The sequence below is a fragment of the Caloenas nicobarica genome, chromosome 34 (assembly GCF_036013445.1).
Source record: "Caloenas nicobarica isolate bCalNic1 chromosome 34, bCalNic1.hap1, whole genome shotgun sequence".
In the NCBI taxonomy this organism is placed as follows: domain Eukaryota; kingdom Metazoa; phylum Chordata; class Aves; order Columbiformes; family Columbidae; genus Caloenas; species Caloenas nicobarica.
The window spans coordinates 569795-688187 of NC_088278.1; the positions used below are offsets into that span (position 1 = coordinate 569795).

The window sequence follows — 118393 nt, forward strand, 5'->3', positions numbered from 1 at the left end:
CCCCCCTCCTCCCCTCTCCACCTATTTAATGCCTTCCCGCTCTCCCACGACCCTTCCGGGGAGGGTCTTTCGCCACCCCCACCCCCCCCCGAGATTTTTTGGGGGTTCGCTGTTATGAGAAGGTTTTTTTGTGTGTGTGTGTGTCCCCCCGCAGGACATGGTCCCGCCCGGATGCCGGCGCTGCCCCCTGCCGGCCGCGCTGCGCCGGCCGCGCACCGGCGAGCGGCTGTGCCGCGGCTGCTTCGTGCGCGCCTTCCGCGCCGAGGTGCTGCGGGCCCTGGGGGGCACGGACCCCCCCGAAATCACACCCCCGGACACCCCCGGACTCTCCCGGACGGGAATCACCCGGTGCCGAGTTCAAGGGAGGGATGGGGGGGGAAAGGGAGGGCGAGGAATGCGGGCCCCCCCCCCACCACCACCACCCACAGCCATACAGGCCGCAGAGGGGGGGGGGGGGCGGCAAAATGAGGGCGCCCCAAAAATTGGGGGGGGGGGTGAGGGGTCCCCCCCGAAATCCAGAACGGGGATGGGTTTGGGGAGCCCCACCCCAAAGGAGACCCCCCCAAAAGTCACTATGGGGTCAGGAGAGCCCCCCAAAACCAGCCCCCCTTTCATTAGTAGTACTGAGAATCTAATGGGGGGAGCACAAAAGGAGCCCCCCAAAACAATTGGGGTGGGGGGTTCGGGGTCCCCCCCAAAATCCAGAATGGGGGGGGGTTCAGGGAGCCCCCCCCCAAAGGAGACCCCCCCAAAAGTCACTATGGGGTCAGGAGAGCCCCCCAAATGCATTCCCCCCTTCATTAGTAGTATTGGGAACCCAATGGGGAGGGGGCAAAATGAGGGCACCCCAAAAATTGGGGGGGGAGATGAGGGGTCCCCCCCAAAATCCAGAATGGGGATGGGTTTGGGGAGCCCCCCCCCAAAGGAGACCCCCCCAAAAGTCACTATGGGATCAGGAGAGCCCCCCGAAACCAGCCCCTCTTTCATTAGTAGTACTGAGAACCTAATGGGGGGGCCACAAAAGGAGCCCCCCAAAACAATTGGGGTGGGGGGTTCGGGGTCCCCCCCAAAATCCAGAATGGGGGGGGGTTTGGGGAGCCCCACCCCAAAGGAGACCCCCCCAAAAGTCACTATGGGGTCAGGAGAGCCCCCTAAATCCATTCCCCCCTTCATTAGTAGTATTGGGAACCCAGTGGGGAGGGGGCAAAATGAGGGCCCCCCAAAAATTGGGGTGGGAGATGAGGGGTTCCCCCCGAAATCCAGAATGGGGGGGGGTTTGGGGAGCCCCCCCTCAAAGGAGACCCCCCCAAAAGTCACTATGGGGTCAGGAGAGCCCCCCGAAAATATCCCCCCTTTCATTAGTAGTGTTGGGAACCCAATGGGGGGGGGCCCACAAAAGGAGCCCCCCAAAACAAATGGGGTAGAGGAGGAGGGGTCCCCCCCAAAATCCAGAATGGGGGGGGGTTTGGGGAGCCCCACCCCAAAGGAGACCCCCCCAAATTTCACTATGGGGTCAGGAGAGCCCCCCAAATGCATTCCCCCCTTCATTAGTAGTATTGGGAACCCAGTGGGGAGGGGGCAAAATGAGGGCCCCCCAAAAATTGGGGTGGGAGATGAGGGGTCCCCCCCAAAATCCAGAACGGGGATGGGTTTGGGGAGCCCCCCCCCAAAGGAGACCCCCCCAAAATTCACTATGGGGTCAGGAGAGCCCCCCAAAACCAGCCCCCCTTTCATTAGTAGTACTGAGAACCTAATGAGGGGGCCACAAAAGGAGCCCCCCAAAACAATTGGGGTGGGGGGTTTGGGGTCCCCCCTAAAATCCAGAATGGGGGGGGGTTCGGGGAGCCCCCCCTCAAAGGAGACCCCCCCAAAATTCACTATGGGGTCAGGGGAGCCCCCCGAAAACATCCCCTGTTTAATTAATAGTGCTGGGAACCCAATGGGGGGGGCACAAAACGAGGGCCTCCCAAAAATTGGGGGGGGAGATGAGGGGTCCCCCCCAAAATCCAGAACGGGGATGGGTTTGGGGAGCCCCCCCTCAAAGGAGACCCCCCCAAAATTCACCACGAGCTCAGGACCCCCCCCCAAACCCATCCCCCTCTCCCCACATCCCAATGACACCCAGCCTGGGGTCCCCCCCCCAACCCCTCCCCCCCAACCCCCCAATTCGGGGGTGACCCCCCCGCCCCCCCTCAGCGGAGCGGGGGGCCCCCCCGGCACCCCGCTTCCGCCCCCGCCGCGCCGCCCCAAACCCGGCGACGTCGTGGCCATCGCGGCGTCGGGCGGCAAGGACTCGGCCGTGCTGGCGCGGCTCCTCTCCCAGTTAAACCAGTACAACCAGTACCGCCTGGTGCTGCTCTCGGTGGACGAGGGCATCGCCGGCTACCGCGAGCAGGCGCTGGGCGCCGTGCGCCGCGCCAGGGGCCCTGTCCCGCTGCTGGTGCTGTCCCACCGCGAGCTGTTCGGCTGGAGCGTGGACGAACTGGGAGAACTGGGAGAACTGGGAGCGCCGGGAGCGCCGCGCCGGGGCGGCAGCCGCTGCACGTTCTGCGGGGTCTGGAGGCGGCAGGCGCTGGAGAGGGGGGCGCGGCTGCTGGGGGCCGACTGGATCGCTACTGGTGAGAACTGGGAGGGAATGGGGGGCGCTGGGAGGGAATGGGGGGCGCTGGGAGGGAATGGGGGGCACTGGGAGGGAATGGGGGGCACTGGGAGGGATTGGGGGGCGCTGGGAGGGAATGGGGGGCACTGGGAGGAACTGGGGGGCGCTGGGAGGGACTGGGGGGCGCTGGGAGGGACTGGGAGGGAATGGGGGGCGCTGGGAGGGACTGGGAGGGACTGGGGGGCACTGGGAGGTGATGGGGGGCACTGGGAGGGAATGGGGGCACTGGGAGGGAATGGGGGGCACTGGGAGGAACTGGGGGGCACTGGGAGGGACTGGGAGGGAATGGGGGGCGCTGGGAGGGACTGGGAGGGAATGGGGGGCGCTGGGAGGAACTGGGGGGCACTGGGAGGGACTGGGAGGGAATGGGGGGCACTGGGAGGAACTGGGGGGCACTGGGAGGGACTGGGAGGGAATGGGGGGCGCTGGGAGGGACTGGGAGGGAATGGGGGGCACTGGGAGGGACTGGGGGCACTGGGGGGCACTGGGAGGGAATGGGGGGCGCTGGGAGGGACTGGGGGCACTGGGGGGCACTGGGAGGTGATGGAGGCACTGGGAAGGACTGGGAGAGAATGGGGGGCACTGGGAGGGACTGGGGGGGACTGGGAGGGACTGGGGGGCACTGGGAGGGACTGGGAGGGAATGGGGGGCACTGGGAGGAACTGGGGGGCACTGGGAGGGACTGGGAGGGAATGGGGGGCGCTGGGAGGGACTGGGAGGGAATGGGGGGCACTGGGAGGGACTGGGGGCACTGGGGGGCACTGGGAGGGAATGGGGGGCGCTGGGAGGGACTGGGGGGCACTGGGAGGGACTGGGGGGCACGGGGAGGGACTGGGAGGGAATGGGGGGCGCTGGGAGGTGATGGGGGCACTGGGAGGTGATGGGGGGCACTGGGAGGGACTGGGGGGCACTGGGAGGAACTGGGGGGCACTGGGAGGGACTGGGAGGGAATGGGGGGCGCTGGGAGGTGATGGGGGCGCTGGGAGGCACTGGGAGAGACTGGGAGGCACTGGGAGCCCCCGTTTTGTCCGCAGGTCACAACGCCGACGACATCGCCGAGACCGTGCTCATGAACTTCCTGCGCGGGGACGTGGCGCGGCTGCGGCGCGCGGCCGCCGAGGCCACCGAGGCCACCAACGTGGCCACCGAGGCCACCACGGCCACCGAGGCCAACGACACAGACATCGCGGCCACCAACGAGGTCACCGAGGCCAACGTGGCCACCAGTGCAACCACCGAGGCCACCGGGGCCACCAAGAACCATCCGGAGGCCACCAAGAGCTGCCTGGAGGCCACCACGAGCTCCGCTGAGGCCACCGTGAGGTCCATGGGGACCACCAGGAGCTCCACCAAGGTCACTTTGGACACTGGGACCAGCAGAAACTCCACGGGGACCACCAGGAAGGCCATGGAGACCCCAACAAACCCCATGGAGACCCCAACAAACTCCATGTTGACCAACATCAGCTCCATGGAGACGCCCACAAACTCCACGTTGACCAACATCAAGTGCATGGAGCCCAGCAGGAAGTCTATGGAGGCCACCACGGACCCCGTGGAGACCCCCACAAACCCCATGGAGACCTCAACAAACTCCACGTTGAGCAACGTCAACTCAATAAAGAGCACCAGGAAGTCCATGGAGACAACCACGAGCTCCACGTTGACCCACATCAGCTCCACGGAGACCCCAACAGACTCCATGGAGACCCCAACAAAGTCCACGTTGACCAACGTCAACTCCATGGAGACCCGAACAAACTCCACGTTGACCGACATCAAGTCCATGGAGACCCCAACAAACTCCACATTGACCAACATCAAGTCCATGGAGACCCCAACAAACTCCACATTGATTAACATCAAGTCCATGGAGACCCCAACAAAGTCTACGTTGAGCAACATCGACTCCATGGGGACGCCAACAAAGTCCATGTTGACCAACATCAACTCCACGGAGACCCCACCAGACTCCATGGAGACCCCAACAAAGTCCACGTTGACCAACAGCAACTCCATGGAGACCCCAACAAACTCCACGTTGACCAACATCAACTCCATGGAGACCCCAACAAAGTCCACGTTGACCAACAGCAACTCCATGGAGACCCCAACAAAGTCCATGTTGACCAACGTCAATTCCATGGAGCCCACCAGGAAGCCCATGGAGACCCCCACAAGCTCCATAGAGCCCACCAGGAACTCCATGGAGACCCCCACAAGCTCCATAGAGCCCACCAGGAAGGCCACGGAGACCCCAACAAAGTCCACGTTGAGCAACGTCAACTCCGTAAAGACCCCCAGGAAGCCCACGGAGCCCACCAGGAGCTCCATGAAGACCCCCAAGAAGCCCACGGCGCCCACCAGGAGCTCCGTGAAGACCTCCAAGAAGCCCACGGCGCCCACCAGGAGCTCCGTGAACCCCCCCGTGCCGCCCTGGCCGCCGGTGCGGCGCCTGAAGCCGCTGCGGCACGCCTACGAGAAGGAGATCGTGCTGTACGCCCACTTCTGCGGGCTGCGCTACTTCAGCACCGAGTGCGTCTACGCCCCCCACGCCTACCGGGGCCACCCCCGCGCCCTCCTCAAGGACCTGGAGGCCACCCGGCCCGCCGCGGTGGCCGCCCTGGGCCACTCGGGCCGCCGGTTGGCGGTGGGGGCGGCGGCGGCGGCGGCGGCGCTGGGGGCGTGCGCGCGGTGCGGCTTCGCCAGCAGCCAGGGGCTGTGCAAGGCTTGCGTGCTGGTGGCCGCGCTGGAGAAGGGGCGGCCGCGCCTGGGGCTGGGCAAGCGGGCCCTGGAGGTGGCTACCGGGGAGTGGGGGCGCGGGGAGGGGAGATGGGGTGGGGGGCGTGGGGATGGTGGCCATGGGGATGGTGGCCATGGGTTTGGTGGCCACCAGGATGATGGACATGGGGTCGGTGGCGACTGGGATGACGGTCATGGGTTTGGTGGCCATGGGTTTGGTGGCCATGGGGATGGTGGCCGTGGGGTTGGTGGCCATGGGGTTGGTGGCCACCAGGATGATCGACATGGGGTCGGTGGCCACTGGGATGACGGTCATGGGTTCGGTGGCCATGGGGATGGTGGCCATGGGATTGGTGACCACCAGGATGATGGACATGGGGTCGGTGGCCACTGGGATGACGGTCATGGGGTTGGTGGCCACTGGGATGATGGCCATGGGGTTGGTGGCCATGGGGATGGTGGCCGTGGGGATGGTGGCCATGGGGTTGGTGGCCATGGGTTTGGTGGCCATGGGGATGGTGGCTGTGGGGATGGTGGCCGTGGGGTTGGTGGCCATGGGGATGGTGGCCGTGGGGTTGGTGGCCATGGGGTTGGTGGTCAAAGGTCTGGTGGCCACTGGGATGGTGGCCATGGGGTTGGTGGCCATGGGGTTGGTGGCCACCAGGATGATGGACATGGGGTTGGTGGCCACTTGGATGACGGTCATGGGTTTGGTGGCCATGGGGTTGGTGGTCAAAGGTCTGGTGGCCACTGGGATGGTGGCCATGGGGTTGGTGGCCATGGGGTTGACCAACATGAACTCCATGGAGATGGGGATGGTGGCCATGGGGATAGTGGCCACCAGGATGGTGGACATGGGGTCGGTGGCCACTGGGATGACGGTCATGGGGTTGGTGGCCATGGGGTTGGTGGCCAAGGGTCTGGTGGCCACTGGGATGACTGTCATGGGGTTGGTGGCCACAGGGATGATGGTTATGGAGTTGGTGGCCATGGGGATGATGGTCAAGGAGTTGGTGGCCGTGGGGCTTGTTGTTGTGGAGCTGGTCGCTGTGGGGTTGGTGGCCAAGGGTCTGGTGGCCACTGGGATGACAGTCATGGGGTCGGTGGCCAAGAGTCCGGTGGCCACTGGGATGGTGGTCAAGGACTTGGTGGCCACCGGGCTTGTTGCGAGTCTGGTGGCCACGGGGTTGGTGGCCACGGGTCTGGTGGCCACTGGGATGACTGTCATGGAGTTGGTGGCCATGGGGATGATGGTCAAGGAGTTGGTGGTCATGGGGAAGGTGGTCAAGGACTTGGTGGCCACAGGGCTTGTCGTGACTCTGGTGGCCACGGGGTTGGTGGCCAAGGAGTTGCTGGCCACTGGGATGACAGTGATGGGGTTGGTGGCCACGGGGATGATGGTCAAGGAGTTGGTGGCCATGGGGATGATGGTCATGGAGGTGGCGGCCATGGGGATGGTGGTCAAGGACTTGGTGGCCACCGGGCTTGTTGTGAGTCTGGTGGCCATGGGGTTGGTGGCCACGGGTCTGGTGGCCACTGGGATGACAGTGATGGGGTTGGTGGCCACGGGGATGATGGTCAAGGAGTTGGTGGCCATGGGGATGATGGTCATGGAGGTGGCGGCCATGGGGATGGTGGTCAAGGACTTGGTGGCCACCGGGCTTGTTGTGAGTCTGGTGGCCATGGGGTTGGTGGCCACGGGTCTGGTGGCCACTGGGATGACAGGGATGGGGTTGGTGGCCACGGGGATGATGGTCATGGAGTTGGTGGCCATGGGGATGATGGTCATGGAGTTGGTGGCCACGGGGATGATGGTCATGGAGTTGGTGGCCATGGGGATGATGGTCATGGAGTTGGTGGTCATGGGGAAGGTGGTCACGGACTTGGTGGCCACGGGGTTGGTGGCCGCGGGTCTGGTGGCCACGGGACTCGTTGTCCAAGGGGGCGGGGGGTGGAGGTGGAGCTGGTGGTGGGCGCGGGGCGCACGGTGCGGCGGCGCCTCCTGGGGGTGGGGCAGGTGCGGGGGGCGCTCAACGTCTGGGACTTCTAGGGGGGGGCGACTGGGGGGGTCCTGGGGGAATTGGGGGGTCCCTGGGGCAATTGGGGGCCCCTGGGGTAATTGGGGGGTCCCTGAGATAGTTGGGGGGTCCCTGGAGCAATTGGGGGGGTCCCTGGGGGAATTGGGGGTCGCTGGAGCAATTGGGGGGTCCCTGGGGGAATTGGGGGGCCCTGGGGCAATTGGGGGGCCCTGGGGTAATTGGGGGTCCCTGAGGTAGTTGGGGGGTCCCTGGAGCAATTGGGGGTCCCTGGGGGAATTGGGGGGTCCCTGAGGTAGTTGGGGGGTCCCTGGGGGAATTGGGGGGGTCCCTGGGGCAACTGGGGGTCCTGGGGCAATTGGGGGGGTCCCTGGGGCAATTAGGGGGCCCTGGGGTAATTGGGGGGTCCCTGAGATAGTTGGGGGGCCCCTGGAGCAATTGGGGGTCCCTGGGGTAATTGGGGGGTCCCTGAGATAGTTGGGGGGTCCCTGGAGCAATTGGGGGGTCCCTGGGAGAATTGGGGGATCCCTGTGGCAACTGGGGGTCCTGGAGCAATTGGGGGGTCCCTGGGGGAATTGGGGGGCCCTGGGGTAATTGGGGGGTCCCTGAGATAGTTGGGGGGCCCCTGGAGCAATTGGGGGTCCCTGGGGCAATTGGGGGGCCCTGGGGTAATTGGGGGGTCCCTGAGGTAGTTGGGGGGTCCCTGGGGGAATTGGGGGGTCCCTGGGGTAGTTGGGGGGTCCCTGGAGCAATTGGGGGTCCCTGGGGGAATTTGGGGGTCCTTGGGGTAGTTGGGGGGTCCCTGGGGGAATTGGGGGGTCCCTGGGGCAACTGGGTGTCCTGGGGATATTGGGGGGCCCTGGGGGAATTGGGGGGCCCTGGGGGAATTGGGGGGTCCCTGAGGTAGTTGGGGGGTCCCTGGAGCAATTGGGGGGTCCCTGGAGGAATTAGGGGTCCTTGGGGTAATTGGGGGGTCCCTGAAATAGTTGGGGGGGTCCCTGGAGCAATTGGGGGTCCTGGGGCAATTAAGAGGCCCTGGGGTAATTGGGGGGTCTCTGGGGTAATTGGGGGGGTCTCTGGGGCAACTAGGGGGGTCCTGGGGCAACTGGGGGTCCCTGGCTAATTGGGGGTCCCTGGGTAATTGGGGGTCCCTGGGTAATTGGGGTCCCCGGGGCAGTCGGGGGTCCCTGGCTAATTGGGGTCCCTGGCGCTGGTTGGCGGGCAGGGGGGCATTAGACCCTGGGCAGCCATGGGCGGGGCTTTGGCGTTGGGGGCGTGGCCAGCGTGTGGCCCCGCCCCCCCTGGCGGGGAGTCGTGGGCGGGGCTGCAGCCTGTGACGTCACTGGGGGCGCCCCAGTCGCCGCCGATTATGCAAATGAAGGGGCGGGATCATGCAAATGAGCGTCCGCGGGAATAAACGTGTGCGGCATCTTTATGCAAATGAGAGCTTAATTAAAACCTCGTGCAACTGGGAGGGACTGGGAGTGACTGGGGGAACTGGGAGGGACTGGGAGGAGATGGGAGCAACTGGGAGCAACTGGGACGGGACTGGGGGCACTGGGACAGGACTGGGAGCAACTGGGAGGGACTGGGAGCACTGGGACGGGACTGGGAGCAACTGGGAGCAACTGGGACGGGACTGGGGGCACTGGGAGCAACTGGGAGAGACTGGGAGGGACTGGGAGCACTGGGACGGGACTGGGAGCAACTGGGAGCACTGGGAGCAACTGGGAGCACTGGGACGGGGCTGGGGGCACTGGGAGCGACTGGGAGGGACTGGGAGGGACTGGGAGGGACTGGGAGCACTGGGACGGGACTGGGAGCAACTGGGAGGGACTGGGAGCGACTGGGAGCAATGGGAGCAACTGGGAGCACTGGGATGGGACTGGGGGCACTGGGAGCGACTGGGAGGGACTGGGGGCACTGGGAGCACTGGGACGGGACTGGACTGGGAGCAACTGGGAGCAACTGGGAGCAACTGGGAGAGACTGGGAGCACTGGGACAGGACTGGGAGCAACTGGGAGGGACTGGGGGCACTGGGACAGGACTGGGGGGACTGGGAGCAACTGGGAGGGACTGGGAGCAACTGGGAGAGACTGGGAGCACTGGGAGCAACTGGGAGCACTGGGAGCAACTGGGAGCACTGGGACGGGACTGGGGGCACTGGGAGGGACTGGGAGGGACTGGGAGGGACTGGGGGCACTGGGACAGGACTGGGGGGACTGGGGGCACTGGGAGCAACTGGGAGCAACTGGGAGAGACTGGGAGCACTGGGAGCAACTGGGAGCACTGGGATGGGACTGGGGGCACTGGGAGGGACTGGGAGCACTGGGAGCGACTGGGAGGGACTGGGAGCAACTGGGAGCAAGTGGGAGGGACTGGGAGGGACTGGGAGGGAGTGGGAGCAGCGGGAGCAACTGGGAGCACTGGGAGCAACTGGGAGCAACTGGGAGCACTGGGAGGGACTGGGGGCACTGGGAGCACTGGGACGGGACTGGGAGCAACTGGGAGTAACTGGGAGGGACTGGGAGCAACTGGGAGCACTGGGATGGGACTGGGGGCACTGGGAGCAACTGGGAGGGACTGGGAGGGACTGGGAGCAACTGGGAGCAACTGGGAGGGACTGGGAGCACTGGGAGCACTGGGAGGGACTGGGAGCAACTGGGAGCAACTGGGAGCAACTGGGAGCACTGGGACGGGGCTGGGGGCACTGGGAGCGACTGGGAGGGACTGGGAGGGACTGGGAGGGACTGGGAGCAATGGGAGCAACTGGGAGCACTGGGATGGGACTGGGAGGGACTGGGAGCAGCTGGGAGCACTGGGACCAACTGGGAGGGACTGGGAGGGACTGGGGGCACTGGGAGCAACTGGGAGGGACTGGGAGGGACTGGGAGGGACTGGGAGCACTGGGAGCAACTGGGAGGGACTGGGAGGGACTGGGAGCACTGGGAGCAACTGGGAGGGACTGGGAGGGACTGGGAGGGACTGGGAGCACTGGGAGGGACTGGGAGGGACTGGGAGGGACTGGGAGCACTGGGAGCAACTGGGAGAGACTGGGAGCACTGGGATGGGACTGGGAGGGACTGGGAGCAACTGGGAGCAACTGGGAGGGACTGGGAGGGACTGGGAGGGAATGGGGGGCGCTGGGAGAGGCTGGGGGGCACTGGGAGGTGATGGGGGGCACTGGGAGGGACTGGGGAGCACTGGGAGGTGATGGGGGGCACTGGGAGGGCCTGGGAGGGAATGGGGGGCACTGGGAGGGACTGGGAGCACTGGGAGGGACTGGGAGGGACTGGGAGGGACTGGGAGCACTGGGAGCAACTGGGAGAGACTGGGAGCACTGGGATGGGACTGGGAGGGACTGGGAGCAACTGGGAGCAACTGGGAGGGACTGGGAGGGACTGGGGGCACTGGGAGGGACTGGGAGCAACTGGGAGAGACTGGGAGCACTGGGATGGGACTGGGGGCACTGGGAGCGACTGGGAGCAACTGGGAGGGACTGGGAGCACTGGAACAGGGCTGGGGGGACTGGGGGAACTGGGAGGGACTGGGAGCAACTGGGAGCACTGGGAGCAACTGGGAGCACTGGGAGGGACTGGGGGCACTGGGAGGGACTGGGAGCAACTGGGAGCAACTGGGAGCACTGGGACGGGGCTGGGGGCACTGGGAGCGACTGGGAGGGACTGGGAGGGACTGGGAGGGACTGGGAGCAATGGGAGCAACTGGGAGCACTGGGATGGGACTGGGAGGGACTGGGAGCAGCTGGGAGCACTGGGACCAACTGGGAGGGACTGGGAGGGACTGGGGGCACTGGGAGCAACTGGGAGGGACTGGGAGGGACTGGGAGGGACTGGGAGCACTGGGAGCAACTGGGAGGGACTGGGAGGGACTGGGAGCACTGGGAGCAACTGGGAGGGACTGGGAGGGACTGGGAGGGACTGGGAGCACTGGGAGGGACTGGGAGGGACTGGGAGGGACTGGGAGCACTGGGAGCAACTGGGAGAGACTGGGAGCACTGGGATGGGACTGGGAGGGACTGGGAGCAACTGGGAGCAACTGGGAGGGACTGGGAGGGACTGGGAGGGAATGGGGGGCGCTGGGAGAGGCTGGGGGGCACTGGGAGGTGATGGGGGGCACTGGGAGGGCCTGGGAGGGAATGGGGGGCACTGGGAGGGACTGGGAGCACTGGGAGGGACTGGGAGGGACTGGGAGGGACTGGGAGCACTGGGAGCAACTGGGAGAGACTGGGAGCACTGGGATGGGACTGGGAGGGACTGGGAGCAACTGGGAGCAACTGGGAGGGACTGGGAGGGACTGGGGGCACTGGGAGGGACTGGGAGCAACTGGGAGAGACTGGGAGCACTGGGATGGGACTGGGGGCACTGGGAGCGACTGGGAGCAACTGGGAGGGACTGGGAGCACTGGAACAGGGCTGGGGGGACTGGGGGAACTGGGAGGGACTGGGAGCAACTGGGAGCACTGGGAGCAACTGGGAGCACTGGGAGGGACTGGGGGCACTGGGAGGGACTGGGAGCAACTGGGAGCAACTGGGAGCACTGGGAGGGACTGGGGGCACTGGGAGCAACTGGGAGGGACTGGGAGCAACTGGGAGCACTGGGATGGGACTGAGGGCACTGGGAGCAACTGGGAGGGACTGGGAGGGACTGGGAGCAACGGGAGCAACTGGGAGCACTGGGAGGGACTGGGAGCGACTGGGAGCACTGGGAGGGACTGGGAGCAACTGGGAGCAACTGGGAGCAACTGGGAGCAACTGGGACGGGACTGGGAGCAACTGGGAGCACTGGGACGGGACTGGGAGGGACTGGGAGCACTGGGAGCAATGGGAGGGACTGGGAGCAACTGGGAGCACTGGGACGGGACTGGGAGCAACTGGGAGCAACTGGGAGGGACTGGGAGCAACTGGGAGGGACTGGGAGCACTGGGATGGGACTGGGAGCAACTGGGAGGGACTGGGAGCAACTGGGAGCAACTGGGAGGGACTGGGGGCACTGGGAGCAACTGGGAGCAACTGGGAGCACTGGGAGGGACTGGGAGCAATGGGAGCAACTGGGAGCACTGGGATGGGACTGGGAGCACTGGGAGCAACTGGGAGGGACTGGGGGCACTGGGACAGGGCTGGGGGGACTGGGGGCACTGGGAGCAACTGGGAGCAACTGGGAGGGACTGGGAGCAACTGGGGGCACTGGGAGGGACTGGGAGGGACTGGGGGCACTGGGAGCAACTGGGAGGGACTGGGAGCGACTGGGAGCGACTGGGGGTCACGGGGGTCCCGGGGTCACTGGGGGTCCCGGGGGTCACCGGGGTCACGGGGGTCCCGGGGTCCCCGGTCCGGGGTCACCCGGGGTCACGGGCGCCGCCGTTTCCCGCCGGGAGCCGCGCGGTGGGCGGGGCCGCCTATGCTAACGAGGCGCTGGCTCCGCCTCCGGCGCGCTGACGCCACTTCCGGCGCGGCGGGAAAAGATGTCGGGGCCGCGGCTGCGGCTGCTGCGGGAGCCGCTGGGGCTGGTGCGCGGCCTGCAGGCGGTGAGGGCGGCCGGGGGCCGGGGGGGACTGGGAGGGGACTGGGGGGGAGTGGGGGAGAGTGGGGGGGAGTGGGGGGGCTGGGAGCGCTTGAGGCCTTGAGTGGGTGAGTCCAACTGGGAAACTGGGAGGGACTGGGAAGGACTGGGAGGGAATGGGGTTACTGGGAGGGACTGGGAAGGGACTGGGTGGGACTGGGAAGGGACTGGGAGGGAATGGGGTTACTGGGAGGGACTGGGAAGGGACTGGGAGGGAATGGGAGGGGACTGGGAGGGAATGGGGTTACTGGGAGGGACTGAGAGAGAAATGGAGGAGAACTGGGGTTACTGGGAGGGACTGGGAAGGGGCTGGGAGGGACTGGGGGGGACTGGGAGCGCTTGAGGCCTGGAGTGGGTGAGTCCAACTGGGAAACTGGGAGGGACTGGGGTTACTGGGAGGGACTGGGAAAGAAATGGGGGGGGAACTGGGGTGACTGGGGGGGACTGGGAGGGGAATGGGGGGGAGTGGGGGGGACTGGGAGCACTTGAGGCCTTGAGTGGGTGAGTCCAAGTGGGAAACTGGGGGGGACTGGGAGGGACTGGGAGGGACTGGGGTGACTGGGAAGGGACTGGGTGGGACTGGGAGGGGACTGGGAAGGAATGGGGTTACTGGGAGGGACTGGGAAGGGACTGGGGGGGACTGGGAGGGACTGGGAAGGGACTGGGTGGGACTGGGAGGGGACTGGGAGGGAACTGGGGTTACTGGGGGGGACTGGGAGGGGAGTGGGGGGGCTGCTAGCGCTTGAGGCCTTGAGTGGCTGAGTCCAACTGGGAAACTGGGAAGGGACTGGGAGGGACTGGGAAGGGGCTGGGAGGGACTGGGAAGGGACTGGGAAGGGACTGGGGGGGACTGGGAGCGCTTGAGGCCTGGAGTGGGTGAGTCCAACTGGGAAACTGGGAGGGACTGGGGTTACTGGGAGGGACTGGGAAAGAAATGGGGGGGGAACTGGGGTGACTGGGGGGGACTGGGAGGGGAATGGGGGGGAGTGGGGGGACTGGGAGCACTTGAGGCCTTGAGTGGGTGAGTCCAAGTGGGAAACTGGGGGGGACTGGGAGGGACTGGGAAGGGACTGGGAGGGAATGGGGTTACTGGGAGGGATTGGGAAGAGACTGGGAAGGGACTGGGGTTACTGGGAGGGACTGGGAGGGGACTGGGAGGGAATGGGGTTACTGGAAGGGACTGGGAGGGGACTGGGGGGGAGTGGGGGGGCTGGGAGCGCTTGAGGCCTTGAGTGGGTGAGTCCAACTGGGAGAGACTGGGAGGGACTGGGAGGGACTGGGAGGGAACTGGGAGGGAACTGGGGTTACTGGGAGGGACTGGGAAGGGACTGGGAGGGGAATGGGGGGGCTGGGAGCGCTTGAGGCCTTGAGTGGGTGAGTCCAACTGGAAAACTGGGAAGGGACTGGGAGGGAACTGGGGTTACTGGGAGGGACTGGGAGAGAAATGGAGGGGAACTGGGGTTACTGGGAAGGGACTGGGAAGGGAATGGGAGGGAACTGGGAGGGACCGGGGGGACACTGGGACAGAACTGGGAGGGACTGGGGGGAACTGGGACAGAACTGGGAAGCACTGGGGAGAACTGGGACAGAACTGGGAGGCACTGGGGGGAACTGGGACAGAACTGGGAAGGGCTGGGGGGAACTGGGACAGAACTGGGAGGGACTGGGACAGAACTGGGAAGGGCTGGGGGGAACTGGGACAGAACTGGGAGGGACTGGGGGGAACTGGGACAGAACTGGGAGGGACTGGGGGGAACTGGGACAGAACTGGGAGGGACTGGGGGGAACTGGGACAGAACTGGGAGGGACTGGGGGGAACTGGGACAGAACTGGGAGGGACTGGGGGGAACTGGGACAGAACTGGGAGGGACCGGGGGGAATTGGGACAGAACTGGGAGGCACTGGGGGGAACTGGGACAGAACTGGGAGGCACTGGGGGGAACTGGGACAGAACTGGGAAGGACTGGGGGGAACTGGGACAGAACTGGGGGGAACTGGGACAGAACTGGGAGGCACTGGGGGGAACTGGGACAGAACTGGGAAGGACTGGGGGGAACTGGGACAGAACTGGGGGGAACTGGGACAGAACTGGGAGGCACTGGGGGGAACTGGGACAGAACTGGGAAGGACTGGGGGGAACTGGGAGGGACTGGGGGGAACTGGGACAGAACTGGGAGGCACTGGGGGCACACGGGGCCTCCAGCGGGGGGCACTGGGAGCACTGGGGGGAACTGGGAGCTTTTCTTCCCCCGTTTTCCTTTGCAGCTTCGGTTGAAAATTTCGATTTAAAATTTCAATTTAACATCCGAATTGGAAAACCAACCTTTGAAAATAGGATTTGCGCTTTTTTTTTTTTTCCGGACCCTCCGACAACTGAAACTTTTCTCGTTAAGTTATCTCGTTAATCGCCCCCCAGGGGGACACTTTTTGGGGGTGAAAATGCCTTTTTTTGCCCCTTTTTCCACCAGTTTTTCTCCATTTTCGCCTTCGCCACCGTCGGGGGTTACGGCGGCGCCGTCTCCTTCCGGATCAGCTGCTTCGGCCAATCAAACGTCACCGTCACCGCCCCCTTCGCTTATCCCTTCCGGTGAGGCCCCTGATTGGTCGGCGAGAGGTTGGGGGGGGGGGGGGCGGGTGATTGACACCCGGGGGTGGGTGGGAGGAGCCGTTTGATTGGCCGATCGGCTCCTCTGGGTTGGGAGGTGGAGGAAAGTTCAAGGAGGTTCTAGAAGGTTCTAGATGGTCCAACCAGCTCCTGGAGACATTGGGAGATGGACGAGGGGGGTGTGGGAAGGGTTGGGAGATGGTGGAAGGTTCTAGAAGGTTCTAGAAGGTCCAACCGGTTCCTGTAGGACATTGGGAGATGGACAAGGGGGGTCTAGGAAGGGTTGGGAGATGGGGGAACGTTCTAGAAGGCTCTAGATGGTCCAACCAGGTTCTGGAGAACATGAGAGATGGACAAGGAAGATTTGGGAAGGGTTGGGAGATGGTGGAAGGTTCTAGAAGATTCTAGATGGTGCAACCGGCTCCTGGAGACATTGGGAGATGGACAAGGGGGGTCTGGGAAGGGTTGGGAGATGGTGGAAGGTCCAAGAAGGTTCTAGATGGTCCAGAAAGGTTTAAGAAGGTTCTAGATGGTCCAACCAGCTTCTGGAGACATTGGGAGATGGACAAGGGAGATCTGGGGAGGGTTGGGAGATGGTGGAAGGTTCAAGACGGTTCTAGAAGGTCCTGGAGACATTGGGAGATGGACAAGGGGGGTGTGGGAAGGATTGGGAGATGGTGGAAGGTTCTAGAAGGTCCAACCGGTTCCTGTAGGACATTGGGAGATGGACAAGGGGGGTCTAGGAAGGGTTGGGAGATGGTGGAAGATCCAAGAAGGTCCAACCAGCTCCTGGAGAACATGAGAGATGGACAAGGGAGATCTGGGGAGGGTTGGGAGATGGTGGAAGGTCCAAGAAGGTTCTAGATGGTCCAAGAAGGTCCAACCAGCTCCTGGAGACATTGGGAGATGGACAAGGGGGTTCTGGGGAGAGTTGGGAGATGATAGGAGGTTCTAGATGGTCCAGAAAGGTTTAAGAAGGTTCTGGAAGGTCCAACCAGCTCCTGTAGGACATGGGAGATGGACAAGGCGGGTCTGGGAAGGCTTGGGAGATGGTGGAAGGTTTTAGAAGGTTCTAGAAGGTCCAACCAGCTCCTGGAGAACATGAGAGATGGACAAGGGAGATCTGGGAAGGGTTGGGAGATGGTGGAAGGTCCAAGACGGTTCTAGAAGGTCCTGGAGACATTGGGAGATGGACAAGGGGGGTCTGGGAAGGGTTGGGAGATGGTGGAAGGTTCTAGAAGGTTCTAGATGGTGCAACCGGCTCCTGGAGACATTGGGAGATGGACAAGGGGGGTCTGGGAAGGGTTGGGAGATGGTGGAAGGTCCAAGAAGGTTCTAGATGGTCCAGAAAGGTTTAAGAAGGTTCTAGATGGTCCAACCAGCTTCTGGAGACATTGGGAGATGGACGAGGGAGATCTGGGGAGGGTTGGGAGATGGTGGAAGGTTCTAGAAGGTCCAACCAGCTCCTGGAGACATTGGGAGATGGACAAGGGGGGTCTGGGGAGGGTTGGGAGATGGTAGGAGGTTCTAGATGGTCCAGAAAGGTTTAAGAAGGTTCTGGAAGGTCCAACCAGCTTCTGTAGGACATGAGAGATGGACAAGGGGGGTCTGGGAAGGGTTGGGAGATGGGGGAAGGTTCTAGAAGGTCCAACCAGGTCCTAGAGAACATGAAACATGGACAAGGGAGATCTGGGAAGGGTTGGGAGATGGTGGAAGGTTCTAGAAGGTTCTAGATGGTCCAACCAGCTCCTGGAGACATTGGGAGATGGACGAGGGGGGTCTGGGAAGGGTTGGGAGATGGTGGAAGGTCCAAGAAGGTTCTAGAAGGTCCGAGAAGGTCCAACCAGCTCCTGGAGACGTTGGGAGATGGACAAGGCGGATCTGGGAAGGGTTGGGAGATGGTGGAAGGTCCAAGAAGGTTCTAGAAGGTCCAACCAGCTCCTGGAGACATTGGGAGATGGACAAGGCGGGTCCAGGAAGGGTTGGGAGATGGTGGAAGGTTCTAGAAGGTCCAACCAGCTCCTGGAGAACATGAGAGATAGACAAGGGAGATCTGGGGAGGGTTGGGAGATGGTGGAAGGTCCAAGAAGGTTCTAGATGGTCCAGAAAGGTTTAAGAAGGTTCTAGATGGTCCAACTAGCTCCTGTAGGACATGGGAGATGGACAAGAGGTGTCTGGAAAGGGTTGGGAGGTGGTGGAAGGTCCAAGAAGGTTCTAGGTGGTCCAAGAAGGTCCAACCAGGTCCTGGAGACGTTGGGAGATGGACAAGGGGGGTCTGGGAAGGGTTGGGAGATGGTAGAAGGTTCTAGATGGTCCAACCAGCTCTTGTAGGACATGGGAGATGGACAAGGGAGATCTGGGAAGGGTTGGGAGGTTGTTGAAGGTTCTAGAAGATCCTTCGAACACGGATGGCGAGGAGAAAAATGTAGTAGTTGAATTTGAGAGCTGGATGGAGACCAACCAGCTCCCGGAGAGCACGGTGGGTGGACCGCGAGGTGCTGGACCCCTCCAAGCCACGAATCAGCCGCAGGGTCCGAGAGTCGCCCAGTTGACCGAGCAGCACCCGTAGAACATCACCCAGAGCCGGAAAGACCTCGCGAAGGTTTTGGGGCGCGGGCGGGCGAGGCCAACGGTCCCCCCCCAAACCGCCACCCGGGTCTTCTCCAGGTTGAACGAGGCCACGTTCTCGCCCTCGCTGACCGGGTTGTGCAACGGGACGTGGCCCCGGGACCTGCACCTGGTGGGCGACTTCTCGTCCTCGGCGCGGTTCTTCGTGGCCGTGGCCGTCCTGGCCTTCTTGGCCAGCATGGCCGCCCTGGGGCTCTACCTGGGCTACCTGCACCTGTACCGCGGCGCCGGCGGGCGCCTGCCCCTGCTGGTGAGTGCTGGCGTTGGCCGTCCTGCTCCGTCCGTCCGTCCTGGGCTTCTCCATCCGTCCGTCCTGGGCTTCTCTATCCCGATCTTCTCCATCCATCCATCGTGGTCTTCTCCATCGTGGTCTTCTCCATCGTGGTCTTCTCCATCGTGGTCTTCTCCATCGTGATGTTCTTCATCCATCAGTCCCAGTGTTCTCTATCCCAGTGTTCTCTATCCCAGTGTTCTCTATCCCAGTGTTCTCTATCCCAATCTTGTCCATCCATCCATCGTGATCTTGTCCATCCATCCATCCTGGGCTTCTCTATCCCCATCTTCTCCATCCATCCATCGTGATCTCCTCCATCCGTCCGTCCTGATCTCCTCCATCGTGATCTCCTCCATCCGTCCGTCCTGATCTCCTCCATCGTGATCTCCTCCATCCATCCGTCCTGATCTCCTCCATCGTGATCTCCTCCATCGTGATCTCCTCCATCCGTCCGTCCCGATCTTCTCTATCCCAATCTTCTCCATCCGTCCATCGTGATCTTGTCCATCCGTCCATCCTGGGCTTCTCTATCCCCATCTTCTCCATCCGTCCGTCCTGATCTCCTCCATCGTGATCTCCTCCATCCCTCAGTCCTGATCTTCTCCATCGTGATGTTCTCCATCCGTCCGTCCCGATCTTCTCTATCCCAATCTCTTCCATCCGTCCATCGTGATCTCTTCCATCCGTCCGTCCTGATCTCCTCCATCATGATCTCCTCCATCCCTCCGTCCTGATCTTCTCCATCGTGATCTTCTCCATCCCATCCATCCGTCCCGATTTTCTCTATCCCAATCTTCTCCATCCGTCCATCGTGATCTTGTCCATCATGATCTCCTCCATCCATTCGTCTTGATCTTCTCCATCCGTCCATCGTGGGCTTCTCTATCCCGATCTCCTCCATCCGTCCATCGTGATCTCCTCCATCCATCCGTCCTGATCTCCTCCATCGTGATCTTCTCCATCCGTCCGTCGTGATCTTCTCTATCCCGATCATCTCCATCTGTCCATCGTGATCTTCTCCATCTGTCCATCCTGGGCTTCTCCTGTATCCCGATCTTCTCCATCCGTCCATCGTGATCTTCTCCATCCGTCCGTCCTGATCTTCTCCATCCGTCCGTCCTGATCTTCTCTATCCCGATCTTCTCCATCCGTCCGTCCTGATCTCCTCCACCGTGATCTCCTCCATTCCTCCGTCCCGATCTTCTCCGTCCCGATCTTCTCCGTCCGTCCCGATCTTCTCCATCCATCCGTTGTGATCTGCTCCATCCAGCCATCCTGGGCTGCTCCGTCCGTCCATCGTGATCTTCTCCGTCCGTCCGTCCTGATCTTCTCCGTCCTGATCTCCTCCATCCGTCCGTCGTGATCTTCTCTATCCTGATCATCTCCATCTGTCCATCCTGATCTTCTCCATCCATCCATCATGATCTCCATCTGTCCGTCCTGATCTCCTCCATCTATCCATCGTGATCTTCTCCATCCGGCCGTCCTGGGCTGCTCCATCTGTCCATCGTGATCTTGTCCATCTGTCTGTCCTGGACTTCTTTGTCCCGATCTTCTTCATCCATCCATCGTGATCTTCTCCATCCGTCTGTCCTGATCTTCTCCATCCTGGGCTTCTCCATCTGTCCATCCTGATCTCTGTCCATCCGTCCTGGGCTTCTCCATCCATCCATCATGATCTTCTCCATCCGTCCGTCCTGATCTTCTCCGTCCTGATCTTCTCCATCTGTCCGTCCTGATCTTCTCCATCGTGATCTCCTCCATCCCTCCGTCCCGATCTTCTCCATCCGTCCGTCGTGATCTGCTCCATCTGTCCATCTTGGTCTTCTCCATCCATTCATCTTGGTTTTGTGTGTCCATCCATCCTCGTCTTCTCCATCGTGATCTTCTTCCATCTGTTCATTGTGGTCTTCTCTGGATGGGTCTTCTCCATCCATCCATCCTGGTGTTGTCCATCCTGATCTTCTTCCATCTGTACATCGTGGACTTCTCTGTCCTGGTCTTCTCCATCCATCCATCTTGGTCTTCTCAACCATGTTGGATGGATGTTCATCATTTTGGTCTTCTCCATCCATCCAACATGGTTTTCTTCATCCTGGTCTTGTCCATCCGTCCATCGTGGTCTTGTCCATCCTGATCTTCTTCCATCTCTACGTCGTGGACTTCTCTGTCGTGGTCTTCTCCATCCATCCATCTTGGTCTTCTCCATCCATCCAACATGGTTTTCTTCATCCTGGTCTTGTCCATCCTGATCTTCTTCCATCTCTACATCGTGGTCTTCTCTGTCTAGGTCTTCTCCATCCATCCATCCATCTTGGTCTTCTCAACCATGTTGGATGGATGTTCATCATTTTGGTCTTCTCCATCCATCCAACATGGTTTTCTTCATCCTGGTCTTGTCCATCCTGATCTTCTTCCATCTCTACATTGTGGACTTCTCTGTCCTGGTCTTCTCCATCCATCCATCTTGGTCTTCTCCATCCATCCAACATGGTTTTCTTCATCCATCCAACATGGTTTTCTTCATCCTGGTTTTCTCCATCCGTCCATCGTGGTCTTGTCCATCCTGATCTTCTTCCATCTCTACATCGTGGACTTCTCTGTCGTGGTCTTCTCCATCCATCCATCTTGGTCTTCTCCATCCGTCCAACATGGTTTTCTTCATCCTGGTCTTCTCCATCTGTCCATCCTGGTCTTGTCCGTCCTGATCTTCTTCCATCTGTTCATTGTGGTCTTCTCTGTCTGGGTCTTCTCCATCCATCCATCTTGGTCTTCTCAACCATGTTGGATGGATGTTCATCATTTTGGTCTTCTCCATCCATCCAACATGGTTTTCTTCATCCTGGTCTTGTCCATCCTGATCTTCTTCCATCTCTTCATCGTGGTCTTCTCTGTCCTTTTCTTCTTCATCCATCCATCTTGGTCTTCTCCGTCCGTCCAACATGGTTTTCTTCATCCTGGTCTTCTCCATCTGTCCATCCTGGTCTTGTCCGTCCTGATCTTCTTCCATCTCTTCATCGTGGTCTTCTCTGTCCTGGTCTTCTTCATCCATCCATCCATCTTGGTCTTCTCAACCATGTTGGATGGATGTTCATCATTTTGGTCTTCTCCATCCATCCAACATGGTTTTCTTCATCCTGGTCTTGTCCATCTTGATCTTCTTCCATCTCTTCATCGTGGACTTCTCTGTCCTGGTCTTCTCCATCCGTCCATCTTGGTCTTCTCCATCCATCCAACATGGTTTTCTTCATCCTGGTCTTCTCCATCCGTCCATCCTGGTTTTGTCCATCCTGATCTTCTTCCATCTGTTCATTGTGATCTTCTCCATCTTCATCTTGTCCGTCCGTCCATCCCGCTCTTCTCCGTCCGTCCGTCTCCCGCCCCCCGTTTGGCCGCGGGGAGTTGGGGTCTCGTTCCTTCCCCCCATCTGGTGGCTGGGGGCACATTTGGGGGGCCGGGGGGACATTTTGGGGGGTCAATAACCCTCTGACGTTCTCTCCTCTTGCTGCCGTGGACAGGACACGGGGTAAGTGCCCCGACCCCTTTTTTTTTTTGGGGGGGGGGGTCTCCCTACCCCAGCCCCCCCAGTTTTGGGGTCCCCCTCAGGCCCTTGGGATTGGGGTCCCCCACAATTGTTCTCTTCACCCCCCCATGTTTTGGGGTCCCCCCCATGTTTTGGGGTCCCCCAGATCTCTGGGACTTGGGGTCCCCCAACTTCTGGGTTCCCCTCCAAACCTATAGGACTTGGGGTCCCCCACGATTGTCCCCTCAACCCTCAGGTTTTGGGGTCCCCCTCATGTTTTGGGGTCCCCCAGATAATTAGTACTTGGGGTCCACCACAACTGTCCTCTCCAGCCCCCAAATTTTGGGGTCCCCCCAGTTCTATGAAACTTGGGGTCCCCCAACTTTTGGGTCCCCCCCCAAACCTGTAGGACTTGGGGTCCCCACAATTGTCCTCCCCACCCCCAGGCTTTGGGGTCCCCCCAAATTTTGGGGTCCCCCGAGTTTTATGAAACTTGGGGTCCCCCAACTTTTGGGTTCTCCCCCTAAACATGTAGGACTTGGGGGTCCCCCACAATTGTCCTCCCCACCCCCAGGTTTTGGGGTCCCCCCAAATTTTGGGGTCATCCTCAGATCTCTTGGACTTGGGGTCCCCCACAATTGTCCCCTAACCCCCAAATTTTGGGGTCCCCCCAACTTTTGGGTTCCCCCCCCAAACCTGTAGGACTTGGGGGTCCCCACAATTGTCCTCCCCAACCCCAGGTTTTGGGGTCCCCCCAAATTTTGGGGTCCCCTGAGTTCTATGAAACTTGGGGTCCCCCAACTTTTGGGTTCCCCCCCAAACCTGTAGGACTTGGGGGTCCTCCACAATTGTCCTCCCCACCCCCAGGCTTTGGCGTCCCCCCAAATTTTGGGGTCCCCCCAGTTCTATGAGACTTGGGGTCCCCCAACTTTTGGGTTCCCCCCCAAACCTGTAGGACTTGGGGGTCCCCACAATTGTCCTCCCCACCCCCAGGCTTTGGGGTCCCCCCAAATTTTGGGGTCCCCCCAGTTCTATGAGACTCGCGGTCCCCCAACTTTTGGGTTCCCCCCCAAACCTGTAGGACTTGGGGGTCCCCACAATTGTCCTCCCCACCCCCAGGCTTTAGGGTCTCCCCAAATTTTGGGGTCCCCCCAGTTTTATGAGACTTGGGGTCCCCCAACTTTTGGGTTCCCCCCCCAAACCTGTAGGACTTGGGGGTCCCCACAATTGTCCTCCCCACCCCCAGGTTTTGGGGTCCCCCCACGTTTTGGGTCATCCTCAGATCTCTTGGACTTGGGGTCCCCCACAATTGTCCCCTAACCCCCAAATTTTGGGGTCCCCCAACTTTTGGGTTCCCCCCCAAAACATGTAGGACTTGGGGGTCCCCCACAATTGTCCTCCCCACCCCCAGGTTTTGGGGTCCCCCCACATTTTGGGTCATCCTCAGATCTCTTGGACTTGGGGTCCCCCACAATTGTCCCCTAACCCCCAAATTTTGGGGTCCCCCCAACTTTTGGGTTCCCCCCCCAAACCTGTAGGACTTGGGGTCCCCCACAATTGTCCTCCCCACCCCCAGGTTTTGGGGTCCCCCCACATTTTGGGTCATCCTCAGATCTCTTGGACTTGGGGTCCCCCACAATTGTCCCCTAACCCCCAAATTTTGGGGTCCCCCCAACTTTTGGGTTCCCCCCCCAAACCTGTAGGACTTGGGGGTCCCCACAGTTGTCCTCCCCACCCCCAGGTTTTGGGGTCCCCCCACATTTTGGGGTCATCCTCAGATCTCTTGGACTTGGGGTCCCCCACAATTGTCCCCTAACCCCCAAATTTTGGGGTCCCCCCAACTTTTGGGTTCCCCCCCCAAACCTGTAGGACTTGGGGGTCCCCACAATTGTCCTCCCCACCCCCAGGTTTTGGGGTCCCCCCAAATTTTGGGGTCCCCCGAGTTCTATGAAACTTGGGGTCCCCCAACTTTTGGGTTCCCCCCAAACCTGTAGGACTTGGGGGTCCCCCACAATTGTCCTCCCCACCCCCAGGCTTTAGGGTCCCCCCAAATTTTGGGGTCCCCCCACTTTTATGAGACTCGCGGTCCCCCAACTTTTGGGTTCCCCCCCAAACCTGTAGGACTTGGGGGTCCCCCACAATTGTCCTCCCCACCCCCAGGTTTTGGGGTCCCCCAGCTCTTGCCCTCCGGCTCCACCCCCCAGATTTTTCGGGTGTCCCCCCTAACCCCGCCCTGACTTTTGGGGTCCCCCCAGGACTTGGTGGCCACCGTGGCGCTGTCGTTCCTGTGGCTGGTGAGCTCCTCAGCCTGGGCCAAGGCTCTGGGGGACGTCAAGACCTCGACGGCCGCGTCCCTGCCCGGGTGTCCCCAGCTCAACGTCACCTGCTCCCCGGCCGGGGTCACCCCCATGGGGTCCCTCAACGTGTCCGTGGTGGGTGCTGGGGGGGGGGGGACATTGGGGACACTGAGGCAGGGTGGGGGGGTCGGTGACATTGGGGGAAACTGAGGCAGGTTTGGGTTGGATGGGGAAACTGAGGCAGGGTGGGGGGGTCGGTGACATTGGGGACACTGAGGCAGGTTTGGGGGGGTTGGTGATATTTGGAGGGTTGGTGACATTGGGGACACTGAGGCAGGTTTGGGTTGGATGGGGAAACTGAGGCAGGGTGGGGGTGTTGGTGACATTGGGGACACTGAGGCAGGTTTGGGGGGGTCGGTGACATTGGGGACACTGAGGCAGGTTTGGGGGGGTTGGTGACATTGGGGAAACTGAGGCAGGGTGGGGGGGTCGGTGACATTGGGGACACTGAGGCAGGTTTGGGGGGGTCGGTGACATTGGGGGACACTGAGGCAGGGTGGGGGGGGTCGGTGACATTTGGAGGGTTGGTGACATTGGGGGAAACTGAGGCAGGGTGGGGGTGTCGGTGACATTGGGGACACTGAGGCAGGGTGGGGGTGTCGGTGACATTGGGGACACTGAGGCAGGTTTGGGTTGGATGGGGAAACTGAGGCAGGGTGGGGGGGTCGGTGACATTGGGGACACTGAGGCAGGTTTGGGTTGGATGGGGAAACTGAGGCAGGGTGGGGGTGTTGGTGACATTGGGGACACTGAGGCAGGTTTGGGTTGGATGGGGAAACTGAGGCAGGGTTGGGGGGTTGGTGACATTGGGGACACTGAGGCAGGTTGGGGGGGGTCGGTGACATTTGGAGGGTTGGTGACATTGGGGGACACTGAGGCAGGGTGGGGGGGTCGGTGACGTTGGGGACACTGAGGCAGGTTTGGGGGTGACGTTGGGGACACTGAGGCAGGGTGGGGGGGGTCGGTGACATTTGGAGGGTTGGTGACATTGGGGACACTGAGGCAGGTTTGGGTTGGATGGGGAAACTGAGGCAGGGTGGGGGGGTCGGTGACATTGGGGACACTGAGGCAGGTTTGGGGGGGTTGGTGACATTTGGAGGGTTGGTGACATTGGGGACACTGAGGCAGGGTGGGGGGGTCGGTGACATTTGGAGGGTTGGTGACATTGGGGGAAACTGAGGCAGGGTTGGGGTGTTGGTGACATTGGGGACACTGAGGCAGGTTTGGGTTGGATAGGGAAACTGAGGCAGGGTGGGGGTGTCGGTGATGTTGGGGACACTGAGGCAGGTTGGGGGTGTTGGTGACATTGGGGACACTGAGGCAGGTTGGGGGTGTCGGTGGCATTGGGGACACTGAGGCAGGTTTGGGGGGGGTCGGTGACATTTGGAGGGTTGGTGACATTGGGGGAAACTGAGGCAGGTTTGGGGGTGTCGGTGACATTGGGGACACTGAGGCAGGGTGGGGGTGTCGGTGATGTTGGGGACACTGAGGCAGGGTTGGGGGGGTCGGTGACATTGGGGACACTGAGGCAGGTTTGGGGGGGTCGGTGACATTTGGAGGATTGGTGGCATTGGGGGAAACTGAGGCAGGTTTGGGGGTGTCGGTGACATTGGGGACACTGAGGCAGGTTGGGGGGGGTCGGTGACATTGGGGACACTGAGGCAGGGTTGGGGGGGTTGGTGACATTTGGAGGATTGGTGGCATTGGGGGAAACTGAGGCAGGTTTGGGGGTGTCGGTGACATTGGGGACACTGAGGCAGGGTGGGGGTGTCGGTGATGTTGGGGACACTGAGGCAGGGTTGGGGTGTTGGTGACGTTGGGGACACTGAGGCAGGTTTGGGGGTGTTGGTGACATTGGGGACACTGAGGCAGGTTTGGGTTGGATAGGGAAACTGAGGCAGGGTTGGGGGGGTTGGTGACATTGGGGACACTGAGGCAGGGTGGGGGGAGTTGGGGACATTTGGAGGGTCGGTGACATTGGGGACACTGAGGCAGGTTTGGGGGGGTCGGTGACATTTGGAGGGTTGGTGACATTGGGGGAAACTGAGGCAGGTTTGGGTTGGATGGGGAAACTGAGGCAGGGTGGGGGTGTTGGTGACATTAGGGACACTGAGGAAGGGTGGGGGGGTCGGTGACATTGGGGGACACTGAGGCAGGTTTGGGGGGGTCGGTGACATTTGGAGGGTTGGTGACATTGGGGACACTGAGGCAGGTTTGGGTTGGATGGGGACACTGAGGCAGGGTGGGGTGTTGGTGACATTGGGGACACTGAGGCAGGTTTGGGGGGGGTCGGTGACATTTGGGGGGTTGGTGACATTGGGGGAAACTGAGGCAGGTTTGGGTTGGATGGGGAAACTGAGGCAGGGTTGGGGGGGTTGGTGATATTTGGAGGGTTGGTGACATTGGGGACACTGAGGCAGGTTTAGGAGGGGTCGGTGACATTTGGAGGGTTGGTGACATTGGGGGAAACTCAGGCAGGTTTGGGTTGGATGGGGAAACTGAGGCAGGCTTGGGTGTTGGTGACATTGGGGGACACTGAGGCAGGGTGGGGTGTTGGTGACATTGGGGACACTGAGGCAGGTTTGGGTTGGATGGGGAAACTGAGGCAGGCTTCGGTGTTGGTGACATTGGGGGACACCGAGGCAGAGCTGGGGTGTTGGTGACATTGGGGACGTCTTGAGGAACCCAAAGGTTGAGTGGGACGGGTCAATAAGGACCGTGGGGTGGGACATGGGTTGGCGAGGGATGGGTGGGGAAACTGAGGCACGAAGCGGGGTGGGATTTTTGGGGCCGCTTTCACGGTTTTTCGGTCCCGTCTCCCAGATCTTCGGCTTCCTCAACCTGCTGCTCTGGGTCGGCAGCTCTTGGTTCGTCTACAAAGAGACCGAGTTCCACCGCCCGGCCCCGCCCGCCGCCACGCCCACCGCCTGACCCCGCCCACCCGCCACGCCCACCGTCACATGACACCCCCCCCCGCCCCTTCCCCACCTCCCTGTCCCCCCCCCCGTCTCGAGTCCTTCCCCCGGGAGATGCCACCAAACCTTTGATTGTTTGGGGCTATTTTGGGGTGGTTTTTTGGGTGTGGTCTCTTCTGATTGGCTGCTGGGCCAGGGGTCAGCCGTGATTGGAGCAGGGGGAGGTGGGGACGTGGGACACGAGCTCAAACTGGGCTGGACTGGGCTCAACTGGGGCCTTCTCCGGCTTGAGCTGCGCAGGGATTGGTCAAGTTGACCTTGGTTGGCCATTGGTTGGTCAAGTCGATCTCGGTTGACCGTTGGTTGGTCAAGTTGACCTTGATTGGCTGTTGGTTGGTCAAGTCGACCTTGATTGGCTGTTGGTTGGTCAAGTCGACCTTGGTTGGTCGTTGGTTGGTCAAGTCGACCTTGGTTGGTCATTGGTTGGTCAAGTCGACCTCGGTTGGTCATTGGTTGGTCAAGTCGACCTCAGTTGAGCGTTGGTTGGTCAAGTCGACCTCGGTTGACCGTTGGTTGGTCAAGTCGACCTCGGTTGACCGTTGGTTGGTCAAGTTGACCTTGATTGGCCGTTGGTTGGTCAAGTCGACCTCGGTTGACCGTTGGTTGCTCAAGTCGACCTCGGTTGGCCGTTGGTTGCTCAAGTCGACCTCGGTTGGCCATTGGTTGGTTGCTCAAGTCGACCTCGGTTGGCCGTTGGTTGGTGAAGTCGACCTTGGTTGGCCGTTGGTTGCTCAAGTCAACCTTAGTTGGCTGTTGTTTGGTGAAGTCGACCTTGGTTGGGTCATTTTTGTGCCACCGTCTTCTTGTGGCGACCGTTAGTGGTTGGTTGGTGGCCCAGCCGTGAGATTGGTCACCAGGGAGGGGGTTGGACTTGACCTGGATGGACCTGTCCGAGGATTGGTCAAGACCGGGCTTGGCCATTGGTGGTTGGGTTTGGAGCAGATCTGGATTGGCCTCTTCTGATTGGCCTGGTCTGAAGCCCAGTTGGCCACTCTTGGTTGCTCAGGTCAAGCCCGTGATTGGTTGGTGGTGGTTGAGTTGGTTTTGGGTTCTTCTAGGCCTGTGTTGGTCCAGTTGTTGAGTAGATCAAGACCTGCTGGCTGGTTGGTCCGATCATTGAGTAGATCAAGATCTGGTGGCTGGTTGGTCCGATCATTGAGTAGATCAAGACCTGGTGGCTGGTTGGTCCGATCATTGAGTAGATCAAGACCTGGTGGCTGGTTGGTCCGATCATTGAGTAGATCAAGACCTGGTGGCTGGTTGGTCCGATCGTTGAGTAGATCAAGACCTCCTGGCTGGTTGGTCCGATCATTGAGTAGATCAAGACCTGCTGGCTGGTTGGTCCAATCGTTGAGTAGATCAAGACCTTTTGATGCCTGGTTGGTCTGATCATTGAGTAGATCAAGACCTGGTGGGCGATTGATCCAGTCATTGAGTAGACCAAGTCCTGTGACTGGTTGGTCCAGTTGTTGAGTAGATAGAGACCTTCTAGGCCTGTGTGTTGGTGCAATTGTCGAGTCGATCAAGACCTTCTGGTGGCCGATTGGTGCAGTTGTTGAGTAGATCAAGACCTGGTGGCCGGTTGATCCAATCATTGAGTAGACCAAGACCCAGTGGCTGGTTGGTCCAGTTGTTGAGTAGATCAAGAGCTTTTGATGCCTGGTTGATCCAGTTGTTGAGTAGATCAAGACCTGCTGGCTGGTTGGTCCGATCATGGAGTCGATTAAGACCTTCTGGTGGCCGATTGGCCCAATCATGGAGTCAATTAAGACCTTCTGGTGGCTGATTGGCCCAATCATGGAGTCAATTAAGACCTTCTGGTGGCCGATTGGCCCAATCATGGAGTCAATTAAGACCTTCTGGTGGCCAATTGGCCCAATCATGGAGTCAGTTAAGACCTTCTGGTGGCCGATTGGCCCAATCATGGAGTCGATTAAGACCTTCTGGTGGCCGATTGGCCCAATCATGGAGTCAGTTAAGACCTTCTGGTGGCCGATTGGCCCAATCATGGAGTCGATCAAGACCCGGTGACCGATTGGCCCAATCATGGAGTCAATTAAGACCCGGTGACCGATTGGCCCAATCATGGAGTCAATTAAGACCCGGTGACCGATTGGCCCAATCATGGAGTCAATTAAGACCCGGTGACCGATTGGCCCAATCATGGAGTCAATTAAGACCCGGTGACCGATTGGCCCAATCATGGAGTCAATTAAGACCTTCTGGTGGCCGATTGGCCCAATCATGGAGTCCATCAGGACCTCCCAGTTGCGTTGGCCAACCGTTGGCTTGGCCTCTTCCAGTTGACTCCCCAGCGCACGTTGGCCACCGACGGCCACCTTGCCCCACCCCCGAGTTGTCCCCTCCCGTTCCATCCTCTCAGGGCTCCACCCATGGGTGTCGGTCACCCCGTGTCCCGCCCCCCCAGGCCCCACCCACCCTCAGGTCCCCACCGTCACACTCCCATTGGTGGCCGGAGTCTGTGGCACCCACGGGTGGCTCAACGTTCAGGTCGCCCCCACCGGCACGTCCCCCACCCCTCGTGTCCCCCCGATGTCACCTCCTCTCCATCGGGGGGGTCCCCGTTTCCCCCTTTTCTGCAGCTCAATAAAGACATGGTTGGTAGAACCTCCTGCCCTATCTGGGGGGGCTTCGGCCACCACGAGGTGGGGACAAAGGGTGGGATGGACGGACGGACGGACCCGAGGTTGTTTTTGCTGCTGCTTTATTGTCCCCGCCCCCCAAAGCCACATCCCCCCCCGTGACGTCACGTCCGTGTCGGTGTCACCGTGTCCTCCAGTCATAGTCCATGGTGGCCCAGATCTTTCTGTCCCTACTCGTAGTCCACGGTGGCCAAGATCTTTCTGTCCATAGTCGTAGACTTTGGTGGCCCAGATCCGTGGTCTATGGTGGCCCAGATCTTTGTCCCTGTGTCCATAGTCCGTGGTGGCCCAGATCCATGGTCCATGGTGGCCCAGATCTTTGTCTTCATGTCCTCGCTGTGGTCCGTGGTGGCCCAGACCCATGTCCCTGTGCCCATAGTCACAGTCCATGGTGGCCCAGATCTTTCTGTCCCTACTCCTAGTCCATGGTGGCCAAGATCTTTCTGCCCATAGTCGTAGACCACAGATCTGGGCCACCAAAGTCTATGGTGGCCCAGATCTTTGTCCTTGTGTCCATAGTCACAGTCCATGGTGGCCCAGATCTTTCTGTCCGTGGTGGCCAAGATCTTTCTGTCCATAGTCGTAGACTTTGGTGGCCCAGATCTGTGGTCTGTGGTGGCCCAGATCTTTGTCCCTGTGTCCATAGTCATAGTCCATGGTGGCCCAGATCTTTCTGTCCATGGTGGCCAAGATCTTTCTGTCCATAGTCGTAGACTTTGGTGGCCCAGATCTGTGGTCTGTGGTGGCCCAGATCTTTGTTCCTGTGTCCATAGTCATAGTCCATGGTGGCCCAGATCTTTCTGTCCGTGGTGGCCAAGATATTTCTGTCCATAGTCGTAGACTTTGGTGGCCCAGATCTGTGGTCTGTGGTGGCCCAGATCTTTGTCCCTGTGTCCATAGTCACAGTCCATGGTGGCCCAGATCTTTCTGTCCATGGTGGCCAAGATCTTTCTGTCCATAGTCGTAGACTTTGGTGGCCCAGATCTGTGGTCTGTGGTGGCCCAGATCTTTGTCCCTGTGTCCATAGTCCGTGGTGGCCCAGATCAGTGGTCCGTGGTGGCCCAGACCCGTGTCCTTGTGTCCGTGGTCATAGTCCATGGTGGCCCAGATCCGTGTCCCTATGTCTGTAATCACCCAACTCTTTGTCCTCATGTCCTGTCCGTGGCCCATGGTGGCCCAGATCCATGTCCCTGTGTCCATAATGACCCAACTCTTTGCCCTCATGTCCCGTCCGTGGTCTGTGGTGGCCCAGATCCCCATCCCCGTTGCCCGTTGGTGGCCCCGCGGGGTTGTCCCCCCTTAGTTGGCGCCCATGGTCCTCTCGATCCAGCCCACGTAGTCGCAGACGCGGGTGTAGACGCCGGGGTGGCCGGGGAGGGCGCAGGTCTGCAGCCCCCACGACACGATGCCCTGGAGGGTCCCGTTGCACGACAGGGGCCCCCCCGAGTCACCCTGTGGGGAGGGGACAACGTTGGGGACACCCCAAGGTGGGGCCAGGGCCGGGGGGACACGTGGAGGTGACGTTGAGCCATTGGGGGAGAAGGTTCTTGGGCTGGAGGACACGTGGGGTTGGGGGGGACACCAAGAGACCTTGAGTTTGGGGGGGACACGAGTTGGGGGGACACGTAGATTTGGGGGGGACAACTCTGGGGGTGGGGGGGGGTCCTTGGGGTGGGGGGGTTTGGGGATGGGAATGGAGGGGACACGACTTTGGGGGGGGGGTCTCAAGAACTTGAGGTTCTTCTTGGGCCAACTCTGGAGGCTCCTTGTTCATGGGGGGGACGGGCTGACTTGGGGAGGGGGGGTCCCTTTTCTCAGAGTGGGTTTGGGGGTGCAGGAGGTGGATTTTGGGGTCCCCCCCCAGGTTACCTGGCAGGCGTCGGTGCGCTTGTTGCCCACCCCGGCGCAGAGCATCTGGGGGGTGACGCGCTGGGGATACGCGCGGCGACATTCGGCCTCCGAGACCACGGTGACGTAGGCGCAGATCAGGTGGCGGGGGAGGGTCACTGGGGGGGCGGGGAAGGCACGGGAGGGGTCGGGGGGCGGCCGGGACACCCCCGGGGGGCTGCCGGGATCGTCCTGGCCTTACTCATAGGTTACTCATAGGTTACTCATAGCTTACTCACGGGTTACTCACAGCTTATGCATCAATTATTTGTAGGTTACTTACAGATCATCCGTCAGTTACTTGTGAGTTGATCTCAGGCACTACAGGTTGGTTTACTATTAGTATGGACTTACTATGACTCTACTATGGGTTTCACTACAGATTGGCGTACTATTATTTTACTATGGTTCATTACGGGTTTACTACAAGGTTCACTACAGATTGGCTTAGTAGTAATTTACTATGGGCCTACTATAGACTTGCTATGACTTCACCATGGGTTTCCTAAGCTGTTACTATGGGTTTACTACAACTTTACTACAAGGTTCACTACAGATTGGCTTAGTAGTAGTTTACTACAGACTTTCTAGGACTTTACTGTGGGTTTACTAGGATGTTACTATGGGTTAACTACAACTTTACTATGTGTTTAACCCCGGTCAGCATTTACCTTGAGGGGTGGTGATGGTTCCCCAGCTTGACTTTACTGTGGGTTTACTAGGATGTTACTACGAGTTTACTACGTGCTTAACTGCTCACCTTGGGAGGTGGTGACGGTTCCCCAGCCTGAGTTTACTATGATGTTACTACGGGTTTCCTAAAACTTTACTATGTGTTTAACCGCTCAGCTTGTGGAGTGGTGACGGTTCCCCAGCCCAACTTTGCTGTGGCTTTACTAGGATGTTACTATGGGTTTGCTACAACTTTACTACGTGCTTAACTGCTCACCTTGGGGGTGGTGACAGTTTCCCAGCCTGAGTTCACTGTGGGTTTACTAGGATGTTACTATGGGTTTACTAGGATGTTACTATGGGTTTACTACAACTTTACTCCATTTTTAAGCGCTCACCTTGGCAGGTGGTGACAGTTCCCCAGCCTGAGTTCACTGTGGGTTTACTAGGATGTTACTATGGCTTTACTAGGATGTTACTATGGCTTTACTACAACTTTACTCCGCGTTCCAGCGCTCACCTTGCGGGGTGGTGACGGTCCCCCAGCCTCGGTTCACTGTGGGTTTACTAGGATGTTACTATGGGTTTACTACGACGTTACTACGGCTTTACTACAACTTTACTCCGCGTTCCAGCGCTCACCTTGCGGGGTGGTGACGGTCCCCCAGCCTCAGTTCACTGTGGGTTTACTAGGATGTTACTACGGGTTTACTACGACGTTACTACGGGTTTACTACGACATTACTACGGGTTTACTACGACGTTACTACGGCTTTACTACAACTTTACTCGGCGTTCCAGCGCTCACCTTGCGGGGTGGTGACGGTTCCCCAGCCCGACACGAGGCAGGTGGCGCCGGCGGGGGCGCAGGCGCCGGGGAGGGCCAGGGGCCGCACGGCCCGGCCCAGTTTGGCCGGCCGGTCCAGCTTGAGCAGCAGCAGGTCGTTCCGCAGCGTGGACGGGTCGTAGGCCGGGTGGGGGATGGCCGCCACCCCCCGGCGCTCCTGCTCCGTCCCCTCCCGCCGCTGCAGGTCGTTCTCCCCCAGGCGCAGGCGCAGGTGTCTGGGGGGGGACAGTGGGGGGGATGTGGGGACAGTGGGGGGACATGGGGACATTGCGGGGGACGTGGGGATGGGGAGAGGGTTGGGGACGTGGGGACAGTGCGGGGGACGTGGGGATAGTTGGGGGGACATGGGGACATGGGGGGACGTGGGGATGGGGAGAGGGTTGGGGACGTGGGGACAGTGGGGGGACATGGGGACAGTTGGGGGGGACATGGGGACGTGGGGATGGGGAGAGGGTTGGGGACATGGGGACAGTGCGGGGGACGTGGGGACATGGGGGGATGTGGGGACATTGGGGACGTGGGGACATGGGGGGATGTGGGGACAGTGGCGGGGACGTGGTTATGGGGAGAGGATTGGGGACATGGGGACAGTGGGGGGGACGTGGGGACAGTGGGGGGGACGTGGGGACATTGGGGGGACATGGGGATGGGGAGAGAGTTGGGGACATGGGGACAGTGCGGGGGACGTGGGAGTGGGAAGGGGTTTGGGGACATGGGGACTTTGGGGGGGACGTGAGGGTGGGGTGTCCCCCCTCGGGTGTCCCCATCCCCACACGGTGTCCCCCCCAGTGTCCCCCCCAGTGTCCCCATCCGCACACGATGTCCCCATGGAGTGTCCCTTCAGTGTCCCCATCCCCACACTGTGTCCCCACCAGTGTCCCCATCCCTGTGCAGTGTCCCCAGGGGTGTCCCCCCCAGTGTCCCCATCCTCACACTGTGTCCCCACCAGTGTCCCCATCCCTGTGCAGTGTCCCGGGGGTGTCCCCCCCAGTGTCCCCATCCCTGTGCAGTGTTCCCGCGGTGTCCCCCCCGGTGTCCCCAGCCCTGGGCCGTGTCCCCGCCGTGTCCCCACCTGCGGTTGCAGTGTGCGGCCGACAGCACCCACATGTCGCTGAGCAGGACCCCCCCGCAGCGCACGGGCGCGTAGATGTAAACCTGCCAGGGCTGGGAGCGGGGGACGCACGGGTACCCCCCGATGATCCGGTCGTCGTCCCTCGTCACCCCCCGGGACGCGGGGACGCAGCCGGTTCCGTCCCCACCGGCCGGACAGGGGACACCGGGGGGGTCGTGTCCCCAGGCGCCTCCTGCCAGGGGGGGGACACGGGGCGGAAGATGCGTCACCGTGGGGACAAGGGGGACATGGGGATATGGGGACAGGGGGATGTGGGGACAGGGGGACGTGGGGACATGGGGATATGGGGACAAGGGGGACATGGGGGGGGCGTGGGGAGGACAGGGGGATGTGGGGACAGGGGGATGTGGGGATGTGGGGACAGGGGGACATGGGGACAGGGGGACATGGGGACAAGGGGACAGGGGGACATGGGGACAAGGGGACAGGGGGACAGAGGGACATGGGAGATGTGGAGACATAGGGGATGTGGCGATGTGGGGATGGGGGGGACATGGGGATATGGGGACAGGGGGACAGAGGGACAGGGGGACAGGGGGGCATGGGGACAGGGGGACATGGGGACAAGGGGACAGGGGGACATGGGGACAGGGGGACAGAGGGACAGGGGGACATGGGGACAGGGGGGCATGGGGACAGGGGGACATGGGGACAAGGGGACAGGGGGACAGAGGGACATGGGGGATGTGGAGACATAGGGGATGTGGCGATGTGGGGATGGGGGGGGACATGGGGACATGGGGACAGGGGGACAGGGGGACAGGGGGACAGAGGGACATGGGGACAGGGGGACATGGGGACATGGGGACATGGGGACAGGGGGACATGGGGACAGGGGGACAGAGGGACATGGGGACAGGGGGATATGGGGACATGGGGACAGGGGGACATGGGGACACGTGGGGGACATGAGGGGACACGCGGGTCCCCACGTACCCGCCAGCAGCAGCAGCAGCAGCACGTGGGGCAGCAGCTCCATGGCCTGGGGGGGACACGAGGGGTGTCCTGGTGTCCCCGCCACCTGGTGTCCCCCCAGTGTGTCCCAGTTTCCTTCCTTCTCTCCTTCCTTCCATTCTCCTTCCCTCCTTCCCTCCTTCCTTCCATTCTCCTTCCTTCCCTCCTTCCTTCCTTCCATTCTCCTTCCCTCCTTCTTTCCTTTCTCCTTCCTTCTTTCCTTCCCTCCTTCCCTCCTTCCTTCCCTCTTCCTTTCCATTCTCCTCCCTTCCTTCCATCCTTCCTTCCATCTTTCCATCCTTCTATCCTTCCCTCCTTCCTTCCATCCTTCCATCCTTCCTTCCTTCCATTCTTCCATCCTTCTATCCTTCCATCCTTCCTTCCTTTCTCCTTCCTTCCTCCCTTCTTTCCATCCTTCCATCCTTCCTTCCATCCTTCCATCCTTCCTTCCTTCCTTCCTTCCATCCTTCCATCCTTCCTTCCATCCTTCCTTCCATCCTTCCTTCCTTCCATCCTTCCATCCTTCCTTCCATCCTTCCTTCCATTCTACTTCCTTCCTTCCTTCCATCCTTCCATCCTTCCTTCCTTCCTTCCTTCCACCCTTCCATCCTTCCATCCTTCCTTCCATCCTTCCTTCCATCCTTCCATCCTTCCTTCCCTCCTTCCTTCCACCCTTCCATCCTTCCATCCTTCCTTCCATCCTTCCTTCCTTCCTTCCATCCTTCCTTCCATCCTTCCATCCTTCCTTCCTTCCACCCTTCCATCCTTCCATCCTTCCTTCCATCCTTCCTTCCTTCCATCCTTCCTTCCTTCCATCCTTCCTTCCATCCTTCCTTCCATCCTTCCTTCCATCCTTCCTTCCATTCTACTTCCTTCCTTCCTTCCATCCTTCCATCCTTCCTTCCTTCCTTCCTTCCATCCTTCCATCCTTCCATCCTTCCTTCCTTCCACCCTTCCATCCTTCCATCCTTCCTTCCATCCTTCCTTCCTTCCATCCTTCCTTCCTTCCATCCTTCCTTCCATCCTTCCACCATCCTTCCATCCTTCCTTCCATCCTTCCATCCTTCCTTCCTTCCTTCCATCCTTCCATCCTTCCATCCTTCCATCCTTCCACCCTTCCATCCTTCCATCCTTCCTTCCATCCTTCCTTCCATCCTTCCTTCCATCCTTCCTTCCTTCCTTCCTTCCTTCTTCCTTCCTTCCTTCCTTCCTTCCTTCCATCCTTCCATCCTTCCTTCCTTCCTTCCTTCCTTCCTTCCTTCCTTCCTTCCATCCTTCTCCATCCTTCCTTCCATCCTTCCTTCCTTCCTTCCTTCCTTCCTTCCTTCCATCCTTCCTTCCATCCTTCCTTCCATTCCTCCTTCCTCCATTCCTTCCATCCTTCCTTCCTTCCTTCCTTCCTTCCTTCCTTCCTTCCTTCCTTCCTTCCATCCTTCCTTCCTTCCATCCTTCCTTCCTTCCATCCTTCCTTCCTTCTTTCCCTCCATCCTTCCTTCCATCCTCCCTTCCTTCCATCCTTCCATCCATCCTTCCATCCTTCCTCCCTCCCTCCCTCCCTCCCCTCCCACCTTTCTTCCTCCTTCCATCCTCCTGCTTCCCTCCTTCCATCCCCATTCCCTTCCTCCTTCTTTCCCCCTTCCTTCTCCTTTCCTTCCTCCTTCTCTCCCCTTTCTACCACTTCTCCACCCTCCTTCCTTCCTCCTTCCACCCTCCTTCCTTCCTCCTCTCCCACGTCCACCCTCGCTACTTCCCATTCCACCCCCCGTCCTTTCTCCTCATCCCTCTTTCCGTCCCTCTTTCTTTCCGCCTTCCTCCTCTCCCACTTCCCTTCCCTTCCCTTCCCATTCCTCCTTCCTTCCTTCCGTCTTCCCTTCCTCCCTCTCTCCTATTTCCACCCCCTTCCTTCCCCCTTCCTTCCCTATTTCCACCCCCTTCCTTCCCTATTTCCTTCCCCCTTCTCCCCCTGTTTCCACCCCCTTCCTTCCCCCTCCTCCCCCTATTTCCACTCCCTTCCTTCCCCTTCTCCCCCTATTTCCACCCCCTTCCTTCCCCCTTCTCCCCTGTTTCCACCCCTTCCTTCCCCCTTCTCCCCCTGTTTCCACCCCCTTCCTTCCCCTTCTCTCCCTATTTCCACCCCCTTCCTTCCCCCTTCCTTCCCTATTTCCACCCCCTTCTCCCCCTATTTCCACCCCCTTCTCCCCCTATTTCCACCCCCTTCCTTCCCCTTCCTTCCCTATTTCCACCCCCTTCCTTCCCCCTTCTCCCCCTGTTTCCACCCCCTTCCTTCCCCCTCCTCCCCCTATTTCCACTCCCTTCCTTCCCCTTCTCCCCCTATTTCCACCCCCTTCCTTCCCCCTTCCTTCCCTATTTCCACCCCCTTCCTTCCCCCTTCTCCCCCTGTTTCCACCCCCTTCCTTCCCCTTCTCTCCCTATTTCCACCCCCTTCCTTCCCCTTCTCTCCCTATTTCCACCCCCTTCCTTCCCCCTTCCTTCCCTATTTCCACCCCCTTCCTTCCCTATTTCCTTCCTCCTTCTCCCCCTATTTCCTTCCCCCTTCCTTCCCCATTTCCATCCCCTTCCTTCCCCCTTCTCTCCCTATTTCCACCCCCTTCCTTCCCCCTTCTCTCCCTATTTCCTTCCCCCTTCTTTCCCTATTTCCTTCCCCCTTCTCTCCCTATTTCCACCCCCTTCCTTCCCCCTTCTCCCCCTATTCCCACCCCCTTCCTTCCTCCCTCTCTCCCCGTCCATCCTCCTCCTCCCGCCCCGCTGTCCCCTGTGTCACCCCCCGTGTCACCCCCCGTGTCACCCCCCGTGTCACCCCCCGTGTCACCTCTCGTGTCCCCGCGTCGGGTCCCGCGTTGGGCGCCCGTCGCCGCCTCCGGGTGCCCATGGGTGGGGCTGGGGGGGGAGGGGGTTTGTCCCCGAGTGGGAGGGGCCGGGTCACGTGGGCCCGCCCCTGGGATGGGGGAGGGGCCAGGGGTGGGGGAGGGGGAGTCCCAGGGGACCCAGGCGTCCGGGCCACCCCCATGTCCCCCCAACAATCGCAGGGGACCCAGGCGTCCGGGTGCCCATTATGTCCCCCCAACAATCCCAGGGGACCCAGGCGTCCGGGTGCCCCCTATGTCCCCCCCAATAATCCCAGGGGACCCAGGCATCCGGGTGCACCCCGTGTCCCCCGCAATAATCCCAGGGGACCCAGGCGTCCGGGACCTGCACCCCCCATGTCACCCCTGATGCTCCCAGGGGACCCAGGCGTCCGGGTACCCCCCATGTCCCCCCCAGTAATCCCAGGGGACCCAGGCGTCCGGGTCACCCCCATGTCCCCCCCAATAATCCCAGGGGACCCAGGCATCCGGGTCCCCCAGTTGCTCCCAGTTCTCCCCACAACGGGACTCAAGATCTTCTCCCAGTTCAGCTGGGCCGGGATGGGGGAGGAGGCGATTCCCGGACGCCTGGGTTCCCTGCCAGCACCCCAGGGCGGATCGGAGCATTTGTGGGTGCCAGGACGCCTGGGTCCCCTCCCGACGCGGCTTTACCGAAGCTCCCGCCCGGCGCCATCGCGGCCACCCTGGCCCCCGGCCTCAGTTTCCCTCTGGCCTCGTTATCTGCCCTAATTACCCCCTAACGAAGCCGGGGCGGGGCCACGATTCGCCCCGTTGACTCAACGCCTCCCCCCATCTGCTGACTCAGCGAATCTCCCCGCCGCATTTTTGGGGTGACTTCGCAAGGATTGAGGTTTCCCCCCCTCCCCGCCCTTCCAAAACTGGCCTTGTTTTTTGCCCAGTTCTTCTTCTTTTCCCTGATTTCCCCCACTTTTCCCTCATTTTCCCCAGTTCTGCTCCGTTTCACCCATTCCTGCCCAGTTTGGTTCGATTCCGCCCAATTTTACCCACGTTCACCCAATTCTGCTCCATTTCGCCCACTCTTGCCCAGTTCAGCCCATTCTGAACCGTTTCGTTTCGACCTGATTTTGCCCCCTTTTCCCCCCTTTTCCCCATTTTTTTTCCTCTGATTTTGCTCATTTTTGCCCAATTTGGCTCATTTTTTGCCCGATTTTGCTCGTTCTTGCCCCATTTTGCCCTGTTTTCCTCCCGGTTGCCCCCACAAGGTTCTGGAGATTCCAGGGGGTTTATTGGGGTGGGACGTGGGTCTGGGGGGGTTGGAGGTCGGAGGTGGGGACAGGACACCCATGGTGGCATCTACAGTGGGGTCAACCCAACGATGGTGGCATCTCTAGTTGGGTTGGTCCATCACGGTGGGGTCAATTCAACCATGATGGGATCGGTCTTGTCAATGGTGGGGTTGGTTCATCCATGGTGGCATCTCTGGTGGGGTCTGTCCATCCATGGTGGGGTCAATCCAACGATGATGGGATCGGTCTTGTCAATGGTGGGGTTGGTCCATCCATGGTGGCATCTCTGGTGGGGTCTGTCCATCCGTGGTGGGGTCAATGCAAGGATGATGGGATCGGTCTTGTCAATGGTGGGGTTGGTCCATCCATGGTGGCATCTCTGGTGAGGTCTGTCCATCCATGGTGGGGTCAATGCAAGGATGATGGGATCAGTCTGGTCCATGGTGGGGTTGGTCCATCCATGGTGGCATCTCTGGTGGGGTCTGTCCATCCATGGTGGGGTCAATCCAACGATGATGGGATCAGTCTGGTCCATGGTGAGGTCTGTGGTTGGGTTGGTCCATCTCTGGTGGGCTTGGTCTATCCATGGTGGGGTCTATGCTGGGGACAGTCCAGTCATGGTGGGCTTGGTCTATCCATGGTAGGGTCGATCCACCCATGGTGGGGCCAGTCCAGTCACGGGGACATTGGTGGTAGGTTCAATCCGTTTCTGGTGGCATCGGCGTGTCCATGGTGGGGTCCACGGTGGGTCGGAGTGGCCGTGGTGGGGGTCAACCCAGTCATGGTGGGTCTGCGGTGGGGTTGATGGGTCCGTAGTTGGGTTGGTGGGTCCATGACGGGGTTGATGGGTCCGTGGTTGGGTTGGTGGGTCCGTGGTTGGGTTGGTGGGTTCATGGTGGGGTTGGTGCATCCATGGTTGGGTTGGGGGATCCATGGTGGGGTTGGTGGGTCCGTGGTGGGGTTGGTGGGTCCGTGGGTGGGTGGGTGGGTCCATGGTTGGCTGAGGAGCTCTCAGGTGTCCCCAATGGTCTCCAGGATCCAGGGCAGGTAGCTGTAGACCTGGCTGTAGACCCCCGGCCTCCCCGCCTGCCCGCAGGGGTAGTCACCCCAGGACACGATGCCCTGCAGGACCCCGTCGCAGACCAGAGGTCCCCCCGAGTCACCCTGGGGACAAAAGGGACCGTGACAGGACCTCGGTCACAGACCCCAGCCAGGGAGGGGACACCAGGGAGGGGACACGTGGCCACCGGTGGGGACGGCTGCTCTTGGGACCCAGGGACAGTGAGGTGAGCAGGGAAGGGTGGGGTGGCAGGGGCTGAAGAGAGGTGACCATGGGACATGGGGACATGGGACACGGTCGTGTCCTGAAGCCCAGGGGACCAAAGGGACGTGGTTCTGGGTGGTGGCAGTGGGACATCTCAAGGCCAAGGGGACGAGGTGACCATGGGAGGTGGGTACGTAGGGGTGGGACATGTGGCCACACGTCACAGCCCAAGGGGCAAGAGGGACCAGAAAGGGGTGGACATGGGATATGGGGACAAGGCGATGGGACATGGGGACACAGCTACATCTCAAAGCCCAGGGGACAAGGGGGGACCAGAGGGACGTGGCTGTGGGACATGGGGACAAGGTGATGGGACATGCAGATGTGGCCACATATCAAAGCCCAAGGGACAAGGGGGATCAGAAGGAGGTGGACGTGGGACATGGGGACAAGTTGATGGGCCATGAAGTTATGACCACGGTTCAAAGCCCAGGGGATGACGGGGACGGAAAAGGACCACGGGACATGGGGATGAGGCCGTAGGACATGAGGAGATGACCAAGGGACACATGGAGGTGGCCATGGGGACACGGTGGTGGGACAGGGGGACACAGGTACATCTCGAAGCCAAAGGGACAAGGGTGACCAAAGAGATGTGGCTGTGGGACATGATGAGGGGACATGGGGACGTGAGGATGGGACATGGAGATGTGGAGATGGGACACGGAGATGTGGAAAGGGGACATGGGCATGTGGCTGTAGGACATGGGGTTGTGGCTGTAGGACATGGGGACACAGTGACGGGACATGGAGATGTGGTGAAGGGACATGTGGACATGGTGATGGGACATGGAGATGTGGCTGTCGGACATGGGGACCTGGTGAGGGGACATGGGGATGTGGAGATAGGACATGGGGACATGATGATGGGACATGGGGACGTGGTGATGGGACACGGGGATGTAGTTGTAGGACATGGGGACACAGCGAGGGTACATGGGGACGTGCCTGTAGGACACGGTGACATGATGAGGGGACAAAGAGATGTGGTGATGGGACACGGGGACCTGGTGAGGGGACGTGGGGACGTGGTTGTAGGACATGGGGACATGGTGATGGGACATGGAGTTGTGAAGATGGGACATTGAGATGTGGCATGGGGATGTGGCGAGGGGACATGGGGACGTGGCGAGGGGACATGGGGATGTGGAGATGAGACATGGAGATGTGGTGATGGGACATGATGATGTGGTGATGGAACATGATGTGGTGATGGGACATGATGATGTGGTGATGGGACATGATGTGGTGATGGGACATGGGAACATGGTGATGGGACATGATGATGTGGTGATGGGACATGATGTGGTGATGGGACATGATGATGTGGTGATGGGACATGATGTGGTGATGGGACATGATGATGTGGTGATGGGACATGATGTGGTGATGGGACATGATGTGGTGATGGGACATGATGTGGTGATGGGACATGATGATGTGGTGATGGGACATGATGATGTGGTGATGGGACATGGGAACATGGTGATGGGACATGGGGATGTGGCTGTAGAACATAGTGAGGGGCCATGGGGACACGGGGACGTGGCGGTACCTGGCAGGAGTCCTTGCCACCCTCATCCACGCCGGCGCACAGCATGTCCTCAATGACCTTGGTGCCATAGACCGTCTGGCAGGCGGTGTCACTCACCACAGTGACGTTCAAGCACTGGGGGGTGTCGGGGTAGGACTCTGGGGACACACGTGGCCAACCAGGGTCAGGGCTCTGAGCCCCGGGTGCTAGGTCTCCTCTGGGTGGGGTTGATGCCACCCACCCCAAGGCAAGTTGAGGTGACCATCCCTTGGACATGCGTGTCCCTTGACCATGGAGATGTCACCACCCAACCCAAGGCAAGTTGAGGTGACCATCCCTTGGACACACGTGTCCCTTGACCATGGAGATGCCACCACCCAACCCAAGGCAAGTTGAGGTGACCATCCCTTGGACACACGTGTCCCTTGACCATGGAGATGCCACCACCCAACCCAAGGCAGGCTGAGGTGACCATCCCTTGGACATGCGTGTCCCTTGACCATGGAGATGTCACCACCCAACCCAAGGCAGGTTGAGGTGACCATCCCTTGGACATGCGTGTCCCTTGATCATGGAGATGCCACCACCCAACCCAAGGCAGGTTGAGGTGACCATCCCCTTGTCACCTGCACCCATTGATCATGGAGATGCCACCACTCAACCCAAGGCAGGTTGAGGTGACCATCCCTTGGACACACGTGTCCCTTGACCATGGAGATGCCACCACTCAACCCAAGGCAGGTTGAGGTGACCATCCCTTGGACACACGTGTCCCTTGACCATGGAGATGCCACCACTCAACCCAAGGCAGGTTGAGGTGACCATCCCTTGGACACACATGTCCCTTGACCATGGAGATGCCACCACCCAACCCAAGGCAGGCTGAGGTGACCATCCCTTGGACATGCGTGTCCCTTGACCATGGAGATGCCACCACCCAACCCAAGGCAGGTTGAGGTGACCATCCCTTGGACACACGTGTCCCTTGACCATGGAGATGCCACCACCCAACCCAAGGCAGGTTGAGGTGACCATCCCTTGGACACACGTGTCTCTTGACCATGGAGATGTCACCACCCAACCGAAGGCAGGTTGAGGTGACCATCACTTGGACATGCGTGTCCCTTGACCATGGAGATGCCACCACCCAACCCAAGGCAGGTTGAGGTGACCATCACTTGGACATGCGTGTCCCTTGAGCATGGAGATGTCACCACCCAACCCAAGGCAGGTTGAGGTGACCATCCCCTTGTCACCTGCACCCATTGACCATGGAGATGCCACCACCCACCCCAAGGCAGGTTGAGGTGACCATCCCTTGGACACACATGTCCCTTGACCATGGAAATGCCACCACCCACCCCAAGGCAGGTTGAGGTGACCATCCCCTGGACACACGTGTCCCTTGACCATGGAGATGTCACCATCCAACCCAAGGCAGGTTGAGGTGACCATCCCTTGGACACACGTGTCCCTTGACCATGGGGATGCCACCACCCAACCCAAGGCAGGTTGAGGTGACCATCCCTTGGACATGCGTGTCCCTTAACCATGGAGATGCCACCACCCAACCCAAGGCAGGTTGAGGTGACCATCCCCTTGTCACCTGCACCCATTGACCATGGAGATGCCACCACCCACCCCAAGACAGGTTGAGGTGACCATCCCTTGGACACACATGTCCCCTGACCATGGAGATGCCACCACCCACCCCAAGGCAGGTTGAGGTGACCATCCCCTGGACACACGTGTCCCTTGACCATGGAGATGTCACCATCCAACCCAAGGCAGGTTGAGGTGACCACCCCTTGGACATGCGTGTCCCTTGACCATGGAGATGCCACCACCCAACCCAATGTACGTCAAGGTATCCATCCCTTGGACACCTGTGTGTCACCTGCAGAGATGCCACCACCCACCCCGAACGCCTGGGTCCCCCGTACCCTCGGGACTTGTGGTTGTCCCCCACCCCATGACGATGCAGTTGGTGCCGGTGGCCGGGGGTGCCCCGGGGAGCTCCAGGGGTTGGACGTAGGCGGTGACTTCGAACGGCGGCTCCACCCGCAGCAGCATCAGGTCGTGGGCGTAGGAGTTGTCGTCGTCCAGCGTGTTGTATCCGGGATGGACCACGATTTCCACGGCCGTGGCAAACTGCTCCCACCCCGTGTACGTGGCCAGGCTGTGCTCCCCGGCACGCACCTGGATGTTGCTGAGGGACAGGGGGACACGGGTGGGACGGGGGACATGGGAGGGGGGTGGCAGACAGGGCTTGGGACACGGAGGACGTGGCCGTGGAGGGGATGTGGCCATGAGGGACGTGGCCATGAAAGTGTGGGGACATCAAGAACATGGCCATGGTGGGATTGGGACACGAGGGGCATGGTGGTGGAGAGATGGGGACAAGAAGGACATGGTCATGAAGGGATGGGGACAAGAAGGACATGGTCATGAAGGGATGGGGACAAGAGGTATGGGGACAAGAGAGAGATGGGGACACGAGGGATGGGGACACGAGGAACACGACCATGCAGAGATGGGGACAAGAGGGACATGGCCATGGAGAGATGGGGACACGAGGGATGGGGACATGGAGAGATGGGGTCAAGAGGGATGGGGACAAGAGGGACATGGCCATGGAGGAATGGGGACAAGAGGGACATGGTCATGGAGAGATGGGGACACGAGGGACACAGTCATGAAGAGATGGGACAAGAGGGATGGGGACAAGAGAGATGGGGACAAGAGGGATGGGGACATGAGGAACACGACCATGCAGAGATGGGGACAAGAGGGACATGGCCATGGAGGGATGGGGACACGAGGGATGGGGACAAGAGGGACATAGCCATGGAGAGATGGGGACAAGAAGGACATGGTCATGGAGAGATGGGGACAAGAGGGACATGGCCATGGAGAGATGGGGACAAGAGGGATGGGGACAAGAGGGACATGGCCATGGAGGAATGGGGACAAGAGGGACATGGTCATGGAGAGATGGAGACAAGAGGGATGGGGACAAGAAGGATATGGTCATGGAGGGATGGGGACAAGAGGGACATGGTCATGGAGAGATGGGGACACGAGGGATGGGGACAAAAGGGACACAGTCCTGGAGAGATGGGGACAAGAGGGATGGGGACAAGAGGGACATGGCCATGGAGAGATGGGGACAAGAAGGACATGGTCGTGGAGAGATGGGGACACGAGGGATGGGGACAAGAGGGACATGGCCATGGAGAGATGGGGACAAGAGGGATGGGGACAAGAGGGACATAGCCATGGAGAGATGGGGACAAGAAGGACATGGTCATGGAGAGATGGGGACACGAGGGATGGGGACAAGAGGGACATGGCCATGGAGAGATGGGGACAAGAGGGATGGGGACAAGAGGGACATAGCCAGGGAGAGATGGGGACAAGAAGGACATGGTCATGGAGAGATGGGGACACGAGGGATGGGGACAAGAGGGACATGGCCATGGAGAGATGGGGACAAGAGGGATGGGGACAAGAGGGACATGGCCATGGAGGAATGGGGACAAGAAGGACATGGTCATGGAGAGATGGGAACACGAGGGATGGGGACAAGAAGGACATGGCCATGGAGAGATGGGGACAAGAGGGATGGGGACAAGAGGGACATAGCCATGGAGAGATGGGGACAAGAAGGACATGGTCATGGAGAGATGGGGACACGAGGGATGGGGACAAGAGGGACATGGCCATGGAGAGATGGGGACAAGAGGGATGGGGACAAGAAGGACATGGCCATGGAGAGATGGGGACAAGAGGGATGGGGACAAGAGGGACATAGCCATGGAGAGATGGGGACAAGAAGGACATGGTCATGGAGAGATGGGGACACGAGAGATGGGGACAAGAGGGACATGGCCATGGAGAGATGGGGACAAGAGGGATGGGGACAAGAGGGACACGGCCATGGAGGGATGGGGACAAGAAGGACATGGTCATGAAGGGATGGGGACACGAGGGATGGGGACACGAGGAACACGACCATGCAGAGATGGGGACAAGAGGGACATGGCCATGGAGGGATGGGGACAAGAGGGATGGGGACAAGAGGGACATGGCCATGGAGAGATGGGGACAAGAAGGACATGGTCATGGAGAGATGGGGACACGAGGGTTGGGGACAAGAGGGACATGGCCATGGAGGGATGGGGACAAGAAGGACATGGCCATGGAGAGATGGGGACAAGAGGGATGGGGACAAGAGGGACATGGCCATGGAGAGATGGGGACAAGAAGGACATGGTCATGGAGAGATGGGGACACGAGGGATGGGGACAAGAAGGATATGGTCATGGAGGGATGGGGACAAGAGGGACATGGTCATGGAGAGATGGGGACACGAGGGATGGGGACAAAAGGGACACAGTCCTGGAGAGATGGGGACAAGAGGGATGGGGACAAGAGGGACACGGTCATGGAGGGATGGGGACAAGAGGGACATGGTCATGGAGAGATGGGGACAAGAGGGATGGAGACAAGAGGGACATGGCCATGGAGGAATGGGGACAAGAGGGATGGGGACAAGAGGGACATGGCCATGGAGAGATGGGGACAAGAAGGACATGGTCATGGAGAGATGGGGACACGAGGGATGGGGACAAGAAGGATATGGTCATGGAGGGATGGGGACAAGAGGGACATGGTCATGGAGAGATGGGGACACGAGGGATGGGGACAAAAGGGACACAGTCCTGGAGAGATGGGGACAAGAGGGATGGGGACAAGAGGGACACGGTCATGGAGAGATGGGGACAAGAGGGACATGGTCATGGAGAGATGGGGACAAGAGGGATGGAGACAAGAGGGACATGGCCATGGAGGAATGGGGACAAGAGGGATGGGGACAAGAGGGACATGGCCATGGAGGAATGGGGACACGAGGGATGGGGACAAGAGGGACACGCTCATGGAGCGATGGGGACACAAGGTACACAACGGGTGGGGACATGGGGGCACGGCCATGGCGGGTGGGGCACGGCCATGGTGACCCAGTTTCTCTTTCCAGTGCCCATCCCAGTTCCTCCCAGTTCCTCCCAGTGCTTCCTGGCTTCTCTCCCAGTGCCCTCAGTGCACCTCCCAGTACTCCCAGTGCCCCCAGTGTCTGTCCCAGTGCCCCCATTCCCTTTCCCAGTGCCCCCTGTCCCCCTCCCAGTGCTCCCAGTGCCCCCAGTCCCTTTCCCAGTGCCCCCAGTCTCCCTCCCAGTGCCCCCAGTGCCCCTCCCAGTGCTCCCAGTCCCCCTCCCAGTGCCCCCAGTGCCCGTCCCAGTACTCCCAGTCCCACTCCCAGTGCCCCCAGTGCCCCCAGTCCCCCTCCCAGTGCTCCCAGTGCCCCCAGTCTCCCTCCCAGTGCCCCCAGTGCTCCTCCCAGTGCCCCCAGTCCCCCTCCCAGTGCCCCCAGTGCCTCTCCCAGTGCCCCCAGTCCCCCTCCCAGTGCCCCCAGTCCCCCTCCCAGTGCTCCCAGTGCTCCCAGTCCCCCTCCCAGTGCCCCCAGTCCCTTTCCCAGTGCCCCCAGTCTCCCTCCCAGTGCCCCCAGTGCACCTCCCAGTGCCCCCAGTGCCCCTCCCAGTGCTCCCAGTCTCCCTCCCAGTGCCCCCAGTGCCCATCCCAGTGCCCCCAGTCCCCCTCCCAGTGCCCCCAGTGCCCATCCCAGTGCTCCCAGTGCCCCTCCCAGTGCCCCCAGTCTCCCTCCCAGTGCTCCCAGTCCCCCTCCCAGTGCTCCCAGTGCCCCTCCCAGTGCTCCCAGTGCCCCTCCCAGTGCCCCCAGTCCCACCTGGTGCGGCAGTGCGCGGCGGTGAGCACCCACTGGGTGCTGAGCAGGGCCCCCCCGCACTGGTGCTCGTCGAACTGGAACAGCAGCACCAGCCCGGGGTGCTCGGCAGACGGACACTCGCTGCCCCCCAGGATCCGCTCGCCCCACGGCCGCCCTGGGGGACACGGGGGAGTTGGGGGGGGCATGGGACCCCCCCCATCCACAGGGACCCCCCAAATCCCCAGGGATCGCCCCTGCACCCATCTTGGGGACCCCCCTGTACCCCCAGTCCCATCCTATGACATCCAAAGGGACCCCCCCCAAACAACCCCATCTGCTCTTTGGGGACCCCCTTGTACCCCCATTCCCTCCCTATAGCACCCACAGGGACCCCCCCCAAACAGACCCCCCCTGGACCCTTATCTGCTCTTTGGGGACCCCCCTGTACCCCCATTCCCACCCTATAGCACCCACAGGGAGCCCCCAAACTGACCCCCCCTGGACCCTTATCTGCTCTTTGGGGACCCCCCTGTACCCCCATTCCCACCCTATAGCACCCACAGGGACCCCCCCAAACTGACCCCCACCCTGTACCCCATCTGCTCTTTGGGGACCCCCTGTACCCCCATTCCCACCCGATAGCACCCATAGGGACACCCCAAATCCCCAGGGATCCCCTCTCGACCCACCTTGGGGACCCCCCTGTACCCCCAGTCCCACCCTATAGCACCCACAGGTACCCCCAAACTGACCCCCCCCCGTACCCCCATCTGCTCTTTGGGGACCCCCCTGTACCCCCATTCCCACCCTATAGCACCCACAGGGACCCCCCCCAAACTGACCCCCACCCTGTACCCCATCTGCTCTTTGGGGACCCCCCTGTACCCCATTCCCTCCCTATAGCACCCACAGGGACCCCCCCAAATCCCCAGGGATCCCCCCTGGACCCACCTTGGGGACCCCCCTGTACCCCCATTCCCACCCCATGGCACCCACAGGGACCCCCCAAACTGACCCCCCCCCCGTACCCCCATCTGCTCTTTGGGGACCCCCCTGTAGCCCCATTCCCACCCTATAGCACCCACAGGGACCCCCCCAAATCCCCAGGGATCCCCCCTGGACCCACCTTGGGGACCCCCCTGTACCCCCATTCCCACCCCATGGCACCCACAGGGACCCCCCCCCCAAACTGACCCCCCCCCCCAAACTGACCCCCCCCCCCCAAACTGACCCCCCCCCGTACCCCCATCTGCTCCTTGGGGACCCCCCTGTACCCCCATTCCCACCCTATAGCACCCACAGGGACCCCCAAACTGACCCCCCCCCCGTACCCCCATCTGCTCTTTGGGGACCCCCCTGTACCCCCATTCCCACCCCATGGCACCCACAGGGACCCCCCAAACTGACCCCCCCCCGTACCCCCATCTGCTCTTTGGGGACCCCCCTGTACCCCCAGTCCCACCCTATAGCACCCACAGGTACCCCCAAACTGACCCCCCCCGTACCCCCATCTGCTCTTTGGGGACCCCCCTGTACCCCCATTCCCTCCCCATGGCACCCAAAGGGACCCCCCAATATGACCCCCCCAAGAACCCCATCTGCTCCTTGGGGACCCCCCTGTACCCCCAGTCCCACCCTATAGCACCCACAGGGACCCCCCCAAATCCCCAGGGATCCCCCCTGGACCCATCTTGGGGACCCCCTTGTACCCCCATTCCCACCCTATAGCACCCACAGGGACCCCCCCCCAAATCCCCAGGGATCCCCCCTGGACCCACCTTGGGGACCCCCCTGTACCCCCATTCCCACCCCATGGCACCCACAGGGACCCCCCAAATCCCCAAACTGACCCCCCAGGACGCCCCCCCTGGACCCCCCCTCTACTCTTTGGGGACCCCCCTGGACCCCCATCCCCACCCTATGGCACCCAAGGGCCCCCCCCCCAGCCCCCCATGTCCCCTCACCGGGGGTCACCAGCACCAGCAGGAGGAAGAGGAGGATGAGGCTGCGCTGTGGGGCCATGATGGGGGTCACTGCTGGGGGGGTGGGTGGCCCCGCTTATCAAGGCTCCTCGTTAATTATTAACTCGTTAACCGCCCCCCCCCCATGTTTGCTTGGTGACTTTACCCAGCAGGTGGCACATTCACACCCCACCCCCACCCACCACGGTGTGGGGCTGGGGAAAGGGGGCCCGGACGCCTGGGTCCCTTTGGGTGGCTGTGGGGCTGGGGAAGGGGGGCCCGGACGCCTGGGTCCCTTTGGGTGGCTGTGGGGCTGGGGAAGGGGGGCCCGGACGCCTGGGTCCCTTTGGGTGGCTGTGGGGCTGGGGAAGGGGGGCCCGGATGCCTGGGTCCCTTTGGGTGGCTGTGGGGCTGGGGAAGGGGGACCCGGACGCCTGGGTCCCTTTGGGTGGCTGTGGGGCTGGGGAAGGGGGGCCCGGACGCCTGGGTCCCTTTGGGTGGCTGTGGGGCTGGGGAAGTGGGACCCAGTGGGGTGGTTATGGGGTGCAGAGGGGCAGGTCGGATGCCTGGGTCCCCTACAGCATCTATGGGGTGAAGTGGGTTCCGTACGGTATCTATAGGGTGACATGGGGTAGCCCCAGACATGTGGGTCCCCTACGGTATCTATGGGGTGATGTGGGGCAGCCCCAGACACCTGGGTCCCCTATGGCATCTATGGGGTGATGTGAGTTCCGTACGGTATCTATGGGGTGATGTGGGGCAGCCCCGGACACCTGGGTCCCCTATGGCATCTATGGGGTGATGTGGGTTCCGTACGGTATCTATGGGGTGATGTGGGGCAGCCCCGGACACCTGGGTCCCCCACGGTATCTATGGGGTGAAGTGGGTTTTGTACGGTATCTATGGGGTGATGTGGGGCAGCCCCGGACACCTGGGTCCCCTATGGCATCTATGGGGTGATGTGGGTTCTGTACGGTATCTATGGGGTGATGTGGGGCAGCCCCAGACACCTGGGTCCCCTATGGCATCTATGGGGTGATGTGGGTTCTGTACGGTATCTATGGGGTGATGCAGGGCAGTCCCGGACACCTGGGTCCCCCACGGTATCTATGGGGTGTCGTGGGTCCCCTATGGGGTGCTGTGGGGCAGGGTCCCGCCCCCGCCCGCCTCCTGCCCCATTACTGTGGGATTAAGCAAATCCCCACGCGGCAGCACAACGGCCACGCCCTGGGCGCGGTGCTGACGCGGGGGTCACGTGACGCCGAGGTCGTTAACGCTAATTACAGCCCTGCCCATCGGCCGGTCGTCAAGAGGATCGGGCCCCTGGCAGGCGATTGGGGGAGGGACCCTGGGGTTGGCAGCCACGCCCAATGGGGGCGGGGCCACGGGTGGGTCCCGCCCCCTTTTGGCGGTGAGACCCGAAATGTGGGGAGGTGGCAGGACTTGGGTCGAGCCCGACCAATGGTGTTCCCCCGTTTTGGGGGTGGGTGGGTCTTGGGAAGAACTCAACCAATGGCGTTTCACTGATTTGGGGTGGGAGGGTCTTGGGTTGAGCCCAGCCAATGACAGTTGAGTTTGGGGTAGGTGGGTCTTGGGAAGAGCCCGACCAATGGTGTTGCTCCAATTTGGGAGTGGGTGGGTCTTGGGAAGCGCCCAACCAATGACCCTTCTTGGGTTGGCCGACTCTTGTTGGGTTGGCCAACTGTCATTGCACTGGGTGACCCTCATGGGATTGGGTGACCCTTATTGGCCGACTCTTGCTGGGTTGGCCAACCGTCATTGCACTGGGTGACCTTCATTGGGTTGACCAACCTCCTTGGCTTGACCAGCCCTCAGCAGCTTTGGCTGACCCTTGTTAGGTTGGCCAACACTTGTTGGGTTGGCCAACCGTCATTGCACTGGGTGACCTTCATTGGGTTGACCAACCTCCTTGGCTTGACCAGCCCTCAGCAGCTTTGGCTGACCCTTGTTAGGTTGGCCAACTCTTGTTGGGTTGGCCAACCATCTTCGGTTGGGTGACCATTGGGTCAACCAACCGTCTTGACTTGACCAACCGTCATCATCTTTGGCTGACCCTTGTTGCATTGGCCAACCGTCATTGAGTTGGGAGACCCTCATGGGACTGGGTGACCTTTGTTGCTCGTTGGGTTCTTCATTCCCATTGGGCATCTCCTCTTGCTGGATTGAGTTGGGCAACCATCTTTGGTTGGTAACCCTTGTTGAATTGACCAACTCCATTTAGATTGGAGGACTCGGACACCAGCGCCCTGTGTCCCCAGTGCCACCAAAAGGCCACCACGGCCCCACATCTTGGTCCTTGCGAGCTGGTCAGAGAGCACGAGTGAAGGCAACGAGGTGTCTTCAAACAAACCAACTTCTTCTCCCTGGAAAGTCACTTTTTGGGGGGGCTGGTGGGAAGGATTTGGCCTCAAAATGAAGCCCGTGGCCACGAATGGAGGCTGGACCTGTGGACGACCCTCAAGGAGACACAACGTCTGGGACTGGTCTTCAAATCTGGGCTTATTTTGGGGGGGACACAGGTTGAAAGGACGAAATTTCCCACCAAATATCACGACGCTTTAATTTCTCCGACCATCCCACCCACCATCTCACCAGCTTCGCCAGGTGACCCCAGTTCTACCCCCCAAACTCGCCTCTTCTTGTCCCAATGTCCTGCCCCGGCGAGCGGTGGAAGGGTGGACATGGTGGGGGGGGGTCCTCTGACCTCCCCGCCGAGACATCTGGAGGTTGTTGGTCCATCATTAGTTCTCCTTCATGATCTTCTGGATCCACTGGAAGTATCTGCAGACCTTGGTGTAGACACCAGGTCTCTTGGGTTGCCCACATCTCTCCATGCCCCAGGACACGATCCCTTGGAGGGTCCGGTTGCAAACCAGAGGTCCCCCGGAGTCACCCTACGGAAAGACGGGGGGTGAAGCCACCGCTCTCCACCAGGTCACCCAACCTTTGGTGGGTCAGCCAACAGTCAACCAGTTGTTGTTGGGCCTCGATGGGTTGGTTGGATGACCTCTGTTGAGTTGGGAAACCACTGTTGGGTTGGGCAACCACCACTGGGTTGGGCAACCTCTGTTGAGTTGGGCAACCACCACCGGGTTGGCCAACCACCATTGGGTTGGCCAACCACCATTCGGTTGGGCAACCACCATGGGGTTCCCCAACCACCATTGGATTGGTCAACCGCCACTGGGTGGGCCAAACACCATTGGGTTGGCCAACTGCCATTGGATTAGTCACCTCCAACTGGTTTGGTCAACTTCTCGAGGTTGATAATCTACAACTGGGTCAACCAACCCTTGGGTGGTCCAGCTCTCGAGTTGTTCCACCACCATTACTTTGGGTGACCAATAACTAATGCTTGGGGGCTTGTTTATCTATCAGTGGGTTGGTCAACCACCCCAGTGGGTTGTCCACATCTCTTTGGGTTTTCCAGCCATTGCCTTGGCCAAGCCTTGTTGAACCAACACCAGGTTATTCAACTCCCAGAAGGTTGACCGGCTGTTACTGAGTTGGCCAACTAGGAATAATTTGGACAACCCTTCTTTGGCTGAAGAACATGATTGGGTTGGCCAACTAGGAGTAATCTGGACAACCCTTCTTTGGCTGAAGACAATCATGGGGTTGGCCAGCTGGAAACTATTTGGACAACCCTTCTTTGACTGAAGACCATCGTTGGGTTGGCCAACTAGGAACGATTTGGACAACCCTTCTTTGGCTGAAGACCATAACGGGGTTGGCCAACTGGGAACTATTTGGACAGCCCTTCTTTGGCTGGAGACCATCTCTGGGCTGTCCAACTAGGAACGATTTGGACAACCCTTCTTTGGCTAAAGACCATCATGGAGTTGGCCAACTGGGAACTACTTGGGCAACCCTTCTTTGGCTAAAGACCATCATGGAGTTGGCCAACTAGGAACGATTTGGGCAACCCTCCTTTGGCTGAAGACCATCATGGAGTCGGCCAACTGGGAACCATTTGGGCAACCCTTCTTTGCTGAAGAACGTGATTGGGTTGGCCAAACCTTCTCGGGTTCATGAGCCAACAGAGGAAGACCTCATCGCCATGACAAGGTGACACGTCCCCTGGGACCACCACGGAGATGTTCCCCATGGCAAAGGGGCAGCAGAGGACACGGTGGCCGTACCTGGCAGGAGTCCCTACCGCCCTGGATGCTCCCGGCGCAGAGCATGTTCTCGGTGATGGAGCCGGGGTAGAACTGGCGGCACTGGGCCGTGGAGAAGATGGTGACGTTGACGCACTGCAAGACGTCCGGGTAAGAGACTGAGACGGGAAACGGAGGGAGGGGAGAGAGAAACCAGAGCAATCGACCCAGAAATCAGCAAAAATTGGCTTCCCGCCCCCAAAAATCCCAGCGCCAACACCCGCCCAGCCCGGAGAAGTTGTGTATCCCTCAGGGAACCCACTTGGAGACAATTCTCCAGGCTGGTTTGGGGAGAAAAATGAGTGGTTTGGGGGTGTTTTACCCGTGAGGACACAGCTCATGGGGGGCGGAACCTCCTCCCAGGGGAAAACTTCAGAAATACTATATTTTTTGGGTCCCTTCTCCTAAAATCTATTTTCATTCTATTTTCCTTTAATTTCTTCATATTTTCCTCCCATTTCTTCACATTTTCCTTTCATTTCCTCCAATTTAATATTTGGATATTCATATTTTATTCTATTTCAACTATGGTTTTTTTCTTATTCTGGGGTTTTTAAGTTAGTTTTTGTTTTGTCCCCTTCTGTACTATTTACCTTGACTGGTTTTAATTTTGTTCTGCTCCCTTCTGTTCTGTTTGACTTTTTCTCTTTAATTTACCTTTCATTTTCATTGGCTCGATTTTATCATTTTCCCATTTCCTTTCCCTTATTTCCTTTTCTTTTGAAAGAAATGCCTAGTATTTTTTTTTTTAATAATTTATACTGTTACTTGGTTTTTAGATGTTTTTAGGGTTTTCCTCCTTCTTTTTGTCATATTTGGGATAAGTTAACCCAATTTCGGGTTATTCTCTTCCCTTTCCACCTCTGCTGCCCTTTTTGGTATCCACTTCTTAGGAGAGGACCCAGGGGTCCGGGAAAGGACCTGGGTGTCCAGGGGACCACCCAGATGTCCATGAAGGGACCCAGGGGTCCAGGAGGGGATGGAGTTGCCCAGGAGGGGACTTGGGTGTTTTGGGAAGACCCAGAGGTCCGGGAGACCACCCAGATGTCCAGGAGGGGACCCAGGTGTCCAGAAGAGGATTGAGGTGCCCAGGATGGGACTTGGGTGCTTGGGGAGGACCCAGAGGTCCAGGAGAGGACCCAGATGTGCAGGAGACCACCCAGATATCCATGGGGGGACCCAGAGGTCCAGGAGAGGACCCAGAGGTTCAGGATGGGACTTGGGTGTTCAGGAGAAGACCCAGGAACTCGGGAGAGGACCAAGGTGCCAAGGAGATGACCCAGATGTCCAAGGAGGAGACCCAGACCTCCAGGAGAGGCCCCAGACCTCCAAGAGGAGACTCAGAAGGGCCCACGGGTACCTTCAGGGGAGGTGATGGCCCCCCATCCCGAGGTGGTGCAGGTGGTGCCAGGGTCTGGGAGGCAGGAGGCCACGGGGATGGCCTGGATCCTGCTGGTGAGGGTGACGGGCGTCAGGAGCTTGATCATCATGATGTCGTTGTCCTTGGTGGTGGGGTCGTAGCTGGGGTGGGGCACCAGCTTCTGCACCATCCTCTGCATCTCACCCGCCTCCCGCGTGTAGAGGTTGTGCTTGCCCAGGCGGATGGTGGTGATCCTGGGGTGGGAGACACGCGTGGGACACGTGCGAAAGACTGAGAGACCACAGCCAACGTGTGGGACGTGGGGTCTACAGCATGTCCAGGACACATATGGGACACAGCACAGCCAACGTGTGGAATATGGGGTCTACAGCATGGCCAGGACATGGCATGGCCAACATGTGGGAGGTGGGGTCTACAGCATGGCCAGGACACGTATGGGACACGGCATGGTCAATGTGTGGGACGTGGGGTCTACAGCACGGCCAGGACACATGTGGGACACGGCATGGCCAACGTGTGGGACGTGAGGTCTACAGCGTCCGGGACATGGGTCTACAGCATGTTCAGGACACGTGTGGGACACGGCATGGTCAATGTGTGGGACGTGGGGTCTACAGCATGTCCAGGACACGTGTGGGACATGGCATGGTCAACATGTGGGACGTGGGGTCTACAGCATGTCCGGGACATGGGGTCTACAGCATGTCCGGGACATGGAGTCTACAGCATGTCCAGGACACGTGTGGGACATGGCATGGCCAACATGTGGGATGTGGGGTCTACAGCATGTCCAGGACACGTGTGGGACATGGCATGGCCAACATGTGGGATGTGGGGTCTACAGCACGTCCAGGACACATGTGGAAGGTGGGGTCTACAGCATGTCCAGGACACATGTGGGACATGGCATGGCCAACATGTGGGATGTGGGGTCTACAGCATGTCCAGGACACGTGTGGGACATGGCATGGCCAATGTGTGAGATGTGGGGTCTACAGCACGGCCAGGACACGTGTGGGACATGGCATGGCCAACATGTGGGACGTGGGGTCTACAGCATGTCCAGGACACGTGTGGGACATGGCATGGCCAGCATGTGGGACGTGGGGTCTACAGCACGGCCAGGACACGTGTGGGACATGGCATGGCCAACATGTGGGATGTGGGGTCTACAGCATGTCCGGGACACGTGTGGGACACGGCATGGTCAATGTGTGGAATGTGGGGTCTACAGCACGGCCAGGACACGTGTGGGACACGGCATGGCCAACATGTGAGACGTGGGGTCTACAGCATGTCCAGGACACGTGTGGGACATGGCATGGCCAACATGTGGGATGTGGGGTCTACAGCACGTCCAGGACACATGTGGGACATGGGATCTACAACATGTCTGGGACATGGAGTCTACAGCACGTCCAGGACACGTGTGGGCCACAGAGACCACACCATGGCCATGACACCCACGGGACCATGACACAGGACACGCGTGGGCCATGAAGACCGTGACACACGGGACCTGGCCACACCTGGGGGCGCAAAGCCCGTGCGACACGACACAAGACGCCGCCCTTACCCCGGCGTGGTGCAGTGGGCCGCCGTCACCACCCACTGCTTGTCCACCAGGACGCCGCCGCAGTAGAGCTTGTACATGTCCAGGATGGCCGCCTGCCACGGCTGCGAGTGGGGCACGCAGTCCATGCCCCCCACCACGCGCGTGTCGCCCGCCGCCGAGGACACTGCAAGGGACGACGGAACCGAGGACACGCGTGTCAGCGCCACCGAACACGTGTCCCCACCCTCGGCCGGACCCGTGGACTCACCCGTGGACGTCACCAAGACCAGGGTTCCCAGCAGCTTCATGGCTCCCCAGAGCCCGGGGGCCACCATGGCTCGTGTCTCCGTGGCCGCTGTGGGGCAGAGCTGTTAGTCCCATGATGACGATTTTGCCCCTCGCATTGGACCCTCTGCCCCGCACCCCCCTCCAGGAGATGGTTTTTGGGGAGTGGAGGCACCTCCACGTGGTTTTTGGGGGACATCATGGTTGCTCCACACCATTTAGGGGTCTACACCCCCCCACCTTGGTCCCCTCCACCCCGGACTCGGAGCTGCACAATTCGCCCCGTCATTGAGCTTCAGCGATGGTGACATTGTCACCCTGGGTGCCACGGTGACGATCGACACAGTCATCGTTAATGAGGCCCCTAATTATGGGTTCCACCAACTCTTCTGCTTCCTCCTCCTTGGCCCAGGGCAATTGACCTCCCAGAACCTCACGCTGCCCTTGGATGCCTCCCTGGGGCTGGGGCTGTGGGTCGTGGCCCCTGGAGACGTGGGTCATGGCCCCCCCGTTGTTGTGGGTCACGGTTCTTCAAGGCCATGGGTTAGAGGGACCCTTGGATGTGGGTTGGTATGGAGCGTTGCTCCCTGGGGACGCTGTGGGTTTCAAGGTCATTGCTCCCTGTGGTTGTGGGTCATGTCCCCCATGGCTGTGGGTCGTGGTTCCCCGTGGGTCCCCGTTCCCCGTGGCCATGGGTCCAGGGTTCCCCATGGCCATAGGTCATGGTTGTCCATGGGTCTGAGTCATGGTTCCCCGTGGCCACGGGTTGGAGGCATCTTTGAGTCATGGTTTCCCATGGCCGTGGGTCACAGATCTCCATGGCCGTGGGTCACTGGTCCTCATGGCCATGGGACACGGGTCCTCATGGCTATGGGGTCACTGCTCCACATGGAGGAAGGTGGTGGGCCCCATGGAAGTGGGTCAAGGCTCCACGTGACTGTGGGTCACGGTTCCCATGGCCATGGGTAGGAGCCACCCATGGGTGTGGGGCACCACTCCCTGTGGACGTGTGCCATGGGCCCCACAGATAAGGGCAGGAAATGGGTCCCATGGGTGCTGGTCATTGCTCCCCATGGGTGTGGGAGGTGGGCCCCATGGATGGAGGTGGTGGGACCCATGGACATGGGAGGTGGGCCCCATGGATGTGGGAGGTGGTGGGACCCATGGATGGGGGTGCTGGGACCCATGGACAAGAGGTAGTTGGGACCCAAGGACATGAAAGGTGATGGGGCCCACGGATGGAGGTGGTGGGACCCACGGGCATGGGAGGTGGTGGGACCCATGGACATGGGAGGTAGGACCCATGGATGGAGCCGGTGGGACCCATGGACAAAGAAGGTGGTGGGACCTGTGGACAGAGGTGGTTGGGACCCAAGGACATGGGAGGTGGTGGGACCCGTGGACACGGGAGGTGGTGAGACCCGTGGATGGAGGTGGTGGGACCCATGGACATGGGAGGTGGTGAGACCCGTGGATGGAGGTGGTGGGACCCATGGACATGGGAGGTGGTGGGACCCATGGACACAGTAGGTAGGACCCGTGGACTTTGGAGGTGGGACCCATGGATGGAGGTGTTGGGACCCACGGACACGGGTTGTGGTTCCCTGCAGAGAAGCTGAATGAGGGTAGGAAGCCAAGGCTGGAGGGCTGGACATGGGGAAGGAAGGATGGAGCCACCACGGAGAAGGAGGGAGGGACAGAAATGGGGGACGGAGAGAAGGAGCAAAGCCTGGAGAAGGACGGATGGACGGAGTGATCATGGAGAAGAAAGGATGGATGGAGAGCTGGAACCAAGGGGTGGAGCCAACGTGAAGAAGGAAGAAAGGTCGGGGATGAGTGACAGAGGGACGGAACGAGGCTGGAGAAGGAAGGATGGATGGACACCAGGGACGGAGAAGGACTAGAGAAGGAAGGGGAGAAGGATGGAGGAAACATGGAGAACAAAGGGTGGGTGGAGATCAGGGGTGGTGCAAACGTGGAGGAGGAAGAAAGGAAGGAAGGATGGAGATCAGAAATAGAGGAAGCCTGGAGAAGAAGGGGTGGGTAGAGATCAGGGATGGATCAAACATGGAGAAAGGGGGAAGGATGGAGATCGGGGACAGCCTGGAGAAGGAGGGATGGGTGGAGATGAGGGGTGGATCAAACCTGGAGAAGGAAGGATGGAGATGGAGGGAACCTGGAGAAGAAAGGATGGATGGAGATCAGGGATGGAGGGATGGATCAAACATGGAGAAGGGGGGAAGGATGGAGATCGGGGACAGCCTGGAGAAGGAGGGATGGGTGGAGATGAGGGGTGGATCAAACCTGGAGAAGGAAGGATGGATGGAGATCAGGGATGGAGGGATGGATCAAACATGGAGAAGGGGGGAATGACGGAGATCAGGGACAGCCTGGAGAAGGAGGGATGGGTGGAGATCAGGGCTGGACAGAGATCAGGGACGGATCAAACCTCGAGAAGGAAGGAGGTCAGGGACAGAACGAGCCCGAAGGACCCACAGATGGAGACCAGGGGGTGGCAGGAGCACCCACGGACCGCGACCTCTTGCCCAAGTCACCCCCCACCCCCGACCCCACCAAACCTGTGGGCCCCATGTGGGGCGGGGGGCGCCCGCCCGGCTCCGTCTCCTGTGTCCCGCCCGTGGCTCCCGGAGGACGTGGGGTCGGGGTGGGTGGCCGAGATCCCGCTGGTGGCTTCCGTGTCCCGTCCCCGCCAAACCCGGCGAGCAGGAGCCAAAACCCGACCCGACCGGCCCCGCCGTGTCGCCACCGCGCCCGGCCCCGCCCATGGGCGCCCGTGGGTTTTATAACGGCGCCGGCGCCCGACCCACCCGGCGCTGAGCTGGAGGCGTCTTGACGGGCACCGAGACGCCTCCAACCTTAATCCCCCAGCCCCGCCTTGGCTTGCGTCACGATTGGCCGGTCGGCTCGGCCGGCCGCCGATTGGACGGGGGATTACGCGGTGGTGAGGAGGTGCTGATTGGGTGGTTGGCGCTGGGGAGGTGGCCATGGTGGGAGGTCAACCAGCGTTGGGAAGATGAGGGAGGTGATTGGCTGGTCGTGGCAGAGGGGAAGGCGTGAGGTTGGCCAATCAGCTTTGGAGACCAGGACGTACTGGCTGGCCAATCAGCTTTGGAGACCAGCATGTGCTGGTTGGCCAATCATCTTTGGAGACCAGCACATACTGGTCAGCCAATCAGCTTTGGAGACCAGGGTGTACTTGTTGGCCAATCAGCTTTGGAGACCAGGACGTACTGGCTGGCCAATCAGCTTTGGAGACCAGCATGTGCTGGTTGGCCAATCAGCTTTGGAGACCAAGACGTACTGGTTGACCAATCAGCTTTGGAGACCAGCACATACTGGTCAGCCAATCAGCTTTGGAGACCAGGGTGTACTTGTTGGCCAATCAGCTTTGGAGACCAGGACTTACCGGCTGGCCAATCAGCTTTGGAGACCAACATGTGCTGGTTGGCCAACCAGCTTTGGAGACCAAGATGTACTGGTTGGCCAACCAGCTTTGGAGACCAGGTCCTACTGGTTGGCCAATGAGTTTTGGAGACAAGGATGTACTGGTTGGCCAATCAGCTTTGGAGACCCCCACACATGGGTTGGTGGCCAACTTGGAGGGCTGGAGCAGAAGACTGAAGCTGTGACACGTGTCTATACATCCATGACATGTCCACACCTCCCGACACGTCTGCATGTCCAAGCCCCAGGTCTGCATGCCCATGACACGTGTCCACATGTCCATGACGTGTCCACATGTCCATGATACACATCTGCATTTCCATGACACACATCCACATGTCCATGACACACGTTGCCGTGTCCAGGACACACATCCATGCATCCATCACACATGTTCACGACACGGGTCCACAAGTCCATGACGTGTCCACACATCCATGATGCACATCTGCACACCCATGACACATGTCCATGACGTGTCTGCATGTCCACGGCACGTCCACTTGTCCATAACATGGGTCCAAATGTCCATGACACGCGTCAACACATCCATGACACGTATCCATGACACGTGTCCATGACACACGCGTGCAGGTCCATGACGCACATCTATGTGTCCACAACACACATCGACACATCCATGACCCAGGTCTGCACACCCAAGACACGTGTCCACACACCCGTGATATGTCTCCACGACACAGGTCCATATGTCCATGACACACGCCTATGACACGTGTCCACAAGTCCCTGACATATGTCCACAACAGACGGCCACAGCACGTGCCCATACGTCCATGATACACGTCTGCACGTCCATGACGTGTCCACACACCCACAACATGTCCACTTGTCCATGACACATGTTGCCGTGTCCGTGACACATGTCCACTTGTCCATGACACATGTTGCCGTGTCCGTGACACACGTCCACATGTCCATGACACACATCCACATGCCCGTGACACACGTTGCCAGGTCCGTGACGCGCATCTGCACGTCTACGACACACGTCCGCACGTCTGTGACATGCGTCCATGCGTCCATCACGCGTGTCCCACCACCCGCCCCCTCCAAGCCCCAAGCGGACCCAACTGGGGGGTCAATGGTGTAAACAGGGTGTGGCGGCTCCTTGGGCGGGGCCGCCCGCCCCGGGCGTGGCCCGACTGGTTCTCTCCATGGGAGGGCTCGTTAGCGGCCGCCTCGTTAGGCGGCTCTTAATTGGTGCCAATTAGGACGCCCACGCGCTGCCGGGAGGAGCCAACTTCCTGCTTTACTCCAGGGTTACACCTCAGGGGGTGGCGGTGGCACCACGGGGTGGCCCCTGGGTGGCGAGGAGTTGCCACCTTGGCCACGAGGTGGCAGCTGCAGGTCACCACCCACCAAAGGCCATGAGTTGCCACCACGGCTACCGGACATGTGTTTGCAGGTTGTCGCCATGGCCACCAGCCACGAGGTTCCCACCATGGCCACAAGGTGTGTAGGTGAAGGTTGCCACCGTGGCCACCAGCACCAGACATGTGGTTGCAGGTTGTCACCATGGCCACCAGCACCAGGTGGCAGTTGCAGGTCACAAACGCGGCCACCAACCACCAATGGCAATGAGATGCCACCATGGCCACCAGCCACCCATGGCCATGAGTTGCCATCATGGCCACCAGCACCAGCCATGTAGTTGCAGGTTGTCACCATGGCCACCAGCCACCCATGGCCATGAGATGCCACCATGGCCACCAGCCGTGTGCTTGCAGGTTGTCACCATGGCCACCAGCACCAGGTGGCGGTTGCAGGTCACCACCATGGCCACCAACCACCAATGGCCATGAGTTGCCATCATGGCCACCAGCACCAGACAGGTGGTTGCAGGTCGTCACCGTGGCCACCAGGTCGTGGTTGCAAGTCACCACCATGGCCACCAGCCACCCACGGCTATGAGATGCCACCATGGCCACCAGCCGTGTGCTTGCAGGTTGTCACCATGGCCACCAGCACCAGGTGGCGGTTGCAGGTCACCAACGCGGCCACCAACCACCAATGGCCATGAGATGCCACCATGGCCACCAGCCACCCATGGCCATGAGATGCCACCATGGCCACCAGCACCAGCCATGCGGTTGCAGGTTGTCACCATGGCCACCAGCCACCCACGGCCATGAGATGCCACCATGGCCACCAGCCGCGTGCTTGCAGGTTGTCACCACGCGTTTTATTGCAGGAGCTCTTCCTCCCAACGCGGGGCGGGCGGCGTGGGATGGGAGGAGGGAGGCCAAAGCCCTTCCCCGGCGTTTCTGGGGGAACGGGGCGAGGAGAAGCCGTGGGGCGGTGGCTCAGTCGTGGCCGTTCTTCTTCATGGTGCTGTGGATCCAGGAGGTGAACTCGCAGACGCGGGTGTAGACGCCCGGCTTGCCCCGCTGCCCGCAGACCTGCATGCCCCATGACACGATGCCCTGCAGCTCCTCCCGGCACACCAAGGGACCTCCGGAGTCGCCCTGGCGGGGACAAGAACCTCAGGAGATGGCACCAGGGTTGGGTCAACCAAACTGGCCCAGCTCTACCCCACGGGGAGACCTCACGACCCATCGCTCTCCCTTGGACGCCACACGGCCTATTGGGCAGGACATGGAGAGCACCATGGCCTACGGGGTCAAGGCATGGAGACCATCATGGCCTATGGGGTGGAGCCATGGAGACCATCACAGCCTATGGGGTCAAGGCATGGAGACCACCATGGCCTATGGGGTGGAGCCACGGAGACCATCACAGCCTATGGGGTCAAGGCATGGAGACCACCGTGGCCTATGGAGTCAAGGCATGGAGACCATCACAGCCTATGGGGTGGAGCCATGGAGACCATCACGGCCTACGGGGTCAAGGCATGGAGACCACCATGGCCTATGGGGTGAGGGCATGGAGACCATCATGGCCTACGGGGTCGAGGCATGGAGACCATCACAGCCTAAGGGGTCAAGGCATGGAGACCACCATGGCCTGTGGGGTGGAGCCATGGAGACCATCACGGTCTATGGGGTCAAGGCATGGAGACCACCATGGCCTATGGGGTGGAGCCATGGAGACCATCACAGCCTATGGGGTCAAGGCATGGAGACCACCGTGGCCTATGGGGTCAAGGCATGGAGACCATCACAGCCTATGGGGTGGAGCCATGGAGACCATCACAGCCTGTGGGGTCAAGGCATGGAGACCATCATGGCCTACGGGGTCGAGGCATGGAGACCATCACAGCCTAAGGGGTCAAGGCATGGAGACCACCGTGGCCTGTGGGGTGGAGCCATGGAGACCACCATGGCCTATGGGGTGGAGCCATGGAGACCATCACAGCCTATGGGGACAAGGCATGGAGACCATCATGGCCTACGGGATTGAGGCATGGAGACCATCACAGCCTAAGGGGTCAAGGCATGGAGACCACCGTGGCCAATGGGGTGAGGGCATGGAGACCATCACGGTCTATGGGGTCAAGGCATGGAGACCACCATGGCCAACGGGGTGAGGACATGGAGACCACCACGACCAATGGGGTACAGTGCTTGGGGGTCCCTAGAGCACCCAAAGGATCCCTATAGCAATTAGAGCACACAGGAGGTCGCTGTAGAACCCACTGTACCCATGGACCCCAGGTGGTTCCTATAGCACCCAGGGGATCCCCGTGGTCCTTACGGGTGTCCCTAGAGCTGCCAGCGTCCCCAAGACCAACCCTCCATGGAGTGGAGTTGGACGTCAAGTGACGTCCCCACCGCCCCCCGAGCTCTTCTCCTTTGGGGAAGGTGGGGCCACCCGGAGCACCCCCTGTGGGGCCGGGGCAGGCAGGGGGGATCCCATCCAACCGTACCTGGCAGGAGTCGGTGCCCCCCGAGGTGACGCCGGCGCAGAGCATGTTCTTGGTGATGCCCTTGGGGTAGAGCTTGGCGCACTCCTCATTGGGGATGGTGTAGACCAAGCCACACTGGAGAACATCGGGGAAGTACCCTGGGGACAGGGGGACATGGTGGTCAGGGGGACATGGGAAGGTGACATCAAGATGGGAGCCAACTGGTCACGCTGGAGGTGGTTTGGAGATTCCTGTGGTCATGGCGTGGAGCTGGTGGGGGATGGAGACCAACACGGCCACCCCATGGACCACAGGTGTCCTCCAGATGTCCTGTCCTGGTTTTGTTAAAAACAAGTTTCTCTTTTAGTGAATTTCCCTGCCAGCTAAAGTCCTCTTACTAACTGCAGTTTTCCTGAAAGTTAGGTACGTGTTTCGGTAGACATAGCAATGGAACGCAAGGTCGTTGATAATGATGCATCCCGCGAGATGTGCAAGCAGGAGGTGAACTGAGAATTGACCAACTAAAGTATTCCATCCCATTCACCTCAGACTTCATATAAAAGTGGGAGATCACGAGGATCTCGTCCCTTTTTCCTTATGGCCGACGTTGGGAGAGGACCTTGCGAGTCGTCCCTGCGAACTGAGGCCAAGTGACAGACTGAATCCAGCTCCGGTTGGCTGCAGAGTCCAGTCCAGGACTTTGGGTGCCGGCCCTACACCTGCCGGAGCAGCTGCCGGGACTTTCAAGATTGGTTTTGTATATTTTGTATCATTTTCTCTATTTTTATTAGTAGCATCAGTAAAACATTTTTAATTTTTCCAACTCTCTTCTCTCTGTCCTTCTTTCCCTCCCAATCGCCTGTCCTTAGTGGGAAGTGGGGAGAGGGCGGGGCTGAAGGGGGAAGCGCGGGGAGAGGAGGTTAACAATACATCTGCCGTGGATTTATTGTCACCCCGCAATCAAACCACGACATACCCCCAAGACACCGAGATATCTCCAAGACACCGAGATGTCCCCAAGACACCGAGATGTCTCCAGAATGCTGAGATGTCCCCAAGACACTGAGATGTCCCCAAGACACTGAGATGCCCCAAAGGTGTTGAGATGCCCCAAAGGTGTTGAGATATCTCCAAATGGTTGAGATGTCCCCAAGGTGCCGAGACATCCGCAAGATGCTGAGATGTCCCCAAGACACCAAGATGTCCCCAAACCACCAAGACGTCCCCCCCGATGAGGTGTGAGGAGATGTCTCCACCTACCTTCAGGGCTGCTGGTGCTCCCCCAGCCCGAGACGATGCACTCGGTGTTGGGGGGTGGACAACGCTTGGGCAGGGCCACCGGCTGGACGTGCTCGGTGAAGTGGATGGGCTTCTGGAGCTTGAGGAGCATGATGTCACTGTCATGGCTGGTGGGGTTGTAGTTGGGGTGGACAAAGGCCTTGGCCGAGTTGACACATTGTTCTGTCCTCTCCTTGGTCTTCAAGCTGTGGTCGCCCATGCGGATGGGGATGGAGCTGGTGGAGAGAAGACCATGGTGAGGTTCTCCGGTGGATGTGGCACCATGGAAGGTCCACATGGTGGAGAAAAGACCATGGTGAGGTTCTCCGGTGGATGTGGCACCATGGAAGGTCCACATGGTGGAGAAAAGACCATGGTGAGGTTCTCTGGTGGATGTGGCACCAAGGGAGATCCACATGGTGGAGGACGGGAGAAGCCACCAGGAAGTAAGATAAGAGGCTTCTCCTGTCATTCATGGAGGGGAAAATTGAGGCAGGTCAACCAAAGAGTTGGCCGATGTGAGTCCTTCATGGTCCAGCCCAAACTGGAGAAGAACCAGCTCCAACCTACCCAAAGAAACCCTAAAATTTAGGTTTTCTTCCCCATTTTTCTGGCAGATCCTTCCCGTGAACCAAGACTTGGCCAGGAGAAGCTCAGGCCACCAGAAGGTCCTTCTGGGAGCCCACGTGGGTGGTGGTGGTGGCCAACTGGCTGAGGTGGGGAGGAGGCCCTAAGCTGGAGACACCCCCACGATGACCATCTCCAGCACTGGGGTTCTCCACTGTTGATGTTCTCCACCATTTAGCTCCCCCACCTCTGAGCTTCTCCACCGTTTACGTTCTTCACCACAGGTGTTCTCCTACATTGACATTCTCCACCGTTGAATTTCTCTCCCGTTGACCTTCTCCATTGTTTATGTTCTTCACCATCAACATTCTCCACCACTGACCTTCTCCACCACTGACCTTCTCCACCACTGACCTTCTCCATCAACATTCTCCACCACTGACCTTCCCCACTGTTGGGGTTCTCCACCACTGACCTCCTCCACCACTGACCTTCTCCACCTCTGACCTTCTCCATCAACATTCTCCACCACTGACCTTCCCCACTGTTGGGGTTCTCCACCACTGACCTTCACCCCCATTGACCTTCTCCCCCATCGACCTTAACCACCATTGACCTTCAGCCCCATTTACCTTCCCCACCACTGACCTTCTCCACCACTGACCTTCACCCCCATTGACCTTCTCCCCCATTGACCTTCTCCCCCATTGACCTTCATCCCTTTTGACCTTCACCCCCATTGACCTTCTTCCCCATTGACCTTCTCCACTTTTGACCTTCACCACCATTGACCTTCTTCCCCATTGACTTCTCCACCACTGAGCTTCACCCCTATTGACCTTCACCGTCATTGACCTTCACCCCCATTGACCTTCTTCCCCATCGAGCTTCACCCGTATTGACCTTCAACCCCATTGACCTTCTCCACTTTTGACCTTCTCCCCCATTGACCTTCACCCCCATTGACCTTCTTCCCCATCGACCTTCACCCCCATCGACCTTCTTCCCCATCGACCTTCTTCCCCATTGAGCTTCACCTCTATTGACCTTCAACCCCGTTGACCTTCTCCACTTTTGACCTTCACCCCCACTGACCTTCTTCCCCATCGACCTTCTTCCCCATTGAGCTTCACCCCTATCGACCTTCAACCCCATTGACCTTCTCCACTTTTGACCTTCTCCCCCATTGACCTTCACCCCCATTGACTTTCTTCCCCATTGACCTCTCCACCATTGAGCTTCACCCCTATTGACCTTCACCCCCGTTGACCTCTCCACCATTGAGCTTCACTCCTATTGACCTTCACCCCCATTGACCTTCTTCCCCATCGACCTTCTTCCCCGTCGACCTTCTTCCCCATTGAGCTTCACCTCTATCGACCTTTAACCCCGTTGACCTTCTCCACTTTTGACCTTCACCCCCATTGATCTTCTTCCCCATCGACCTTCTTCCCCATTGAGCTTCACCCCTATTGACCTTCAACCCCATTGACCTTCTCCACTTTTGACTTTCTCCCCCATTGACCTTCACCCCCATTGACTTTCTCCCCCATTGACCTTCACCCCCATTGACTTTCTTCCCCATTGACCTCTCCACCATTGAGCTTCACCCCTATTGACCTTCACCCCCATTGACCTTCAACTCCATTGACCTTCTCCACTTTTGACCTTCACTCCCATTGACCTTCACCCCCATTGACCTTCTTCCCCATCGAGCTTCACCTCTATTGACCTTCAACCCCACTGACCTTCTCCAATTTTGACCTTCACCCCCATTGACCTTCTCCCCCTCCATTGACCCAAACCCCAACCAGCTCCTCCCAGCCCCGTCACCACCATCCGCCCCCTGCCGGCCGCCCCCGTGGCTCCTTCCCGCACCCCCCCACCCCACGGCGGGTGCCGCCACCCCACCCACCTCTGGGTGTTGCAGTGGGCGGCCGTCAGCACCCACTGGCGGGCGACCAGGACCCCCCCGCAGTGGATGTTCTGCTGGGGTCCCAGCAGGACCACCTGGTACGGGTGGCGCTTCTTGGGGCAGCTCTGCCCCCCCACGATGCGGTTCTCATCCCCCACGGCCGCTGGGGGGCGCCGGGGGGCTCAGTGCCTCCCAGTGCCTCCCAGTGCCACCCAGTGCCTCCCAGTGCCTCCCAGTGCCCTCCAGTGCCCCCCAGTGCCCCCCAGTGCCCTCCAGTCCCTGCCCAGACCCTTCCCAGTGCCTCCCAGTGCCCTCCAGTCCCTGCCCAGTGCCTCCCAGTGCCATCCAGTCCCTTCCCAGTGCCTCCCAGTGCCCTCCAGTCCCTCCCAGTGCCTCCCAGTGCCCTCCAGTCCCTGCCCAGTACCTCCCAGTGCTGTCCAGTCCCTGCCCAGACCCTTCCCAGTGCCTCCCAGTGCCTCCCAGTGCCCTCCAGTCCCTTCCCAGTGCCTCCCAGTGCCTCCCAGTGCCCTCCAGTCCCTGCCCAGTGCCTCCCAGTGCCATCCAGTCCCTTCCCAGTGCCTCCCAGTGCCCTCCAGTCCCTGCCCAGTGCCTCCCAGTGCCTCCCAGTGCCCTCCAGTCCCTGCCCAGACCCTTCCCAGTGCCTCCCAGTGCCCTCCAGTCCCTTCCCAGTACCTCCCAGTGCCTCCCAGTGCCCTCCAGTCCCTGCCCAGACCCTTCCCAGTGCCTCCCAGTGCCCTGCAGTCCCTTCCCAGTGCCTCCCAGTGCCCTCCAGTCCCTTCCCAGTTCTTCCCAGTGCCCCCTAGTGCTTTCCCAGTCTCTCCCGCCCCCCCCAGTCCCCTCCCAGCTCCCCCCCAGTCCCCTCCCAGTTCCTCTCCGTTTCCCCCAGTTCCTGCAGTGCCTCCCAGTCCCTTCCCAGTGCCTCCCAGTTCCCTCCCAGCACTCCCTAGTGCTTTCCCAGTCCCTCCCAGTGCCCCCCAGCGCCTAACCAGTGCCTTCCAGCACCCTCCCAGTTCCCTCCCGGCATCTCCCAGTGCCTACCCAGTGCCTCTCAGTCCCCTCCCAGTGTCTCCCAGTTCCTCCCAGTTCCCCCTAATGTCTCCCAGTCCCTTCCCAGTGCCCCACAAAGCCCTCCCAGTGCCTCCCAGAAACTTCCAGAGCCCCCCAGTGCTCCAAAATCCCATCCCAGTGTCCCCCAGTTGCCTCCCAATGCCCCCCATTCCTCCCCAGTTCCCTCCCAGTGCCTCCCAGTGCCCCCCAGTCCCCTCCAATCCCTTCCCAGTGTGTCCCAGTGCCCCCCAGTCCCTTCCCAGTGCCTCCCCGTGAGTCCCAGTCTCCTCCAATCCCTTCCCAGTGCCTCCCAGTGCCCTCCCAGCGCCCTCCCAGCGCCTCCCAGTTATTTCCCAATGCTACCTCGCTCCCCCCGCTGTGGCCCCCACTGCCTCCCAGTACTTCCCAGTATCACACCATTTCCTCCCACTGCCTGCCAGCTCTTCCCAGTAGCCTCCAGCTCCCTCCCAGTGCCTCCCAGTTCCCGCCAGTTCCCTCCCAGTCCACCCTCAGCACCTTCCCGTCCCCTCCCAGTAGCCCTCAGCACCTCCCAGTGCTTCCTCATTCCTTCCCCCGTGCCACCAGTTTGCTCCCAGTGCCCCCAGTTCACATCCTGCTCCTTCCCAGTACCCTCCCAGTGCCATCCGCTGTCCCCCGCAGCCTCATCATTCCTTTCTATGCTCGACCAGTGCTCCCAGTGCTTCCCAGTACCTCCTCTTACTCACACCAGTATGATCCCGCTGCCTCCCAGTGTCCCCAGTTCACCTGCAACTCCTTCCCAGTACTCGCCAGTGCCCTCCCTGTGCTTTCCAGTCTGTTTCCCAGCAGCCCCCAGTGCTCCCCAGTTCCATCCCAGTAACACCCAGCGCCTCCCAGTGCCCTCCTAGCACCCACCAGTCCCCTCCCAGTGCCCCCCAATTCCCCGCCCAGTGCATCCCAGTGCCCCCCAATACCCTCCCAGTGCCCCCAGGATCTGCCCAGTGCCTCCCAGTTCCCTCCCACTGTCTCCCAGTGCCCCCCTGGTGTTCCCCAGACCCTCCCGGTCCCACTCCCAGTTTCCCCCAGTTCCCTCCCAGTGCCTCCCAATTTCCTCCCAGTGCCCCCCCCTCAGTCCTTCCCAGTGCCCCCCAGTCCCTCCCAGACCCCCCAGTGCACCCCAGTGCTTTCCCAGTCCCTCCCAGCATCCCCAGTCCCCTCCCCGCTCCCCCCCAGTACCCTCCCAGTGTCTCCCAGTTCCTCCCAGTGCCTCCCAGTGCCCTCCCAGCACCCCCTAGTGCACCGCGGTGCTTTCCCAGTCCCTCCCAGCACCCCCAGTCCCCTCCCCGCTCCCCCCCAGTACCCTCCCAGTGTCTCCCAGTTCCTCCCAGTTCCCTCCCAGCACCCCCTAGTGCACCCCAGTGCTTTCCCAGTCCCTCCCAGTGCCCCCCAGTGCCTCCCAGCACCTCCTAGTGCCTACCCAGTGCCCCCCAGTACCCTCCCAGTGCCCCCCAGTACCCTCCCAGTGTCTCCCAGTTCCTCCCAGTGCCTGCACCAGTTACTCTCAGCTCCCCCTCACTCCCTCCCAGTACGTTCCAGTGCCTCCCAGTTCCCTCCCAGCACCCCCTAGTGCACCCCGGTGCTTTCCCAGTCCCTCCCAGCTACCCCCTCAAGCACCCTCCAGTCCCTCCCAGTGCCCCCCACTGCCTACCCCGTGCATCCCAGTACCCTCCCAGTATCTCCCAGTTCCCCCTAGTGCTTTCCCAATGCCTCCCAGTGCCCTCCAGTCCCCTCCCAGTGCCCCGCAGCTCCCCCCTCCCAGTTCCCCCTAGCGCCATCCCAGTGCGTCCCAGCACCTCCTAGTGCCTCCCCAGTGCCCCCCAGTACCCTCCCAGTGTCTCCCAGTTCTTCCCAGTTCCTCCCAGTGCCCCGCAGCTCCCCCCTCCCAGTTCGTCCTAGCACCTTCCCAGTGCCTCCCAGGGCCTCCCAGTGCCTACCCAGTGCCTCCCAGCACCTCCTAGTGCCTACTCAGTGCCCCCCAGTACCCTCCCAGTGTCTCCCAGTTCCTCCCAGTGTCTCTCAGCGCCCCGCAGCTCCCCCCTCCCAGTTCGCCCTAGCGCCTTCCCAGTGCCTCCCAGTGCCCCCAGTGCTCACCAGTGCCTCCCAGCACCTCCTAGTGCCTACCCAGTGCCCCGCAGTACCCTCCCAGTGTCTCCCAGTTCCTCCCAGTGTCTCCCAGTGCCCCACAGCTCCCCCCTCCCAGTTCGCCCTAGCGCCTTCCCAGTGCCTCCCAGTGCCTACCCAGTGCCTCCCAGCACCTCCTAGTGCCTCCCCAGTGCCCCCCAGTACCCTCCCAGTGTCTCCCAGTGTTTCCCAGTGCCCCGCAGCTCCCCCCTCCCAGTTCGCCCTAGCGCCTTCCCAGTGCCTCCCAGTGCCCCCCAGTGCCTACCCAGTGCCCCCAGTACCCTCCCAGTGTCTCCCAGTTCCTCCCAGTGTCTCCCAGTTCCTCCCAGTGCCCCGCAGCTCCCCCCTCCCAGTTCGCCCTAGCGCCTTCCCAGTGCCTCCCAGTGCCCCCAGTGCTCACCAGTGCCTCCCAGCACCTCCTAGTGCCTACCCAGTGCCCCACAGTACCCTCCCAGTGTCTCCCAGTTCCTCCCAGTGTCTCCCAGTGCCCCACAGCTCCCCCCTCCCAGTTCGCCCTAGCGCCTTCCCAGTGCCTCCCAGTGCCTACCCAGTGCCTCCCAGCACCTCCTAGTGTCTCCCCAGTGCCCCCCAGTACCCTCCCAGTGTCTCCCAGTGTTTCCCAGTGCCCCACAGCTCCCCGCTCCCGGTTCGCCCTAGCGCCTTCCCAGTGCCTCCCAGTGCCCTCCAGTGCCTACCCAGTGCCCCGCAGTACCCTCCCAGTGTCTCCCAGTTCCTCCCAGTGTCTCCCAGTGTTTCCCAGTGCCCCACAGCTCCCCGCTCCCAGTTCGCCCTAGCGCCTTCCCAGTGCCTCCCAGTGCCCCCCAGTGCCTACCCAGTGCCCTGCAGTACCCTCCCAGTGTCTCCCAGTTCCTCCCAGTGTCTCCCAGTTCCTCCTAGTGCCCCGCAGCTCCCTCCTCCCAGTTCGCCCTAGCGCCTTCCCAGTGCCTCCCAGTGCCCCCAGTGCTCACCAGTGACCAGCAGCAGCAGCGGCAGGACTCGCTCCATGGCAGCGGGAGGAAGAGGAGGATGAGGAGGCAGCGCCGGATCGGGCCCCTTAAATGCCCGCGGGCTCCGGGAGGGACCCGGGACGCGCCCGGGGGGGGCGGGGACACCCCGGGCCACGCCCAGCGGGGGGGGGCGGCACCAGTGCTCCCAGTAACAGCCTGGAGCCTTCCCAGTGCCTCCCAGTAACAGCCTGGAGCCTTCCCAGTACCTTCCCAGTGCTCCCAGTAACAGCCTGGAGCCTTCCCAGTGCTCCCAGTAACAGCCTGGAGCCTTCCCAGTCCTCCCAGTGCCTCCCAGTAACAGCCTGGAGCCTTCCCAGTGCCTTCCCAGTAACAGCCTGGAGCCTTCCCAGTACCTTCCCAGTGCTCCCAGTAACAGCCTGGAGCCTTCCCGGTGCCTCCCAGTAACAGCCTGGAGCCTTCCCAGTCCTCCCAGTAACAGCCTGCAGCCTTCCCAGTGCCTCCCAGTAACAGCCTAGAGCCTTCCCAGTGCTCCCAGTAACAGCCTGGAGCCTTCCCAGTGCCTCCCAGTAACAGCCTGGAGCCTTCCCAGTGCCTTCCCAGTAACAGCCTGGAGCCTTCCCAGTGCCTCCCAGTAACAGCCTGGAGCCTTCCCAGTGCCTTCCCAGTAACAGCCTGGAGCCTTCCCAGTGCCTCCCAGTAACAGCCTGGAGCCTTCCCAGTGCTCCCAGTAACAGCCTGGAGCCTTCCCAGTCCTCCCAGTGCCTCCCAGTGCTCCCAGTAACAGCCTGGAGCCTTCCCAGTGCCTCCCAGTAAGAGCCTGGAGCCTTCCCAGTGCCTCCCAGTAACAGCCTGGAGCCTTCCCAGTTCCTTCCCAGTGCCTCCCAGTATCAGCCTGGAGCCTTCCCAGTGCCTTCCCAGTGCCTCCCAGTATCAGCCTGGAGCCTTCCCAGTGCCTCCCAGTGCCTCCCAGTAACAGCCTGGAGCCTTCCCAGTGCCTTCCAGTGCTCCCAGTAACAGCCTGGAGCCCTCCCAGTCCTCCCAGTGCCTCCCAGTAACAGCCTGGAGCCTTCCCAGTGCCTCCCAGTGCTCCCAGTAACAGCCTGGAGCCCTCCCAGTCCTCCCAGTGCCTCCCCAGTGCTCCCAGTAACAGCCTGGAGCCTTCCCAGTGCCTCCAAGTAACAGCCTGGAGCCTTCCCAGTGCCTTCCCAGTAACAGCCTGGAGCCTTCCCAGTGCCTCCCAGTAACAGCCTGGAGCCTTCCCAGTGCCTTCCCAGTGCTCCCAGTAACAGCCTGGAGCCTTCCCAGTGCCTCCCAGTGCCTCCCAGTATCAGCCTGCAGCCTTCCCAGTGCCCCCCAGTAACAGCCTGGAGCCTTCCCAGTGCCTCCCAGTGCCTCCCAGTAACAGCCTGGAGCCTTCCCAGTGCCTCCCAGTGCCTCCCAGTAACAGCCTGGAGCCTTCCCAGTGCTCCCAGTAACAGCCTGGAGCCTTCCCAGTGCCTCCCAGTGCTCCCAGTAACAGCCTGGAGCCTTCCCAGTGCTCCCAGTAACGGCCTGGAGCCTTCCCAGTGCCTTCCCAGTAACAGCCTGGAGCCTTCTCAGTGCCTCCCAGTGCTCCCAGTAACAGCCTGGAGCCTTCCCAGTGCCTCCCAGTAACAGCCTGGAGCCTTCCCAGTGCCTTCCCAGTAACAGCCTGGAGCCTTCCCAGTGCCTTCCCAGTGCTCCCAGTAACAGCCTGGAGCCTTCCCAGTGCCTCCCAGTAACAGCCTGGAGCCCTCCCAGTCCTCCCAGTGCCTCCCAGTAACAGCCTGGAGCCTTCCCAGTGTCTCCCAGTAACAGCCTGGAGCCTTCCCAGTGCCTCCCAGTGCCTCCCAGTGCTCCCAGTAACAGCCTGGAGCCTTCCCAGTGCCTTCCCAGTGCTCCCAGTAACAGCCTGGAGCCTTCCCAGTGCCTCCCAGTAACAGCCTGGAGGCTTCCCAGTGCCTCCCAGTGCATCCCAGTAACAGCCTGGAGCCTTCCCAGTGCCTTCCCAGTAACAGCCTGGAGCCTTCCCAGTGCCTTCCCAGTGCTCCCAGTAACAGCCTGGAGCCTTCCCAGTGCCTCCCAGTAACAGCCTGGAGCCCTCCCAGTCCTCCCAGTGCCTCCCAGTAACAGCCTGGAGCCTTCCCAGTGCCTCCCAGTAACAGCCTGGAGCCTTCCCAGTGCTCCCAGTAAGAGCCTGGAGCCTTCCCAGTGCCTCCCAGTGCCTCCCAGTAACAGCCTGGAGCCTTCCCAGTGCCTTCCCAGTGCTCCCAGTAACAGCCTGGAGCCTTCCCAGTGCCTTCCCAGTGCCTCCCAGTAAGAGCCTGGGCCCTTCCCAGTGCCTCCCAGTGCCTCCCAGTAACAGCCTGGAGCCTTCCCAGTGCCTCCCAGTGCCTCCCAGTAACAGCCTGGAGCCTTCCCAGTGCCCCCCAGTAACAGCCTGGAGCCTTCCCAGTGCCTCCCAGTACCAACCTGGAGCCTTCCCAGTCCTCCCAGTGCCTCCCAGTGCTCCCAGTAACAGCCTGGAGCCTTCCCAGTGCCTCCCAGTAACAGCCTGGAGCCTTCCCAGTGCCTCCCAGTGCCTCCCAGTAACAGCCTGGAGCCTTCCCAGTCCTCCCAGTAACAGCCTGGAGCCTTCCCAGTACTCCCAGTGCATCCCAGTAACAGCCTGGAGCCTTCCCAGTGCCTCCCAGGAACAGCCTGGAGCCTTCCCAGTGCCTCCCAGTGCCTCCCAGTAACAGCCTGGAGCCTTCCCAGTGCCTCCCAGTGCTCCCAGTAAAAGCCTGGAGCCTTCCCAGTGCCTCCCAGTAACAGCCTGGAGCCATCCCAGTGCCTTCCCAGTAACAGCCTGGAGCCTTCCCAGTGCCTCCCAGTATCAGCCTGGAGCCTTCCCAGTGCCTCCCAGTGCCTCCCAGTAACAGCCTGGAGCCTTCCCAGTGCCTCCCAGTGCTCCCAGTAACAGCCTGGAGCCTTTCCAGTGCCTCCCAGTAACAGCCTGGAGCCTTCCCACTGCCTCCCAGTGCCTCCCAGTGCTCCCAGTAACAGCCTGGAGCCTTCCCAGTGCCTCCCAGTGCCTCCCAGTGCCTCCCAGTAACAGCCTGGAGCCTTCCCAGTGCCTCCCAGTGCTCCCAGTAACAGCCTGGAGCCTTCCCAGTGCCTCCCAGTGCCTTCCAGTGCCTCCCAGTAACAGCCTGGAGCCTACCCAGTGCCTCCCAGTAACAGCCTGGAGACTTCCCAGTGCCTTCCCAGTGCTCCCAGTAACAGCCTGGAGCCTTCCCAGTGCCTCCCAGTAACAGCCTGGAGCCTTCCCAGTGCCTCCCAGTGCTCCCAGTAACAGCCTGGAGCCTTCCCAGTCCTCCCAGTGCCTCCCAGTGCTCCCAGGAACAGCCTGGAGCCTTCCCAGTGCCTCCCAGTAACAGCCTGGAGCCTTCCCAGTACTCCCAGTGCCTCCCAGTAACAGCCTGGAGCCTTCCCAGTGCCTTCCAGTAACAGCCTGGAGCCTTCCCAGTGCTCCCAGTAACAGCCTGGAGCCTTCCCAGTACCTTCCCAGTGCCTCCCAGTAACAGCCTGGAGCCTTCCCAGTGCCTCCCAGTGCTCCCAGTAACAGCCTGCAGCCTTCCCAGTGCCTCCCAGTAAGAGCCTGGAGCCTTCCCAGTGCCTTCCCAGTGCCTCCCAGTGCCTCCCAGTGCCTCCCAGTGTCAGCCTGAAGTCTTCCCAGTGCCTCCCAGTGCCTTCCCAGTGCCTCCCAGTGCCTCCCAGTGCCTTCCCAGTGCCTCCCAGTGTCAGCCTGAGGCCTTCCCAGTGCCTCCCAGTGCCTCCCAGTGCCAACCCACTGCCTTCCCAGTGCCTCCTGGGGCACCCTACTGTTTTCCCAGTGCCTCCCAGTGCCTCCCAGTGCTTCCTGTCACTCCCAGTGCCAGCCCGGTGTCTTCCCAGTGCCGTCCCATCCCAGTTCACCCCCAGACAACGGGACCCCAAAAAAAGGGGAGAGGGGACCCCAAATTGGGGAAAGGGGACCCCAAAGCCGTGGGTGGCCCCGATTCGCCGGTGTCACCGGGGTCACCTCCCGGCGGTGACAACGAGGAGGAAGTTCCCGGGGCTCCCCCACCCTGTCCCCACCCTCTGTCTGTCCGTCCGTCCGCCTCCGGTGACCCTGGTGACACCTCCGGGTCCCCAAAGCTGCCGGTGGTGGTGGCGCCACCCCCACGCGCCCCGTGTCACCTCCTGCCACGCGGCCCCGTGTCCCCATCCCGGTGTCCCCGGCCCGTCTCGTTTTGTCACCTGCCGAGAACTGGGGTGACAGGTTTGGGGACAAGGAGGTGGCTCCGGGGAGGCAGGTTCAGGTTGGGGACCCTGGGGACAAGGGACAGGGGTGGGGACAAGGGACAGAAATGGGAACAAGGGATGGGGACAAGGGACAGGGATGGGAACAAGGGATGGGGACAAGGGACAGGGATGGGGATGGGGACAGGGACAAGGGACAGGGGTGGGGACAAGGGATGGGGACAAGGGACAGGGATGGGGACAAGGGATGAGGATGGGGACAAGGGACAGGGACAAGGGACAAGGGATGGGGACAAGGGACAGGGATGGGGACAAGGGACGGGGACAAGGGATGGGGACAAGGGACAGGGACGAGGACAAGGGACAGGGATGGGGATGGGGACAGGGACAAGGGACAGGGGTGGGGACAAGGGATGGGGACAAGGGATGGGGATGGGGATGGGGACAGGGACAAGGGACACAGACAAGGGACAGGGGTGGGGACAAGGGACGGGGACAAGGGACGGGGACAAGGGACAGGGATGGGGACAAGGGATGAGGATGGGGACAAGGGACGGGGACAAGGGACGGGGACAAGGGACAGGGATGGGGACAAGGGATGGGGACAAGGGACAGGGATGGGGACAAGGGACGGGGACAAGGGACGGGGACAAGGGATGAGGATGGGGACAAGGGACAGGGACAAGGGACAAGGGATGGGGACAAGGGACAGGGATGGGGACAAGGGACGGGGACAAGGGATGGGGACAAGGGACAGGGACGGGGACAAGGGACAGGGATGGGGACAGGGACAAGGGACAAGGGATGGGGACAAGGGATGGGGATGGGGATGGGGACAGGGACAAGGGACACAGACAAGGGACAGGGGTGGGGACAAGGGATGGGGACAAGGGACAGGGACAGGGACAAGGGACAGGGATGGGGACAGGGACAAGAGACAGGGGTGGGGACAAGGGACAGGGACAAGGGACAGAGACAGGGACAAGGGACAGGGATGGGGACAAGGGACAGGGTGGGGACAAGGGATGGGGATGGGGACAAGGGATGGGGACAAGGGATGGGGACAAGGGACGGGGTGGGGACAAGGGACAAGGGACAGGATGGGGACAAGGGATGGGGATGGGGACAAAGGAGTGGGACACGCACAAGGGACAGGGATGGGGACAAGGAACAATGCCAGGGCTGGAGCTCAGAGGGACGTCACCAGCAGGGACACACATTTGTCCCCAGCGCCAAGTCAGATGTCACCAAGGGGGCTGGACACCCCGGGGGAGATGCCACCACGGGGACAACCATCTGTCCCCAACCCTCAGGTCAGATGTCACCCGTGGGACAGACGGCGCCATTGTCACCCCTTGGCCAACGGGTGTCCCCAAATGTCCCCTTGCCCCCCTGCCATGTCCCCTGAGGTCCCCACGAACTTGTCACCCTACAGGACAAGCCCTGTCCCCAAGGGGCCGATGTCCCCTGAGGGCCCCAAGACTTGGGGACAGTTCCCCGAAAAAGCTCCTTTCCCGCTCCCCCTCAGCTAATTAGTGGCCTAATTAACCCTAATGAGCTTGCCCTCCATGACCTCCTCGTGTCACCGTGTCCCCAAAGGGTCCCCTCACCACCTTCCCCAGGTGACCTCAGCTTTCACCGAGGCTCCTAATTAGCACTGCTGCTTGACCGGCAGTAATTAATTAATTCATTAATTAGGTACTTCGTTAGGGCGAGGTCGTCGTGACCAACGGAGCCGCCTGGAGAGTTTGGGAGACGAAACCTCCCGGCACCGGAAGGTGTCCAGGGATTTGGCCAAGGAGTAATTAGCTCCATTAATTAGTGGGGATTAATTAGTCGCTTTCCCCAGCGCCGGGGGTGGGAGGAGGAGCTGGTGTCTCACATCCCGGGGGGGGGTTTCTCGTTAGCGCTAACGAGGAAACACCGTCGGGGTCGCTTGTTAAGGAGTCGTTCCCCTCGGGATGGTGGGGTCACAGTTAATAGGTCGTTAATTAGTGTCCCAGTGTTAATTGGCCTGTTAATAGGAATCTGTCCCCCCAATCCAGTTACACCCCAGTTCTCAGTGACTCTCCCTCCCAGTGCTCCCAGTTTCCATCACCCCCGCAAACCAGTTACCCCTCTAGTTCCCACTCCCCAGTGCTCCCAGTGCCCCCAGTTTCCTGTCCCAGTGCTCCCAGTGCTCCCAGTTCCCACTCCCCAGTGCTCCCAGTGCCCCCAGTTCCCACTCCCCAGTGCTCCCAGTGCCCCCAATTCCCACTCCCCAGCGCTACCAGTGCCCCCAGTTCCCACTCCCCAGTGCCCCCAGTTCCCACTCCCCCGTGCCCCCAGCGCTCCCAGTTCCCACTCCCCAGTGCTCCCAGTGCCCCCAGTTCCCACTCGCCAGTGCCCCCAGTTCCCACTCCCCAGTGCCCCCAGTGCCCCCAGTTCCCACTCCCCAGCGCTCCCAGTGCCCCCAGTTCCCACTCCCCAGTGCTCCCAGTGCCCCTATTTCCCACTCCCCAGTGCTCGCAGTGCTCCCAGTTCCCACTCCCCAGTGCTCCCAGTGCCCCCAGTTCCCACTCCCCAGTGCTCGCAGTGCCCCCAGTTCCCACTCCCCAGTGCTCCCAGTGCTCCCAGTTCCCACTCCCCAGTGCTCCCAGTGCCCCCAGTTCCCACTCCCCAGTGCTCCCAGTGCCCCCAATTCCCACTCTCCAGCGCTACCAGTGCCCCCAGTTCCCACTCCCCAGTGCCCCCAGTTCCCACTCCCCCGTGCCCCCAGCGCTCCCAGTTCCCACTCTCCAGTGCTCCCAGTGCCCCCAGTTCCCACTCCCCAGTGCCCCCAGTGCCCCCAGTTCCCACTCCCCAGTGCTCCCAGTGCCCCCAGTTCCCACTCCCCAGTGCCCCTAGTTCCCACTCCCCAGTGCCCCCAGTTCCCACTCCCCAGTGCCCCCAGTTCCCACTCCCCAGTGCTCCCAGTGCCCCTATTTCCCACTCCCCAGTGCCCCCAGTTCCCACTCCCCAGCACTCCCAGTGCCCCCAGTTCCCACTTCCCCCCAAACCAGTTACCCCCAGCTGCTCAGCCCAGCTCCCAGCAGACAGTGAGGCGCGTCCCCATTCATCCCAGTCCCAAACTGGGCCGCACTGGTGCCCCCCACCCCTGGCCACGACTCCGCCTCCCTGGTTTGTCTCTTTTCCTTTATTTTTCACCCCAAATTTTGCCCCAGTGCATTCTGAGCAACCCCCCCACGCCGGGGGTGGAGGTTTTTGGGTGGGGACACGGTGGCCTCAGGGGTGTCGTGGTGGCCCCGGGGGGGGTCACTCCATCCTGACGAGGCTGCGGATCCAGGGGACGGCGCGGCAGACGTTGGAGTAGACGCCGGGTTGGCCGCGGCGGCCGCAGACGGCCATGCCCCAGGACACCACGCCCTGCAGCACCCCCTGGCACTCCAGGGGGCCCCCGGAGTCACCCTGTGGGGACAAGGACAACGCTGGGGACACCACAGACCCGCCACGGACACCCCCAGGGCTGGGGGGCAAGGAGAAGGTTCTTGGTGGAACCCAAATCTTGTGTTGACCCATCCATGAGCTGTGGACCGTTCACAGGTCCAGAGTTCAAGGAGAAGGTTGGTGGTGGGAACCCAAAATTTGTGTTGACGTGTCCACGTACTGTGGACCTTCCCCAGATCCTGGCTTCAAGGAGAAGGTTCTTGGTGGAACCCAAATCTTGTGTTGACCCATCCATGAGCTGTGGACCGTTCACAGGTCCAGAGTTCAAGGAGAAGTTTGGTGGTGGGAACCCAAAATTTGTGTTGACGTGTCCACGTACTGTGGACCTTCCCCAGATCCTGGCTTCAAGGAGAAGGTTCTTGGTGGAACCCAAAACTTACATGGACTCATCCACAAGTCATGACAATCTCCACATCCTGGGTTCAAAGAGAAGGTCAGTGGTGGGAACCCAAACCTTATGTGGACCCATCTACAAGCTGTGACCATCTCCAGATCCTGGGTTCAAGGAGAAGGTTCTTGGTGGAACCCAAATCCTGTGTTGCCCCACCCATGAGCTGTGGACTGTTCACAGGTCCAGAGTTCAAGGAGAAGGTTGGTGGTGGGAACCCAAAATTTGTGTTGACGTGTCCACGTACTGTGGACCTTCCCCAGATCCTGGCTTCAAGGAGGAGGTTCTTGGTGGAACCCAAATCTTACGTGGACTCATCCACAAGTCATGACAATCTCCGGATCCCGGGTTCAAAGAGAAGGTCAGTGGTGGGAACCCAAACCTTATGTGGACCCATCTACAAGCTGTGACCATCTCCAGATCCTGGGTTCAAGGAGAAGGCTCTTGGTGGAACCCAAATCCTGTGTTGCCCCACCCATGAGCTGTGGACCGTTCACAGGTCCAGAGTTCAAGGAGAAGTTTGGTGGTGGGAACCCAAAATTTGTGTTGACGTGTCCACATACTGTGGACCTTCCCCAGATCCTGGCTTCAAGGAGAAGGTTCTTGGTGGAACCCAAATCCTGTGTTGCCCCACCCATGAGCTGTGGACCGTTCACAGGTCCAGAGTTCAAGGAGAAGTTTGGTGGTGGGAACCCAAAATTTGTGTTGACGTGTCCACGTACTGTGGACCTTCCCCAGATCCTGGCTTCAAGGAGAAGGTTCTTGGTGGAACCCAAAACTTACATGGACTCATCCACAAGTCATGACAATCTCCGGATCCCGGGTTCAAAGAGAAGGTCAGTGGTGGGAACCCAAACCTTATGTGGACCCATCTACAAGCTGTGACCATCTCCAGATCCTGGGTTCAAGGACAAGTTCCTTGGTGGAACCCAAACTTCACACGGACCCATCCATGAGCCATGGTCCTTCCCCAGATCCCAGGTTCAAGGAGAAGGTTGGTGGGAAACCAAACCTACTGTGGACCTGTCCACATGCCATGGCCTGTCCCCAGGTTCAGGGTTCAAGGACAAGGTCCTTGGTGGAACCCAAAACTTACGTGGACCCATCCATGAGCTGTGACCATCTCCAGATCCTGGGTTCAAGGAGAACGTTGGTGGGAACCCACACATTGTGTTGACCTGTCCACATGCTGTGGACCTTGCCCAGATCCCAGCTTCAAGGAGAAGGTCCTTTGTGGGAACTCAAACCTTCCCTGGACCCATCCATGAGCTGTGGCCCTTCCTGAGGTTCATGGCTCAAGCAGGTCGGTGGTGGGAACCCAAACCTACGTGTTGTGGCCTTTCCTTGGTTTCACGGCTTGGAGGAACCTCAACCTTCCATTGGCTTGTCCATGCGCGGGGACCCACCCCCAGCTCCGTGGCCCAATCAGAAGCTTGTTGGTGGGATCCCAAACCTTCCACGGACCCACCCACGTGCCGTGGCCCTTCCCCGCCTTCGTGGCTTGGAGGAACCCAAACGTCCCGTGGTGCCACCTCACCCAAGTTGTGCGCCCAAAGCTCCTCCCCGCAGCGGTGGCGCGGGTGGTGGCCGAGGGACGGCGCCCCCTACTGTACCTGGCAGGAATCGACGCCCCCCTGGGGGACGCCGGCGCAGAACATGTTGGGGGTGATGGCGTTGCCGTAGGCCCTGGCGCACGCGGCTTCCCCAAACGTCTGGATGGCAGCGCAGTGCAGATTTTTGGGCAGTTTCGCTGCAAACCGGGGAGGACACAGAGAGAGGGAGGGGTGAGGAGGGAGGCGAGTCCCTCGCGCTGAGGTCATCGCGTCGGTGGTCGGGTTCTTCGGGAGGTGGCCAACGAGGTGCCTCCGCCCGAGGCCGATGCAACAGGAACCCAAACCCAACCGGACGCCGATTTCCGCGGTTGGGCAGAGCGAAGGTGACACCGGGGAAGCCCTGGTGGCGTTTTCCCAACCCAGGAGACGACGTGGCCTCCTCGTTGAGCCCTCCCCATTGAGCCCTCCCCGTTGCCCAATCGCCTTCCTCCATCCCACCCGGGTCTCCACCACCAGCCAATTACCTCCTGGAGACTTAGTGGTGCCCCAGCCGGACACGGTGCACCCCATCCCTTCCCTGGGACACTCCCTGGGCAACCTGATCTTCTTGACGCTGTTGCTGAACCGAACGGGCTTGTTGAGCTTCAGGAGCATGAAGTCGTTGTCGTTCCTGCCGCGGTTGTAGTTGGGATGGACTAATGCCCGGGTGATATATCTCACGGTTCCTGTCCCGTCCCGTAACGTGTCCGTCCCGATTAACACCCTGATGGAACTGCCCGGGGGAAGAAGGTCAAGAGATCAGGAGATCAAGAGACACAGGAAGCCATGGCCTCCAGGGTTGGCCTTCAAGGAGAACATCGAGATCTTTCCACTGAAGCTTCTCTTAATTAAGGTGACGTGGCCGTGGGACATGGGACAACCTCATCCCTGGTATCACCATGGGACAACCTCCTCATTGATGTGGCCATGGGACAACCTCTTCCTTGATATGGCCATGGGACAAGCTCATCATGGGACAACCTCATTGCTGATGTGGCAATGGGACGACCTCACCATTGATACGGCCGTGGGACAATCTTATTGCTGACGTGGCTGTGGGACAAGCTCATCATGGGACAACCTCATCCCAGATGTGGCCGTGGGACAACCTCATTGTTTATGTGGCCGTGGGACAACCTCATTGCTGATGTGGCCATGGGACGACCTCACCATTGATACGGCCGTGGGACAATCTTATTGCTGATGTGGCCGTGGGACAAGCTCATCATGGGACAACCTCATCCCTGACGTGGCCACGGGACAACCTCATCATTGATATGGTCGTGGGACAACCTCATCCCTTGTATGGCCGTGGGACAACTTCATTGTGGGACAACTTCATCATGGGACAACCTCATCATTTATGTGGCCATGGGACAACTTCATCATGGGACAACCTCATCGTTTATGTGGCCGTGGGCCAACCTCATCATGGGGCAACCTCATCCCCGATGTGGCCGTGGGACAACCTCACCCCATTTCTCTTGAGGAGGAGGCCAGGACACCACCCTTTGAGGACCCATGAGACACTTCTCCTCCGAGAGCTCTTTGGTGGCTCAGGGACCCTGGGACATCTCCCATCTCCACAAGAAACCATCGCGTGTCTTGACTTCAACCCCTTGTCTTCATCTTCCTCGCTCCAGGCCTGGAGTCCCACCTACATCATCTCAGCCACGTTGCCCTCAGCTTGACTTCTCACCAAATTTTCTTCTGCCTTTCGTGTGGCTTTTTTTTTTTTTTTAATTTTTCCATTAATTCAACTCCAAAAATTCCAGCTTCCTCTCGCAGGGGAAGCTGGAGACACGTGACTGTGGGGCGCCTGGTCCCCTTAGTGCCACCACCTGGAAAAAAGGGGTGATGGGACCTCCAAGTGGGGTGAGGTTGGAGGACCCACCATCAGCTCCTCCAGTGTCTGGAGCTCCAATGCCCTCTAGAGGTACCAGCACCTGGACACCAACATCTGGTGACACCCACAGCCCAAACACCAACATCTGGATGCAACCACATGCAGAATGCCAACATCTGGAGATAACCACACCAGGAACACCAACATCTGGCTGCGGGGACACCAAACTCTGGAGGTAACATCTGGGGCTCAACGACCCGGACACTCCAACCTCTGGAGGTACCAGCCTCTGGAAATCCCAACCCCTGGGGCTACCAAGCTCAGTGTCACCAACTTCTGGCCACCAGCATCTGGAGGCGACCACATCTGGAGGCTCCAGACCCTGGAGATGCCAACATTTGGGGCACCTCTTTGGTTTCCACCACTTGGAGGCGCCATCCTCGGGTAAGCACCGACATCTGGTGCCACCAACATCTGGTGCCACCAACATCTGGGACCCACCTCTCACCTTCGGGCCTTCGGAGGTCATGGGAAAGGAGCCATTGGTCCACGGGAAGCCGTGGATCACGCGATCCCGGAGCCTCCTTACCTGATTGGCTGCTTGCAGTGGGCGGCGCTCAGGACCCATTGGTCGCTTATCAAGCTTCCCCCGCACAGGATCTGGCCCCTTTTGATGATGGCGACCTGGAAGGGGCGCTGGTTGATGCTGCAGGGTCTCCCCCCGATGATTCGAGCCTCCTCGTCGGGTGCTGGAACACAGAGTTGAAAAGAGGGCGAAACGGTGAAAAAAAAGAGTCTTAAAAACGGTGAGGTGAAAGAGAAAAGAGAAAGGTTTCGGTTGTCCAGCCTTAAGCTCAAAATACTGAAAAAAATCTTTTTTTTTTTTTTTTAATTTACTGAGTCACCTATCAGCCTCTTGGGGTCCCAGCGGACTTTCTTTTTTTTGGATGAAAAAGAGGCGGTTTTGGGACTAGAAGCCAAGTTTGCGGCGGTTCTTGAAGGCGCGTTTTCTCCCGGCGCCGTTCGACGGAGCCCACGACTCCACGTCCTGCCCGGCCGTCCCAGGGGTGGGACCCCCCGCGAGGAGACGCCCCCCATGGGTTGTTCCTGTCCTGGGAGCCACCAGACGTCACCGAGTCACCGCTTATCTCCACGGGTGTCGCCACCCGTTCCACCGCGGCGAGTCCTCCCGGCCCGAGACCGGAGTCCGAGACGGGGGTGACGCACCCCGAAAAGAGCTGATCTCTCCGTCCTCCGTCCTGTAGGACCAGCTCGAGGCGCCTCCTACCTCCGGGTTGACTCCTCGTTAGGGCAGGAGATCGTTGCGTCAACGCGCGCCGGAGAAGCCCTGACGCGGGGAAAAAACGAGAAGAGGAGTTTCCTCAGGAACGCGAGTCCTTCCGGGGAGCTGGAGACGGGATGTTTCGGTTCCACGGGGTTGAGAAGGAGGAGAGAGGGTCGTGAGCTCCGTTTGGCTGGTCGTTTTGGAGAAAAAAAGGGTCTCGCCACTCAACTCCCCCCACTTCTGATGTGGATCTCCCTGGCTTTGAGGTCTCTGGAGTCATCTCCCCCGGCTTCGGGTGGCTGGAGGACATGGGTGCCCATTGGCATTGGCCAACGCTGACGGTCCTTGGAGAGCAGGAAGGACCGTTCTGAGAGGTGATCCCACCCCGGTCAACACCGGCCGTCTAAAAGATGAAGTTCCCATCCTCTCGTTGGGGTATTTATGGTGAACGAGGTTTGCGGGGTGACCATCTCGGAGACCGTGACCACCTGGAGGCCATGACCACCCAAAGCTCCACTTGGGCGTCCACTCAAGGGAGTCCCGAAGCCTCGCAACGTGTCCCCTCCTGGGCTCCATCTACAGCTTCATGCAGGCAAGACCTGTTGGGAACCTCTGCCAAGGCTGCTGGAGAAGACCCCAAATGCTTGAGTTGGGTCCAAGTGGGAGGAGACAAGATTTACCAAAAAACCCAAGAGAATCATCACCAAAAAAAACCCATGAGTTTTTTTTAAGAAAAAGCCCTCCCACCCCCAAAACATGCAGTGGTTGGATGTTCAAATGGGAGATATCAGGTCCTTGTTCTACGAGGTGTCCTCATGGGTGTTGGGCTGGGTCCTCCACGCCAATGGTTTGGGGCCGTTTTTGGCTATTTCGGGGCAAAATGGTGGTTGCCACCTCCCAGTGTTGACCACCTTGTGCTGATCCCGGCCCGTGGCATCTGCGATCGCCTCCCAGCACGCGTTGGGACATCGGAATCCACTGGCGGGACTGGTTTGTGCTGGTGGGGATTACAGCCCGCACTGGGCGGCGATGGGAGACGCCCGAGTCCCGCGGCGCGTGGAATTTGCCACTATCCGGTCCCGCCAGCGTTGCCAAAATCGGAGGGTGGGAACCACCTCCCCACCAACGCTCATCAGGGAAGCATCTCCAGGTCACCCCAAGAGCCGGCCTGGAGCTTCTGGAGACCGACCCGCGGGTTTAGATTCCGACAAAGCTCCTTGGAGGCATCTCGGCGCCTTCCATGAGAAAGGTGGAGATGTGGGCACCGGGAGGTGGTGGAATCCATCCCTTGGGTTCCCAGAGGCCGTTGGCAACCAGAAAGCTCCGACCAAGGTGGTGTCTCCATCCCGAACGATCAACCTGCCCTTCAAAAAACGGTTCTCGGAAGGTCGCGGGGTAAATTATCCAGAAACGGCGTCTGGACGTGACCTCGTTCCTTCTCCGCAGCACCTGGGGGTTCCAGGTTCAGCTCTGGGGACACAGATTTGGGGTAAGAGACGCCGAGATCTGGTCGGATCCGCGGTCTTGGCATCTGATGGTCAGAAGTCGTGGGGCTCCTCTTCCCACCCTAAGATAGACCCATCCATTGGGGTTCTCCTTCAGCTTTGGAGGCCAGAAGAACAGGAGATGCTCCCACCAGGACTAAGTCTCTCCCTCACCCCAGGGGACTCTTTCTGTCTCCTTTTCGCAGCTGTAACGGAAAATCCCGGCACAAAGCTCCAGAGGAGGGAAAGAACTTCATCCCGGAGATCCCAGGACCTCCGAGGAGACGTTGGGACTTCTCCTCCGCGTCACGTTTGGGGACGATTCTCCACGCCGAGGGGAACCGCTCGATCTCAGCTCGAAGCCAAAACACAGGTTTCGAAACCGCGGGGATCTTCCCGGCGGCCACATTCCCACGAGGAGGAGGAGGAGGAGGAGGACGCAGCTCCTCATTCCCACCCCACCCCATGGGACACATTTCCCCCCGAGAGGTGCCCAGAGCCCACCTGTGGTGTCCCCGTCCCCCCGCGGCCACCGCTCGCACTCACTCCCATCGGCGCCGTTCCCTTGCAGCAGCGCCCGCGCCGGGGTGCCCAGGAGGAGCCCGCCGGCCGCGAGGATGAGGACGGAGGTGAAGCCGAAGGCCCCGTGGCCATCGCGAGCCATTCCTGGGGTGGAGAAACCAAATTAGGTCGGCCCCCACGTGGTGGGAAGGTCCTCGGTGGCATCCGACCGTGTCCCACGTGGGACGGAGGCGACGTGGCCAAGATGTTGGTGGTGTTTTGGGGCAGCTTCACTCTTATGGGCCTTGGGGTGGGCTTGGAGCATCTTCTCCAGCTTGTTGGGTTGAGTTTGGCTCTTCCTGTGGTACTAAACCCACCGGTGGGAGCTTGGGAAGGTCCCAGCACCCCATGGAACTGGGAGATCCCACCTCAACTGGGATGGGGAATGAGCGTTCCCACCACAACCAGACCCACCACGTGGGGATGGATGGATCCGACCCACAGGGAAGGTCCCACCAAGAGAAGGGGAGCCCCACCTGTGGTCTACCAAGAGATGGGGAGCCCCATCCCACCCCACCCACGGTCCACCAAAAGATGGGGAACCCCATCCCACCCCACCCATGGTCCACCAAAAGATGGGGAACCCCATCCCACCCCACCCATGGTCCACCAAGAGATGGAGAACCCCATCCCACCCTACTTATGGTCCTCCAAGACATGGGGAATCCCATCCATGGTCCACCAAGAGATGGGGAACCCCATCCCATCCCATCCCACCCAAGGTCCACCAAGAGATGGAGAACCCCATCCCACCCTACTTGTGGTCCACCAAGACATGGGGAACCCCATCCATGGTCCACCAAGAGATGGGGAACCCCATCCCATCCCATCCATGGTCCACCAAGAGATGGGGAACCCCATCCCACCCTACTTGTGGTCCGCCAAGACACGGGGAACCCCACCCAAGGTCCACCAAGAGATGGGGAACCCCATCCCATCCCATCCATGGTCCACCAAGAGATGGGGAACCCCATCCCACCCTACTTGTGGTCTGCCAAGACATGGGGAACCCCATCCATGGTCCACCAAAAGATGGGGAACCCCCATCCCACCCCACCCAAGGTCCACCAAGAGATGGGGAACCCCATCCCACCCTACTTGTGGTCTGCCAAGACATAGGGAACCCCATCCATGGTCCACCAAAAGATGGGGAACCCCCATCCCACCCCACCCAAGGTCCACCAAAAGATGGGGAACCCCATCCCATCCCATCCCATCCCATCCCACCCCACCCATGGTTCACCAAGAGATGAGGAACCCCACCCACGGTCCACCAAGACATAGGGACCCCCCATCCGCCCGGTTCCCCCCTCGCCCACCCCACGGGCCGTCCCGTGGCCACGTACTCACCAGCGCAGGAGCCCGTGGCCGTGGCGGTGCCGGGACGCCGGGCGCGGGCGGCCGGGCCGTATTTATGGCGGGAGGGGCCGCGTGGCCGCGGTTCCCGGTGACTCAGGGGGTGGGGGACTCCGGGTCCAGCGCGGCCCGTGGGCGGCGCCCGATTGGCGACTTTGATGTCCCACGGGAGCCCCGCCCGGCCCCGGAGCCACCCCGAAAAACGGTGACACGTGTCACGGGGCGGGGGATTCGGGGGGTTTTTGGGGGGTTTTGGGGGGTTTTGAGGTGTCTGGGTCGTGGTCTCCCCTGGGTGCCGTGAGGTGGGGATGGTGGGACGCCTCCTGCCCGCCTGGCCGTCCATCCGTCTGTCTGTCTGTCCACCCATCTAGCTTTAGGGCGGATGAGCCGACCGTTCTGTCTTGTCCCGCTGTCAGTCCGTCTGTCCGTAAATCTGCCGAGCTGGTCGCCCACCCGCTCGTCTGTCTGTCCGTCCGCCTGGCTGGCTGTAAGGCTGACGAGCCATCCATCTGTCTGTCCGTCGTCCGTCTGTCCGTCTGCCCATAAAATCTGCCAGGCTGGTTGTCCACCTGCTTGCCCGCCCACCCGTCCATCTGTCTGTCCATCTGGCTGGCTGTGAGGCTGACGAGCTGTCTGTCTGTCTGTCCCGCTGTCTGTCTGTTCTGTCCGTCTGTCTGCCTGTTAATCTGCCAGGCTGGTTGTCCACCCACCTATCTGTCCGTCCGTCCATCTGGCTGGCTGTAAGGCTGACAACCTGTCCATCTGTCTGTCCGTCTGTCAGCCTGTCTGTCTGTCCTGCTGTCTGTCTGTCTGTAAATCTGCCAGGCTGGTTGTCCACCTGCTTGCCCGTCCGTCTGTCTGGCCGGCCGGCCAGCTGGCTGTGAGGCTGGCAAGCCGTCTGTCTGTCTGTCCCTCTGTCCGTCCCTCTGTCCATCTGTCTGTAAGTCTGCTGAGCTGGTCGTCCACCCACTTGCCTGTCCGTCTGTCCATCTGCTGATCTGCTTGTCTGTCCATCTCTCCATCTGTCTGCCCATCCGTCTGTCCGTCTGTCTGTGCGACTGTAATTCTGTCCAGCTATCTGTCTGTCCATCTGTCCATGCAACTACAAACCTGTCTATCTGTCCATCTGTCTGTCCATCCCTGCAACTGTAAGTCTGCCCGTCTGTCCACCCATCCGTCCGTCTGTCTGCCGATCCAGTTGTCGGCTTGTCTGTCCATCCATCTGTCCAGGTACCAGCCCAGCTGTCTGTCTGTGCAACTGCGATTATGTCCGGATATCCGTCTGTCCATCTGTCTGTCCGTGCAGCGATGAGTCCGCCCGGATATCTGTCTGTCTGTCTGTCCGTCTGTCTGTCCGTCCACCCATCTGTCTGTCCATCCTCCCACCTGCCTGTCCATCTGTCTGTCTCCATGTCCACCTGACTCTGTCTGTCTGTCCAGCTGTCTGTCCCCCCATCCATCCACCTTTCTGTCCATCTGTCCATCTCTCTGCCTGTCTGTCTGTCTGTCCATCCATCTGGCCATCTGCCCATCCCTCCCTCCCCCCACCTGACCACGAGTCCATCTGTCCAGCCGCCTCTGTCCGTCTCTCCATCCATCCAGCTGTTTCACTGTCCATCCGTCCGTCAAGCCCATCCATTCACCTGTCCGTCTGTCCGTCCACCGGCCCCTCTGTCCGTCCATCCTCATCCGGTCTGTCTGTCCATTCACGTCTCTACGTCTTTCTGTTCATCTCTGTCTGTCTGTCCGGCCATCTCTCCAGCTGACTGTCCTTCCAGTGAGCTGGGCAGCTGTCTGTCCATCTGTCCGTCCATCCATCTATTGACCTGTTCCTCCATCCGTCTCTCCATCCATCTGTCCATCTGTCTGTCCATCCCTCCATCTATCCCACCATCCGTCTATCTGTCCATCCCTCCATCTATTTCTCCATCCGTCCATCTGTCTGTCCATCCCTCCATCTATCCCTCTATCCATCTGTCCATCTGTCTGTCCATCCCTCCATCTATCCCTCTGTCCATCTGTCTGACCGTCCCTCTATCCATCCATCTGTCTGTCCTTCCATCCATCTGTCCGTCCTTCCATCTATCCCTCTATCCATTGGTCCATCTGTCTGTCCATCCCTCCACCTAGTTTCCATCTCTCTGTCCATCTTTCCGTCCATCTGTCCGTCCATCTGTCCATCCATCTGTTCGTCCCTCTGTCCATGTGTCCATCCATCTGTCCACCCCTCCACCTAGTTTGCCATCCCTCTGTCCATCTGTCTGTCCATCCTCCAACTATCCCTCCATCTATCTGTCCATCTGTCTGTCCATCCTCCAACTATCCCTCCATCTATCTGTCCATCTGTCTGTCCATTCCTCCATCCATCTCTCCATCCATCTCTCCATCCGTCCGTCCCTCCACCTAGTTCTCCATCCGTCTGTCCATCCGTCTGTCCACCCTCCACCCATCTGTCCATCCCCTGACCTGTCCATCTGTCAGACGTCCCCTTACACAGGGTGTCACCTCCAACCGGGACCCCCCCGCCGTGGCCCCAGGGTGGGTGACACGGTCCCCGGAGGCCACCACCACCCAGGATGTCCCCACGTGTCACCTCCTTGTCACCCGGCGCCGTCGGCACGTCCCCGATGAGTCACGTGGCCGAGTCACTATGGTGAGTCAGGGGACACCGGGGACGGAGCTGCCACTTGTCCCCACCACCCCAGGACACCGTCCCCTCCTCCAGCCCCAACAGGGGGGTCTGGAGGGTCCCCAAGATATGAGGTGACAACCCCGGGGTGGGTGACACGGGTGCGATCGGTGTCACCCGCTGTACCCAGGGCCATCTGGGGCATCTCCAGCCGGGGTGGTGGCATCTCCTGGACCTTCCTGGGGTGGGTTTCACATGCTGGGGTTGGTGGCCACAATGTCCCCACGTGGCCACCGACCCCCGGGAGGTTGAAGCCACCATCACCAATGGTTCTTCTCCCCTGGGAGAACGTCCTGTGGCCGGAAGGTCTCAAAAGGATTTTCAGCCCCGATGGGTCCCCTAAAGCCACCCGGGGGTGACGCGGGTGCAGCAGCTCCAGGGCTGGTGTGACGGCACCTCCGTGTCTCCGCGGCTCAAGGCAATTAAGAGCTTGACGAGCAATTAAGGGGTGGAGCTGAGGGCGGGCGGGTGAGTCACGGGTTGGAGCTGCTGATCTCGGTCTCTGCCGGTGGTGACGGGGACCCGGGGGTGGGTTTGGGCCTGAACCCCGAGATCCTGGGAGGTCCGGTCCTGTAAGAGCCCGTTCATGGCGAACTGGGCCACTAAGGTCCCATCCTGCGGAGGTTTGGGCCACTAAGTTCCCATTTGTGGAGATCTGGGCCATGGAGATCTGGGCCACCAAGATCCTGTTGGTGGAGATCTCGGCCACTAAGATCCCATCCCGTGGAGGTTTGGGCCACTAAGAGCCCATCCCATGGAGACCTGGTCCATGGACACCCCATCCCACGGAGGCCTGGGCCATGGAGAACTTCACTACGGTGATGTTGTCCATGGAGATCTTGCCCGTGGAGACCTTGTCCATGGAGATCTTGTCTGTGAACATCTTGCCCGTGGAGACCTTGTCCATGGAGATCTTGTCTGTGAACATCTTGCCTGTGGAGACCTTGTCCATGGAGATCTTGTCTGTGAACATCTTGTCCGTGGAGACCTTGTCCATGGAGATCTTGCCCGTGAACATCTTGTCCATGGAGACCTTGTCCATGGAGATCTTGCCCATGGAGACCTTCTCCATGGAGATCTTGTCTGTGAACATCTTGCCCGTGGAGACCTTGTCCATGGAGATCTTGTCTGTGAACATCTTGCCCGTGGAGACCTTGTCCATGGAGATCTTGTCTGTGAACATCTTGCCCGTGGAGACCTTGTCCATGGAGATCTTGCCCATGGAGACCTTGTCCATGGAGATCTTTTCTGTGAACATCTTGCCCGTGGAGACCTTGTCCATGGAGATCTTGCCCGTGGAGACCTTGTCCATGGAGATCTTGTCTGTGAACATCTTGCCCGTGGAGAACTTGTCCATGGAGATCTTGCCCGTGGAGACCTTGTCCATGGAGATCTTGTCTGTGAACATCTTGCCCGTGGAGACCTTGTCCATGGAGATCTTGTCTGTGAACATCTTGCCCGTGGAGATCTTGTCCATGGAGATCTTGTCTGTGAACATCTTGCCCGTGGAGACCTTGTTCATGGAGATCTTGTCTGTGAACATCTTGCCCGTGGAGACCTTGTCCATGGAGATCTTGTCTGTGAACCTCTTGCCCGTGGAGACCTTGTCCATGGTGACCCTGGGCCATGGCGGTCATGTCCACGAGGGCTCGAACCGCGGGGATCTTGTGGAGATCTGGTCCATGGAGATCCCGTCCACGGGGATCTGCTCTATCGGTGGCCTTGGCCACAAAGGTCCCTGTAGATCCCGTCCATGGGGATCTCTGGTGACGCGAGGGGACTCACAAGGGGACACGGGGACTCCCGGTGGGGACAGAGATGCTGGAGGGGACACGTGAGGGGACACGCGAAGGGACAGAAGAGCTTGTGGGGGGACACGGGGAACCCCAGGGGACGGGAAGGGACGTTGGGGCATGTGAGGGGACACGAGGGACATGAGGGGACGTGGGAGCAAATGAGGGGACATGGGACATGGGAGGAGACATGGGGACTCGTGAGGGGACATGTGAGGGGGCACAGGACAGGAGGGGACGCAGGGAGGGACATGGGGGGGACATGGGAGACCATGAAGGGACATGCGGGGGGGTCACGAGGGGACACGGGGGACCCTGAAAGGACCACGAAGGGACATCGTGAGGGGACATAAGGGGACAGAGGGACATGTAGGGGGGACATGAAGGGACATGAGGGACCATGAAGGGACATGGGGGGACACGAGGGGACATGGGGGGGTCATGAGGGGACAGGTGACCACTTGAGGGGACAGGAGGTGACACTGGGGGACACGAGGGGACACGGGGGCACGGGAGGGGACACAGGGACCCACCTGGGGACATGGGGGACACGGGGGGACATTGGGGGACATGAGAGGACATGGGGGACCCAGGAGCCCATAGGGGGACAGGAGGGGACGTGGGGCACAGGAGGGGACAGGAGGTGACATTGAGGGACACGAGGGGACACGGGGGCGCGGGAGGGGACACAGGGACCCACGTGGGGACACGGGGGGACCCAGAAGTGGCCCCACGGACACGGTGGGGGGGGGGGAGGGATGGGTGATGACGTCAGCGCAGCCCCGGGGGTGGGGGAGGGGCAAAACCAGTTCTCCCAGTTCCTCAGCTCCAATCTCAGAGCCTTCATTAGCGCTAATTACCTAATTACCCTGCGGGGCCCCGGCAGAGCCGGCCCGGACCTGCCACCCACTGCCAGGGCCACCCCCTGTGTCCCCTCCCGGTGTCCCCACAGCTCCGGGTGGCCCCGGGTGACGCGAGACGTGGTGGCAGCGCCCTGGGGGACACGGGGGGTGGCTCAGGGGACACGGGGGTGGCCGTGGGTGACACGGGGGGGTGGCCCTGGGGACACAGAGATTGGCTCAGGGGACACAGGGGTGGCCGTGGGTGACACGGGGGGGGTGGCCCTGGGTGACACGGGGGTGGCCCTGGGGGACACGGGGATTGGATCAGGGGACACAGGGGGGTTGCCCTGGGTGACACGGGGGTGGCCCTGGGGGACACGGGGGGGTGGCCCTGGGGGACACGGGGGGTGGATCAGGGGACACAGGGGTGGCCCTGGGTGACACGGGGGGTGGCCCTGGGTGACACAGAGATTGGATCAGGGGACACAGGGGTGGCCCTGGGGACACAGAGATTGGCTCAGGGGACACAGGGGTGGCCGTGGGTGACACGGGGGGGGTGGCCCTGGGTGACACAGAGATTGGATCAGGGGACACAGGGGTGGCCCCGGGTGACACGGGGGGTGGCCCTGGGTGACACAGAGATTGGATCAGGGGACACAGGGAGGGGCCCTGGGTGACACAGGGGTTGGATCAGGGGACACAGGGGTGGCCATGGGTGACACTGGGTGGGGTGGCTCAGGGGACACAGGGGGTGGACGTATTGACTGGATCTTCCTGGTCACCTTGACCAAACCACCAAGAACATGTTGCCCAGACCTTCACAGTCACATTGACCAGACCTTCGTGATCACCTAGACTGAACTTCCATGTTGCCCAGACCTTCATGGTCACCTTGACCAAACCACCATGAACACGTTGCCCAGACCTTCACAGCCACCTTGACCAAACCACCATGAACACGTTGCCCAGACCTTCATGGCCACCTTGACCAAACCTCCATGAACACGTTGCCCAGACCTTCATGGCCACCTTGACCAAACCACCATGAACACCTTGCCCAGACCTTCATGGCCACCTTGACCAAACCTCCATGAACACGTTGCCCAGACCTTCATGGTCACCTTGACCAAACCACCATGATCACGTTGCCCAGACCTTCATGGCCACCTTGACCAAACCACCATGAACACGTTGCCCAGACCTTCATGGCCACATTGACCAAACCACCATGATCACGTTGCCCAGACCTTCATGGCCACCTTGACCAAACCACCATGATCACGTTGCCCAGACCTTCATGGCCACCTTGACCAAACCACCATGAACACGTTGCCCAGACCTTCATGGTCACCTTGACCAAACCACCATGAACACCTTGCCCAGACCTTCATGGCCACCTTGACCAAACCACCATGAACACGTTGCCCAGACCTTCATAGTCACCTTGACCAAACCACCATGATCACGTTGCCCAGACCTTCATGGCCACCTTGACCAAACCACCATGAACATGTTGCCCAGACCTTCGTAGTCACGTTGACCAAACCACCATGAACATGTTGCCCAGACCTTCATAGTCACCTTGACCAAACCTCCATAAACACGTTGCCCAGGCCTCTATGAATGTGTTGACCAGAGCAGACCTTCATGGTCACCTTGCCCATGGTGATCCCATGGAAGGGAAAAAACTCTCCCGCTCCCACAAAATCGAGGCCTCATCTCCACACGAACGGGTCAGTTTGGTCTCCAGTGGGTGATTTCTGGAGCCTGGAGCTGCTGCCGCGTTACCCCGTGTGGGGAAATTCAGTCCCTTCTGCTCCCACTGAGTCACAGGGGCTACTGCAGTGGGGTCACCGGGTCTACCTCATGGTGGGCTGCCCAATGGTGGGGTCATTGGTCCAAGGTGGGGCCAGTGGGTCTAAGTTGTGGTGGTCTACCCTATGGTGGGGTCAGCAAGTCTACCTGTAGTAGGGTCAGGTCATCTACAGTGAGGTCAACAGGTCTACCTCATGGTGGGCTACCCGGTGGAATCATTAGCCCAAGGTGAGGCCAACAGGTCTATCTCATCATGGTCTACCCTATGGTGGGGCCAACAGGTCTATCCCATAGTGGTCTAACGCATGGTGGGGCCATCTGCCCTGTTGTGAGGCCATAATCCCCAAGGTGGGGCCAACAGGTCTATCTTATCATGGTCTACCCTACGGTGGGGTCAACGGGTCTACCTCATGGTGGTCTAGCCCATGGTGGGGTCATTGGCCCAAGGTAGGGGCAACAGGTCTGACTCGTGGTGGTCTAATGGGCTTGTCTACCTGCAGTAGGGTCAGGTCTGCAGTGGGGCCAACAGGTTTACCTCATGGTGGTCTAACCCATGGTGGGGCCATGCACCCCGTGGTGGGGCCATCTTCCTCAAGGTGGGGCCAACAGGTCTATCTCACCATGGTCTACCCTATGGTGGGGTTAACGGGTCTACCTCATGGTGGTCTACCAAGTGGTGGAGTCATTGGCCCAAGGTGGGGCCAACAGGTCTATCTCATCATGGTCTACCCTATGGTGGGGTCAACGGGTCTACCTCATGGTGGTCTAGTCCATGGCGGGGCCATTGGCCCAAGGTGGGGCCAACGGGTTTAACTCGTGGTGGTTCAACTCATGGTGGGGTCAACAGATCTACCTGCAGCAAGGTCAGGTCTACTGCAGTGAGGTCAACAGGTCTACCTCATGGTGGTCTACCAAGTGGTGGATTCATTGGCCCAAGGTGGGGCCAACAGGTCTATCTCACCATGGTCTACCCTATGGTGGGGTCAACGGGTCTACCTCGTGGTCTAGTCCATGGTGGATTCATTGGCCCAAGGTGGGGCCAACAGGTCTATCTCACCATGGTCTACCCTATGGTGGGGTCAACGGGTCTACCTCGTGGTCTAGTCCATGGTGGGGCCATTGGCCCAAGGTGGGGCCAACGGGTTTAACTCATGGTGGTTCAACTCATGGTGAGGTCAACAGATCTACCTACAGTAGGGTCAGTGGGTTCACCCCATGGCCAACGGGTCTCCCCATGGTGGAGTCCACGGGTCAGCACCCTGATGTGGCCCAATTAGTGGGGTCAACAGGTCCACCCCAAAGACTGAGCTGGGTCCTCTCCTGCCCCTACGAGACCTGGGGCAACCCCTGGCGCCCTGACCCCCCCAAGCCGTGGTGAAAAGCCACCTGGAAAAAACTTTTATTCACCAACATCTCAATGGGGCCCCATGGCCAAGTCCTGCCCCTGCCCCAGCGCTCGGACCGGCCGGCTCTGGGGACCTTCATCGGGGACAAGGAGGAGGAGGAAGAAGAAGAGCTGGGGGTCCCGTCCCGTGGCCACGGGGGTGGGGACAGGGGAGTCAGTTCCGTCTCATGGTGTCCTGGATCCACTGGGTGTACTTGCAGAGGTTGACGTAGACGCCGGGTTTCTTGGGGTCCCCGCAAACGCCCGGGCCCCAGGACACGATACCCTGGAGCCGCCCGTTGCACATGAGGGGTCCCCCGGAGTCCCCCTGACAAGGCAAGAGGGGCAACATCTGGGGGGTTCACCCCAAAGATTCGCCCCAAATCTGGGGCCATTTCGGGGCTTTGGCGGCATCTCCACTCTCAAAATTCCCCTCCCAGCGAGTGATACCCACCCCACGCACTCAAACCCCGTGTGGGTGCTGCCGGCTACGCTGAATTGTCCCCGTTCTCAACCCAAAACCTCAAGGTCACCCAGGACCCACCTGGCAGGAGTCGGCGCGGTTGCCAGACTCACCGGCGCACACCATGTTGGGCGTGACGGAGCCGGGGTAGATGCGCTGGCACTGCTCCTCGGGGACCACGGTGACCTTGGCGCAGTGGAGGTCCTCGGGGAAGTTGACTGGGTGACGAGAGAACAGGAGGGTCACCCAGAACGGGGAGAGACCCACCTTGGACCCATGGACCCATCTTGGAGCCCTGGACCCACCTTGGACCCATGGAACCCACCTTGGACCCATGGAACCTGTCTTGGCCCCGTGGAACCCGTCTTGGAGCCCTGGACCTGTCTTGGAGCCCTGGACCCACCATGGACACATGGAACCTGTCTTGGCCCCATGGACCCACCTTGGAGCCCTGGACCCACCTTGGACACATGGAACCCACCTTGGACCCATGGAACCCGTCTTGGAGCCATGGAACCCGTCTTGGAGCCCTGGACCCACCATGGACACATGGAACCATCCTGGAGCCCTGGACCCACCTTGGAGTCCTGGACCCATCTTGGAGCCCTGGACCCACCTTGGACACATGGGACCCACCTTGGCCCCATGGGACCCACCTTGGAGCCCTGGACCCACCTTGGCCCCATGGACCCATCTTGGAGCCCTGGACCCACCTTGGACAGATGGAACCCACCTTGGCCCCATAGACCCACCTTGGAGCCCTGGACCCATCTTGGAGCCCTGGACCCACCTTGGACACATGGAACCCACCTTGGACACATGGAACCCACCTTGGACACATGGAACCCACCTTAGCCCCAGAGACCCACCTTGGAGCCCTGGACCCATCTTGGAGCCCTGGACCCATCTTGGAGCCCTGGAACCCACCATGGACACATGGAACCCACCATGGACCCATGGACCCATCCTGGAGCCCTGGACCCACCTTGGAGCCCTGGACCTACGCTGGACACATGGAACCCACCTTGGACACCTGGAACCCACCTTGGACCCATGGAACCCACCTTGGACCCATGGAACCCACCTTGGAGCCCTGGACCCACCTTGGACACATGGAACCCACCTTGGCCCCATGGACCCATCTTGGACACATGGAACCCACCTTGGCCCCAGAGACCCACCTTGGAGCCCGGAACCCACCATGGACCCACGGAACCCACCATGGAGCCCTGAAGCTCATCCCTACTCTTGGTGGCACCAAGAAGCAACCAAGGAGGAGCAACCAAGGGTTCCCGGTGCCGTCACGCGGGGAGCGGACGCAATCCGAGGGGTGACCTAAGCCGGTACCTTCAGGGCTGGTGGTGGATCCCCAACCCGAGATCTGGCAGACGCTGCCGGGCGCGGGGCAGTCGGTGGCCAACGGCAGCGGCTCCACGCGCTTGGTGACGTGGACGGGCAGGAGCAGCTTGACGAGCATCAGGTCGCCGTCCTTGGTGGCCGGGTCGTAACGCGGGTACGTGATGACCTTGGCCGAGCGGCGCCACTGCTCCGTGGTGCCCCCGTCCGCCCGGCGCTGCCCGCCCAGCCGCACGTTGAGGACGCTGGTGGGGACAAAAAGGCAAAAGAAGGTCCGTGGTGGCCACGGGGACCCACGAGAAGAAGGGACAGAGCCAAAGCCACCGGCCCGAAAAGCGGAGACGAGCGCAGAAGCAGCAAAAAGCCAAAAAAAAAAAGGGCGGAGCGAAGGTTGTAGATTCCCTCCCCAAAAAGTGCAAAATTGGGGTTATACGGAGGAAAAAGGCGAAGCCCCCCTGAGATGCCACCAACCCTCCCGACCTGCTCAAGGTGCCACCGGGTGGCACGTGGTGGTCGGGCTCAGCCCAGCGAAGCCACCGCTGTCCCGTCGTACCCTGCGAGGTGGCAGTGGGCGGCCGTCAGCACCCAGTTCCGGGCCACCAGCGTCCCCCCGCAGATGAACTTGTCCCCTTTGAAGAGGGCAGCCTGCCAGGGCAGCTCACAGGACGTCCCCTCGATCACCCACAGCACGGAGCGGGAGGCTGCGGGGACAAAGGGACACGCCACGGGGGACGGGGGTGGGCTCCAGCCTCTCCCCGACCTCCAAACTAACTTGAGGAACCTCAAAACCTTCTCCTGGACCCACCTGAAACTCCCAAAACCTACACCTGGACTCTCCTGAAACCCTCAAAACCTTCTCCTGGACCTTCCTGAGACACCAAAATTCTTCACCAGGTCCCTCAAAATACCCCAAAACCACCCCACAGACCCCTTGGAGATGCCTCCAGACCTTCTCCTGAACCTCAAAACCTTCTCCTGAACCTCAAAACCTTCTCCTGGACTCTCCTGAAACCCTCAAAACCTTCTCCTGGACCTTCCTGAGACACCAAAATTCTTCACCAGGTCCCTCAAAGTACCCCAAAACCACCCCACAGACCCCTTGGAGATGCCTCCAGACCTTCTCCTGAACCTCAAAACCTTCTCCTGAACCTCAAAACCTTCTCCTGGACTCTCCTGAAACCCTCAAAACCTTCTCCTGGACCTTCCTGAGACACCAAAATTCTTCACCAGGTCCCTCAAAGTACCCCAAAACCACCCCACAGACCCCTTGGAGATGCCTCCAGACCTTCTCCTGAACCTCAAAACCTTCTCCTGAACCTCAAAACCTTCTCCTGGACCCTCCCGAAACCTCCAAAATCTTTTCCTGGACCTTCCTGAGACACCAAAATTCTTCACCAGGTCCCTCAAAGTACCCCAAAAAGCCCTTGGAGATGCCTCCAGACCTTCTACCGAATCTCCAAACTACCTTGGGGAACCCCAAAACCTTCTCCTGGACCTTCCTGAGGCACCAAAATTCTTCACCAGGTCCCTCAAAATACCCCAAAACCACCCCAAAAACCCTTTGGAGATGCCTCCAAACCTTCTCCCAGAGCTCCAAATGACCCTGAGGAACCTCAAAACCTCTTCCTGGACCCTCCTGAAACCCCCAAAATCTTCTCGTAGACCTTCCTAAGACCTCAACATTTTTTTCCAGGACCCCAAAATTCTTCACCAGGTCCCACAAAACACCCCCAAAATCTCCAAAACCCCCTGAGACACCTCCAGGTGCCTCCAGACCTTCTCCCGAACCTTCAAACCACCTTAAGGAACCTCAAACTCTCTCCTGGAACCTCCTGAAACCCCCAAAATCTTCTCCTGGACCTTCCTGAGACCCTGACTTTCTTCTCTAGGACCCCAAAATCCCTTGAAGATCAACCTTGGACCCCAAAATTCTTCATCGGGTCCCTCAAAAAACCCCAAAACCCACCTTAGATGCCCACAACACCCCTAAAACTCGCCTGAGATCCCTCCAGACCTTCTCCAGCCACCTTGAGGAACCTCAAAACCTTCTACGTGGACCCTCCTGAGACTCCAAAACTTGTCTCTTGGACCCCCCCGAAAAACCGAGACCACCCATAGATCTCCAAAACGCCCCCCAAAAACCCCTTGGAGATGCCTCCAGACCTTCTCCCCAACCTCCAAACCACCTTGGAGAACGTCAAAACCTTCTCCTAGTTCCATCAATGGACATGAGGCCTCTGAAGTGGCCTTGAGCCATTTGGGGGCCAAGATATGGGAGGGGGGGGTCCCACAAGTTGATGTGGGGCCAGCCAGGGGCTTGGGGGGACACCTGGGATGGATGAGGGACCCCAGGGTGGATGTGGGAGAGATGCTGGGGGGGACAGAGGGGTCCCAAAGTTGGATGTGGGTCACCCGAGGTTGAGCTGGGGGTCCCATGGGTGGACACGGGGTCAATGTGGGGGTCCCAATGTGGGGGTCCCATGAGTGGACGTGGGAGCTCCGGGGTGGATTTGGGGGTCCCACGGGTGGACATGGGGTCAATGTGGGGGTCCCAATGTGGGGGTCCCATGAGTGGACATGGGACCCCTGGGGTGGACTTGGGGGTCCCGTGGGTGGACACGGGACCTCTGGGGAAGACATGGGACCCTTTTTGGGGGGTCAATGTGGGGGTCCCAATGTGGGGGTCCCATGAGTGGACGTGGGAGCTCTGGGGTGGATTTGGGGGTCCCACAGGTGGACACGGGACCCCTGGGGAAGACATGGGACCCTTTTTGGGGTGTCAATGTGGGGGTCCCAATGCGGGGGTCCCATGAGTGGACGTGGGAGCTCTGGGGTGGACTTGGGGGTCCTGTGGGTGGACACGGGACCCCTGGGGAAGACATGGGACCCTTTTTGGGGTGTCAATGTGGGGGTCCCAATGTGGGGGTCCCATGAGTGGACGTGGGAGCTCCGGGGTGGATTTGGGGGTCCCACGGGTGGACATGGGGTCAATGTGGGGGTCCCAATGTGGGGGTCCCATGAGTGGCCGTGGGAGCTCTGGGGTGGACTTGGGGGTCCCATGGGTGGAGGTGAGGGGTCCCGCGGTGGCCACGGGACCCCCGGGGACCTCTCGTACCTGTGGGTACCAGCGCCAGGAGCATCAGCAGGAGGATCTTCATGGCAGGAGCTGCGGGGACACGGGTGGGGACGCGGGTGGCACCGGGTTGGGGGGGGTCAGGGACTTTGGGGGACACGGGGTGTCGGGTGGATGGAAAAGGAGGGATGGGAAAAAAAGGGGGGATGGAGGGGGAAAAAAGGGGGGATGGAAAAAATAAAAGGGGGGGATGGAAAAATAAAAGGGGGGGATGGAAATGAGGAAGAGAGGGCAAGAAAAGGGGGATGGGAGGATGGGAAAGGGGAAGAAAAGACGAAAAAAAGGGGAAAAGGGAGGATGGGAAAAAAGGAGGAAAAGACAAAAAAAGGGGAAAGGGGAGGACGGGAAAGGGGAAGAAAAGACAAAAAAAAGGAGAAAAGAGAGGATGGGAAAGGGGAAGAAAAGATGAAAAAAGGGGGAAAAGGGAGGATGGGAAAGGGGAAGGAAAGACGAAAAAAAGGGGAAAAGGGAAGACGGGAAAAAAGGAGGAAAAGACAAAAAAAGGGGAGGATGGGAAAGGGAAGAAAAGACAAAAAAAAGGGGAAAAGGGAGGACGGGAAAAAGGGAGGAAAAGACAAAAAAGGGGAAAAGGGAGGAAGGGAAAGGGAAGAAAAGACGAAAAAAAGGGGAAAAGGGAGGATGGGAAAGGGGAAGAAAAGACGAAAAAGGGGGAAAAGGGAGGATGGGAAAAAGGGAGGAAAAGACAAAAAAAGGAGAGGACGGGAAAGGGGAAGAAAAGATTAAAAAGGGGAAAAGGGAGGATGGGAAAGGGGAAGAAAAGATGGAAAAAGAGGGAAAAGGGAGGATGGGAAAAAGGGAGGAAAAGACAAAAAAGGGGAAGGATGGGAAAGGGAAGAAAAGACCAAAAAGGGGGAAAAGGGAGGACGGGAAAGGGGAAGAAAAGACAAAAAAAAGGGGAAAAGAGAGGATGGGAAAGGGGAAGAAAAGACGAAAAAGGGGGAAAAGGGAGGATGGGAAAAAAGGAGGAAAAGACAAAAAAAAGGGAAAAGGGAGGAAGGGAAAGGGAAGAAAAGACGAAAAAAAGGGGAAAAGGGAGGACGGGAAAAAAGGAGGAAAAGACAAAAAAAGGGGAGGATGGGAAAGGGAAGAAAAGACAAAAAAAAGGGGAAAAGGGAGGACGGGAAAAAGGGAGGAAAAGACAAAAAAAGGGGAGGATGGGAAAGGGAAGAAAAGACAAAAAAAAGGGGAAAAGGGAGGACGGGAAAAAGGGAGGAAAAGACAAAAAAGGGGGAGGATGGGAAAGGGAAGAAAAGACCAAAAAGGGGGAAAAGGGAGGATGGGAAAGGGGAAGAAAAGACAAAAAAAAGGGGAAAAGAGAGGATGGGAAAGGGAAGAAAAGACGAAAAAGGGGGAAAAGGGAGGATGGGAAAGGGGAAGAAAAGATGGAAAAAGGGGGAAAAGGGAGGATGGGAAAAAGGGAGGAAAAGACAAAAAAAGGAGAGGACGGGAAAGGGGAAGAAAAGATTAAAAAGGGGAAAAGGGAGGATGGGAAAGGGGAAGGAAAGATGAAAAAAAGAGAGAAAAGGGGGAACGGAGGACGGGAAAGGGGAAAATGCGGGACGGGAGGAGAGGCCACGCGAGGACACGGGAGGGACGCGCGAGGACACGCGAGGACACACCAGCCCTGCGGGGGAGGGGAAGCACCCAACCCCCCCCCCCAACCCCGGGGACCCCCCCACCCCAACCCCCACCAGACCCCCCCCTCCCACCCCAACCCCCACCAGACCCCCCCGGTTCGCTGCGTACCGGGGGCGGGGTGGCTGCGCCCGAGCTGGCAACGCGGCCACGGCCACGGGCACGTCTGCTCCCGCCTGGGCTGGTCCCGCCACGGCCGCGCCGCGGTTTTTATCCGGGGGCAGAGGAGGAAACGCGGAACGTCTCCCTCCGCCTTCGGGACAGCGATCCGGAACCTTCCGCCCGACGGGGAACGCGGCACCGGGGCGGGGGCGCGGGAGGGGTAGACCGAAACGTGGCTCCTTGGAGGTCATCGGGGGGATCTCCAAGGGGTTCAACCCAAGATGTGGTTCCTTGGTGGGTTCTAGAACCTTGGAGGACATGGGGGCATCTCCAAGGGGTTCAACCCAAGATGTGGTTCCTTGGTGGGTTCTAGAACCTTGGAGGACATCGGCGGCATCTCCAGCGGGTTCAACCCCAGAACGTGGTTCCTTGGTGGGTTCTAGAACCTTGGAGGACATTGGGGGCATCTCCAAGGGGTTCAACCCAAGATGTGGTTCCTTGGTGGGTTCTAGAACCTTGGAGGACATCAGGGGCATCTCCAAGGGGTTCAACCCCAAACATGGTTCCTTGGTGGGTTCTAGAACCTTGGAGGTCATCGGGGGCATCTCCAAGGGGTTCAACCCAAGATGTGGTTCCTTGGTGGGTTCTAGAACCTTGGAGGACATTGGGGGCATCTCCAAGGGGTTCAACCCCAAACATGGTTCCTTGGTGGGTTCTAGAACCTTGGAGGACATCGGGGGCATCTCCAAGGGGTTCAACCCAAGATGTGGTTCCTTGGTGGGTTCTAGAACCTTGGAGGACATCGGGGGCATCTCCAAGGGGTTCAACCCAAGATGTGGTTCCTTGGTGGGTTCTAGAACCTTGGAGGACATCGGGGGCATCTCCAAGGGGTTCAACCCAAGATATGGTTCCTTGGTGGGTTCTAGAACCTTGGAGGACATGGGGGCATCTCCAGCAGGTTGAACCCCAGATGTGGTTCCTTGGTGGGTTCTAGAACCTTGGAGGACATCGGGGGCATCTCCAGGGGGTTCAAGCCCAAAAGGTGGTTCCTTGGTGGGTTCCAGAACCTTGGAGGACAACGGGGGTATCTCCAAGGGGTTCAACCCCAAAACGTGGTTCCTTGGTGGGTTCTAGAACCTTGGAGAACATCGGGGGCATCTCCAGGGGGTTGAACCCAAGATGTGGTTCCTTGGTGGGTTCTAGAACCTTGGAGGACATCGGGGGCATCTCCAAGGGGTTCAACCCCAAAACGTGGTTCCTTGGTGGGTTCTAGAACCTTGGAGGACATGGGGGCATCTCCAGCAGGTTGAACCCCAGATGTGGTTCCTTGGTGGTTTCCAGAACCTTGGAGGACATTGGGGGCATCTCCAGCAGGTTGAACCCAAGATGTGGTTCCTTGGTGGGTTCTAGAACCTTGGAGGTCATCGGGGGCATCTCCAAGGGGTTCAACCCAAGATGTGGTTCCTTGGTGGGTTCTAGAACCTTGGAGGATATCAGGGGCATCTCCAGTTGGGTCAACCCCAAACATGGTTCCTGGGGGGTTCTAGAACCTTGGAGGACATCGGGGGCATCTCCAGCGGGTTCAACCCAAGATGTGGTTCCTTGGTGGGTTCTAGAACCTTGGAGGACATCAGGGGCATCTCCAGCGGGTTCAACCCAAGATGTGGTTCCTTGGTGGGTTCTAGAACCTTGGAGGACATTGGGGGCATCTCCAGTTGGGTCAACCCCAAACATGGTTCCTTGGTGGGTTCTAGAACCTTGGAGGACATCGGGGGCATCTCCAGCAGGTTCAACCGAAGATGTGGTTCCTTGGTGGGTTCTAGAACCTTGGAGGATATCAGGGGCATCTCCAGTTGGGTTAACCCCAAACATGGTTCCTGGGGGGTTCAAGGATGTGGGAGGACATCGGGGGCATCTCCAGGGGGTTCAACCGAAGACGTGGTTCCTTGGTGGGTTCCAGAACCTTGGAGGACATCAGCGGCATCTCCAGGAGGTTCAACCCAAGATGTGGTTCCTTGGTGGGTTCTAGAACCTTGGAGGACATCGGCGGCATCTCCAGCGGGTTCAACCCAAGATGTGGTTCCTTGGTGGGTTCTAGAACCTTGGAGGTCATCGGGGGCATCTCCAGCGGGTTCAACCCAAAACGTGGTTCCTTGGTGGGTTCTAGAACCTTGGAGGTCATCGGGGGCATCTCCAGGGGGTTCAACCCAAGATGTGGTTCCTTGGTGGGTTCCAGAACCTTGGAGAACATCGGAGGCATCTCCAAGGGGTTCAACCCCAAAACGTGGTTCCTTGGTGGGTTCTAGAACCTTGGAGGTCATCGGGGGCATCTCCAAGGGGTTCAACCCAAGATGTGGTTCCTTGGTGGGTTCTAGAACCTTGGAGGACATCGGGGGCATCTCCAGGGGGTTCAACCCAAGATGTGGTTCCTTGGTGGGTTCCAGAACCTTGGAGGACATCGGGGGATCTCCAAGGGGTTCAACCCCAAACGTGGCTCTTGGTGGGTTCCAGAACATGCAGATGAAGATGGTTGAGGGGACCCCAGGCCTCCCAGTTGCTCCCAGTTCAACCCCTCTGGAGCCTCCAGTACAGAAGATGCCCCCACATCTCCTCCCAGTTCCTCCCAGTTCAACCCTTGAGGACCCCATAGAGCCACCCAGTAGAAGATGCCCCCACATCTCAGGCCTCCCAGTTGCTCCCAGTTCAGCACCAGTGGACCCCATGGAGCCTCTAGTAGAAGATACCCCACATCTCCTCCCAGTTCCTCCCAGTTGCTCCCAGTTCACCCCATGGGGCCTCCCAGTAGAAGACACCCCCACATCACCTCAGAGTTGCTCCCAGTTCCTCCCAGTTCAACCCAGTTCAGTTCCTGTGGAGCTTCTAGTACAGAAGATGCCCTCACATCTCCTCCCAGTTACTCCCAGTTGCTCCCAGTTCAACCCCTGTGGAGCCTCCAGTACAGAAGATACCCCCACATCTCCTCCCAGTTACTCCCAGTTCAACCCAGTTCACCCCCTGTGGAGCCTCCAGTAGACAAACTACCCCCACATCTCCTCCCAGTTCCTCCCAGTTGCTCCCAGTTCAACCCAGTTCAATTCCTGTGGAGCCTCCAGTGGAGAAGGTGCCCCCACATCTCCTCCCAGTTACTCCCAGTTCAACCCAGTTCACCCCCTGTGGAGCCTCCAGTAGACAAACTACCCCCACATCTCCTCCCAGTTCAAACCAGTTCAGTTCCTGTGGAGCTTCTGGTAGAGAAGATGCCCTCACATCTCCTCCCAGTTACTCCCAGTTACTCCCAGTTCAACCCCTGTGGAGCCTCCAGTACAGAAGATACCCCCACATCTCCTCCCAGTTGCTCCCAGTTCAACCCAGTTCAATTCCTGTGGAGTCTCCAGTGGAGAAGGTGCCCCCACATCTCCTCCCAGTTGCTCCCAGTTCCTCCCAGTTCAACCCAGTTCAATTCCTGTGGAGCCTCCAGTGCAGAAGGTGCCCCCACATCTCCTCCCAGTTACTCCCAGTCCCTCCCAGTTCTTCCCAGTTCACCCCCTGTGGGGCCTCCAGGAGACGTGTCCCCACATCTCCTCCCAGTTGCTCCCAGTTCAACCCAGTTCACCCCCTGTGGGGCCTCCCAGGAGCAGATGCGCCCACACCTCGGGCCTCCCAGTTGCTCCCAGTCGCTCCCAGTTCACCCTGGGGACTGGGAGGCACCACCAGAGCTGGAAATCCCAGTTTGCCCCAGTGCGGTCACTGGGCTGAACTGGGCTGGGCTGGGCTGACTCAGCCCCTCCCGCCTCGTCTGGACTTGCCCTTCGTTACCCAATCAGCTCCGCGTTCCTTAATTAGCCTCTTAATGAGCCCAGGTGTTAATTGAGCTCCGGGTGATAATTACCCAGCGCTAATTAACCTGGGCTGGCCCAGCTCCCATGATGCTTTGCGGCCCGGGGTGGGGGGCGGGGGGGGGGGGGGGGCGCTGGGGTTAATTATGGGGGGGGGGTTGATTAGGGGGGGTAATTAGGGGGGGTTAATCAAGGTGGTTAATTAGGGGGGTTAATCAAGGGGGTTAATCAAGGGGGTTAATTAGGAGGGCTCAGGCTCCCCCCAACAGGGAGACCCCCTTAACCCACAGGTGGATACACCAGTGACTCCCAGTTGCCCCCAGTGCCCCCAGTTACTCCCAGTTTCTCCCAGTTTCTCCCCATGCTCCCAGTTGACCCCAGTTGCTCCCAGTTGCCCCAATATCCTCAGTATCCCCCACACCCCAGTTGCTCCCAGTTGCCCCCAGTGCTCCCAGTTGCCCCAATATCCTCCATGTCCCCCACACCCCAGTTGCTCCCAGTTGCCCCCAGTGCTCCCACTTGCCCCAAAATCCTCCGTGTCCCCCACACCCCAGTTGCCCCCAGTGCCCCCAGTTGCTCCCAGTTGCCCCCAGTGCTCCCAGTTGCCCCAAAATCCTCAGTGTCCCCCACACCCCAGTTCCCCCAGTTGCCCCCAGTGCTCCCAGTTGCCCCAAAATCCTCAGTGTCCCCCACACCCCAGTTGCTCCCAGTTGCCCCCAGTGCTCCCACTTGCCCCAAAATCCTCCGTGTCCCCCACACCCCAGTTGCCCCCAGTGCCCCCAGTTGCTCCCAGTTGCCCCCAGTTCCCCCAGTTGCCCCAAAATCCTCAGTGTCCCCCACACCCCAATTGCTCCCAGTTGCCCCCAGTGCTCCCAGTTGCCCCAATATCCTCAGTGTCCCCCATACCCCAGTTGCCCCCAGTGCCTCCAGTTGCCCCAGTGCTCCCAGTTGCTCCCAGTTGCCCCCAGTGCTCCCAGTTGCCCCAAAATCCTCAGTGTCCCACACACCCCAGTTGCTCCCAGTTGCCCCAGTGCTCCCAGTTGCCCCAATATCCTCAGTGTCCCCAACACTCCATTCACTCCCAGTGCCCCCAGTGCTCCCAGTTGCCCCAATATCCTCAGTGTCCCCCACACCCCAGTTGCTCCCAGTTCCCCCAGTTGCCCCAGTGCTCCCAGTTGCCCCAAAATCCTCAGTGTCCCACACACCCCAGTTCCCCCAGTTGCCCCCAGTGCTCCCAGTTGCCCCAAAATCCTCAGTGTCCCCAACACCCTAGTTGCTCCCAGTTGCCCCCAGTGCTCCCAGTTGCCCCAATATCCTCAGTGTCCCCCACACCCCAGTTGCTCCCAGTTCCCCCAGTTGCCCCCAGTGCTCCCAGTTGCCCCCAGTGCCCCCAGTTACTCCCAGTTTCTCCCAGTTTCTCCCCATGCTCCCAGTTGACCCCAGTTGCTCCCAGTTGCCCCAATATCCTCAGTATCCCCCACACCCCAGTTGCTCCCAGTTGACCCCAGTTGCTCCCAGTTGCCCCAAAATCCTCCGTGTCCCCCACACCCCAGTTGCCCCCAGTGCCCCCAGTTGCTCCCAGTTGCCCCAGTGCTCCCAGTTGCCCCAATATCCTCCGTGTCCCCAACACCCCAGTTGCTTCCAGTTGCCCCCAGTTGCCCCAGTTGCCCCAATATCCTCAGTGTCCCCCATACCCCAGTTGCCCCCAGTGCCTCCAGTTGCCCCAGTGCTCCCAGTTGCTCCCAGTTGCCCCCAGTGCTCCCAGTTGCCCCAAAATCCTCAGTGTCCCACACACCCCAGTTGCTCCCAGTTGCCCCAGTGCTCCCAGTTGCCCCAAAATCCTCAGTGTCCCCAACACTCCATTCACTCCCAGTGCCCCCAGTTGCTCCCAGTTGCCCCCAGTGCTCCCAGTTGCCCCAATATCCTCAGTGTCCCCAACACTCCATTCACTCCCAGTGCCCCCAGTTGCTCCCAGTTGCCCCCAGTGCTCCCAGTTGCCCCAATATCCTCAGTGTCCCCAACACTCCATTCACTCCCAGTGCCCCCAGTTGCTCCCAGTTGCCCCCAGTGCTCCCAGTTGCCCCAATATCCTCAGTGTCCCCCACACCCCAGTTGCTCCCAGTTCCCCCAGTTGCCCCAGTGCTCCCAGTTGCCCCAAAATCCTCAGTGTCCCACACACCCCAGTTCCCCCAGTTGCCCCCAGTGCTCCCAGTTGCCCCAAAATCTTCAGTGTCCCCAACACCCTAGTTGCTCCCAGTTGCCCCCAGTGCTCCCAGTTGCCCCAATATCCTCAGTGTCCCCCACACCCCAGTTGCTCCCAGTTCCCCCAGTTGCCCCCAGTGCTCCCAGTTGCCCCCAGTGCCCCCAGTTGCTCCCAGTTGCCCCCAGTGCTCCCAGTTGCCCCAATATCCTCAGTGTCCCCCACACCCCAATTGCTCCCAGTTGCCCCCAGTGCTCCCAGTTGCCCCAAAATCCTCCGTGTCCCCCACACCCCAGTTGCCCCCGTGCCCCCAGTTGCTCCCAGTTGCCCCCAGTGCTCCCAGTTGCCCCAATATCCTCAGTGTCCCCCACACCCCAGTTGCTCCCAGTTGCTCCCAGTTCCCCCAGTTGCCCCAGTGCTCCCAGTTGCCCCAATATCCTCCGTGTCCCCAACACCCCAGTTCCCCCAGTTGCCCCCAGTGCTCCCAGTTGCCCCAAAATCCTCAGTGTCCCCAACACCCTAGTTGCTCCCAGTTGCCCCCAGTTCCCCCAGTTGCCCCAATATCCTCAGTGTACCCCACACCCCAATTGCTCCCAGTTGCCCCCAGTTGCTCCCAGTTGCTCCCAGTTCCCCCAGTGCTCCCAGTTGCCCCAATATCCTCAGTGTCCCCAACACTCCATTCACTCCCAGTGCCCCCAGTTGCTCCCAGTTGTCCCCAGTGCTCCCAGTTGCCCCAATATCCTCAGTGTCCCCCACACCCCGGTTGCTCCCAGTGCTCCCAGTTCCCCCAGTTGCCCCCAGTGCTCCCAGTTGCCCCAATATCCTCAGTGTCCCCCACACCCCAGTTGCTCCCAGTTCTCCCAGTTGCTCCCGACTCCTGGAACCGGGCGGGACCACCAGGGGGCGCCCGTACCGGGGGGGGACACGGGGTTGGGGGGAAACTGGGGGGAACTGGGGGGACTGGGAAGGTCCCAGTGGGTTCTGTTGGTGGAACTGGGATAAACTGGGATGAACTGGGACTCCCAGTGGGCTCTATGTGTGGAACCGGAGTGAACTGGGGGGGTCCCAGTGGGCTCGGAGAGGGGGGACTGGGGGGAACTGGGATGAACTGGGATGAACTGGGGGGGGGGCCGGAGGGCTCCCAGTGGGTTCTGGGGGGCGGAACTGGGGCGAACTGGGTTGAACTGGGACTCCCAGTGGGGTCTATAGAAGGGAACTGGGATGAACTGGGGGGGTTCCAGTGGGCTCTGGGAGGGGGAACTGGGGTGAACTGGGATGAACTGGGGGGTCTCAGTGAGCTCTGTGGGGGGAAACTGGGGGGACTGGGGAGGTCCCAGTCAGTTCTGTTGGGGGAACTGGGATAAACTGGGATGAACTGGGGCTACCAGTGGTTTCTAAGGGAGGGAACTGGGATAAACTGGGTGATCTCAGTGGGGAAGAGCAACGGGCAGTCGTCAGTAGGTTCCAGAGTGAACACACACAGTAAACAGCCAATGGCATCAGCTGGAGCAGACAAATCAATGTCTGAGCATCAGTAGGTTCCAGAGTGAACGCGCACAGTAAACAGCCAATGGCATCAGCTGGAGCGAACAAATCAAGGTCTGACCATCAGTAGGTTCCAGAGTGAACACGCACAGTAAACAGCCAATGGCATCAGCTGGAGCAGACAAATCAATGTCTGAGCATCAGTAGGTTCCAGAGTGAACGCGCACAGTAAACAGCCAATGGCATCAGCTGGAGCGAACAAATCAAGGTCTGACCATCAGTAGGTTCCAGAGTGAACATGCACAGTAAACAGCCAATGGCATCAGCTGGAGAGAACAAATCGATATCGGAGCATCAGTAGGTTCCAGAGTGAACACACAATAAACAGCCAATGGCATCAGCTGGAGAGAACAAATCGATATCGGAGCATCAGTAGGTTCCAGAGTGAACACACAATAAACAGCCAATGGCATCAGCTGGAGCAGACAAATCAATGTCTGACCATCAGTAGGTTCCAGAGTGAACGCGCACAATAAACGGCCCCGTCTCATCCTTTGGCTACGTAAGACATTGCTCAGTCATCATTAGGGCCCCGAGTGAACAGACACAACAAACGGCCAAATTGTGCTTCTTGGAAGGACCGAGATCAACGGTCGACCATCAGTAGGGACCAGAGTGAACAGGCGCAATAAACAAATTAATTTAGAAATCGAGGTGAGGAAAATCACCAGTCAGGAATCAGTAGGGACCAGAGTGAACACGCACAATAAATGACCCAATTCATTGCTCGGGGTGGGCAAGCTCAGCGCTCAATCGTCATTAGGCTCCAGAGTGAACGCATGCAATAAACACCTGATCTCACCAGCTGGGCTGGGTAAGAGCAACAGGCAGTTGTTCAGTAGGTTCCAGAGTGAACACACACGATAAACAGCCAATGGGATCAGCTGGGGTGAACAAATCAATGTCTGAGAATCAGTAGGTTCCAGAGTGAACACACAATAAACAGCCAATGGCATCAGCTGGAGCAGACAAATCAATGTCTGACCATCAGTAGGTTCCAGAGTGAACACGCATGATAAGCAGCCAATGGGATCAGCTGAGCTCAACAAATCAATGTCTGAGCATCAGTAGGTTCCAGAGTGAACACGCACAATAAACGGCCCCATCTCATCCTTTGGCTACGTAAGACATTGCTCAGTCATCATTAGGGCCCAGAGTGAACAGACACAACAAACGGCCAAATTGTGCTTCTTGGAAGGACCGAGATCAACGGGCGACCATCAGTAGGGACCAGAGTGAACAGGCGCAATAAACAGATTAACTTAGAAATCGGGGTGAGGAAAATGACCAGTCAGGAATCAGTAGGGACCAGAGTGAACACGCACAATAAATGACCCAATTCATTGCTCGGGGTGGGCAAGCTCAGCGCTCAATCGTCATTAGGCTCCAGAGTGAACACATGCAATAAACACCTGATCTCACCAGCTGGGCTGGGTAAGAGCAACAGGCAGTTGTTCAGTAGGTTCCAGAGTGAACACACACAGTAAACAGCCAATGGCATCAGCTGGAGCGAACAAATGAAGGTCTGACCACCAGTAGGTTCCAGAGTGAACACGCACAATAAACAGCCAATGGCATCAGCTGGGGTGAACAAATCAATGTCTGAGCATCAGTAGGTTCCAGAGTGAACGCGCACAATAAACGGCCCCATCTCATCCTTTGGCTACGTAAGACATTGCTCAGTCATCATTAGGGCGCAGAGTGAACAGACACAACAAACGGCCAAATTGTGCTTCTTGGAAGGACCGAGATCAACGGTCGACCATCAGTAGGGACCAGAGTGAACAGGCGCAATAAACAGATTAATTTAGAAATCGGGGTGAGGAAGATCACCAGTCAAGAATCAGTAGGGACCAGAGTGAACACGCACAATAAATGACCCAATTCATTGCTCGGGGTGGGCAAGCTCAGCACTCAATCATCATTAGGCTCCAGAGTGAACGCATGCAATAAACACCTGATCTCACCAGCTGGGCTGGGTAAGAGCAACAGGCAGTTGTTCAGTAGGTTCCCGAGTGAACACGCACAGTAAACAGCCAATGGCATCAGCTGGCGCGAACAAATCAATGTCTGAGCATCAGTAGGTTCCAGAGTGAACGCGCACAATAAACAGCCAATGGCATCAGCTGGGGTGAACAAATCAATGCCTGAGCATCAGTAGGTTCCAGAGTGAACACGCAGAGTAAACAGCCAATGGCATCAACTGGAGCGAACAAATCAATGTCTGACCATCAGTAGGCTCCAGAGTGAACACGCACAATAAACAGCCAGTGGCATCAGCTGGGGTGAACAAATCCATGTCTGAGCATCAGTAGGTTCCAGAGTGAACGCGCACAGTAAACAGCCAATGGCATCAGCTGGAGCAGACAAATCAATGTCTGAGCATCAGTAGGTTCCAGAGTGAACGCGCACAATAAACGGCCCCATCTCATCCTTTGGCTACGTAAGACATTGCTCAGTCATCATTAGGGCCCAGAGTGAACAGACACAAGAAACGGGCAAATTGTGCTTCTTGGAAGGACCGAGATCAACGTTTGACCATCAGTAGGGACCAGAGTGAACAGGCGCAATAAATAGATTAACTTAGAAATCAGGGTGAGGAAAATCAACAGTCAAGAATCAGTAGGGACCAGAGTGAACGTGCACGATAAACAGCCAATGGCATCAGCTGGAGCAGACAAATCAATGTCTGACCATCAGTAGGTTCCAGAGTGAACACACACAATAAACAGCCAATGGCATCAGCTGGAGAAAACAAATCAATGTCTGAGCATCAGTAGGTTCCAGAGTGAACACGCACAGTAAACAGCCAATGGCATCAGCTGGGGGGAACAAATCAATGTCTGAGCATCAGTAGGGTCCAGAGTGAACACGCACAATAAACAGCCAATGGCATCAGCTGGAGCAGACAAATCGATGTCTGACCATCAGTAGGTTCCAGAGTGAACACGCATGATAAACAGCCAATGGCACAAGCTGGAGCGAACAAATCAATGTCTGAGCATCAGTAGGTTCCAGAGTGAACACGCATGATAAGCAGCCAAAGGGATCAGCTGAGCCCAACAAATCAATGTCTGAGCATCAGTAGGTTCCAGAGTGAACACACACAGTAAACAGCCAATGGCATCAGCTGGAGCGAACAAATGAAGGTCTGACCACCAGTAGGTTCCAGAGTGAACGCGCACAATAAACAGCCAATGGCATCAGCTGGAGCGAAAAAATGAAGGTCTGACCACCAGTAGGTTCCAGAGTGAACGCGCACAGTAAACAGCCAATGGCATCAGCTGTGGTGAACAAATCAATGTCTGAGCATCAGTAGGTTCCAGAGTGAACACGCAGAGTAAACAGCCAATGGCATCAGCTGGAGCAGACAAATCATGGTCTGAGCATCAGTAGGTTCCACAGTGAACGCGCACAGGAAACAGCCAATGGGATCAGCTGGGCTCAACAAATCAATGTCTGAGCATCAGTAGGTTCCAGAGTGAACACCCACAGTAAACAGCCAATGGCATCAGCTGGAGCAGACAAATCAATGTCTGAGCATCAGTAGTTCCAGAGTGAACGCACACAATAAACAGCCAATGGCATCAACTGGAGCAAACAAATCAATGTCTGACCATCAGTAGGTTCCAGAGTGAACACGCACAATAAACAGCCAGTGGCATCAGCTGGGTTGAACAAATCCATGTCTGAGCATCAGTAGGTTCCAGAGTGAACGCGCACAATAAACAGCCAATGGCATCAGCTGGGGTGAACAAATCAATGTCTGAGCATCAGTAGGTTTCAGGGTGAACACACACAGTAAACAGCCAATGGCATCAGCTGGAGAAAACAAATCAATGTCTGACCATCAGTAGGTTCCAGAGTAAACATGCATGATAAACAGCCAATGGGATCAGCTGGGCTCAACAAATCAATGTCTGAGCATCAGTAGGTTCCAGAGTGAACGTGCACAATAAACGGCCCCATCTCATCCTTTGGCTACGTAAGACATTGCTCAGTCATCATTAGGGCCCAGAGTGAACAGACACAACAAACGGGCAAATTGTGCTTCTTGGAAGGACCGAGATCAACGTTTGACCATCAGTAGGGACCAGAGTGAACATGCGCAATAAATAGATTAACATAGAAATCAGGGTGAGGAAAATCAACAGTCAAGAATCAGTAGGGACCAGAGTGAACACGCACAATAAATGACCCAAGTCATTGCTCGGGGTGGGCAAGCTCAGCGCTCAATCGTCATTAGGCTCCAGAGTGAACGCATGCAATAAACACCTGATCTCACCAACTGGGCTGGGTAAGAGCAACAGGCAGTTGTTCAGTAGGTTCCAGAATGAACACACACGATAAACAGCCAATGGGATCAGCTGGGGTGAACAAATCTATGTCTGAGCATCAGTAGGTTCCAGAGTGAACACGCATGATAAACAGCCAATGGCATCAGCTGGAGCAGACAAATCAATGTCTGACCATCAGTAGGTTCCAGAGTGAACACACACAGTAAACAGCCAATGGCATCAGCTGGCGCGAACAAATCAATCTCTGAGCATCAGTAGGTTCCAGAGTGAACACACACAGTAAACAGCCAATGGCATCAGCTGGAGCAGACAAATCAATGTCTGACCATCAGTAGGTTCCAGAGTGAACGCGCACAATAAACAGCCAATGGCATCAGCTGGGGTGAACAAATCAATGTCTGACCATCAGTGGGGTCCAGAGTGAACACGCATGATAAACAGCCAATGGCATCAGCTGGAGCGAACAAATCAATGTCTGAGCATCAGTAGGTTCCAGAGTGAACACACACAGTAAACAGCCAATGGCATCAGCTGGAGCAGACAAATCAATGTCTGACCATCAGTAGGTTCCAGAGTGAACACGCATGATAAGCAGCCAATGGGATCAGCTGAGCTCAACAAATCAATGTCTGAGCATCAGTAGGTTCCAGAGTGAACACACACAGTAAACAGCCAATGGCATCAGCTGGAGCAGACAAATCGATGTCTGACCATCAGTAGGTTCCAGAGTGAACACACACAGTAAACAGCCAATGGCATCAGCTGGCGCGAACAAATCAATGTCTGACCATCAGTAGGTTCCAGAGTGAACGCGCACAATAAACGGCCCCATCTCATCCTTTGGCTACGTAAGACATTGCTCAGTCATCATTAGGGCCCAGAGTGAACAGACACAAGAAACGGCCAAATTGTGCTTCTTGGAAGGACCGAGATCAACGTTCGACCATCAGTAGGGACCAGAGTGAACAGGCGCAATAAATAGATTAACTTAGAAATCAGGGTGAGGAAAATCACCAGTCAGGAATCAGTAGGGACCAGAGTGAACACGCACAATAAATGACCAAATTCATTGCTCGGGGTGGGCAAGCTCAGCGCTCAATCGTCATTAGGCTCCAGAGTGAACGCATGCAATAAACACCTGATCTCACCAGCTGGGCTGGGTAAGAGCAACAGGCAGTTGTTCAGTAGGTTCCAGAGTGAACACGCACAGTAAACAGCCAATGGCATCAGCTGGAGTGAACAAATGAAGGTCTGACCACCAGTAGGTTCCAGAGTGAACGCGCACAGTAAACAGCCAATGGGATCAGCTGGGCTCAACAAATCAATGTGTGAGCATCAGTGGGGTCCAGAGTGAACACGCAGAATAAACAGCCAATGGCATCAGCTGGAGCGAACAAATGAAGGTTTGACCACCAGTAGGTTCCAGAGTGAACACGCACAGGAAACAGCCAATGGGATCAGCTGGAGCAGACAAATCAATGTCTGACCATCAGTAGGTTCCAGAGTGAACACCCACAGTAAACAGCCAATGGCATCAGCTGGAGCAGACAAATCAATGTCTGACCATCAGTAGGTTCCAGAGTGAACACGCACAATAAACAGCCAATGGCATCAGCTGGAGCGAACAAATCCATGTCTGAGCATCAGTAGGTTCCAGAGTGAACACACACAGTAAACAGCCAATGGCATCAGCTGGAGCAGACAAATCAATGTCTGAGCATCAGTAGGTTCCAGAGTGAACGCGCACAATAAACAGCCAATGGCATCAGCTGGAGCAGACTAATCAATGTCTGAGCATCAGTAGGTTCCAGAGTGAACACGCACAATAAACAGCCAATGGCATCAGCTGGGGTGAACAAATCAATGTCTGACCATCAGTGGGGTCCAGAGTGAACACGCACAGTAAACAGCCAATGGCATCAGCTGGAGAGAACAAATCTATGTCGGAGCATCAGTAGGTTCCAGAGTGAACACGCACAGGAAACAGCCAATGGGATCAGCTGGGCTCAACAAATCAATGTCTGAGCATCAGTAGGTTCCAGAGTGAACACGCATGATAAAC

The 118393-nt window shown here is 59.5% G+C and overlaps 9 protein-coding genes across 11 annotated transcripts in view; 2 read left to right on the forward strand and 7 right to left on the reverse strand.

Annotated features, from left to right (window-relative positions):
- Positions 1 to 5560, forward strand: part of CTU1 (cytosolic thiouridylase subunit 1) — a 6673-nt gene extending 1113 nt beyond the window's left edge. Inside the window, exons 2-4 of the mRNA XM_065654590.1 lie at positions 155 to 2618; positions 3694 to 5496; positions 5556 to 5560. Coding sequence (XP_065510662.1) covers positions 158 to 2618; positions 3694 to 5496; positions 5556 to 5560 — 4269 coding nt within the window. The 5' untranslated portion in view covers positions 155 to 157. The remainder of the gene's footprint in view (positions 1 to 154; positions 2619 to 3693; positions 5497 to 5555) is intronic.
- A 7339-nt stretch (positions 5561 to 12899) lies between these two features.
- On the forward strand, positions 12900 to 30007 carry LOC136000701 (synaptophysin-like protein 1). 2 transcript variants are annotated; one of them, XM_065654634.1, is made up of 5 exons: positions 12900 to 12982; positions 15486 to 15604; positions 18290 to 18500; positions 24303 to 24479; positions 27228 to 30007. In XM_065654634.1, the coding sequence occupies exons 1-5, from the start codon at positions 12920 to 12922 to the stop codon at positions 27333 to 27335; spliced, it is 678 nt and encodes a 225-aa protein (XP_065510706.1). In that variant the 5' UTR covers positions 12900 to 12919; the 3' UTR covers positions 27336 to 30007. The 2 variants fall into 2 exon arrangements, with proteins under 2 accessions (XP_065510706.1, XP_065510707.1); XM_065654635.1 differs by having other exon boundaries at positions 12915 to 12964.
- Positions 30008 to 31341: 1334 nt separating this feature from the next.
- Positions 31342 to 39092, reverse strand: LOC136000661 (kallikrein-14-like). The gene is made up of 7 exons (XM_065654591.1): positions 39071 to 39092; positions 38365 to 38432; positions 35517 to 35562; positions 34521 to 34752; positions 33410 to 33696; positions 31912 to 32048; positions 31342 to 31494 (listed from the first exon to the last, which is right to left on the reverse strand). Exons 1-7 carry the CDS (start codon positions 39090 to 39092, stop codon positions 31342 to 31344), a joined length of 945 nt encoding a protein of 314 aa, XP_065510663.1.
- Positions 39093 to 40677: 1585 nt separating this feature from the next.
- Positions 40678 to 50328, reverse strand: LOC136000695 (trypsin-3-like). Its single transcript, XM_065654628.1, has 5 exons — positions 50271 to 50328; positions 48328 to 48481; positions 44468 to 44733; positions 42546 to 42682; positions 40678 to 40830 (listed from the first exon to the last, which is right to left on the reverse strand). Exons 1-5 carry the CDS (start codon positions 50326 to 50328, stop codon positions 40678 to 40680), a joined length of 768 nt encoding a protein of 255 aa, XP_065510700.1.
- Positions 50329 to 53029: 2701 nt separating this feature from the next.
- On the reverse strand, positions 53030 to 57719 carry LOC136000662 (kallikrein-13-like). The gene is made up of 5 exons (XM_065654592.1): positions 57653 to 57719; positions 57406 to 57568; positions 56013 to 56062; positions 54431 to 54567; positions 53030 to 53182 (listed from the first exon to the last, which is right to left on the reverse strand). The coding sequence occupies exons 1-5, from the start codon at positions 57717 to 57719 to the stop codon at positions 53030 to 53032; spliced, it is 570 nt and encodes a 189-aa protein (XP_065510664.1).
- A 5611-nt stretch (positions 57720 to 63330) lies between these two features.
- Positions 63331 to 72965, reverse strand: LOC136000753 (kallikrein-14-like). Its single transcript, XM_065654709.1, has 5 exons — positions 72920 to 72965; positions 68724 to 68886; positions 66224 to 66477; positions 64985 to 65121; positions 63331 to 63623 (listed from the first exon to the last, which is right to left on the reverse strand). The coding sequence occupies exons 1-5, from the start codon at positions 72954 to 72956 to the stop codon at positions 63462 to 63464; spliced, it is 753 nt and encodes a 250-aa protein (XP_065510781.1). The 5' UTR covers positions 72957 to 72965; the 3' UTR covers positions 63331 to 63461.
- Positions 72966 to 80413: 7448 nt separating this feature from the next.
- On the reverse strand, positions 80414 to 89258 carry LOC136000752 (trypsin-like). 2 transcript variants are annotated; one of them, XM_065654708.1, is made up of 6 exons: positions 89214 to 89258; positions 87849 to 87968; positions 85123 to 85282; positions 83173 to 83420; positions 82709 to 82845; positions 80414 to 80668 (listed from the first exon to the last, which is right to left on the reverse strand). In XM_065654708.1, exons 2-6 carry the CDS (start codon positions 87964 to 87966, stop codon positions 80516 to 80518), a joined length of 816 nt encoding a protein of 271 aa, XP_065510780.1. In that variant the 5' UTR covers positions 87967 to 87968; positions 89214 to 89258; the 3' UTR covers positions 80414 to 80515. The 2 variants fall into 2 exon arrangements, with proteins under 2 accessions (XP_065510780.1, XP_065510779.1); XM_065654707.1 differs by having other exon boundaries at positions 87807 to 87968.
- Positions 87988 to 89586, reverse strand: LOC136000663 (proline-rich protein 13-like). The gene is made up of 2 exons (XM_065654593.1): positions 89188 to 89586; positions 87988 to 88170 (listed from the first exon to the last, which is right to left on the reverse strand). Exons 1-2 carry the CDS (start codon positions 89584 to 89586, stop codon positions 87988 to 87990), a joined length of 582 nt encoding a protein of 193 aa, XP_065510665.1.
- Positions 89587 to 97826: 8240 nt separating this feature from the next.
- LOC136000754 (kallikrein-8-like) lies at positions 97827 to 104703 on the reverse strand. The gene is made up of 6 exons (XM_065654710.1): positions 104462 to 104703; positions 102677 to 102727; positions 100115 to 100262; positions 99553 to 99806; positions 98287 to 98423; positions 97827 to 98070 (listed from the first exon to the last, which is right to left on the reverse strand). The coding sequence occupies exons 2-6, from the start codon at positions 102717 to 102719 to the stop codon at positions 97918 to 97920; spliced, it is 735 nt and encodes a 244-aa protein (XP_065510782.1). The 5' UTR covers positions 102720 to 102727; positions 104462 to 104703; the 3' UTR covers positions 97827 to 97917.
- Positions 104704 to 118393: the final 13690 nt, after the last annotated feature.

What these genes read in the sequence shown, in the direction of transcription:
- LOC136000701 (XM_065654634.1), top strand. Translation starts at nt 12,920, where the DNA reads ATGTCGGGGCCGCGGCTGCGGCTGCTGCGGGAGCCGCTGGGGCTGGTG. An exon ending in CCCTTCGCTTATCCCTTCCG is followed by an intron (nt 15,605 to 18,289) that starts GTGAGGCCCCTG and finishes GGTCTTCTCCAG; the next exon opens with GTTGAACGAGGCCACGTTCT. An exon ending in GCGGGCGCCTGCCCCTGCTG is followed by an intron (nt 18,501 to 24,302) that starts GTGAGTGCTGGC and finishes GGGTCCCCCCAG; the next exon opens with GACTTGGTGGCCACCGTGGC.
- LOC136000661 (XM_065654591.1), bottom strand. Translation starts at nt 39,092, where the DNA reads ATGGCGCCGGGCGGGAGCTTCG. An exon ending in GCTGCTGCTGCTGCTGGCGG is followed by an intron (nt 34,753 to 35,516) that starts GTACGTGGGGAC and finishes CCCCCCTGGCAG; the next exon opens with GAGGCGCCTGGGGACACGAC. An exon ending in AACCGTCACCACCCCGCAAG is followed by an intron (nt 32,049 to 33,409) that starts GTGAGCGCTGGA and finishes CCGCCCCCCCAG; the next exon opens with TGACCCTCCCCCGCCACCTG.
- LOC136000695 (XM_065654628.1), bottom strand. Translation starts at nt 50,328, where the DNA reads ATGGCCCCACAGCGCAGCCTCATCCTCCTCTTCCTCCTGCTGGTGCTG. An exon ending in GCTGGTGCTGGTGACCCCCG is followed by an intron (nt 48,482 to 50,270) that starts GTGAGGGGACAT and finishes CGTGTCCCCCAG; the next exon opens with GGCGGCCGTGGGGCGAGCGG. An exon ending in GCCGCGCACTGCCGCACCAG is followed by an intron (nt 44,734 to 48,327) that starts GTGGGACTGGGG and finishes CCTGTCCCTCAG; the next exon opens with CAACATCCAGGTGCGTGCCG.
- LOC136000662 (XM_065654592.1), bottom strand. Translation starts at nt 57,719, where the DNA reads ATGGTGGCCCCCGGGCTCTGGGGAGCCATGAAGCTGCTGGGAACCCTG. An exon ending in CCTCTACACGCGGGAGGCGG is followed by an intron (nt 54,568 to 56,012) that starts GTGAGATGCAGA and finishes TTCCCGTCTCAG; the next exon opens with TCTCTTACCCGGACGTCTTG. An exon ending in GCGGTAGGGACTCCTGCCAG is followed by an intron (nt 53,183 to 54,430) that starts GTACGGCCACCG and finishes GTCTTTCCGTAG; the next exon opens with GGTGACTCCGGGGGACCTCT.
- LOC136000753 (XM_065654709.1), bottom strand. Translation starts at nt 72,956, where the DNA reads ATGGAGCGAGTCCTGCCGCTGCTGCTGCTGGTCACTG. An exon ending in GCCCACTGCAACACCCAGAG is followed by an intron (nt 66,478 to 68,723) that starts GTGGGTGGGGTG and finishes TCTCTCCACCAG; the next exon opens with CTCCATCCCCATCCGCATGG. An exon ending in GAGCACCAGCAGCCCTGAAG is followed by an intron (nt 65,122 to 66,223) that starts GTAGGTGGAGAC and finishes CCCTGTCCCCAG; the next exon opens with GGTACTTCCCCGATGTTCTC.
- LOC136000752 (XM_065654707.1), bottom strand. Translation starts at nt 87,966, where the DNA reads ATGGCTCGCGATGGCCACGGGGCCTTCGGCTTCACCTCCGTCCTCATC. An exon ending in GGGGGACGGGGACACCACAG is followed by an intron (nt 85,283 to 87,806) that starts GTGGGCTCTGGG and finishes TCTGTGTTCCAG; the next exon opens with CACCCGACGAGGAGGCTCGA. An exon ending in CACTGCAAGCAGCCAATCAG is followed by an intron (nt 83,421 to 85,122) that starts GTAAGGAGGCTC and finishes TCCCCCGGGCAG; the next exon opens with TTCCATCAGGGTGTTAATCG.
- LOC136000663 (XM_065654593.1), bottom strand. Translation starts at nt 89,586, where the DNA reads ATGGGTGGACAGACAGACAGACGGATGGACGGCCAGGCGGGCAGGAGG. An exon ending in ACGTGGCCACGGGACGGCCC is followed by an intron (nt 88,171 to 89,187) that starts GTGGGGTGGGCG and finishes CGGTGGGTTTAG; the next exon opens with TACCACAGGAAGAGCCAAAC.
- LOC136000754 (XM_065654710.1), bottom strand. Translation starts at nt 102,719, where the DNA reads ATGAAGATCCTCCTGCTGATGCTCCTGGCGCTGGTACCCACAG. An exon ending in CCTGGCGCTGGTACCCACAG is followed by an intron (nt 100,263 to 102,676) that starts GTACGAGAGGTC and finishes TTGTCCCCGCAG; the next exon opens with CCTCCCGCTCCGTGCTGTGG. An exon ending in GCCCACTGCCACCTCGCAGG is followed by an intron (nt 99,807 to 100,114) that starts GTACGACGGGAC and finishes TGTCCCCACCAG; the next exon opens with CGTCCTCAACGTGCGGCTGG.